This window comes from Schistocerca americana, chromosome 4 (genome assembly GCF_021461395.2).
Source record: "Schistocerca americana isolate TAMUIC-IGC-003095 chromosome 4, iqSchAmer2.1, whole genome shotgun sequence".
Classification (NCBI taxonomy): domain Eukaryota; kingdom Metazoa; phylum Arthropoda; class Insecta; order Orthoptera; family Acrididae; genus Schistocerca; species Schistocerca americana.
In genome coordinates, this window is record NC_060122.1 from 552476242 (window position 1) to 552620420 (window position 144179).

A 144179-nucleotide genomic window follows, 5' to 3' on the forward strand; every position below is an offset into this window, starting at 1 on the left:
GGCAGACCTGGCTTCCGGTATCCGCACAACCAGTAATGACTTGAGGGCGTGGGAGGACGGAAGTGGCAGCTCAGCAAGCGATCCATACCAAACGATGTGTGCAAGAGATCTTTCACAACCGTTGCAATATGGGGTCGAGCGCCATCCCGCAGAAAAGTCGTACTACCCAGCAGGTGTTTATCCGCCAGGCTGGGGATGATGCGGCTCTGTAACACATCGGTGTACCCCGCACCCGTCATGTTGGCGGTTTCAAAAGCAGAATACAGCATATTCGCAAAGGAAAATGTACGATCGCGATTGATGGGGTAAAGTCACACCGAATCGTGACATCCTCGTCATGCAATGTGGCTTCCACGACAATTATAGGATTTTCGGTAGCCCATTTTATATACAATTCTCATGCGGCGTCACAGGTGTGTTGCTGTGCAGTGCCATCTATTGGCCAGTTTTTGTACTCATTTTCTGGCTCAAAGAAGCCCCATCTCGTTTGAGGCACGGGTATAAATTTTTACCTCGCTACCTCCTCATTCTAGCAATTAGTGCAATTTTAAATTGTTGACGAATTTTTGGGTCACCCTGTGTTATGTTTTACACTTCAAGAAATGTACGCTCTTAGAATTTTGAAAGTAGACTACACCGTGACGCACAACGCCTCTCTTTAAAGTGTCTGCTGCTGGAGCCCGCTGAACATGCGACGAACGTCCTGCTCTTCCTTGAATCACTCCATTTCCTCTATCAGTCCTAGTAAAATTCCCACAACCTCAAGTAGCACTAAATCAACAGTCGAACGAGGGTTCTGTAAACTACCTTCTTCGCCGGCGTGCTACACTTCATGAGGACACACCTAATGAATCTCAGTCTGACATCTGCCTAACCTGCGATTCGATCTCTCTAAATCGTTCCGTATGCAATCCTCCCAGATGTTTAGTCGGTGTAGGAGTCTTCTATGCTTATTCGGCAATCGTGTAATCACATAATAACAGGTCTTTAAGCCTGTTTACGCGCAATAAATTACTTGTGTTTACGATGTTTGTCAACTTCCAATCCCTCCCTGCACCAAGCGTCGATCTTCCGCATGTCTTCTTCCTGTGTTTTGCTACAATTTTCTAGCGTTGCGCCGTCTCTACATGCAGCAGCGCCAACCGCACATAGCCCCGAGGGGATTCCGACGTCTTATATTGCTACCAGTAATGGACTATAATGCTCTCATGGGGTGCACCTGAAGTTTTTATACGGCTAAAATGTTCGTAAAGTAATGACGACCTTGCTGTAAGAACGACCTTGCCACTGTTGTAAGAAACGAAAAATGAATGTACTCTATTTAATATGTTGTATGCGTTACTCTCATTAACAAATAAATTATATTTTTGCTGACGGATTTTACTATATCATGGCCATTAAAGGCGATTTTGAAAATCTAAAAAGGAAATCATCACCGCTCGGACGTGTAATGTAGAAAACACGAGCTTTATTGCCAGGCCTGTGATTTGGTCGAGGACTTCTTGAATAATGACTTATCTTGGGTAAGTATCATCCATAAAAAAAAAGTAATACGAGAGATGTTCAGTAAGTGATGGAACACTTTTTTCTGTAAACAGGTTGATTTTGGTCACGATTAAAATACAACATATTATTCGTCACGATTTTGGATACAGAATCCTATGTTTCAATATAATCTCAGTTCAACGCAACAGTCGTGCACCACCTTACTGAGAGGGCCTTTATGCCCGCATGGTACCACTCTACTTGTCGACGCCGCTTCCAACGGCTTGCTGCATCAACAACTTCCCCATCCTCCACATACTGCTTCTCGCAGAGCGCATCCTTCATTGGGCCAAAAAGATGGAAGTCGGAAGGTGCGAGATACGAGCTGAATAGTGGATCCTAGCGGGCACACACGTATTATTACCCCAACTGGTGGAGTGTGTCAGCACTACCAACAGAGACTCCAGTAGTACAGCAGGGTGTTTGATTGTGATCCGTCGATCACCTGGAGTGAGAGTGTCTGCACATCCCAACATTGCAGGAGCCACAGCTGTGTGCGGACGGCCGGCGCGCGGGAGATGACACAAGTTTTTGCGATTTTGTTGCGATGATGACAGATGCCTCGCCCAATGACTCACTGTTGTGACTTGGCAAGACAGCCAAGTCACTATGCGAGGATGCCGAAAGGCACGCGTTTAAGCTCACGCAGGCTGGCGTGAGGTCTGGAACAGTTATAGGAGTTGAGTCTAGTAAAAAAGGAGGTAACTGGTAGAATACTTAACTTTAATCCACAATTGGTGAACATCTCTCTTGACTGTACATGCTTCACAAGATCAATATCAAATGCTATGGCGCCTTGCTAGGTCGTAGCAAATGACTATGGTCTCGGCAAATGAGAGCGTAGTTGTCAGTGTAGCATCGCTAGCAAAGTCGTCTGTACGACGGGGGCGAGTGCTAGGAAGTCTCTCTAGACCTGCCGTGTGGCGGCGCTCGGTCTGCAATCACTGACAGTGGCGACACGCGGGTCCGACGTATACTAACGGACCGCGGCCGATTTAAAGGCTACCACCTAGCAAATGTGGTGTCTGGTGGTGACACCACACTCACCGTGCTTTTGTTCGCCGCCAGGTCTCCGTAGACGTTCTACAAGTCGCTATGGATATCTCAGTGCACTGAATTTCCGCCTAAAGAAATTCAGATACGCTCTCTGCTTGGAATGCACCTCCGTTGCAGACGCCATTTTGAAACTACGTATTACGCCACAACCTATCGAAACTTGATGAAACTATAGGCGCTGAAGCGAGAATATTCCCCAAAGTCCCACAGTATATTTCGCATTGTTTCAACCAAAACTGAACGAGAAAAAAAATATTTTTCGTTGCTTTTTGAACGCCCCTCGTAATTTGTGTTCCTGAAAGTGTTCCTGGTATGGTGGTGATGGTGGTTATTGTTTAACGTCCCGTCGACAACGAGGTCATTAGAGACGGAGCGCAAGCTCGGGTTAGGGAAGGATTGGGAAGGAAATCGGCCGTGCCCTTTCAAAGGAACCATCCCGGCATTTGCCTGAAACGATTTAGGGAAATCACGGAAAACCTAAATCAGGATGGCCGGAGACGGGATTGAACCGTCGTCCTCCCGAATGCGAGTCCAGTGTTCTAACCACTGCGCCACCTCGCTCGGTTCCTGGTATGGTATGAAGAGAGTCTGACCGTAACGTTTGGAGCTTGTAAGAGGGCATGTTACTGAGCGCCAAGATACCACCATCGTCGATTACTTTCGCAGAACAAGATCTTCCCGTAATTTTCGCAACGAAATGTTAGTTCAGTCGTGATATCTTCGCTGTCAAAGTATATAGGACATGCATGTCCGAGGTGCGAAACTTCACAACTTTGGGCAGTGGGTCACAGTACAATAAGGTGCTGCGGACTCCTAGACATTGAAAAACGAATATGTGGCTGGTAGTGACTCGGATGATGTAACATAATGTAAAGCAGTGTGTTCAGTCGCCTGGTTTCTATGTAATCTTCACTATTAAAGGTTATGTTCATTTTCCTAGGGGTTAATCGCGAGTTCTTGATATTGTCTTCTTGAAGTTCACCACCGTTAATGTATCACTACAAACCCAGGGACCCACACCAAAATCTGCGCATCAAATAAAGGTGGTGACAAAAGTCATAGGATAGTGAGATGCACATAGATGACGTACACAACGTACAAAATGGCGGTGCACTGACGTGATTATGGCCGCACGACGGGGATTAACAGACTTATCGGTTGGACCCTAGGCGACGGGAAAACCAAGGCCTCGTCAGGTGAGTCCCGATGTCAATTGGTAAGCGGTGGTGGTAGGATTTGAGCGTAACGCAGACTACAAGAGGCCGTGGACCTAAGCTGTCAACAAGTCACTGTGCAAGCTGGTAATGGCTCCATAATGGTATGGACTGTGTTTACATGGAATGCATTAGGTCCTCTGGTCTAGCTGAATGGACCACTGACAGAAAATGGTTATGTTCGGCTACTTGAAGCACAGTTACAGCCATTCAGGGACTTCATGTTGCCAAACAAGTCAGGAAGTCACTATTGTTTCCGACTGATTTGAAAAACATTCTGGACATTTCGAGAGCATAATTTGGCTGTCCAGATCTCCCGACATGAATCGCATCGTATACTTATGGGACATAATCGACACGTCTGTTCATACACAGAATCCTGCATCAGGTACACTTCCGTAACCTGGACGGCTAAAGAGGCATCATGGCTCAGTATTCCTGCGTGGGACCTCCCACGAATTGTTGAGTTCATGGCACGTGGAGTTGCTGCACTACGCCAGCAAAACGAGGTCCGACATGAGACTGGGAGGTATCCCGTGAGTTTTGTTACTTCAGTGTAAAATGGCTCAAATGGCTCTGAGCACTATGGGACTTAACTACTGAGGTCATCAGTCCCCTAGAACTTAGAACTACTTAAACCTAACTAACCTAAGGACATCACACACATCTATGCCCGAGGCAGGATTCGAACCTGCGACCGTAGCGGTCGCGCGGTTCCAGACTGAAGCGCCTTTAACCGTGTGGCCACACTGGCCGGCTTCAGTGTAAAGCTTTTTCCACTGTCAACCAATGAAGTGATGTATAATACAACGGATTAACATGAATATTAGGTAGAAACATCTCTTGCAATTTCTACACAGATAGCTAATGTGTTATTCAAAACCCTATACAGTAATGAATAGCTCGTATTTCAACACCCGTTCTGTCAATTTTATCAGATGATACTTGTATTCAGCGAGGAGACGTTACTGTAATGTTCGTGGTATTAACATTCCAATATGATACCAAACATGATAGACATCGTACGATAGTACAATAAGTGGAGAATAAAAACAAAGTTGTCCTTTATGTTTCTCGCCGAAAAAGAAATTTATTTGATTAATTTGGTTAGAAGTAAGTAGTTCAACATGTGAAGGTACTTGATCACTTTCTAATTACAAGGAACCGTTAACACGTAACGTGCCAAGACAATATTGTCAACTCGAAAAGAAATAGACCAATGGGGTTAGAAATCAGAAGTTATGATAATCTATCTAAGAATAGAAAAAAATGATAATAAAGCAACAATCCCATTACATTACTTTAGATGATAAAGGTTATACAAAGATAGACGAAAGGAACAAGTGGTTATCAAGGTACTTACACAAACAACAGTAAATTTTGCAGGTGTAAAGGCTTCAAAGCAAAGAAAATTTTAATGGATTGTTGCAGCTGCTAAAGAGAAGGCGCGAGTACTAAGCAGACGATGCCAGGGACAACACTACCTAACTAAACTTAACATTTTTGTAATTGTCTTAAAGATTGTAAAAATATACCACTAAAATCTGGAATGCGAAACAGCTGAAAGCTAAATCGTCATGAAGGAAAAGAGATCAAAAATGTATGTTTTGTTGACACCAAATTTCATTCTATAATTATTTTTCACATCCGGTGAGGGTAGCAATGTAATCAGTGGATCTTCTTATTGATCTCCTTTAATCTTGTATTTTAATTCCAGTACTGAACGTTTTTCTTACTTCGGCCATCGATACTTCGGTGTACACATTGGGCAGTAGGGGGAAAGACTGTGTCCTTACTTTAAGCAATGCTTGATGAAAGCACTTCTGTCTAGATCTACCACCCTTATTGATCCCTCTTAGTTCAGAAGTTAGTAAGGTAAAAATGCCTCTGTTTTTAGTATTGGCTGTAGGATTAACCTTTGTTATATTTGTAGTGCAAAGAATTAGAACATAAAATAGCAAACAGTAAAAAGCCGGTGACTTACACTGCCCTCTACGGGACAGGGTGTTTGTATAAGACGTCACTTGTTATTTTAAAACGTGTTCAACGTGTTCACAAATCTTTTTGTCGCCAGTTTGCTTACGGTATCTGATTGTAATATTGGCTTACGTTGCTTATTTTAAGTTTACAATGTAAAACATAACATATTAGAACGAAAATTAACGTAAAGTAAGAAGACATTTACATCGATATTACACTGTCCTGCACAGTAACGTCTTCATTTACAGGACGTTGCTGGGTACTTAACTGTGCGGCTGGTCCCGGCGGAGGTTCGAGTCCTCCCTCGGGCATGGGTGTGTGTGTTTGTCCTTAGGGTAATTTAGGTTAAGTAGTGTGTTAGCTTAGGGACTGATGACCTTAGCAGTTAAGTCCCATAAGATTTCACACACATCTGAACATTTTTGGTTACTTAACAACGCGCAGCGTATCGATAACTGTCAAAGATGTTACGATATACCGAAAGAGGTCTAGCTGGTTTCTCTGAATAATTGCTTATAAGTTAACTGGCACACAAGAATAGTTGTAAAAGCCTATTTAGCTGTTATGTAACGCTATTCATTACCCAGTCACATGGATAAAAATGAGTAGCATTTTGCAAAAAGATATACGAAAAATAAATGACATGACACTGAAGGTTACCTATCGACATATGTAGCACATATGGGTACAACTTCATTATTAAAAAACTGACACATGCTATACATGTTGGGCAATTAACTGCAAAATTATTAAACAGAGGACTAAATATTTAAATTAATGTAAATCCCTGCAAAAATCGAAATAATTTGTCTGTTTATAATAAATTTGTTTATCCAATAACTGAGAACACATTATTTTGAGCACAAGTCTCGATTTTTTTCCAATAAATTAAGGTGCAAACCCTATGGTGCTGTATGTAGAATTATTTTATTATTTTCAATTGTTTATGAAAATGTTTACTTTCTGTTTAGTTTTGGCCAGGAAGTGACTTGCTACTGGCAATACCTTCAATGTGTTCGCGGTATTTATTTGAAAATTACGGCCCGTTTGTCTATATAGTGCTTCCAACAAGTACCAAAAAAAAAAAAAAAAATGACTCTGAGCACTATGGGACTTAACTTCTGAGGTCATCAGTCCCCTAGAACTTAGAACTACTTAAACCTAACTAACCTAAGGACATCACACACATCCATGCCCGAGGCAGGATTCGAACCTGCGACCGTAACGGTTGCGCTGTTCCGGACTGTAGCGTCTAGAACCGCTCGGCCACTCCGGTCGGCCCCACAGGTATCACCTGAATCTAAAAATCTACTGCCATATATTGTTTTTACTATGTGCTTCAGCCTAATAAGTAAAGTATATTGACGAAAAGGCCCACAGTAAGGTCAGTCGCTAAATAATCTATTTATTTATTTGGTCAGCCTCAGTAGGTCAAGCTTATATACCAGATGGCTATAATTAAACTTTCCCTATTTAACACGTTATAACACGGAAACCAATTACGGTACGAGTACCAAAGTTTGCAGCATTAATGTCCAGAGTATGCGGTGCATGATTTCCATGAGTCGCAGCGATCGTCCATTTCCAACGACGGCCATCATGTGCCGAGATTAGTTAGCATGATTCATAGTCTCATGCACCTGACTTCGTGAAGTTCACGCGCTCCTCCAAAACACATTTGGAAACGGTCGAATTAGCAACCGATCATTTCCAAATGCTTGGCCAGCACGATCACCTGATCTAACTCATTGTGATTTTCGTTTGTGGAGCTACCGGAAGGACAGGGTTTACCAGCGTAACATTCACACATGTGCTTATCAGTAACGCAGCATATCAAGAGTGTTAGCCAGCATACCTACTGACATGCTTCGTTCTGATGTGCAGAATGCAAACCTGATCTTTCAGACTTTGCTGGACACCGATGGGCGCAATATTGAGCTCCTTTTGTAGCAGTAATGATAGCGGTACGTAATAGTAAGATGTATCATAGCAGCACATTAAATGTGTTTTAGTTGAATTGATTCTGCATTATTTCTCTTCCCCATGTCTTCGACAATAATGCTACCAAGTTGGGTCTCTTACAGTAGTTAGTTTCCATGTTATAAATTGTTAAATAGGGAAAGTTTAATTATAACCACCCGGTATTTTTCTTTCTTTTTGCTCTGTTCAACTCTGCTGCTAGCACTTTGTCTACCACTACAATTTTCCCCGTTGCAGAAGACAGTCTGCTCCGCTGTTCTCGCGTTATCTGATCAGCAGCCTCAAGTGTTGACCTCTGGCAGGGATTGTGGCGGCTGGTCGCAGCAGGAGGGGCCTGGCCCACCAATAAAACCGACCGCGCCATAGCGCCGACCGCGCAGGTCCGCGCCACAGCGGCGGACAATGGGAGCTGCCCAGCGGCGCGTGAGCTGTTTGCTGCCTGCCGGTGGCCGCGCTGTCCTCTGCTGTCCTGGGGCCGCTCATTAAATCAGAGCGCCACTTCCTTTGTGGTCGGCCGCCTCTGCACACGAGCCCGCCGCTGCCGAATTGTTAACAAAACTACACACACACACACATACACACACACACATACAAACATGCTGCGTACGAGGACACAACTGGCGTTACATCACATTGTATATTCTTCCTCTAGAAAGTCAAGCGTAAACCATTGTAGGTAATCTATGAGCTTGGTAGTAATACAGTAAGTTTCGAAACTTTTGAAACTGACTACAAATACCAACAAATAAAATAGCTTATGAGAAGGTCGGAGGGAAACTGCAATGGACTACAACCACACTCAATAAAATAAATAACAATTCTGTTAAGCAATGTGTGGTAACAAGAAACATGGGACTGCATTTTGATGACAAAAAACATTTTCACACAAAGTTTGTAATCTATTGCCAGGAAGCTCTCAATCTCATGAAAAAGACTAACTATTGGCCGAAGTAAGTTCCATGTTCCTCTACACAACATCACATTTTCTCAGCAAGTCACACTTTCCCCCACAGAGGGTTACGCTTCAAATGACCTACATGAATCCAGAGTGTAGCTAATCTAATTCAGTGTAATCCAGAAAAACCCAGCCGTACGTGTTTACTGCCGAGATTTACTAATGCAAACTATTCTCCGTGTGCGGAAAATCTTCTCGTAATATTAGGATTATTCCACTTAGACGTAATAATTATAAAGAGGAAGGTGCAACATCGATTACTAAGAGGTGACTGAGAAACCTGACAGAGATAATAAGGGAAAAAGCGAAATACACACTATTTGCAAGTTTGGCAGGAGGCCTGGGACGCTGAAACAGCAAGATGCCTTTTTTACGTTTCTCAATATGAGGCGATGACTTCAAAGAATGTGCACTTCTGGCCATAAAATTGTAACTTCTTGAAGGTGGCGTAATTTAAACGACAAATTGGCACAAGGCATACTACCATCTTGGACATGAAGACGAGTATCTTTTCGGCGTAGATGCACATAGCAGTTTGCAGTAACTTCGTCTGTATTATGTGTAGAATGTAAGATTAGTCAGCTCATTTAGAAATTGCATTTTAATCTTGACTGTCGTGTTGTGCCTCGTGTAAGAAGGAGATACGACTACCAGCACGTGTGAGAACTCTACAAGGGCAGGAGGCTGGCCTGTCCGGTTTCCCGTTTATCTTGCCGCGATATTTCTGTTCGAGTTACTCGGGCTTTACAACTGTCACGCAAATATGGAGCAGATGAGTTCTGATGGGCAGTACCCAACGCCATGCAGGATTCCAGCGGCCACACCCCACTAGGGCCCAACACTTATTCCTCGTATGTACGTGATGGATCGTACACCGACGTCACGTCTCTTGAATCACTGAATGGGCTTGTTTGCATGGATTACTTTGATTGAGCGGATATGGACATATTCTCATGTGCACTGATAACTGACGTAGCAGTACTGGACTAGGAAAGGTAGCTTTTATAACTGCTAATTTAGCTACAATGCAGGAAAAAGTGTCATTTTTAGAAGGAAATGATAGGAAGGAGAAGAAAAAATTGCTAGAAGAATACGTGTATTTTTAAAGGATAAATTAAACTACAGTAAGTGTAGTTTCACTTGCCCTGTTAAAAAAAAATATTTGTATATTTGAAGGCTTATGATGCTAAGGGCGCTAAGTAACAATATCTACTTTCTAGTTTATTCAGAATGAACTTTAGTCAGATAACATGAAAATAAGTATGCAATAACTCCACATTAACACTTGCCCATTGACTTAAGGAAACCAAGTTATATTTTGGCATGATTCAATAATAACGAATAAAATATGACTTTTCTAAACAAATGTGCTCTTGAAAGTCTAAACGGGCTAAGCCCACCAAACAAGTTTCGTCATATTTCTGTCTATAGTAATCATTTTACTGTGCAGTCTTGATGAAATTCTCTGTGAGACAGTTTTCGCCCTTCAGATAATTATTGCAACAGGCTATTGAGTTCTCTTCTCTTCCCTAAATACAATCCTTTTGCGCCAGTAACCTCACTGAATGCGATCGTTCTGAAATCTTCACTTCGCCACCTTTTTTTCAACACTCTTATCCCATCACCTTACTTCCCTAGGTGTCTTCTTTATCTGAATTACCCCAAATGTGGTAAATTATAATCCAAGAGAAACACCTTATATTGACCTTAGTTGTGGTAATGATCATATCGCCTGCTTTTTGAAAGTCCATAAAGTAACTACATTTCATCTGTAATGGTAAAATGTAAACTTTCACGTCCATAATTGTCACAATCAATAAAATTTTCCGGGCTATTATGCCGTGGTCGAAGGGATGTCACGTTAAGATCCGACGTTACGTCCCCATCTAGGGAGGACATTTTCAAGGGGGATCGTAGCTTCGTTGAATGTCCTATTCACACCCTGGCTCGCTACTGACTACAGCAAAATTCCGCTTCCGCGAGCTCCTTCACAGAGGCGTAACGTTACATGTTTTGAATATGCTATCGTAATTGGCCGTTATCGACTGCCGTCGTCCACTGTTACTATCATCCCATGGTGGAAAACTGGTACACATCTTCTTCAGCACCGGAATCCAAATTTCATTCAATTGTATGCCACAATCTCTATGGCATCTCTGTATAGCCTTTCGTGGCATTGTGATTTTTCTTTCATCTGAACAACTTGAAACGGTTGCTTATATCTAAATGTACTATGGTTTTCTTTACATCATCAGGAACAAACTGCTTATTGACCTTTGCTCATACTTTCGTTTAGAGTTACCAGTTTTTCAGTTACTTTTGATTGCTGAATTATTCATGTCGTTCTCGCTGTCATTCTACACCCAACGAATACATGCAAGTTACAGACTACAAAATGGCAGGAACATGTGAAAGTGTATTACCTCTACGTCCAGTATACTCAGCTCGTTACCTGCATTACGCATTAACCCTGTTTAGCAGGAACAAATCATAGGAGTTACTTCTCATGCCATGTACTGGTTTTCGTAGCACCTACATCAGTCATCATTGGAGACAGCCCTTTTATTAAGTAAAAGCCCTGTTCACATAGCTCCTAACGAAGCAGAAAACGCAATTTATTCAAAACTATCACTTAGCCCCTTAAAAATGATAGTCGTTCAGGTGTAGTTTTTTTCACTTGGCTACGTGTGTTACTTTAATATTTTACCTCTTTCTAACACTGGTCCTGTTCAAGACAAGATTATCTTACTTAGTTACCCCTCCTTGGAACACGTCAAAAAAGTTTAAAATATATTGTTCAACTTATATTTATTTCTAGAGCAAATGTTGCCATTTGTCACGTAGTACATTACTTAATTTAACCTATATTGTTTTCGATGGTTTGTAAAACATTATTTCATTCATAATGTGTAAATTATACTACCAAGAACCAAAATATAAATGTCATTATAGAAAAAAGCGAAAGAAAATTAATCACAAATGTCACAACGAAAATCAGTTTCTTTAATGTATACGACTGCATCTTGGGTCACATTGCAGGCTCTGGATCTCCGACTAGATTAGATCATAACGGTATTCTGCTGCAATCGATAGGCGGTCAGAATACGCTATTGACAGAAACGTGAGATCATTCCTTGCGCAGGCGAATGATAACGTAGTAACTACGAAAGAAGACGTGAGTGCTGTTTGGAACCTCGCAGCTGCCAACAGCGTCAGGTGAAAGCCACACGCACTCATTAAACGCAATAGCTTACAATGGCTTCAGTGTTAGCCTTTCTATCGTGGAAGTGGACACGGATCATTTCACTCACATAACCCTGCAACCAAGTTTCTACCAAGCGGTTAGGTGGCCAATGGATCGGAAAGCCTGCCGCTAAAGACCGACTGGCACATACGGGACTCAACAGCGCGTGCGAACACTCAGGGATCGAAAGAGCTTGCGACAATCACAAACACGCAAAAGCTTTCACGATCTGGACCAGCAGACGATGATGCATGTTCTCTAGCACCGTGTGCATTCATATGTAGACATACGGTCCCCATGAATCGCCACTGTTGTCTCGCAGGCAACTGTTTATTTGGAACACAATAATCTTGGGGCACGTATTGAGCAGAGAAGTTTTAGATACGGGCACCTGGCATGTCTCATATTTTCTTTTAGTTATGTAGCGGGAAAAATCATTATTATTTTCTTATCATTCTCCTTCTTTTATTGATCAACGCTGCTGCTGACGACTCTTCGAAATCTGTATTAGCAGAGAAACTACGAGAAAGTAGGCTTACTTCAGGAAATTAGTTTCAGCTTCGTGCACTAGCAGCAATTCTTCGCCATTTACTTCCTGGTAATACATTCTAGGCGTTAATCGGAGGACTGGGAACTCCTCCTGGGGGACATAATTTTTTGCACAGCAACTGAACCACAAAGAAAACTTGTCAATGTTCTCCAATTGCCCGTCCATGGGTATGTATCAACAAAAAATTTTATAAATGATTCAAGTACTTAATTAGCTACACTGCGATGTTCTTTTCATGTAGATTGCTAGTCTGAAAGTCACTGAAAAATACCAAAAATGTTTAAGAAACAACAGATTAGCCGGACGTTGTGACTGAGCGGTTCTAGGCGCTTCAGTCAGGAACCGCACTGTTGCTATGGTCGCAGGTTCGAATCCTGGCTCGGGCATGGATGTGTGTAATGTCCTTAGGTTAGATAGGTTTAAGTAGTTCTAAGTGTGGGGGACTGATCACCTCAGATGTTAAGTCTCATAGTGCTCAGAGCCATTTGAACCATTTGAACAACAGGTTATGCCGCACTTCTTTTTGCGGATGAAGTGAGGTAGATATTCCACATATGTCTCGCAATGGATCATGAGAAGTATTATATAGTGTCACCATGACTCCACCGACAAACTTTTGGAACTCTATTTTGTAGCAAGAACTCCGCAAATAGCTGTACTTTGATCTAATTTTATTAGGGCACTACCGGTTTCGTACCTTGTAACCACATCATCAGTATACAAACATTAAACCATGGTAAACAACATGGCGAAAATTGCAGAAGGCCCAACCTTCTTAGTTAAAAGCATAATGACCGTCTGAGAGATAGTTAATGAATAGAAAGTTGGGAGAGAGGATACGTCTGCCCAACGTCTCGTTCGTTGACTACGAGGGGCGTGGAAAACTCCGAGCAAAGTCCGAAAGATGGCACCACCGGCGCGTGTCGATGTCATGTTTAGTTAGTAGCATCTTTGGTAAGAACGCACACCAAGTTTCAGGCATATTGGTCTATTTCTTTGTGTTTGGCATTTGTTTGAATCAAGGACGTCGAGTGATTGTCAAAAAATGGACGAAAAAGAATTTCATGTGGTGATTAAACATTACTTTATGAAAGGTAAAACGCCTCAGGAAACTAAAATGAAGTTTGATTAAAATTACAGCGACTCTGCACCTTAGATTACTTGAATGCTATACCTGGATGCGATCTGACTTCATACATCATGATGAAATGTTTGGCAGAAGTTAACATTTTTGCTTGTGTGCTCTAGTGAAGGAATAGTGATAAGCTTAACCCGCATTCAAAGGAAGAGGGAGCCGATTTAAATGATTGCAGGAAAATCGTACAGCGGCTGAGGGCCAAGGGGAACGTTTTGTCTGTAAAACCTAGGTGAAAACGTTGCGGACTGCCCAGTTCCTCGGTCTCATTGTGCAGATACGTTGGGTGGCGTCGGTCGGTCGGCGGCCGCGTCCAGGTAGACTGAATAGCGTCGTGGAGTCGCTGCTGCTATGGGCAGAGCATTGATGACTAGCAATAAGCAGGGGATTGGCCCTTGTTAGGTAGGCAGCCATTGAGACGACTGTGTGTTTTCTACGAATTTCTGTGGGATAGGTCAGTGGCGTTCAGACGTCCAAACTCTGCTACAAGTCACATTTGTGAAGGCATGACGCTTTTAGGGAGTTTATGGCCGTTCTTTGGAAAGTTTTAAATGGACGCAACAGGGGAGATAACGATGTTTTTATGGAGGGCTGTGGGTCCACCCAGGTCATGCTTTTAGCAAATACACAACGTAAATACGTGAGATAGAGGCAGGAAAGCTAGTTGGTCAAATGTGAGTATGTAGAGCGACGGTCTCCCAGCTTCGAATGTCCTGCTCCAGCTCGTACTAACGTGTGAGTAGTTTTAAGATGTGCTATGCTACCGAGCTGGCAAGGAAAGCTGAGAGAAAAGAGGACACTCTTGTACTGGCGCTTCGTTAGTAAAGAACTGCAGGTCTTTACCTAAATGGTGAGACTTGTGTCCTTTACTAATGTGCCACTGAGAGCCTGTGCTAGTCACCATCTGAACCACCAGAGGTACTGCTTCTAGCTTCACGCATGCAATGAGTGATGCGTGGGTGTACTTATTGTTTTGAGTTGGCCGTCTAACATATGACATACTCCATCATGCATAGTCGTGGTTCGGAGTGAAATTGTTTTGGCAGACCATCAGATGGGTCCACCTGCAAACTGGAATCCACCAGGGTTTTATAGGCTCATAGGGAAGTACCTGCGATCCGAATTAGCCATACGTAGGACCTCATGCTCGCATTTTTTCAGGTGCGCGCCATTAATAACAGATTGCTGCCGTCCATCACTCCAGTCGCCGAGCGCATCATGGTGTGTTTCCCTGACCTGCTGAAGGGTAAAGTATTCGCTGCTACGGCGTAGGGCTTTAATATATGCTTCTCAGTCCCCTCTTGTTTGGAACCATATTTTTCTTCATGGAATAGTGAGAATAGATGGTTGATAGTAGCATAGTTTTAAGCCACATCACGGATTCACATGTATGAAATCAGGTAAAGCGATTAGTTCTTGATAGTGTCGTGTGATGATCTCCAGCTGATCACTTTCTTCACCATAGACTGCATATTAGTGAAAGCGTTTGTCAAATAAATATGTTTGTGTGACGTTTCTTTAGCCATTTTTTTGTCTTGTGATATTAAGAATGAATAAATCTATTGTTATTTAGACCACTTTGTAATTTTTATTGAAGTCATGATGACAATTGGAAGTTGGAAGCTTGTAGTTTCACACCCAGTGCGAAGAATATTTTGTCTTGATAGCTACGGACGTGAATGAGAAGCTAATGTCGAAAATCTTCAGCGCACGTTCAAGGCCGCCGAATATTTAAGACCATGGATAAGTTTTAAGAGCTCTAATTTGCTTGCTGATGTTTTAAAAATTAAAGAAAATGTTGATCATACTCACTAAATTTCTGTATTTTCTGTTATAGTTGAGAAAATGTTTAGTGGTACAATTTACAGTACCGGTACTACAATTTAGAAGACCTGTGTATGAATTGTACGACTTTGCACCTCCCCAGCTATTGTGCTATATCTTTTAAACTGTAAAAGAATTATTTTCGCATCTTCCGGCACGAGTGTGTCAGAGGAAGGGCTGCATATTATTAGCTCAACTTTTCGATATGTTAAATTTCAGTAAAGTCAGAAAAATTCTGGAAGTGGTACAATTTCGGAGATTTTGCCCTGCATGCGGTCTCAGCTGCTTTGTCAACTACCTTTCCTTCATGCTGTTTTTCTATTGGATCTCTTCAATATACTTCTTTCTTGAAACTGCACCGAACTCGACTTCTTAAGCAATGTTCCCTGATCACTGAAAAACTCGCAACGAGACAGCTATTGTGCAAGTTCTGTTTAATTTTTGTATACATGTTCTGCTTGGACATTAACATGACTTATTATCTAACTTATAGCGGGTGCAGTTGTTATTATCTGTTTTTCCGCCCTTTGTTGCTTATTTCTATACGAAGATTATCCATTGCGGATGAAGCATGGAGGATATAAGGAGCAGACTACCAAAGGCGCAGACTCATTAATAGGTGTCTATTATTACGGAGCCGGCCGGTGTGGCAGTGCGGTTCTAGGCGCTACAGTCTGGAACAGAGTGACCGCTACGGTCGCAGGTTCGAATCCTGCCTCGGGCATGGATGTGTGTGATGTCCTTAGGTTAGTTAGGTTTAATTAGTTATAAGTTCTAGGCGACTGATGACCTCAGAAGTTAAGTCGCATAGTGCTCAGAGCCATTTGAACTTTTATTACGGAACAAGGGCCTCAATGTGAGGAGGAAACTTCTGAGGATGTACGTCTGGAGCAAAGCATTGTACGAAAGTGCTAGGAAAACCGACTGACTGACAAGAAATGAGAAAGCTCTTTGGAGAATCGGCACAGAAAGTAATATCTGGAAAAACTGACAAGAAGAAGATAAAAGGCGATAGGACTTGTTCAAAAAATGGCTCTGAGCACTATGAGACTTAACATCTGAGGTCATCAGTCCCCTAGAACCTGGAACTACCTAAACCTAACTAACCTAAGGACATCACACACATCCATACCCGAGGCAGGATTCGAACCTGCGACCGTAGAGGTCGCGCGGATTCAGACTGTAGCGCCTAGAACCGCTCGGCCACTCCGGCCGGTGATAGGACTTGTGTTAAGACGTCAGAGAGTGATTTTCATATACTAGAAGAAGACTAAAAAGTATAGGGGAGGAGATGGTAATACACACTACAAATAATTGTTGTCGTTCCGTGCTACTCTGAGATGGAAACAATAATAAACTTCCTAAAATTGGAAACCATGGTGACAAAAATCTAATCGGGCAGCTGGGGTCGTTATTTATTGAAATTATTAGGAAGAGTTGTGGAAACTGTGAGAAACCCAGTACGAAAAATTAAGGACGAAAGAAAAATAAATAATTAATACTTTCCGTTACCATAGCTGCAGCAAAAGAAACACAAAGTATCCCATTTACCTATTATTAAATTTTTCAAGATTAGAGAGAGATTACCAGGGCCACGAAATGACATTTAACTGTCACCTATTCACCTATTCTTTGCAAATGCTTCCCTCCTCAGAGAGACAGGAGAAGCTAGGTTGTTTCCTTCCACTTACTTCTACAAATGTCGACACAGATGAAGCCGTGGTTCTCGGCTCCAGATTAGCGCGCCGGCGCCTCGCGCAGCTAAACCCTGCTGTTGATGTCGGCGTTGCCGTGGCGCGTGACGCCCACACAGAGCTGGGGGCCCCTAAAGCGGCTGCCGTACGGCGCGCCCCTGCAGTTAGGCAGCCTCACACGCCGGCTATACGAGCGGCCGGCGCTGATGAAGCCCGCCAGGGGCCGAGAAATTGAGCAACAGAGCGACGCGGCTTCCCAGCGAAGCGGACCACCACACCACCAGCGCCACCTGCTGACCCGAGTGTGAACTTCCGTACGGACTGCGTGGTCCAGATATCCAAACTTTAGTGCACACTTGCAGTTCCAGCCAGAAGTGGACGATTGAGAACTGTTGACAAGAGACAGCACAGGGAAAAAACAATATTTATGTGACTCATGAAAAGGCTGAAGCTGTTGTTGTTATTGTGGCCTCCAATCCCGACAGTGGTTTAAAGCAGTCTCAACGATGACATGTTCTGTCAAAGTCTTTTCATATGGGTGTAACTACTGAACGTACATCCTTTAAGACTTGCCAACTATATTCAAGCCTTGGCTCCCTCTACGATTCTTACTACACATGCATATCTCAGCTACCAAACAGGAAATTCCTTGATGCCTCCGGATGTGTCACATCGAACAGTCTCTTTTTCCACTCAAACTATCACACGAAATTCTTTTATCTCCAATGCTATTCAGTACCTCTTTATTAGTTATACGTGCAGTTGCGCTCTGCCAAATGTACAGTTCGGTAGTTTTCTTACAGTACGTAACTGACGTAGTAAATGGGAGGATTACCGGTAATATTTGTAGCTTTGGTAGGGAAAGAAACATTACTGAATGTGTGAGAAAGAAACTGGCGGCCGACGGCTTCTCTTTGTTTGTTTGTTTTCAATTTTTTTGTTTATTTTTTGCACATAGTTGGAACTGCACGTCATTTGGTGTTGGTCATTTGTGTATTTCATTTACCTACAAACTAAATTTTGTGTTATAAGCTATAAACTTCTGTGCTTTTATGTAACCAAAGCAGTTGCTTTTTGCATCAAAAGTTTACACGCAGAACATAAATGTATATGTAGTTACATTGTTATATAGCATTCATGGGTGTGTTCTTCAGCATCATCAAAGGCAACAGTTTCGTGTTATATTGGTAAGTGTGAAGAACAGAAAGATGTTTTGTCTAAGCTTGACAAAGTATTGCAGCAATGTTTGATATGTCTTCCTGTACAGCTTTTGTTAATATCACCTTTTCTGAGCAATTTTCGTTTTCTACCACTTCTTGTTTTTGCTGCAGCGTCACTGTGTTTCACGGTACAAATCAACAATTTGCGAATAAAACCAGAATTAAGAACTGACAATTTCAAATTTGTTATAAATACCGTTTATTTTTAAATAAGAGGCTGGAGGATAACTATACAGAACAAAAACGTTTCGTAGGTTACGCTACCCTTTATACACTGAAGCACCAAAGAAACTGGTATAGCCATGCGTATTCAAATACAGGAATATGTAAACAGGCACAGTTGTAAGATTGGTTACTGCTGCTTATGAAGATTTAAGTGAGTTTCAACGTGGTGTTATAGTCGGCGCACGATCGATGGGACACAGCATCTCCGAGGTAGCCATGAGGTACGTATTTTCCCGTACGGCCATTTCACGAGCGTACCGTGGATATCAGGAATCCGGTAAAACATCAAATCTCCGGCATCGCTGCAAGAACGGGACCAATTACGACTGAAGAGAATTGTTTAAAGTGACAGAAGCGCAACCCTTTTGCAAAGTGCAGCATATTTCAATGCTGGGCCATCAACAAGTGTCAGCGTGCGAACTATTCAACGAAACATCATCGATATGGGCTTTCGGAGCCGAAGGCCCAGTGTACCCTTGATGACTGCACAACATAAAGCTTACGCCTCGCCTGGGCCCGTCAGTGCTGACATTCGGCTGTTGATGACTGGAAACATGTTGCCTGATCTGGCGAGTCTCGTTTCAAATTGTATCGGGTGGATGGACGTGTACGGTTATGTAGACAACCTCATGAATCCGTGGACCCTGCATGTCCGCAGGGGACTGTTCGAGCAGGTGGACGCCTGTAAAGGTGTGGGTATTGTCCAGTTGGAGTGGTATGTGATCCCTGATACATTTAGATACGACTTTCGCGGATGATACGTACGTAAGCACACCGTCTGATCTCTTGCATCCATTCATGTCCATTGTGCATTCCGACGGACTTGCGCAACTCCAGTAGGACACTGCGACACCGCACATGTCCAGAATTGCTACAGAGGGCTCCAGGAACACTCTTCTGAGCTTAAACGCTTCCGCTGGCCACCAAACTCCCCAGACATGAGCGTTATTGAGCATATATGGAATGCCTTGCAACGTGCTGTTCAGAAGAGATCTCGACCACCTCTTACTCTTACGAATTTATGGACAGTCCTGCAGGATTCATGGTGTCAGTTTTCTCCAGCACTACTTCAGATATTAGTCTAGTCCATGCCATGTCGTTTTGCGTCACTTCTTCGGGCACCCTACACGATATTAGACAGCTGTACAAGTTTCTTTGTCTCTTCAGCGTATATCTTCACTCAGTTTCTAGATGTTTTACCACTTCTGGTTTCTAGGAGAATCTAGTCTACGGTAGCTTTACAACTGTAGTTATACGATCTACCCATCTAGCCATCAACCACCTCGTGTAGTACTGCGGCTCAACACACTTTATCTTCTTCTGTTCGGAACTACTTATCGTTCCATGTTTCAGCCACGTCAACGGCTAGGTCACAGATTAATACGAGGTTCAGAAAAGTGTTCATAACACATAAATTTCTATTCCACGCAAACAAACATCTCTTTTTCAAAAGCACTTTTCTCACTTGCCAGTCTGCATTTTATATCGTCGTTTGTTTGGCAAACCTCAGTTATTTTGGTGGCCAAACATTTAAACTCATCTACTTCTTCTACTGTCTCACTAATCTAATTCCCTTAGCTCCGTCTGATTTAGTTCGAATATAATCTATAATCTTCATTTCGCCTTTGTTGGTAATCATCATAAAGTCTCTCTTCATGTCACTATCATTTCCTTCAGTTAATCATACACATTATTTAGCTTCTCTGAGAATTACAATATTATCAGTAAGCTACAGTATTTTTAGTTTTTCTTAATTGACTGTATTTTCCATTCCCCATATCCCCTTCCTTTCCTCTGCTGCTTCCTTTGGCTACAAAATGGTTCAAAGTTTTATTAGGCGAGTAGAAGATTTTTCCGTCTGACACAGCACTATCATTCATTTCTTTGGCATTTTGGTGTTGATACAGTGGATTATGCTGCGCCTTAACGTAAGTACAGTTGGACTTGATTTGCGAATATTTTTGTTCACATAGTTTATTTTAAGGTAGCCGTATTACGTCGATTTCTTTCAAATAGATGAAGCAGAACACTGTGTTAACCATAAAATCATTCGTTTAGAATGATTTATTACCAACAGAAATTCATCAAAAGTTAGTAACGGTGGTAGAGACTCGTAAATTTACAGTAGTTAAGATAAAGAGTATTCAATTCACATGGAGATTTTTTATGATCGACATGCATGATTCTAAAAGCTGCAACTGGTGCTGAAAAAATCAGGATAGTGCAAAATATGGTACCCAAACGATCTGTGACTAAGACTGAAGGAAGGAAATAATGAGAGAGAGGCATAGAGTCATCACAAGAAATTTGCATAATGATTAGACATAAGACAGTTTTTACAAGATAGGCATCACATTTGTAGAACACTGATCAAAGGCAAATGTGGAACATACTTCTTCGCAGTGTTTCGTTGACTTTGAAAATAATCAAATTTTTAGCACCAAGGAGAAGAGTAACAACCACCACAGAAACTATGAGGTAATGACAGCAGTAGGTAGAAGCCAATGGCCCCACATATTATGAAGCAGGAATCCGCTTCATGAAAATGGATGAATTTGGCAACGGTTTTCTTCCTTTAACCGATAATACACGTAAAGTAAACAAGCCTTCTAAACGAAATTGAAGTAGCTTGAATAGGGAAGAAAAATAAATCACATTCTTTTCTGCTCTGTTGCAAGAATCCAATAGGAAAACGAATGAATCCGTTGTACTGAGTTTTGGAACATCCACCATGCTCACAAGACATGGTACCCACTGACTTGTACCTGACCCAGCACCAGAAGAATATTGTGGCTGGACCCTTATGGTTCCTCAGATTTGCAGGGTCGATGGATGTAAAAATTGGGCATGGGAAATTGACCTAATTCGTAGTTATGTCGAATTTTAGCATTATTTTGTCTAAGAACAAAGTATTTCACACGTACATCTATAATTAAACCGTAGTTGAAAGAAGAATTTATTATATTCTGTCCTTTCAACTTCAACGGCTCGTTATCCCAATCATAATTCACAGAATGTAATAATCGATTATCGGGTTCCGCCAATGAAGATGGCCAAATTCTGGTTTCTGTGCTCATATGCAGTAAAACGAATGTACGATAATTGGTTTTGGTAAAGTAACAAATAACTTGATGTACTACTGGGCCGGTAGTTTATAAACGGTATATGGTTCAAATGGCTCTGAGCACTATGGAATTTAACATCTGAGGTCATCAGTCCCCTAGACTTAGAACTACTTGAACCTAACTAACCTAAGGACATCACACACATCCATGCCCGAGGCAGGATTCGAACTTGCGACAGTAGCAGCAGCGCGGTTCCGGATTGAAGCCCCTAGAACCGCTCGTCCACAGTGGACGGCCTAGTATGTTTAAATTAAAACATTTCATTCCTAGTGGAATCTTAAAACTTGCCACAATTTTCTGAAATGTTTACTGTTTGTCTCCGAAACTGTAATCATTAGTAGTTATGTAAGTGATTTGATGTGGTAATCCGTTTTGACGTCAGCAGCGTTTTAATTGTTACAGCCCTATTTCATGTGCAGAGCTATTTCATATTGACCAAAAATATCAATTTCTCAAAGAATTTACCATATTTCTCTCATTAAAGTGGGGCATTACTTTCCGACTACATGCTTAGTTGTCTGTTCGAAATATTTTTCATGATCATAGTAGAATTTTGCACTTAACTAAAGTAACCGATAGTTAATGGAAATGCCGTGTGGCAAGGGCCTCCCGTCGGGTAGACTGTTCGCCTTTCGAGTTGACGCTACTTCAGTGACTTGCGTGTCGATGGAGATGAAATGATGATGATAAGGATAACACAACACCCAGTCCCTGAGCGGAGAAAATCTCCGACCCAGCTGGGAATCGAACCATGACCGTTAGGTATGAGATTCCTTCGCGGTGACCAATCAGCTATCAGGGGCGCACACCGATGGTTAATGAAACTGCATTACACCTACGAATGACAACTGGCAATATTTACGTGTGTGGAGTTGTGGTATCGGAATAAATCACGTTGTACTCACACTCCTCTGTATTCCTAACGGCATTGCACTTTATTTTGTTCATCCAGCTGTGACAAATGATGGAATCTGTTCCGATCTGCAGTAAATGAAATCTGTTAACTTTCAAAAGTTCAGGTAATACTTCGACGTTTAAATTTAGTGCAAGAGCAGTCTAATTTAACAAAACAAGATTAAAATCCTCTCGAAACACGATGATTTAATTTGAATATTGTAGAGCTTCTCCCCCCCCCCCCTCCCTCCGTGCCTTCCTGTATACCTTCATTCCCCTTATTCTCAAAACATTCCGTCTGGATGCCTCACCATGCTGTCGCGCTATCTCTTCCACTGGTAAAACTTATCCGCAGGATTAACTGAACGCACTTTGAATTATTCATTGAAGTTGTTACGACTACAGATGCGGGCCAACGGCTTTGCCGCAGTGGTAACACAGGTTCCCGTCAGATCACCGAAGTTAAGCACTGTCAAGCTGGGCTAGCACTTGAATGGGTGACCATCCGGTCTGCCGAGCGCTGTTGGCAAGCGGGATGCATTCAGCCCCTGTGAGGCTAATTGAGGAGCTACTTGTTTGAGAAGTAGCGACTCCAGTCTCGTTAACTGACATACGGCCGGGAGAGCAGTGTGCTGACCACATACCCTTCCGTATCCGCATACAGCAATGCCTGTTGGCTGACACGGCGGCCGGTCGGAACCTTGGGGCTTCATGGTCGGTTCGGGCGGAGTTTAGTGCGGTTTAGACTACAGATGCGAGACGAGGAAAAGAGGTTTACATAGTAACTGTTATAATCATTTCGCTGTGTATCCACAATGTATAAGTGCCGCATCCCTCTGACACTTGTGTGTCTACGTATATCTAGGTACCTGACACTGACAATAGCACTCCTTCGTATTCCAAATAAATAAAAGTCAGACGCTACAAAGTACTAAAAAAATCTTTTATTAGTGTGATGGAATTTTATTAATATTTTTGAAAGTATGACACGTTCAATTTCTTCATTTCTCATGAAGCTTTTGAGCATTTCTCAGAAGTTTCCAAAACTCGAGAGGCTTAAAATTTTGTGGCTACTTCCAGAATACCTTAAATAAAAGGTATCACTAAAGGAACAAATTAAAGATTTTAATTCTGGTAAATCTGTAGGCTACAAGTCATAATGTTGATGAAACATTCGTCCGAAAATTCCAAGAATAGAGGAGTTTCGTGGGCCATTGAAGTATCTCATTGAAACCAAATATTTACCGTGTTATGTTAATTGAAATATTGTCCAAACTTAGCATGAGAATGCTTAGTAGCCTAGCGCAGTAGCTATTAACATTGACGGTAGTAAAAAAAATGTCCTGTTAATAACCTGAACAAGTCTGTGTTATAAGTACAAGCCAAGCGAAAGTTTGCGGGTCTGAGGTGGATTTTGTCAGAGCTTCCATACATGTTGTGAGACCATTACTTGAGCTCTGCTGGCTGTTTGAGAAACATGAAACTAAGCTTAATCGAAGTCAGAAACCTGATAGGCATCCTAAGATGCCTTGTCATGATCTTATACGGTTTTCTAACTCTCTGTACCTCTTGGAATTTATACGATCAAAACCTAGTACCGATAAATTTCAGATTTCGGTGCTGAACTACATAAATGTTTGCATCCTTTTATATAGTTGGACGTGATGAGTAAATGGTTGATTTCCCATCAGCAGTATAGCTTTGTGGTGGGACAGCCACGATTAGAGAACATAAATGAGTGAATAGAAGAGTGTGGCGACCATTAAATTAGCACACGAGTGACGAAATAACAGATATCGAAATAAGTGATCAAGGGATAGAAAAGCAACTGAAATCACTCAACAAAGAAATGGCTCTGAGCACTATGGGACTTAACATCTGAGGTCATCAGTCCCCTAGAGCTTAGAACTAGTTAAACCTAACTAACCTAAGGACATCACACACAACCATGCCCGAGGCAGGATTCGAGACTGCGATCGTAGCAGTCGCACGATTCCGAACTGAAGCGCCTAGAACCGCTCGGCCACCGCGGACGGCTCACTCAACAAAGGGATGGCCACTGGACCTCAAGGGATACCAGTTCTTTTCTGCACAATTATGAAAGAGAACTTGCCCGCTTCTAGCATCGATGAACCGAGGGTATTTTCCGGATGAAGTGTTCCTAATGGTTGAAAAGAAGCACCACTCATCCCTGTCTTCAAGAAGGGTCGTCAACAGATGCACAAATCGCTCTGTTGTAAAATTTTGAAACATCTTTTATGCATGGTTTACGACATTTCTGGTGACCGAAAATTTCCTCAGTAAGAACCATCAAGGGTTCCGGAAACAACGATTGTTGGGACCTTGTTTGCTCTGTTTGTCCAAGAGACGCTGGAAGCAGTAGGTATAGATATTCAGGTAAAGACCGTATTCTTTGACTTTCATAAGGCGATCGACAGAGTCCCGCTCGACGGCCCAATGAACCAAATACGAGCGTGCAGAACATCAGACCAAGAGTGTGACTGGATTGAAGAGAGTTCAGAAGACAGAAAATATCACTTCATTCTCAACGGAGTGAAATCTTCAGACGTAAAAGTAGCTTCGAATGCGCCCCAAGGGAGGACTACTGCTTTTGATAGTGTATATAAATGACTTAGTAGATAATGTCGTAAGTTCAGTGAAGCTTTTCGAGGATGATGCTGCCGTATATAGAAAAATTGTGACAGTAGAAAATTGTACCACAACGCAGGAAGACCAGCAGAGGATCGACACAAGCTGTAGGGTGTGACAACTGATCCTTAACATACGTTTATGTAACGTATAGCGGATATATAGGCATAAAGACCCTTTGCTGTATGATTGCAAAACTACAGAACAATTACTGGCAACTGATACTTGTTTAAAATATCTAGGAGTATTCGTACGAAGCAGTATGGAATGGAATGACCACATAAAATTGATCATAAGTAGGACATATGCGAGACTGAGATTGATTGTTAGAATCCACAGTAAACGTAGTCCATCATCAAAGCAATAGTTTACAGAACTCTCGTTCGAACAATCCTTGAGTATTGCTCGTCACTCTGGAATCCGTACCAGATAGGACTAATGGAGGAAACAGAGCAGATCTAAGGCAAAGCAGCGTGTCTCATTACAGGCTCATTCAATAAACACGAACGCTTCACGGATATGCTCAGCCAACTCCAGCGGCATACGCTGCGAGAGAGGTGTTCTGCCTGACTTTGTGGTCTACTGTTAAAGTTCTAGGAGCTTACGTTGCAAGAAGAGCCAGCCAATGTATTGCTTCCTCCTACGTATATTTTTCGAAAAGCCCATGAATCTAAAATTAGAGACATTCGAAACCACACTGAGGTTTACCAGTAATCGTTCTATCTGCGTACCATATGATACTGGAACAGTGAAAGGTGGCTACACTGAGCCACTGCGCCAGAGATTGCGCCAGAGAGTATTATTAAGCCGCCTCCACAGTGCTTGTCGAGAGCTCGTAGTACACAGTGCCTGTTAAGAACTCGTAGCAGTCAGTGCTTGGAGAGAGCTCGTAGTAGTCAGGGCCAACCGATTACGATTAGGCAGTGCTTGCTGAGATGTGATATTGGAGAGTTCTGGTTGAGATATAATGTAAGGATTAGAATGATTTTCATCAATATAAATGAGGTAATTAACTCAGTTTGTTTTTATTTTAGTGTCCTAAATAATGCGTCATTACAGGTTCAGTCACAAAGCATCTGGCGTGTGTTCTTGTATTAGAGTGTAATTCTGCTTTCCTTACGCAATTATCGTATTTGTAATTTTCTTTTATCACGTCAGTATAATTGGTATTTAAAAATTCTTGTCTTGTTGGAGAAGAACCGTGCCAGATGTGCGTTGAGTCATACTTCCACATACAGAACAGTAATACTTGTGCTTTGGTTTAGTAGGTTTTATAGTTGCTGGGGACTTAATTAATTAACTGTGTTTACGAAAAATTTCATTTCTTTCTTTGTTGTTGTTGTTGCAGTCAGATTGCGTAATAATACTAGTCAGGGCCAACCGATTACGAGACACAGCGTAATCGGACATACAGCTACGAAAAACAAAAAATATTTTCAATCTTATTTATTTAAGCCCCCATGCAACAGGGAAAGGAGGAATTGACTTTGGGACACAAAGTCCCCTTCAGCATACTCCGTAAGTTGGTTTTCGGAGTATAGATGCAGACGTAGAAGAGAAAGCTAATGAGCAATACGAGAAATGAGACAGTGCTAAAAGTCTATAATACGAGTACTATGGCTGTAGCTTTACTACTCTATGGATCTGAAGTATGGACTTCAACGACCAAACAGTTTCAGGGAAAATTTTAAGACCCTAGGCATGATGTAAATCAGGAGATCATAAGAAGAACAGTGAAATAAAACAGAAGCTCCATGTTCTAAGAATAACAGAAAAAGACTGCGACGTGTAGATCAAAGTCGAACACCAAGGAAAACTTACTACATGACGGAAAAAGCTTAGTATGAGCATGAAGATGAAGCTACAAGCTTTATCTTGCTTTATTTCTAAACAGGCAACGATGTCTAAACCGAAAATGTATATGATGATGAAGACGACTAAGCGATGAATGTAGAGAAACTGCATGGTTTCTAATAGGGAGCCATGCGAATGTGCAGGTTTACCTTCCGGTCATGTATTTACGTGTTGTTGGCAAGGCTATTTGCTACAGAAACTGTGAGCAATGAAGTCAGAAATCCAGATGAAAAATGTTATCTTTCCTCGTGTTAGTACCGACAACTGAGCGCCAAGTGAAAGCAAAATGGATGCCGAGCTACTATCGATGACAAGCCGCTTTTAATTTACTCGACGACGTAAGCGCCTTACACATCTCCCCAAGCCATCGATAACAGTAAATAAATCACGCACGAAATGTGCACATCAGTTCCCTTTGCTCGCTGGCGACGAGTAGCTGTGCTCCTACGAAATCGATGAGTTCGTTATGCTTCACCCTGTCCCTCAGTTTATTATTCTGGCTCAATTCTTTTTTTATAACATACTCAACTGGAAATTTCGAGAATGAAATAACTGCTAAAAATGAAAAATTGTACTCTGAAGTGGAGTATGGATTACTTAGGAACTCTCTGGCAGAATGAAACACTGTACTGGACACAGGCAGAAATTGAGAACCTTGGGCCGATAGGTGTGACCGAGCGGTTCTAAGCGCTTCAGTCTGGAACCGTGCGACCGCTACGGTCGCAGGTTCGAATCCTGCCTCGGGCATGGATGTGTGTGATGTCCTTAGGTTAGTTAGGTTTAAGCAGTTCTAAGTTCTAGGGGACTGCTGACCTCAGAAGTTAAGTCCCATAGTGCTCAGAGCCATTTGAACCATTTTTGAGAAGTATTACGCAAGCAGGATTCTTACCTCTCCACCACCTTCCAAGCTTCAGTGAAGTTCTTCTCTGCAGGGTGAATGACTAATTCTGAAAATAATCACATAGGATTTGGAGGAGCAGTAACTCAGAGACATGCTTTCTCCTGGGATTCTAAGCCAATTAGTTATACAGGAGATGCTTTGTGAAGTTTGTAGATAAACCTATTTTACACAAATATGAATTTTGTTATCTATAAATGTTTGACTTTCCTTGTAAAATGGGTAAGGTTAAATTTTAATTATTCATTTCTTAGTTGTTGCAAGATATTGTCGCCTCTTGTGAAGACTGATAGGGTCTGAATTTATGTAGCTAACTACTTTTAGACATTTTACGAATACATGACGGTGTTTTCCGAGGAAAAATTATTATTTTTGCATCAAATTTTAATATAATTAAAATTCAGTTTACTAAACACATGTGCTGTTGTTGAAACATAAGTAGAGTTTCGTTTCTTTATGAGACAGTGGTAAAGTTCTAACAGGAACGTTAGAAGACATGCCCATATTAATTATATGCATAAATGGAGTTCTATCTCTAGAAACAAAGGCATGTCAATGCCTTACACCACACAAGCAAGGCCAGTAGACGTTTCTGACACCATACAATAATGTTTAAGACGCCTTACTACTCTTGTTATTTATTAATAGAATTGGGTAGGATTACTGACAATCGCTCTTTCATCGCACATGGCTAGAGGAAATGTTGTTCGATAAATATTGTTGTAATGACGTCATTTCTTAACAAAACATCAACATCCTGCGATTTTTACAGTTAAATGGTAATGTGGACAAATGTAAAGCCGTGACTTAACTTTATGTACTTTGCTACGTTTACCTGTACTGTGTAAAATTCACAAGTGGATTGAGTATTACTCCGCAAATTTGGAATAATAATACCCAAAAATGGAAGTATAATAAGATGCTACAGTTTGTTTACCAGACAATCGGAGAATGATATTTAATACAACGCAAAATTTTCCGTAATAGCTTCCAGGTGCAAAATCTCGGGACGTCCTTCATGCACCTTCCTGTAGTTCCTATTGGAAATAGACAAAATAAAATTCCACTAGCAGTAGGTAGCAGAGAAATGTTTAAGTACTAAACTCCTCTCATCGTACTCTCCTGAATGAAACAAGAAAAAATTGCTCAGTGTATGGAACGGTAAGAGTACTTTTGTCAAGTAGTTTGTAGTGATTTACGAGGTACACCCGTAAATTTGAAAGATCACGGCATTCATTACAGTTCCATTTGACTTGAAGACACCCATATAACGGTTAGTGTTACTTAAATCTCTCCTCTTGGCACACGAATGACGTGGAATTATTAACTTGCGGACATTCAACACTAGCGATGGCGAGCTTCAGGTGTACGGGAACTGAGTGTGGCTCGCGGTGGATGTAATCACTGACGTGGGAAGAGTAACGTTGGAGCCACAAAGGTCGAGGGGAGGGCAGACTGCAGCGAAAGCGCAATCTAGCACTGTTTGTTCCTCAGCTGGGGGAGGAAGACTGTAACAGCGAATCAGAAAACTTTCCAGTTATCCTTGGATTGACTCCCTGGGGATGACATAACTCTCAGTGCACACACCTCGTTTGTACGAGTATATTGGAAAGGGAATAGCGTCGTAATTCACAAGTGAAGAGCAAGCATTCCGTATTTGTCACAGTAAAAATAAATATGAGTCCAATACGGAAACTAATGCCCTCTATTTATTTTCGTGGAATCTAGAACAGTTACGGATAGCACGATGACACAGGTATAAAGAAAAATTTGATACGGATGGTTTCAATTTTCGACATAGTCCCTACCATTTGTTATGCATTTTTGCCAATCATGAACAAGAGCCGACAAGTCACGCTCGTAAGAAAACTCAACCAGTTGAGGTTTGCCACCGCCGCCTTACAGCTTTAAAGACAGCATCTGAGTGTGGAAAGTGTTGGGTACAAAGTACAGCTATTAAATGATCAGAGAGACGCAAATCTGACGGTGTTACATTAGGACAGTACAACAGGTGTGGTAGTACAGTCCAGCTAAATTTGGTTTTGAGTTCAATGGCCGTAAAACAATTTTGAGATCTGGCGCTATAATGTTGCAAGAGGACGTTTGTCTTCTCATTTGACCTCACTCTGAAAATTCCGGTTTTCAGTGTAGACAGATATTACTGGTAGTTGTCTGAATTAACTGCTTCGGACTGTTGTATCAGTAGTATTTTATATATTTATTTTCTGTAGCATATATTTTATTTTCATTTATATTTCAGTTGAATAAGCTGTACAGCAGGTCAGATATTACTCATTTCCACTGGCATCGAAGATAAGTACACAATGTCTCTCTCCAGCAGGACAGGTCATCAGTAATATTATACGCTATAATGAATCGCCTATTGTAGCACACTTAAACAGAAAATACATTAACAGATCGTTTGTATATAATATCTTACAAGTAAGTGACGGGTTTTTTACATTTATCTTATGTATTAAGAATTACTGTTCGTCGTCCAGTGATTACAATACGCAGGCCTTCAGTCACCTATCCAACCAACAATACGTAATAATATATGCAATTACGAGAGAAGTCAATTTACATACTGTTCACCAGAACGTCCAGGCAAGAAAGACTCTTGTCAAAATTTGTGGATTAAACACGCACTGGGAGAAAGTTTCTCACAAGCAATTTAATATCTTCGTGGACAAGAATTATAGTCATTATGACAGAGTTGAAGTAGTCAAACCACAATTATACAGGGTGCCTCAGGGGGAATGGTCAGTATACATAGGAATGACGGGAACGATCATTCGAAGCAAAGAATTCTAGTAAACATGGGCTCTGAAATGCCTACCGTAAGACATATGAGCACTCAATCATCTTAGAGACTGTGAAACAACTCTACTGCAGGCTCTTTGCTTTCGATATTTTGAGGTGTTAGTATGGACCAAAACAAGAAAAAAGTTATATATACTAATATGGTATCTTTTCTTTCGGACATCTCCGAAAGAACAGATACCATCGGTGACCATGCAGCTCGTTAAAATGAAATTACAGTTAAATGAACACCCTTAGCTGCTTACAGGCGTTGACATACGTCAACGGGGACAGATGAAAATGTCTGCCCCGACCGGGACTCGAACCCGAGATCTCCTGCTTGCATGGCAGACTCTCTGTCCATCTATATATATATATATATATATATATATATATATTTTTTTTTTTTTTTTTTTTTTTTTTTGTGCTTGGTCTTTGCGGACGTCACGTAACATCCGTTCAAGTTCTTTGTTGATCCTTTCACTCAGTTTTTTGTTGCAGAGGCCAACCAGCTCTCTGATCGAACACGCTGAAATCCATCTGAGCCACCGAGGACACAGAAGATTGCGCGACTGCAGGGATTTATCTCTGGCACGCCTCCCGCGAAACCCACATTCTCAACGTATTGTCCCGCACTACATTCGTAGTGCCCCCGCCCATTATACTCATTACTCGCGGCGCGTTGCCGATTCCCGTAAGAGTTCGGGCACTGTTTGTGCATTCGCACAGAAGAAGAAGATGGTCAAGTGGCCGGTGAGCCATAACTATATATATATTAATATGGTATCTTTTCTTTCGGACATGTCCGAAAGAACAGATACCATCTGCAAATGATCTCCAAGTGGCCGAACATCCAGAGGACCCAGCCCATTCCATGTAATCACTGCCCACATCTTTAAGAAGCCAACGCCATCTTGCACATTGGCTTGGTGACAATTCGGGTCCTTGGCAGCGAGGGGTCTGTGCAACACTCGAACGCTGTCATCAGCTCTTATCAACCGATATCCGGACTCATCTGATAAGGTCAGGTTTTCCACTCGTCTAGGGTCCATCTGATATGGTCACGAGCCCAGGAGAGGCGCTGCAGTCGGCCGTGGTGGCCGAGTGGTTCTAGGCGCTTCAGTCTGGAACTGCGCGACCGCTACGGTCGCAGGTTCGAGTCCTGCCTCGGGCATGGATGTGTGTGATGTCATTAGGTTAGTTAGGTTTAAGTAGTTCTAAGTTCTAGGGGACTTATGACCTCAGCTGTTATGTCCCATAGTGCTCAGAGCCATTTGAACCATTTTAGAGGCGCTGCAGGGGACGTCTTACTGTTAGCTCCCGTAGACCATTAAGGCTCAATTTCGCCGCACTGTCCTAACGGATACGTTCTTCGTACGTCTCACATTGATGACTGTGATTATTTCACATAGTCTGCATGTCTGTTAGCACTTACAGCTCTACGCAAACGTAGCTGCTATCGGTCATAATTACACTGAAGTCACATTGGTTCATGATAGTCCCTTGTAAATTATGTACATTATCTTAATGGTGTGTAATGGGCACGGGCGGCAATGGAAGCTCTGAAACGTGCTCCCATGCGGGCCAGTGGACTCGTAACAATATTTGTGTTAGGGCGTGCTATTCCTCCACGACCGTGAACAATTGCGGGACAGTCATTGGTGCATGTGCACATGCTGCCATATGTTTCCCCAACTCATCCATCCCCTCGTTCCAAGAACTCCTCCACGTGGGCTGTTGGATGGGGTCGCGCATTGTTATCCATGAAAATGAAGTCAGAGCCGAATGCGCCCATGCACATATGCAACTGCAAAAGGAACACACTGTCACAAAATGGCTCTGAGCACTATGCGACTTAACTTCTGAGGTCATCAGTCGCCTAGAACTCAGAACTAATTAAACCTAACTAACCTAAGGACATCACACACATCCATGCCCGAGGCAGGATTCGAACCTGCGACCGTAGCGGTCGCTCGGCTCCGGACTGTAGCGCCTAGAACCGCACGGCCACTCCGGCCGGCCACACTGTCACATTGACGCTGACTCGTGAGTGTACTGTGTTGGAAGAACTGTAGGTCAGTACACACAAGCATCATTATGCGTCAATATACTTTAACATCTGGACCACGAGAACGATCACGTTGGCCAAAGAACACATATGGCGACAGGTGGTAACTCGTGATAGAGCCGGGAATAATCGTTTTGGTGATTCGTGTTTTATGGAGCGTGGAGGCAGAAGTGTGCGAGTAAACTTGCCATCAAACCTTTCAACACAGTACACAAGTCAACGTTATTGTTGAACTGTCCTCCTACGCAATGAACGTCTTTTCAGGGTGTCATTCCGGCCTGTCTTCAATTTTATGGGTCGCAATGCGCGACCGCATCGAACAGCGCAGGTGGAGGTGCTGCTGGAGTAAAAGGATACGTATTACGCGAGTGGATTGGCCTACCCGTTTCTCCGACCTAATTCCTACGGAAAACGTGGGACATGCCTTGAGGTGAAACATTGCAGCATGCACCGTTCAGCTGTTGTCAATCGTGCTGGTGGAGAACAAAACTCTCAGCCGCAAGAATCCCTTACTAACCTTGTAGCCAGCATGTGAACAAGTTGTAGAGCATGCATTGCCGTCCGAGGTGATCACACATCCTATTAAGGACCGTGTTCCGCCTTCTGTAGCGTCCAAGAAATATTTACAAATCGCGTCACTTCAGCGTCAGTTTCACCGGGCTGTATATTCCTTTCAGTTATTTTCCTTATCATACTGTAGCAATTCTTTCAATGCAGAGTCGAAGTCTAATCGAGCTATGTTACTTCGCAGTAGTACGTCTTGCCAAAGTTGCTTTGATTCTCAGTTTTGGACACCAGCGTATATTTTATACTTTCTGCTGTCTGTCTACTCCTATGAATCATTTCCGCCACACCTCCTTCCAGCGCCAACAAAGTCTGTATACTGTCCCAAAAACTTGCGTTTTCTTATTGTGTGGGTCTTATATAGATTCCTTTCACTAACCACTGTCTACAGTGTTTATTCAATAAATAATTTAGCTGTCCACTTGACTTTTAATATTTTTCGATAGCACCATATTTTAAATAGTTGGAGTTTAGAGGCTCCATCTAATCAGTATGGAGCCTCAGTAATGCTTATAGCTACTCATATTCGTTGTGTTCCACACGACGTAGATATGGGACTGCTCTTAGCCTCTTCCTAATCATTTGTTCATTTGCCATTAATAAACCGCCTGAAAAAATCACATATTTCTGTGATTAACATTACAAGATCACAGGTTAACGTAAGCCCGATATAAGCCATAACAAATGTTACATGCTCCTACATTAATAACCGGTGTAACCGCAAAATGTGGAGTGCAAGCATACAAACGTGAATGCATTCTGTTTTAGGGTGCCGGATGTCAGTTTTTGGGATAGCGTTCCATTCCTTCTGCACTCGGTCGGTCAATATAGGGACGGATAAGGTTGCTTGTGGATGGCGCTGGACTTGTCGTCCACTGTTGTCTCAAATGTGCTCGACGCGGACAGATCTGATGATCGAGCGGGTCAAGGCGAAATTTCGGCACTTAGTAAAGCATGTTGGCAATAACAGTATGTGGGCAAGCGTAATCCTGTTCGAAAACAGTCCCTGGAATGCTGTTCATAACTGGCAGAGCAACAGGTCGTATCACCAGACGGACGTACAAATTTGAGGTCAGGATGCGTGGAATAACCACAAGAGTGCTCCGACTGTCATACGAAATCACACCCCAGGCCATAATTTAGGTGTAGGTCCAGTGTGTCTAGCACGCAGACAGAATTATTGCAGGCTCTCAATTGGCCTCCTACTTACCAACAAATGACAGTCACTATCACCGAGGCAGAACCAGCTTTCTTCAGAAAACACAACAGAGTTCCATCCTCCCTACCCCCCAATGAACTCTTGCTTGACACGACTGAAGTTGCAAATGGAAATGGTTTGTTGTCAGTGGAATGCACGCTACAGGGCGTCTGACTCGGAGATGTCATTGAAGTAACCAATTATTAACAGTTCGCTGTTTCACGGTGGTGCCAACCACTGCTCAGATTACTGCGGCAGATGCAGAACGATTCCTCAGTGCCATACACCGAACATACGGTCCTCCCTCTCGGCAGCGTCACTTGGCGGTCCGGAGCTCGGTCTTCCTGTGATCGCACATCACCGTGACCATCACTGCCATCAGGCAAGTACAGTGGTTACATTCCAGCCATGTCTTTCTGCGTTATCGCAGAAGCTTCTCGTAACCCTATTGCAAGACCTCTTTCAAATTAGTGAGGTGTTGGTAATGGCGTCTTTGTCGTCTTAAAGACATTCTTGAGTATTATCAACTCACCACGTCCAATCTTAAAGGTAATGAACGCTAACGAACATTACAGCATGTATATGAAGCAAATCTGATTTGCATACTAACTGTGGCGTTACTAGCGTTATTCTCATGCGACTAGCGATAAATCTAAGTAGACACCATCTTTCAGATGTAGAAACATGCCTACCAGCATTCGTTTATGTCGTACAACTCGTTCTCGGTGTCGCGATTCTTTTCCGTCGGTGTAGAATAGTCAGGGAATGCAGATGTCCTGTAGTGCAGTAGTATCCGGCACACTGTTCATGTTCTGAACTTGTTGTCCCGGCAAGTGCGGCCATATAGTGCAACAATAGTCAACTTGCCTTGTTCAGGTTACTTTTCATTTAACTGTGTCGTAACATTGTTTCTTTTCCTTAATGTGTTTCGATGAACTCCCTCAGAACACGAATTTTGAGTTTCGTAAGGAGTTTAAACATTTCTTGCCACATTGCGGTACCTAGAGGTGTTGTGATATCTTGTGCATCGGATCATGTGCCCATAGGTTGCTTTGGTGGCCAAACATTTTGTACAGTTTTCGAAGTAAGTTCCATATAAGATTACTTATCGTTATTGTTAAATCAGTGTTGTATTCAGCGCTGCATTTCTTGCATAATTTGAGTTACTTGTATTTCAAAGGGTTTAAGTAACAGAATTTTTGCGCTGACTGCAGTTGGGCAGTATGTGAATCAAAAACCTGTAGAATTATTCAAGAAATTTGTTACTTTTCTGTTTCAAGTTTATTTTTAGATACAAGGTGTAGATCATTTGTTTCTTTTGTGAATGTTGATCTCATTTTCTTTTTAAATTTGTGAAATTACTTTTATAGTTAAGAGTAAACACTGACACATAAATTTACTGAATATCTGTTGTAAAATTAATTTTGATTATTTAGTGAATAAAAATTTTTATGGTAACGGAGCAGTCTCTACTTAACCCAGTCCTATCACTCCCTCTAACGTCACAGCTACAAACGGTAACCATTAATCAGGCCGTTTTAATTTCTTAGGCTTTTTTATGTGTGGGTTCACAGCGAAGAAGTAATTTCGGGATATTAAAATAATTCGAAATGTTCGCCATAGGATGTCAAATTATCTATACAGATGAGCTTGAATGCCTCATGTATTACATCATTGGCTGCTTTTGGCTAAATATTAATGATTAATTACTTACCAGATTAACCACTGAAAATATTTCTACCGCTTATACATATGTCTTGGAGAAACAAGTACATTCACCTAAATGCTTTCACGTAAGCCGGCCGGAGTGGTCGAGCGGTTCTGGGCGCTACAGTTTGGAACCGCGCAGCCGCTACGGTCGCAGGTTCGAATCCTGCCTCGGGCATGGATGTGTGTGATGTCCTTAGGTTAGTTAGGTTTACATAGTTCTAAGTTCTAGGGGACTGATGACCTCAGATGTTAAGTCCCATAGTGCTCAGAGCCATTTGAACCATTTTTTTGCTATCACGTAACAATATTTCCTACACTGAAGAAAGGAATAGGTCAATTTGGAGAAACTAATGGGGAATGAGATTACTGAATATAGTATACAACTTAAATTATATAATCACTACAAGAAACATCATTATAATTACATAATCCATCTTAAAGAAAATTAGTAGGTATGAAGGCGAGGAAGGAGGTGTCTTCAATTCATATGAAAAGTACAGTAAAGACACACATATTATTTTCACTGATTTCATTAATGCTTTTGAATGTATTAAAAACTCTTCGAGACACTGACGACAGGTGTTCCCTTATGCATTTAACGGAAGCCATAAAAAGTATGCATGAAGAGACGTATATGTCTGTTGCAAACAAAAGTAATAAAAATAGGGGGCTTTCATCATTTCATGTTTAAAATAAAGGATCAATTAGTGACCAGGGCTTTCTGATAACTACATTATAAAATGAACTACAGTTTTATTCCTTTTATCCTCAAAATCTGGACTGTACAGTGAGCCCCAGGACGAATAGTCAGTGCCGAGGGATGTGCCAGCAACTATTATTGGAAGCAAAAAAGTACAGTAAACATGGGCTGTATGGTACAGACCTTAAGAGCTACGGGTCACTTGTTCATCTTCGCTACTTGTTCATCTTCGCTACTGTGAAACATATCTCTTCTGCCGAACTAGCGCTCATTGATCTTAAAGTATACAGTTTAGAGCGATGTTTACTGGTCCTTTTTGCTTCAATACCGTGGATGACTTTAGGTTTTCAAAGTCATTGGCTTGAAAGTTTAAAGAAAAAGGAGACTTGGGCTGTCTATAGCTTCTTAGATCATTTTAAACAACTTGCATCGCTAAACTCCCGTTATATTCCAGAATATTAACCACTTCTACTTTGACACCCTGTATAGTGACAATGCTATTTGCAGATCACATGATAACTATTGCCAACAGTAAGGATAATCAAAATGGAGCAGGGTATCAACTGCGAAGGATCTGTGCTCCATATAACTTTCAGATGGCTGATAAAAAAACAAAGTCGATCACAGTGTGAAGAAAAAACTAAATTAGTTTCATAATTTAAGAAATGGGAAAGTATTGAAGTAAGTCACAAACAACACTGAGGGTGCAGTATCACATGAGGACTAAGCAGATTTTAATGATAAGGTAGAAAAATTGAATATAGTAAACAGCACTATTAGGGGAACCTTGAAGGGGTAAGCAGGAAAATGAGTCACTTCTGAAATTTGTTAGACATGTAACAAGATAAGAAAGACAAGGCCGTAAGCGAAATACAGAAATAATAGCAGAATTAGGACAGCTGTCTCTAAATACAAAGGAGTAGAAAAATATTGAATGAAACTGAAAGACAACATCAGTAAAATAGAAGATGACGAGATGTGAATGAGCACCGAAAATACCGTAAACATACAAACCGAGAGAAAGAAGAAATGCCAATTCCTGAAAATGCAGAAGATGCCGGTGATGAACTAGTACGCTTGTATTAATAAATATGAACACCATTCTACTGCCAAACACAACTGTGAGTGTGGTTGTATGCATAAATGCAAAAAAAGTAATACGTAGACTGAACGTTAGATTCAGAAACTTCCTAAGACGTGAAAGAACGAGTGATATTTCTTCTTGCCTGACTACGACGATCAAAAGCCGCGAAGATCCTAAAAATGCCGAATTACGTTAATGACAAACCACAGTACGGTGCGTGATGGGAGGTACCTCGTACCACCACTATTCTTTTTCTCTCCTCTTCCACCCGCAAATAGACTGATGGAAAACCGACTGACTATAAGCCTCCGTATGAGCCCTAATTTCTCGTATCTTATTATCGTAGACCTTACGCGAAATGTACGCAGGCTGCGATGGAAGGGTTCTGTAGTAAACATCAAACGCCGCTTCTCTGAATTTTCTCAAAAACGCTTCGCATTTGAGTTCACGAAGAATCTCCATGATGCTCTCCCTAATTATTGGGCTACTGAAATATTAACAATCCCAGACGTAGTCACTGATATTATCAATCCCACAAAAATAAGAAATTATGTCAGCAAATTCAGTATCATATTTTCGCGGAAGAACTGTGATAAAGTATTGAGTTTTTTGTCAACAGTGTGCGATACACTATTAAATCATTTAGTAAAAAATACAACAACAATGGTCGCTTTTTAATCATACTGTATACATACATACATAAACAGTATGAATCAAAACTTAAGTTGGTTTCGAATAACAGCTTAGAAATCTAGTACTCACAGATCAAAGTTGACAGTATTGTTCTTAAAAAAACTATATTTCATAGACAAAGTAATGGAACAACTGAATTGCTCATTAATAAAAGTGGTCATAAAGTATCTTTTCCCTCTGTGTACACATTACAGGAAAAGCGTTGCTATTGCTAATATGTGCTAAAAGATGTTCTCAGGTCCTGGACTTTGTATAAAATTATATTTTTAAGAAAAGTTAACAACAATTAACGTTTCTTCAATTTTTTTCTGGTGGACATAAAGTCGTTTTCGTCCGTCCGTCCCCCCTTCCTCCCTCCCCCTTTCGAAGCACGTTTTATAGAAAATGTGTTGGTACTGATAAGGGTTAAATATTCCACAGACAATAAGATGAGCACAACAGAGTTCCGAGTTTCAAATCATGATAAGAAACAAAAGAAAGCTTGATTTTTGGTCCCCTAAAAACATAACTCTTATTCAGCGATACACGGAGGGCAAAAATCGTAATCATACGAATATTATCGTTTTATCAGTGGCAGAAACATCCTGGCAGATTGAAACTGTGTGCCGGACCAGGACACAAATCTGGGGCCTTTGCCATTCGCGGACAGATGCTCTACCGAATGATCTATCGAAGTACGGCTAAGGACCGCCTCCCTCTCACTGCTTTACTTGCGCCAGTACCTTATCTCCTACGTTTTAAACAGTTCTCCTGCAGGACTAGCGCACCGCAATATATGAAGGAGAATTTCTGCAGTGTTTGGGAGATAGTGTATGAGATACTGACGGAAATAAAGCTGTGAGGGCGGGTTGTGCACCGTGCTTGGGTAGCTCAGTCGTCAGAGCACTACAGTTCGAGTCATACACGATGGTGGTTCGCCTAGGTTGACACAGTGGCAGGTTTCGCACTGTTGCCAGTTCCAAGCGACATTTGCGGCAGCCGCATACATGTCCTCTGCGCATGAAGAAAGCACGTATCCTGCAAATTACGTCTCTCGCTTGCTTATATAGAATTTGTCTCTTACCATCACCATCAGTGATGACAACTCGCAACAAAGGGATCAAACATTCACTAAATAAATCACTACGACCACATGTATTGCTCGGATTGTTTTGGACATGTACAGCTGAGCGCTCAGTACACTACTGAACGCTCATTGGCTGTCGGAGAATGCGTGATTTAGGTGAGCAGAACAAGCCCAAATTCATCAGCCATCGTTCGTGACTCCAGCTGTTGCCCGCCAAAGACATAGGTCCTAGTTTTCAATCCCGATTCGACGTGCAGTTTTAATCTGCCGGAAAGTTTCAAATCAGCGTATAGATTTGACAAAACCCTCCGCTATTTCTTCATTAGAGAGTGCTTTCGTTCACCATCTGACAACCACATTGGTGCTGTGAAAAGAAAGCACCAAATGTGCAACCAAGTTCTTATTCCAGATGAGTGTATGTAGTTGTGTCGTGGACGAGCGTCTTTCTGGTCGAACGTCAACAAACACTATCCCAGACAACAACGCACCATTACGACGGATGCTTACAGATAATTGGTGACTATCGTTGAGAAGAAGAGCACAAGATTTGAAGATAACTGATACCTTCTCTTAAGCATTTGAAATGAAGAGGTAACCTCTGGAGCTGGCGAAGCTAGATCGCAACGGCTCTGGTGTGGTAAGCGCCTGTGCACAGAAGCTGAACATTTATTGGTTTTCTTAGTTTACACAGGCATAAGAAGGTATACAGAAAATTTATACTTTCTTTTTCTTAAAACGCTAAAGCAATAATCCTTAAAACATTACTATCATGCAATTTTTTAGAACGTAAAATATTTAAAGGTAATTATCCAAAATTACCTTTCCCTTTAACATTAGAACCAATAACATTAAAAAAATTTTAGTGATGCAAGTTGTTTAAAATGATCTAAGAAGCTATAGACAGCCCAAGTCTCCTTTTTCTTTAAACTTTCAAACCAATGACTTTGAAAACCTAAAGTCATCCACGGTATTCTTTCTAAACCAAATAAGCTTAAGTTCCGAAAAACTTTCACGTTAGTGTAGCGTAACTTGGCATACGGATACTGACATGTGAATGATATAATGTCAGTTCAGCCAATCCGGTAGTGAGAAAGCCGAAGTTACGGTTGTTGCAGAAGAACCAATAACAAAATTTAATTACAATTCACTGAAGCATAACAAGTGCTAACGCGGCCGCACACAAATCAATCTTTCATGAGTATCAGGTACATCAGCACATAGCTCACTTTATTACAGTTCAGGGCTAAAGACATGCTCTGTAAACAACAAATTATCGCTATCAGTCTTAACCAATTTTACGTTCATCCTGTCTCTTGAACATGAGGCAATTTGGAACAATACAGTTAAACTTTGACGGGATTGACTCACAACTCTGTGATCACAGAAATTAATTAACTCCCTTACATGCAAATTTCGGCCAGTAGAACCTGAGAACATGTTCCTACAATCACGAAATGCCCGAAACCTGACCACTTCACTAGAATGTTCAAAATGTTTTACACACCACGGAAGATCTACAACAGAAAGGCACCAGATTAGCCACACATACATGGCAATTTGGAAGTTCCAGGGTACAATTTCGTGACACTACAATCAGTGATAAGCCCAACTCGCTCTTGGGCGCAACATCATGATGTGTCTCATAGGGAATAGGAAAAACGCTCCACAGACTTGCTAATTAAAAATAGATCAGTTTACCTAGTGAACCTTCAGGCTACCGGAGTCGATCACAGCCAATCGATTCCAGCCAAGGCTAATCACCCAGTTCAGATTCCAAAATGAATGCCGACGCTCACCAAAATTACTAGACGTACGAGGAACTAGTTCCGATGTGCTGCGCTATCCGCCATCCGCCGACTAAACAGCAACCGCCGGGCCTCTGACCCATCGCTCGGACTCTCCCTTCACGGCTTACTACACCCTCTGTCAAAAATGGTTCAAATGGGTCTGAGCACTATGGGACTTAACATCTGAGGTCATCGGTCCCCTATAACTTAGAACTACATAAATCTAACTAACCCAAGGACATCACACACATCCATGCCCGAGGCAGGATTCGAAGCTGCGACAGTAGCAGTCACGCGGTTCCGGACTGAAGGGCCAAGAACCGCTCGACGACCGCGGCCGGCACTCCACCCACTGTTGCCCAGTCCAACAGTCACCATAGGCTCGCCCGGCGAGCGATAGAAACTTCGGTCCATGCCTGGCATCTCTGACCACAGAACAATTTTTCCTTGCGCGAAGGGGCGCCGCTGATACCATAAATCGATACGGTCGCATGTCGCATCGCAGAAGTACGAACCGAAAATCATACGACGGGATAAATAGTGAAAGACAGTCTACGCATTATTGATCACATGCATTTGAAAGAACAGCAGATTTGTACCTTGTTGTACCGCACACGCTAAATAGACGAACAGAGGCAAACTTTGACGAAAACGTCTGGAGATTTCATCGATATGTCTGACCAGTATTCGCATTTCTGGAAACCAGCATTACAGGCGATGAGACTTGCTGCTACCAATACGATCCGGAGACCAAGCGGCAGCCAGTGGTAAGGTGCTCATCTTCCTCCCCTCCTCCCAAAAAATAGTCGGCTGAGAAAACTGAATATTAAGAAGCTGTTGGTCACCTTTTTTGATAGCAACTGCTTGAACCTTCGTGAAAGTCTACCGGTGGGTCAAACTGTCAACGCCGAAGTTTACGAGGGTGTTAATAAACAACTGCTGCAACACATCCGGCGGGTTCGGGCAGAACTGTGATGGAGAGGACAGTTGAATTTCCTCCACAACGCCCATCCGTACACTCCAGTACGCGTGCTCAACTTGTTCTCCCAGCGCAAGGTGACTATCCTTCAGCACCCTCCTTATGCACCAGGTATGCAGACCTCTCCTGGTTTCCCCGCCTTAAGTGAGGTCTGAAAGACACGTCACAAGTCCTCCTCAGTGGCGAAATGATACTGGTCTTTACCAGGTTTCAGCTACAGTAGTCTGAAGAAGGCCAAATTACTCTAGCTGAAACCTGGGTAACGACCAGTAACATTTCACAACTGAGGCGGATTTGTGACATATTAATTTATCACAGTTACTGACAGGGCTGCAACAGGTTAGAAATTCTTAGAGGTCTCAAAGGCTTACGTTTCGCAGACATTGCGATTGTCCTGTGCTTCTAGCGGTACGACAAGAAGCGGTTGCTGAGTTTCCAGCAATTTTACAACCGATGTCAATTTATTTTGTAGCTAATTGTGAAGGCCAATAAAAATATTTTGTTTGTATCTCTTGTTTATTTTCTGACACCATTCACGTAACTGAGCCGTGGAGCCATATTTTACTTCGCGTGGGTTTTGTCACGAGCCCCAGGCTCGAGTTTGTAATCGATTTACTATCTCCTCACTAATCATCTTTGATTGAAGGCTGCCTAGAAGGAAGTGCTGGTTGTGTGGTGTCTAGCGTTAAGATTTAAATTGCTAACTTCACCTGAACTTTTACGTAGATGGCCCGTTTCCCACTATTATTATTATTAAAAGCATGTTATATTTCTCCAAACTGGGGCCTCAAGATTTAAATTGCAAATTTAACCTAAAGGTTTACATAGCTGTCTCTTTTTTTATTATTATTATTAAAAGCATGTTATATTTCTTTCAAAATGTGGCCTTAAGATTTAAATTGCAGTATTTATTTGTTTCATTTTATGTTAAAATTTAACTTATCAATAAACTGTTACTTGCATAAAATAATAACCAGTTGATTTGTGGGCCCGGTCCTTCCCGTTTTCCTTAACTCCCGATTATGCGATTCCCAATTGGGAGCTACGGAAAACGGGAAGGATCGCGGGCCCACAAATCCGCATAACACGAGGCTTCCATGGCAAACTCCTGCTGCCCTCCAGTTCGCTTACCCTGTCAACTCTCCTCTGGCTAATATGTGGGAAATTAACGACCTACTACCCATTCCTATAATGCCTGAGGTCCTTAGTAAAAATTGGCAACATGAGCGAACTAACATTAACATGGTCCATTGCTGTCAAACGGTATAACCGAAATAGTCGCCCTTCCAGAGGAAGGTGGGTGGTCTGCTCTACGTCAGGGGTCTGGCAGGGCGTACTCCGGGGGTTCCGGGGAAGTTTGTTCCACGTTTCGTAGGACCATGCCTGATTGTGAGGGTTTTGAGGCCGGTCAGCCTGCTGGTCAAACATCCACCTCAGCTAAGTCAAGCCTACCCGCTGCTTCCACCCGCTTGCTACCTCTCTGGTTCTTTTGTGTTTAAGGGCGGGAGTTTGAGCCCTTGGGTCTCTCATGGTACCACCTGCTCGAGTTTGCTCTCGATTTACTATTTGTTCAGTAAGCATCTTCGCTAGAAGTCGGCCTAGGATAAATGCTGCCGTTTGGTGTGTTTCTGGGTGGGAAGACAGTTGATTTGAGACAGCGGGCCTTCTTCGCGAACGCCAGCTAGTGCGAGCCTCCGGCTGTGGAAAGGGGCAACTTCGTGACTGCCCGATCGTTGTTTAGTGACACCGCCATTCATCGGGTTGTATGGACTGGCGCTTCACGTTGCTCGCAGCCTGGTTTGCCAGCTACACCCTGGACCGATCTTCCGGATACGCCATCCGACTGTTTGTTTAAAAATTACCATTTCAATGCACCCCTTGCATCCATGCAGCGCCGACACCTTACGCAAGGTGAGTATTAAGCGTGGCTTCGTTTGACTATAGTAGTCTGAAAAGAGTAACCTTGTAGTCACATTTCTCCAAAGTGTGGCCTTAAGATTTAAATTGCTAATTTCACCTGAAATTTTGCATAACTGGCCCTTTTACTATTATTATTATTAAAAGCATGTTATATTTCCCCATCAGCGGACTTAAGATTTAAATTGCAAATTTCATCTGAAATTTGACATAGGTGGCTCTTTCTTCTTCTTATTATTATTTAAAAAAAGCATGTTGTATGTCCCCAGACTGTGGCTTTAAGATTTAAATTGGAAATTTCTCCTGAAATTTTGCGTAGCTGGCCCTTATACTATTATTATTATCATCGTTATTAAAAACATGTTGTATTTCTTTTAAAATGTGGCCTTAAGATATGGTGATGATGGTGTGCCATAGCCGGCCGGAGTGACCGAGCGGTTCTAGGCGCTACAGTATGGAACCGCGCGACCGCTACGGTCGCAGGTTCGAATCATGCCTCGGGCATGGACGTGTGTGATGTCCTTAGATTAGTTAAGTTTAAGTAGTTCTAAGTTCTAGGGGACTGATGACCTCAGAAGTTAAGTCCCATAGTGCTCAGAGCCATTTGAACCATTTGATGTCCCATACTCCGAGGAGGGTTGGAGACGATGCGGGAGACCCGCACCGCCGTACTAGGCAAGGTCCTAGTGGAGGTCGCTTGCCTTTGCCTTCCTTCGACCTTAATGGGGATGAGTGGTGTGATGAAGATGACACAACAACACTCAATCATCTCGAGGCAGGAAAGATCACTGCCCCCGCCGGGATTCGAACCCAGGCCCCCTCGCCCCGGAAGAAAGAACGCTACCGCTAGACTAAGAGCTGCAGACTGCCTTAAAATTTAAATTACATTATTTATTGCTTTCACTTTAAATTAAATTTTAACTTATCACTAAATTGTTATTTGCATAACATAATGGACAGTTGATTTGGGCTGCACTCGAGTCAAGATTTCAAACTTGTGCAGCCCACAACAGCTGTAATGTTCATCAAAAACGTGTTAACATTAATAATAGTCATTACTTCTCTTTTAATTAATTAGTTAAGGAAGCAAGAATAAGAGTTAACTTTCCGACGACAACGAGATCATTCCTATCGAAGCATATGCTCCACCTGTAGGACGTTGGTGCCGAAAATCGGCCATGGAGTTCTTGGCAGAATAGTTCAGACGTTCATCTTAATTGATTTAGGGAAATGACGTTAAGTCTCACTCTAGGCATCCGGTTGGTTATTTGATCTCCTATCGTCCTGAATAAGATAGCAGAGTTTTGACCACCTCTCTCGGCGTTGCGTACCTTGTGAATAGGAACTGCCTGCGAGTAGTGAACTCTTCTTGGAAGTTGAACATAGTGTAGGATTACTTAAAAGAGGTTAGCTCTATACCTTATTCTTTCGTGATGTTTAGTCAGACTACTCTAAAGACTCTCAGCTCTTGGCGGAAAGGTCAGGTGTCGCATCGCTGTGAAGTACCGCTGAACTGTGAAGCTTTAGATAGTAACTCTATATTTTTATTTATTTTTTACTTCTTGTGCTAGTACAAGAAATTGCAGACACCACCGACCTGAGAAAATACAGTTGGCGTGTTACTGGAGGTAAGCTCTTGTGCTTTCACAGAGCGGTTCCGCTTCTTTCCGCTCTTTCATTTCCTGCTTTTACCGGATAATGGCATCTCCGGCAACTGCCGACAGCGTTCTCATTCTGTTAAAACGGTCGTTACCGAACTACTTCTCTGACGTTCACAGAGGTCTCCAATGAAATCTTATAAATTATATCCTACCAAACGGCATCGTTCATAAAGATATTCCACCCACTAAATGTTTTATAATTTATGCACCAATCTTCTCTATTTCAGTGCCATTTTTTTAGAACTCTGTGTTTTGTGATTCCTTTTATAGGATATCTCATTGTAGCTTGTGACTTAGTTATTAAGGGAAAATTTTTATTCATACGATGATGAAATGCATATTGTTCTGCATATAAATCGTATCAAACACTCAAACTCTCAAAAGTCTGTGCATTTACTTAATTATCCGAAAGTGACATCAGGTATGCGAACATTAAGTAGCCATCTAGTATATTTGTAGTCTCATCACTACTGTTTTTGTGTTAAGTTTTAACAGTGAACAGACAGTTTTAATAAGGTGCAGCTTTTTTGCTGATTACCGTTTATGTAAGATAAACTTACCGAACAAGGTACATACGAGATGTGACAGGTTTAACAACACAGCATATTAATTAATTATGTGACATGAACCATGGCCCATGCCGTTAGTGGGGAGGCTTGCGAGCCTCAGCGATACAAATGGCCGTACCGTAGGTGCAACAACAATGGAGGGGTATCTGTTGAGAGGCCAGACAAACGTGTGGTTCCCGAATAGGGTCAGCAGCCTTTTTAGTAGTTGCAGAGGCAACAGTCTGAATGATTGATTGATCTGGCCTTGTAACGCTAACCAAAACGGCCTTGCTGTGATGGTACTGCGAACGGCTGAAAGCAAGGTGAAACTACGGCCGTAATTTTTCCCGAGGGCATGCAGCTTTATTGTATGGTTAAATGATGATGGCGACCTCTTGGGTAAAATATTCCGGAGGTAAAATAGTCCCCCATTCGGATGTCCGCACGGGGACTACTCAAGAGGACGTCATTATCAGGAAAAAGAAAACTGGCGTTCTACGGATCGGAGCCTGGAATGTCAGATCCCTTAATCGGGCAGGTAGGTAAGAAAATTTAAAAAGAGAAATGGATAGGTTAAAGTTAGATATAGTGGAAATTAGAGAAGTTCGGTGGCAGGAGGAACAAGACTTTTGGTACGGTGAATACAGGGTGATAAATACAAAATCAAATAGGGGTAATGCAAAAGTAGCTTTAATAACGAATAAAAAAATAGGAGTGCGGGTAAGCTACTACAAACAGCATAGTGAACGCATTATTGTGGGCAAGATAGACACGAAGCCCACGCCTACTACAGTAGTACAAGTTTACATGCCAACTAGCTCTGCAGATGATGAAGAAATTGATGAAATGTATGATGAGTAGATAGTGAAGGGAGGCGAAAATTTAATAGTCATGGGTGACTGGAAATCGAGAGTAGGAAAAGGAAGAGAAGGAAACGTAGTAGGTGAATATAGATTGGGGCTAAGAAATGAAAGAGGAAGCCGCCTGGTAGAGTTTTGCACAGAGCATCACTTAATCATAGCTAACACTTGGTTCGCGAATCATGAAAGAAGGTTTTAATGCATGGAAGAATCCTGGAGATACTAGAAGGTATCAGATAAATTATATAATGGTAAGACAGAGATTTAGGAACCAGGTTTTAAATTGTAAGACATTTCCAGGGGCAGATGTGGACTCTGACCACAGTCTATTGGATATGAACTGTAGATTAAAACCCTAAGAAACCGCAAAAAAGGTGGGAATTTAAGGAGATGGGACCTGGATAAACTGAAAGAACCAGCGCATAAGGGAGAGCATAAGGGAACAATTGACAGAAATGGTGGAAAGAAGTACAGTAGAAGAAGAATGGGCAGCTCTGAGAGATGAAGTAGTGAAGGCAGCAGAGGATCAAGTAGGTAAAAAGACGATGGCTAGTAGAAATCCTTGGGTAACATAAGAAATATTGAATTTAATCGATGAAAGGAGAAAATTTAAAAATACAGTAAACGAAGCAGGCAAAAAGGAATACAATCGTCTCAAAAATGAGATCGACAGGAAGTGCAAAATGGCTAAGCAGGGATGGCTAGAGGACAAATGTAAGGATGTAGAGGCCTATCTCACTAGGGGTAAGATAGATACTGCCTACAGGAAAATTAAAGAGACCTTTGGATAAAAGAGAACCTCTTGTATGAGTATCAAGAGCTCAGATGGAAACCCAGTTCTAAGCAAAGAACGGAAAGCAGAAAGGTGGAAGGAGTATACAGACGGTCTATGCCAGGGCGATGTACCTGAGGACAGTATTATGGAAATGGAAGAGGATGTAGATGAAGATGAAATGGGACATAGGATACTGCGTGAAGAGTTTGACAGAGCACTGAAAGACCTGAGTCGAAACAAGGCCTCGGGAGTAGACAACATTCCATTAGAACTACTAACGGCCTTGGGAGAGCCAGTCCTGACAAAACTCTACCATTTGGTGAGCAAGATGTATGAGTCAGGCGAAATACCCTCAGACTTCAAGAAGAATATAATAATTCCAATCCCAAATAAAGCAGGTGTTGACAGATGTGAAAATTACCGAATTATCAGTTTAATGAGTCACAGCTGCAAAATACTAACACGAATTCTTTACAGACAAGTGGAAAAACTGGTAGAAGCCGACCTTGGGGAAGATGAGTTTGGATTCCGTAGAAAAATTGGAACACGTGAGGTAATACTGACCTTGCGACTTATCTTAGAAGAAGAATTAAGGAAAGGCAAACCTACGTTTCTAGCATTTGTAGACTTAGAGTAAGCTTTTGACAATTTTAACTGGAATACTCTCTTTCAAATTCTAAAGGTGGCAGGGGCAAAATACAGGGAGCGAAAGGCTATTTACAATTTGTACAGAAACCAGATGGCAATTATAAAAGTCGAGGGGCACCAAAGGGAAGCAGCGGTTGGGAAGGGACTGAGACAGGGTTGTAGCCTATCCCCGATGTTATTCAATCTGTATATTGAGCAAGCAGTGAAGGAAACAAAAGAAAAATTCGGAGTAGGTATTAAAATCCATGGAGAAGAAATAAAAACTTTTAAGTTCGCCGATGACATTGTAATTCTGTCAGAGACAGCAAAGGACTTGGAAGAGCAGTTGAACGGAACGGACAGTGTCTGGAAAGGAGGATATAAGATGAACATCAACAAAAGCAAAACGAGGATAATGGAATGTAGTCGAATTAAGTCGGGTGATGCTGAGGGAATTAGATTAGGAAATGAGACGCTTAAAGTAGTAAATGAGTTTTGCTATTTGGGGAGCAAAATAACTAATGATGGTCGAAGTAGAGAGGATATAAAATGTAGACTGGCAATGGCAAGGAAAGCCTTTCTGAAGAAGAGGAATTTGTTAACATCGAGTATAGATTTAAGTGTCAGGAAGTCGTTTCTGAAAGTATTTGTATGGAGTGTAGCCATGTATGGAAGTGAAACATGGACAATAAATAGTTTGGACAAGAAGAGAATAGAAGCTTTCGAAATGTGGTGCTACAGAAAAATGCTGATGATTAGATGGGTAGATCACATAACTAATGATGAAGTATTGAATAGAATTGGGGAGAAGAGGAGTTTGTGGTACAACTTGACAAAAAGGAGGGACCGGTTAGTTGGACATGTTCTGAGGCATCAATGGATCACAAATTTAGCATTGGAGGGCAGCGTGGAGGGTAAAATGCATTGAGGGAGACCAAGAGATGAATACACTAAGCAGATTCAGAAGGATGTAGGTTGCAGTAAGTACTGGGAGATGAAGCAGCTTGCACAGGATAGGGTAGCATGGAGAGCTACATCGAACCAGTCTCAGGACTGAAGACCACAACAACAACAACAACATTTCACTAGACATCTCCTTTACTCCAAACAACTTGAACACGACAAGAAATACACCGGCGTGACAAAACTCATGGGATGTCTGCTAATATCGCGTCGGATCTCTTTTTTCCCGGCGTAGTTCATCAGCCTGAGGCTGCAGCTCTCCTCCCTCGGCTTGCTAGTCATTCTGTTCCCTCAGATAATTTTCGTGTCGCTGTCTGTCGGCATGTAGTATCACTTTGCCGCTCACCACGGTTTTCTCTCTATGGGAAAAAACTCCAGGACATTAAACCTCTCCCAATTACATGGTCGACTTCTTCTCGGTCCTCACGTCGTGAGGTCACTCTAGCCCTGCTGCATATAGGACACTGTCATTTTAGTCACCGCCATTTATGAAATAGCGACCCTCCCTCACTGGGTGCCTGCTGCTCTCAGCCATTGGCGGTGCTCCACTTTCTGATCTTTGCTCACTTTCTGATCTGTTGCCCATTTTTCAACTGTTTACGTTTATGTCTATGTTTGCTGACTACTTCGTTAGATGCCTGAGCGGATGAGAAGCATTATGTCGATAGCGTCTTGCATTTAATTCTCCGCAAGGGTATGGCGAAGCAGATTTGATCTCCTCCGCGGGGACCACCGCCATCTCAACGATGTTTTGAGAAATTTTCCCGAGGGAAGTCCTTGTCCTTAGCTGCTTCTCTTTTAAAGTTGGGTGATTAGATTTTTGCCATTTTCGACTATGGCTTTTATTTAGGAATTGTTTTTTCTTACGTTATGTCATAGGCGTTTATGACCTTACTAGTTTTGCCCCCAAAGCACGAACAAAAAAAATCCATTTTATAAACAATTAGGGAATCCAGTATTCCGTGAGCCACGGCGTCAATCGTGTGCCGGAAACACCAAATTTCAAGCATTACCTCATACCATGTACCACGCAGAGGCTGACGGGCTTCGCATACCGACCAAGAAAATTTGGAAATTTGTGATAAGGTCTTAAGGAACTAAACTGCTGGACTGACATCCAGTGTGGATCCCAAAGGCACTGCTCTGTTGGATCATCTCGTCACCTTGAAAACTACACACTACTTAATCTAACTTAACTTGCGACTAGCAGATTACTGCCACGGTTGTGAAATCGCTCAGCTCCAAGGTCACACTCTTATCTTCACCTGCTACAGTTGCACACCATTCCAACAAATCTTCACCTGCGCCAACGAAATCGCATGCCTCGCAGACAGAAGCATGGAAATCTAAAAAGGAGTGCTCCCACGATGACTTTCTGCCTTCATCTAACCAGCCTGGCTATCTTCAGATTCAATAGGGTTGAATTACAGATCCTCTTGCAATTATACCGCCTAGCTAACTTCGGCCTCCAGGAAAGAAAATTACGCCCTCATCATCACTTTCACCTTCCATACTTCAGTCCGTTTTGACCTTCCTCCTGAGGCGGAAATTCCAGCTTATGTTACTCATTCGAGACGACGTCTATAGTTACACAATTCCCTGCACATCCAGTTTCAAGCTGTTGCCTCCCTGGTTTCACTTTCTCTCTTTGTAACGTCTACCCACCCTAGTCTTCGTTGCTCAGCTTCCTCCTCTCTCTCTCTCTGCAGCTCAGGGACTTCAATACCCACCATCCACCTTGGGGCTCTCCACACCCGTGTCCGAGAGGCTCTCTCTCAGTAAATATCTTCAGCCAGCTTATTCTAATGTTTGAACATAGGTACACCCAAACTTCTTTCAGGTTCCACGCACTCATTTTCCCACTTGGACCTTTCGATCTGTATTGCTCAGTTTGCTCGTCATATCGAGTGGTCCGTTCTCTCCAACACACACTCTAGTGACCATATGCCCTGCGTCATTTGGTTGCTAACGCCTATCCTATCTCTACGTCCAACCAACTGCCATCTTTCCAAAGCTGTCTGCCGGCTCTACTCCTCTCTGGCCACTTCCAATGAACGCCATTTCCCCTGCAGTCATCACCAGGTAGAACACTTTACGAATGCTATCCTTACTGCAGTGGAACGTTGCATACCTCATACCTCTTCCTCGCTGTGAAGTGCCTCCGACCCCTGGTGGACTGAGGCATGCCGTGACGCGGAGACGAACTGTATCCGTTATAAACAGCTGTGTGCGGGGTGTTACCGCATTTACAGGAATGGCAGAAAAGCTAGTTGGCTTTGTTTTCAAAGTTATTCTAACAATTTTACTCTCTCTTCTGTCGTTTGGGATAATCTCCGTCAGATTCAGGAACCGCGGTTCCTGGTCTGACCATAGCAAACAATGTCATTGTAGACCCTCTTGACGTCTCCGACTCCTTGGGCAAATATTTAGCAGTCATTTCGAGTTCTACCCACTACCCTGCCTTTCTCTCTCTGAAAGGGGCGGTGGAGGCAAAGGCGATATCTTGAATTCTGCAATACTGTTTTTACTATGAGGGAGCTTAAACATGCACTCTCTTCGTCCCAGTCATCCGCTCCAGAACCTGCCTCCTGAAGGCGTAGCTTTCTCCTCCACACCTATAACCGCATCTGTACAGATGGCACATTTCCCAGTCGCTGGTCTGAGGCCATTGTCATTAGCATAACTAAGCTTGTTAAGGAGAAACACCTACGTTCCAGCTAACGCCCAATTTCCCTCACCAGTAGCGTCTGCGAGGTGATAGCACATATGATTAATGGTCGGCTGGTGTGGTGGCTCGAGTCTCAGAATCTCCTCACTGACGTCCAGTGTGGATTCCAAAGGCACCGCTTTGCTGTGGATCATCTCGTCACCTTTTCAGTTCATATTATGAACATTTTTTTGCGGAAGTGGCAAATTGTGGCCTTCTCTTTTGATTTGGTGAATGTGTGTGACACATGCTGGAGGACGGGTATTCTCACTATGATGCACGAGTGGGGCTTCCTGACCTTCTTTTCTAGGAATTTTTATATGGCCATATTTTTGAGGTACGTGTGGGCTCGGATTTGATGCACACTTTTATTGAAGAGAACGGGGTGCCTCAGGGTTCTGTGCTCAGTGTCGTCTTATTTACCGAAGCCGTTAACTCTATTGTAGATTTTCTCATGCCAGGTATCTCAGGCTCTCTTTTCATTGAAGACTTTGCGACCTATTGCAACTCTGAATAAACCTCTCTACTTGAGAGGATTCCGCTGACAAGACTGTCTGTATGGACTTCTGGTGGCGCGGACAGTTCCTTCCCCTGTCCGTACGTCTCTCCCCATTCCCTCTTCCGTTCGTTGAACGCAACGAAATTCTCGGTACCCACGTTCGATAGGAAACTCTACTGCTCTTCTCACATCTATTAACTGGCAGCTCGTTGTACTTGCTCACTCAATGTTCTACGTATTTTATGCAGTAAATCGTGAAGCGGGTCGGGCCATCCTCCTCCGTTTGGACCGGCCCGCTGTCCGTTCGAAAATGGATTACGGATGTTTCGTAAGTTCATCCGCACGTCCGTCTACCTTAAGTCTTCTTAACACCATCCACCATTGCGGAATACTTTCAGCCTCAGGTGCTTTCTATACTAGTCCCACTGAAAATCTTTGTTGAGGTTGCTGACTTACCATTGTCCTACCAGCAGGATTTTTATTTATTTATTTATTGCCAAATTATAGACTGTTACCTGATGTTTAAAACAGGTCGTATATCTTACAATTTTCGTTTTTCATCTTTTTACAGTTTTCTTTCCTTCTGTTTTATCTACAACATTTATAAAGAATGATACTTTTCAAAATAACAATAATTTAAGGTTGAAATATAAATAAAATTTTGTTGTTCTTTAAGAAGAATCTAAAAAGAAGATAGGATAGATGAGAGATTTGTTAGTACCATCACCGAATGTGACTGACTGTGAATACCTCGGAATGGTTTCTTCGAGCCGTTAACCGCCAGTCACACACACACACACACAAATGGTTATTAGTAGAGAAATAATGTTGCTTATCCTATTTGTTACTAATCCTATGTATTAACTACTTTAGGTGCGCATCCATGTACAGCATTTGGTGTTTTCTTGGCTAGATTGCCAGCAATTTGCTTATTTACTGTCACATCTCAGCTTCCTCCTCCTGTTTCTCCTCATTGTCACTATTTTCGTTGTCACTGTGGGTATCGCTGTCCATCCTCTGGAGATTTCTGTTACGCTGCACATAGGCATGTCTGTGATGTTGTGTCCGCATATACCCTTCATGTGTTGTTTTTGTAATACTGTTTGTCAGTGCGTTTAATTGTGCCCATTGTTCTTCGTCTCTTATTGCTGTATATATATCTATGTCTATATCTGTGTAATCTAAGTGTAGTGTATGTCTATTGTTCGCGTATTGCCCGCAGAAAAAGACAATGTGTTCTGGGGAACCTTCTTCCCCGCATGTGCATGTAGGTGTCTGCCTCAGACTCACGCGGTTTAAGTGCGTGGGATAAGGTCCGTGCCCGGTTAAGAAATGTACCATACCGCGGCTGGGATCGATATGTCTCATTCTCAACCGCTCCCTTATGTCAGCGAGGAAGTCGTGCAGTCTACGTCCCTTATCACTTACATCCCACTCGCCTTGCCATGTATCCAAACGCCAACTTTTAAGGTGACGTGTCGTCTCTATGGGCACACCGGTTATTGTGTGTACCTTATCTAGTCTCCCAACCTTTAACCAGTACCTTGCAGCTCTGTGTTTGATCGTGATATCTATGGGGCATATTCCGAGCACCAGCAGGACGTTCTTTTCAGTCGCTAAGCGAGCCGTCTGTTTTCTGTGCCTGGTCACCCATCCTGTGGTCCCTTTTTTTGACGATTCCCTCGACCGCCAGTACGGGCTGCGCCCTCTTCTCTGTTGTCTCCCGGAGTTCTCTTTCGTTGGTGCTTCGACAGTTTTTCTTTACGCTCCCTGCCACGTTCCGCATGGGTACGTGCTCTTCAGCGAGCGCTGTGGCTTCGGGTCGAATAATGTGTTTATTTCGGACTCCAGTTGCTTCTTAAGGACATTACTTCTGACCTGATGAATCGCAGCGAGTTTCTCCTACTTCGCACGCAGTTTGTTGACACTGTCTTCATCTACATTGACGGTTTCAATAACGACCATGGTGTCGGTTGTGCCTTTGTACTTGGCGATGATGCTTTCCAGTATTGGCTTTTGACCAGTACTGTATTTTTAGCGCGGAGCTCTACGCCCTTTATCAGGCCACCCATTAGATCCGGCGACACGGGCTTCCCAATTGCGTCATTAGCTCAGATTCTCTCACTGCTCTTCAGAGCGCTCATGTGCTGTAGTCAGTCCACCCTTTAGTACAAAGGATACTAGAATGCCTCCACTCGCTTACTGTGGGGCAGCCAACGTATTGTTCCTGGGGATTCCTGGTCATGTCGGCGTGCCAGGGAACGAGGCTGCTGATGCTACTGCAATGGCTGCAGCTCTCCTCCCTGCATAGCCATGCCTTTGGTAGATCAGGGTATAGTGAGAACTGTACTATAACTGCCAGAGAGTAGCGGTATTAGCCGAGCGGGCTCGGGCGTTGCACTCATGGACTGTGCGGCTGGTTCCGGCGGAGGTTCGAGTCCTCCCTCGGGCATGGGAGTGTGTGTGTTTGTCCTTAGGATAATTTAGGTTAAGTAGTGTGTAAGTTTAGGGACTGATGACCTTAGCAGTTAAGTCCCATTAGAATTTTTTTAAAAAAAATGAGTAGTGTACAATGTTTGCAGCTAGCCAAAATTTTCCAAGCAATGTGAGAAGGTACATTTCCCTTCACCCAGATATCCTGAATGCCTCTCTCAGTGAGGTAGATTAGACAGTCACTGAAGGAAGCAGCATCTTCAACCTTGCAATTGATACGGTAAGCTGACGGAGTGTTCCTGCCGCAGGTTACGCATTTGATAGCATTTTCACAAAAGTTAAGAGTGTGGTTGTAGCGTTGACATTCACAGTAACGCGTGGGTTTCGGGGTATATGGTCTGATAGTAACAGCTTCGTAGCCAGCCTTAATTTTTGATCGAAGTGCCACATGTTCAAATCTGAGGAATAGATTGCGGATTGGCATTAATTCTTTATCAACCCTTTCCATGATGCAGTGAACTGCAGTTACTCCCTGGTCAGTGAGACAGGCTGTTATTTCAGTTCAAAAATGGTTCAAATGGCTCTGAGCACTATGGGACTCAACTGTTGTGGTCATCAGTTCCCTAGAACTTAGAACTACTTAAACCTAACTAACCTAAGGACATCACACACATCCATGCCCGAGGCAGGATTCGAACCTGCGACCGTAGCAACAGCGCGGCTCCGGACTGGAGCGCCTAGAACCGCACGGCCACCGCGGCCGGCTGTTATTTCAGTCTCTGAACGCTCATCAAGAAGCTGATATTACACTTCGGAAGGAATTCAGAGTGCGGTGGGCCTCTACTTTAACAGGATAGCTGTTGTATTAAGCAGCTTCTGTGCTTGAAGAGCACTATCCGTCTCCAAAAGCAAGGTCCCATTACGCATCCGAGAGCAGCACTTCACAGGACTGCCAGTGGCATCTACACGCTTCCGAATGACAAATGGATTATCCGTCGTGAAATACTGATCATTTTCAGTGTGTGACCCCACGAGGTATCAGGGTGCAGCTGAGAGACGCGTCGATTCTTTCATCTCAACCCTCTTAGATTTTTGAGAAGAGAAACTCGTCACAGAGAAATCCCTTATGGTTGCCAGCGTCTCCGATGGCGCGCTCCTTCCTGCTGCCCCTCCCCCCCCCCCCCCCCCCCCTCATGGGAGGCTCATTCGCCTCAAGTGATTGTCCGGGACTCCAGACAGAGGGACCAGTCGGCATAGAAGAAGATACCAGTTAAGGCAGTCACTCCTCCCTGTGTCTGTCCTTTACTATTTGTCAACCGGCGGCTGAGAATGAGGAGTTACCCAGTCGCCTTACACGGGTCAAACGCGCGGACCGGCCTTCAGGAACGCACATGCAGGAAGAAGAAGAAAAGTAAAACACCAAACTGGACGATAGGTAAGATAAAGAAGGGCAGATATGGGAAGATTAGTGGACAGGACGAATCCATAAACATTTTTAACAAGAACTAAGCGTTCCCGAAGAAGGCATACGACTCAGTCCCTGAGGGAAGGGAAAAGAATAGAAGGAGGTCAGACATGCAGCACGGAAAGAGAAGTAGCGCTGCTAAGTCTGTGGTCCCGTCGTAGCCAAGCACGTACTCACCAAAGAGTAGTGGGCTCCCTGGGGGAGGGGGGGGGGGGGGAGAGGGAAGGCTGGAATGGAATGCTACACGTGTCTAGCTCCAACTACCACTCTTTGCTCATAGTTGGGGTTAGTTTCCGTCGTGCGGGCATCACGCCATAAACCCTTTCACATGAATCACCTAAGTACAAATATCAGTTCCACCAATGCACTACCCTTTTATACCTTGTGGACGCTGTACTACCGCCATCTGTATACGTGCATATCACTATTCCATGACTTTTGTCACCTCAGTGTACTTCCGCTTTGTGTGAAACACACTAAATGCTCCATTTATACATATGGTGCATCGGATGTATTGCCTTTGTGTCATTTGTAATGATTCAACCTCATACACAACATGAGTTTTTTAAAATTCCAAAGGAAGCTTACAATTCATATCTAGGTCTCTGTTATCAATTTCCTAACTTAGGTTTCTTCACTAATTCATTTCCTCGCTTAGTGATCTCGAACATACACCACCTGCACCGAAGTTTTCTTCGTGTTCGATATCCTCTTTTGGTCTGACCTAAGTGTTGCAAGAATGTTCAGAAAAGTCCAAGGAACCACTCTGAAACTTGAAATACTCTGTCCAAGAATAAAAGTACGGTAGCTGCCTAGCTGGGTGGCCATTTCTCTTTGCTCTTTATCAGAATCTGGAAGGACTGGTTTTAGAAACTCTTTGCAAACAGATTAATTGTACAAATTAATTACGTCACAAATGAATATTACCAAAAAAAAAAAAAATGGTTCAAATGGCTCTGAGCACTATGCGACTTAACTTCTGAGGTCATCAGTCGCCTAGAACTTAGAACTAATTAAACCTAACTAACCTAAGGATATCACACACATCCATGCCCGAGGCAGGATTCGAACCTGCGACCGTAGCAGTCGCTCGGTTCCAGACTGTAGCGCCTAGAACCGCACGGCCACTCCGGCCGGCGAATATTACCTCTTATAGCACAGAACGCAGGTGCAGTTCATACCGTTACACATTCTGTAAGCAGTTGTTTCATGAGTTGAAGGGAAGTGTCATCAGATGTGATACGTGGTACTTACTCGAATTAAGGAAAACGTGGGAAGGAGGACCCACTAATATAACTTTATTTTCACACAACCTTTTTTTTGACAATATAAACTGTGTTTTACAGATAATAGAACCATTTAACCATAAAATTTTCTTTAACAAATGAACAAATTCACAAAATTCTTTTGACCTTAAACCTTACGTTGATTAAGCTTTTAATCTTCGCAAAAGGAATCTGAAGTACTGTATTGCAAACAGCAAACACTATGACAATGATTAAAAGACGGCCGGACCTACACCCCGCCCGCTAAAGGGTGAAACAGCCGTGTTTGCTACCGCGCTGGACACAGTCTGTCTTACTGAATGCCCTTCTGCAACACATGAAAACTATATAAGCGCCATTGATGACAAGAGTGATTCAGTTACTGAAAACAGATGACTTAATTTCTATTTTGAACGCTGTGTGTCGAAAGGTTCGGGGTTAAGATACGCAGCTGTGCTTAAAGGTTAAACACATTGGCGAAGAATATGACAGTAACAAGGCTTACTTCAAAGCAACCAACCTCTTAATTTCAATCGGCAACCAAGGTCCGACTGGATCACAATCCGTCTCTTCAGACAACTTTATTTTGGCTAAAGCCCTGGTGACAGTTGGCTGTCAATAATTTCACAGTTAAACTGATTGCCATTTATTAAGACCGCTCTGAAGGAACGTCTTTAAAGATTACTTGTGAACAATTATTACAAGAGAACTCACTCCGCGGAACCACAAGCTCCAACTAAAATACACTAATGATGATTCGGTATTTCAAACACACAAACGAACAGCTTAGTACAACAGGTTGTTCAGATTATAACTAATGACTGAGAAATGCAATTACAATCAAAGAACTGAACGGGTTAACTGCTAAATATAACCACAAGGTCCCTCTTTTGTTTAACGGCAAGCTGTGCGTTATTACAATTGTTCCTGCTGATTAATTAAAACATTAATGATCTGGTAAAAACCAGAGAGGAAAGGCAATATAATAGCGGGACAACTTTTCAAACGGCAACTAGTGTCTTAGTACAATACTACTGCCTATATTTACGACAAAGAGCCGACTGAGTAAAACTCTGAGGGTCGGGTACAAACAAGAAAATAATGAGGGCAGCTAGGCAACGAAACAAATCATTACGAGGGTTATAGAATGTTGCTCCCCTTTATCAGCAAGCAGTTCCATAGATCTACGGTGCGTCGCAGCGGTTACTGACAAGGGAACCTCCCCATCGCACCCCCCTCAGATTTAGTTATAAGTTGGCACAGTGGATAGGCCTTGAAAAACTGAACACAGATCAATCGAGAAAACAGGAAGAAGTTGTGTGTAACTATGAAAAAAATTAGTAAAATATACAAACTGAGTAGTCCATGCGAAGATACAACATCAAGGACAATGGGAGTCAAGGAGTGCTGTGGTCCCGTGGTTAGCGAGAGCAGCTACGGAACGGGAGGTCCTAGGTTCAAGTCTTCCTTCTAGTGAAAAGTTTAATTTTTTATTTTCAGTTTATGTGACAAACTCTTATGTTTTCGTCACTTTTTTGGGAGTGATTATCACATCCACAAGAAAACCTAAATCGGGCAAGGTAGAAGAATCTTTTTACCCATTCGCTAAGTGTACAAGTTAGATGGGTCGACAACATATTCCTGTCATGTGCCGCACATGCCGTCACCAGTGTCGTATAGAATATATCAGACGTGCTTTCCTGTGGAGTAATCGGTTGACCTATGACCTTGCGATCAAATGTTTTCGGTTCCCATTGGAGAAGCACGTCCTTTCGTCTACTAATCGCACGGTTTTGCGGTGCAGTCGCAAAACACAGGCACTAAACTTATTACAGTGAACAGAGATGTCAATGAACGAACGGACGGATCATAACTTTGCGAAAATAAAGAAAGTAAAATTTTCAGTGGAGGCAGGACTTGAACCTCGCTCTCGCTCCGCAGCTACCCACGGGACCACGACGCACCTGAGCTCATTTACTCCTTGATGTTGCATATGTTGCACATGGACTACTCAGTTTGTATATTTTACTAATATTTTTCATAGTTCCACACAACTTCTTCCTGTTTTCTCGATTGATCTGTGTTCAGTTTTTCAAGGCCTATCCACTTTGCCAACTTATAACTAAATCTGAGGGGGGTGCGATGGGGAGGTTCCCTTGTGAGTGGTGCCGATGAAAGCAAGGTCGAAGAGGGCATCCAGGCCACGAGCTGTCGTCCGACACGAATGTTGCCAACCAACCGACGGGATGTCAGCCTTCTACTTGTAGTCAACACTGACTCCTAATAAGTATTCCGGTATCCTCGCTCTGCACAGGTGCTCCTTGCTCAGCTCGTGGCTTTGGCCACTCGGACCTTGTGACCACCCCTTGTCGCGACGCTACCGCCAATCCGCAAACTTGGTGCCTCCTTCCCTGGCCCGCGAAGCACGTATATATATCGGCAAGCAAAGAACTTCTAAGGACACAACCCAGAGATACCAACTATTCCTCATAGATATTGACTGTGGGGCCACAAGAGGGATAATCGATACTCACCTTAGCCAGTGGCGCCAGACATAAGAATCCACTAACTCTATGGCACCGCGGCTCAAGTTGTGCGTAGAGTTTTCGTGTATTCCCTCTCGATTATGAAGAGGATTAAAACATACCAAATGGAGCTACTGCGTTAATTCTCATAATGATTTAATTCACTCGGCAGGACCGTATAAATGAGAGACTAATTGACTATTCGTTGTCATGGGGAAAAATTCACTTGTCATTAGATTTACAGACCGAATGAATGTGGAAAATATAGGACTGTCAGTCTTGAGATGTTTAGATTGTAATTACTGACTACACCAGCAGAAGAAAAATTTATCGTGCTATTGGTCGAACATGAGTAAATTTTAGAGATGGGAAATGTCCCACAGAAGACAATATTAGAGACAAGAAGAATGCCATAGAGGCTATTATGACTGTAAGGAAGAACAAGAAATCTACATAAATTATTCGGCAATACAGGGTGGTCCATAGATCGTGACCGGGACAAATATCTCACGAAATAAGCATCAAACGAAAAAACTACAAAGAACGAAACTTGTCTAGCTTGAAGGGGGTCAAACGGATATCAACTTCGTTTTTTCTAAATACGGAACCCCATTTTTTTTTTACATATATTTACATATGTTCGTGTAGTACGTAAAGAAATATGAATGTTTTAGTTGGACCACTTTTTTCGCTTTGTGATAGATGGCGCTGTAATAGTCACAAACATATGGCTCACAATTTTAGACGAACAGTTGGTAACAGGTAGGTTTTTTTAAATTAAAATACAGAACGTAGGTAAGTTTGAACATTTTATTTCGGTTGTTCCAATGTGATACATGTACCTTTGTGAACCTATCATTTCTAAGAACGCATGCTGCTACAGCGTGATTACCTGCAAATACCACAACAATGCAATAAGTGCTCAAAATGATGTCCGTCAACTTCAATGCATTTGGCAATACGTGTAACGACACTCCTCTCAACAGCGAGTAGTTCGCCTTCCGTAATGTTCGCACTTGCATTGACAATGCGCTGACGCATGTTGTCAGGCGTAGTCGATGGATCACGATAGCAAATATCCTTCAACTTTCCCCACATAAAGAAATCCGTCAAATCCGCTGAACTTGTGGGCCATGGTATGGTGCTTCGACGACCAATCCACTTGTCATGAAATAAGCTATTCAGTACCGCCTCAACCGCACGAGAGCTATGTGCCGGACATCCATCATGTTGGAAGTACATCGCCATTCTGTCATGCAGTGAAACGTCTTGTAGTAACATCGGTAGAACATTACGTAGGAAATCAGCATACATTTCCCCATTTAGATAGCCATCGGTAGAATGGGGGCCAATTATACTTCCTCCCATATTGCCGCAAGATACATTAACCCGCCAAGATCTCTGATGGTCTACTTGTCGCAGCCATCGTGGATTTTCCGTTGCGCAATAGTGCATATTATGCCGGTTTACGTTACTGCTGTTGGTGAATGACGCTTCGTCGCTAAATAGAACGCGTGCAAAAAATCTGTCATCGTCCCGTAATTTCTCCTGTGCCCAGTGGCAGAACTGTACACGACGTTCAAAGCTGCCGCCATGCAATTCCAGGTGTATAGAAATCTGGTACGGATGCAATCGATGTTGACGGAGCATTCTCAACACCGACGTTTTTGAGATTCCCGTTTCTCGTCTAAAATTATGAGCCATATGTTTGTGACTATTACAGCGCCATCTGTCACAAAGCGAAAAAAGTAGTCCAACTAAAACATCCATATTTCTTTACGTACTAGACGAATATGTGATAAAAAACGGGGGTTCCTATTTAAAAAAACGCAGTTGATATCCGTTTGACCTATGGCAGCGCCATCTAGCGGGCCAACCATAGCGCCATCTGGTTTCCGCCTTCAACCTATACAAGTTTCGTTCTTTGTAGTTTTTTCGTTTGATGCTTGTTTCGTGAGATATTTGGCCCGGTCACTATCAATGTACCACGCTGTGTAAGCTGAAGTAAGATGTTTACTATCATGACACGAATAAGGCTACGTAGAGTGGCAGACCAATGGTCTAAACCACAGATAAAAAGTGGATGTGGTAAAACTGGAAATTGAAGAAAGATGTGCACGTGTTAACAATCGTGTAAGGCATGGTTGCGGTGTATACCCATGGTTTGCAAAGTGAAAGTAAATTTCGGAGAAAAGAATAACGATGCAGGAGAAACAGAATAAAATGCAGAACCTTTGTGACACTGTCTTTCTAGCCAAAACGAAGGAAAATCTGGAAGATTTTTTAAATTGGAACAGAAAGAAAAAGGTGTCCATGAGAGGAATTTACGATAGACGAAGCTAATGGAGACAGTGTGTAGTGGAAGGGAATTCTCAACCTGCTTAACACTGAATTTGGGAATGACACAGTCATTGTAGATATACAGTGAGGTGACAGACGCAATTAGATAGCGATATGCACATAAACATATGGCGGTAGTATCGCGTGCACAGGGGATAAAAAGGCAGTACTTGGGAGGAGCTGTCATTTTTACTCAAGTGATCCATGTGAAACGGTTTCCAACGCGACCATTGCCGCACGATGGGAATTAGCAGAACGCGAAGGTGCTAGTAGGAGCTACATGCATGGAACGCTCTATTTCCGAAAGAGTTACATAATTTACACAGTATCAAGAATCTGGCACCGAGCGAGGTGGCGCAGTGGTTAGCACACTGGATTCGCATCCGGGAGGACGACGGTTCAATCCCGCGCCCGGCCATCCTCATTTAGGTTTTCTGTGATTTCCCTAAATCGCTCCAGGCAAATGCCGGGATGGTTCCACTGAAAGAGCACGGCTGACTTCCTTCCCCGTCCTTCCGTACTCCGATGAGACCGATGACCTCGCTTTTTGGTCTCTTCCCCCACAAAACCCAACCCAACCCCGACTAATCTGCCGAGAATATCACATTTAAAGCATTATCTCTCACCATGGACGCCGTAGGGCTCACGGCATTCACTTAACGAACTAGATCAGCAGCATTTGAATAGAGTCGTCAGTACTAACAGACAAGCAACTCTGCGTGAAATAACCACTGAAATCAAGGTTGGATGTATGAAGAACGTATCCGTTAGGACATTGCTGGGAAAGCTGGCGTTAATGGGCTATGGCAATAGACGACCGACGCAAGTGCCTTTGCTAACAGCATGACATATCCTACAACGCCTCTCCTGGGATCGTGATCATACCAGTCGGATCCGAGACGACTGTAAAAACATCTGTAAGCGTATTTTCCTATCTCTGGCGTGGTTGCGGAGTATCTTTGCGAGCGGCTGCATTGCAGAGTCGAGCATGGGACACAGAGCTGCTATGTGGTGTTATAGGTAGCTCTGCATGGGAAAAGCATTATTATGGATGTCCAAGCGTGGCTGCAAGTGGTATTATTGCGAAGTAATGAGATATGGAAGTGGATTCAGTGAAAAGTGCGTAAAGAAGCACTGTCGCCGATAACGTATTTGAGTATCCGACCGTTTTTGTGTCGTACCGTACAACATCCATCATCCTCGTCGTGTTTGGCCTCCCAGAATGAAACTAATTTGAATCAGTAAAATAGTTTACCTCAAAGGAGAGCAATCAAGCGCCTGTATCCTGAAGTGAGCGTGAGAACATGCGTTCGGTCATTGCGTTTCCGCATCATCAACAAGCAGCAACGTCGCAACGGTTACGCTCACGCTCGTACAAGTGATAATTGTGGACAGATAATCATCATTGCCTGTGTATCTATCACCGAAGGTTCGGCCAGCGTAAGATTGTGAAATATGTGTGACGCGGTGAAGTACAATAGTGACAGGCATTAACATCTTCAGGAATACCGTACAATAATAAGGGAATGATAAGTATGACCTCTCATCAAATTAGCAAGAATGTTGATTGGCATAAACACTTACGACTTAGTGTGTAAACAGTGCAACCTGCGATTTTCTTATCGTCTCAGAATATAAGTGTTCATACCAGACGTAGGACAGTGTTGTATTTCGGTGTTGAGTGGCTCGCTTAACCCGCTTGCACATTTATACACTTAATTCCAGGCAAGCCAGCAGCAGTGTGGAGCAGAAATAATACGACCGCCGCAGGAGTACTAGGTACGTGGCGTGGACAGGGCGCACGGTCAAAGCCAGAACAGTTTCAGGGTGCTACACTGGTTGTACGCCAAGGCGTGTTACATGTCGTCTGATTGTTGAGTCCCGTTTTCAGTTCATAAGAGTGCATGGGGGCTTAATTATTATTAAAATGCAAATACTTTTTAGTAGCTGTATGTCCGATTACGCTGGTCTCGTAAACGGTTGGCCCTGACTAGTATTATTACGCAATCTGACTGTATAGAACAACAACAAAGAATGAAATGAACATTTTCGTTAACACAATTAATTAATTAAGTCCCCAGCAACTATAAAACCTACGAACCCAAAGCACAAGTGTAATTGTTCTGTGTGTGGGAGTGTGACTCAACGTACACATCTGGCACGGTTCTTCTTCAACAAGACAAGAAATTTTAAATATCATTTATACTGAAGTAATTAAAAAATAGAAATACTATAATTGCGTAAGAAAACCAGAATTACACCCTAATACAAGAACACAAGCCAGATGCTTTGTTGACTGAACCTGTAATGACGCATTATTCAGGACATTGAAATAATGAGAAAAAAAAGAAACGGAGTTTGTTACCTCATTTATATTGATGAAAATCACTCTAATCCTTACAATATATCTCCACGCCGACTCGCTACTACCACATCTCAACAAGACTCTTCAGTATCACATCTCAGCAAGCACTGCCTACTAGCACATCTCAACAAACACTCTCTGCTACGAGTTCTTAACAAGCACTGACTACCACGAGACCTCGACAGGCACTGACTACTACGAGCTCTCCCCAAGCACTCCGTGGAGGCGGCTAAATAATACTCTTTGGCGCAATCTCTGGCGCAGTGGCTCAGTGTAGCCACCTTTCATATGCCCCTCCTCCACAGGCCAGAATTTGATGGTATTTTTGCCAGCATTCGTGGTGAAAATACCACCAAATTCGTCCACAAAAATACAGACAAAAATAAAAGATAATATTAATACCTAAACATCACATAATTAGTTAAAATTTTGGCTTTGCACTGACCTTTCAATAACCTAATATATAAAATACAGTAGGCAATACAAATTCTGTCATACATGTGGCTTTACATAATAGTTTACACAATACACAAAAAATCAGTTTATACAAATGTTCACATAAAATACTTTTAATTATTCAAAAAAAAACAAATAGTTGATAATTCCAGCCCAGCAATGGTCAACAGGTGCAAACACCAACAAGTGGCATCATTTTAGTAAAAGCAGTTCCATCTGTGGCACCCAGCAATGTTGAAGAGGTACACACAGCAACAAGTGACATTATTTCAGTAGAAGCAGTTCATCAGTGGCACCCAGTAAAGTTGAGCAGGTACACACAGCAACAAGTGACATTATTTCAGTAGAAGCAGTTCATCAGTGGCACCCAGTAATGTTGAGTAGGTGCAGAGAGCAGTCCATAATATTCACTATCACTGATCACACAGTTCATCAGCAGAAATTAATCATTCCTAAGTGGCACCCATTACGTTGAAAAGTGCAGGTAACAGTTCATAATATTCACCATCACTAATCAGACAGTTCAAGCATGAACAATAGTTTGAATACACATACACATGCTTTTACAATGCTCTTACACTAAACATACAAATTCTAATAAACACACAAATGATATCAGATAATTGTCATATTAGCTATTACAAATACTCAAATATCAGTAAACCTATAATATTTATGGGTGTCAGTGCAAGCCACTACAAACAAATAAAATAATATTTAGGAGATAGGTGGGTAGGATTAGGAAAGGAAAACACACAAAACACACTCACTCATCTTTCATCCACATTAAGTACTACTGTGTAATTGAATAGTGTTAACTGTGTAAATGCAATTCTGTCAAAATTTGATGTTCATCTTGTGTATCAAGTAGTAGTGGCAGCAATGTATAACAGTCAATAATAGTTAAGTCAACGTCAAAGTCATCATGTCAAGACCAATGTTTGCCAAGCCAGATCAAATGTACTGTTGTTGAACAACTGTCAGTGAGCCAAGATATGCAAATACTTCCTCTCTTCAAAAAAAAGTATATACTGCTTAGTGATTTAACAAAGTGTGTGTATAGACTATCTTCCTTCTACTTTAGTGTTCTCGTCTGCTATCTTCATCCTCCTTGTTCCATATAGACCAAAAAAAAAAAAAAAAAAAAAATATGCACCTCACTTACTTTACCTCTTATACACCAAAACTCCAATAATCATCAGCATCACATAATCTCAATACTTCAATAATACCTCTTACGTCGATACATATAAACCTTATCATCAATATTATTTACCTTACCTCTTGTCCACAAAAACTCCAATAATCATCAACTTCACATAATCTCAATAATACCTCTTCAATACATCGATACATTTAAACCTTATTACCAACATCATTTCACTTCCATAACAACTCTTTCCTCTAGTCAGTCTCCTCGAACAAGTACAGATAAAATCCTAATACAAACCTCATCATCCCATATAATCCGAAGACACACTGTCAACACACAACCTCTGTGTAATCCATCTGACCCAAATCTTCTACTCATTATGAATTATAAACAAAGAAATGCATACATGACCTCTAACAGACTTAGTTCGAATAACTCTCAGTAATTAAGTACGATTACGGAGTGTAAATGATCATAATATTTCACAGTGTGTACACCACTTCAAGAATTATGGCAAACAGAAGCAAACATGTGGAGTATTTCTTGTGTCAAGTGTCACTTCCTATTTCAATTGGTCACGAAGAATGCAGTGTAATAATTGTTAATGGTCTAAACCTAGTAATGGTATGTCATGTCGTTAGCTTCCTTCCTATTAGCATAAATTTATACCGCTTCCATAAAACCTTAGCTCATGTGACTTCTATGAAGTTTCTTGTACTAATGTCGTTCGTCGAATTATAGCAGTTCATTTTCTTATCCTAAAAATATAAGGCACTGAGCGTAAGCAAAATAAGCAATAGCGAGTAAATATACCAGTAGAGAACAGAATGTCAACAAGTGGATGCAGCACAATTCTTACAACGAGGCTCTGCCAAGCGAACAATCTATAATTAATACCATAGTGTGACCTAAACTCTATGTTTGTACACAGTATATCAGCATTTCTATATACCAAATTAAAGAGTAGTTATGACAACAAACAGAAATGTATAAATATGCAATCCATACACATAGCAGCAAACAGGTCATTAGCATCATATCAGCATAAGCAAATAAATGTTCATATGTAATCTTAATAAGTAAACATGAAGGCGTAAGCAGATAAATCACAAAGTATAACTTACATACATAATCACAGTCAGCACAATTAATCAGGTGACAATTATAATTTAAATAAATAAGCACAGCAGGCACATAATAAAAAAATATGACATCAGTGAAAAACCAGTGCAGCCAAGCGATGCATAATATGCACAAGTTACAACCCAGTTCATTAATAATAAATGTCAAAATCAATTAACGTACGCAAGCACGACGCTTCACAAATAATTTCATAGAACATGAAATTAGCGCAAAGTATGAATCACGTAATCGCGAGCAGCAAATTACGTCTAAAGTACGTACATAAGTGGAAATATGTTACCTGAAAAATGAACTCAATTAATAGTTACCTTTTTTAGTTTATTAGTTTCTTCTTGGAAATTACATTCTTCCTGAAAATTTCTCGATAGCAAGTCGTCTTAACGTCGGACACGCACAGAATTTACCTGAAGTTCTTAAATATTTTATACAACCGTATCCTGAAAAATACTGAATCTTAATAACAGAATTCATCAAGTCACTATAGCTTTATACTGAATTTAAACGGAGAGATTAGACTGTGTATTTGTTTACGGCTGTCAGTGCATTCGCACTGAGCGCTCGATCAGCTGTAGGCGCGTGACGTAGGAAGTAATTGTTTGCGGTCAACGACTGCCTTGTGCGGCGCGCAGACTTGACTGTTGCTTTGAGTATATGCCGCCGCCAAAACACAGCGCGGTATCCTTGTATTCTCTGCATGTTTACATGTAGCTGTTAGTTTCTCTAAAGTATGTCATTCCACAAAAAATTTTCAAAAGTATATCATTCCACAAAAATTTTGGAAACAACGAACCTCTCGTTTTGTGGTAGGAACAGCATAATTACGAATAGCGTCAAATTTTTTTTTTTTTTTTTTTTTTTGATCAGGAAGGATACCTTCTGTACAAATAATGTGACCGAGAAATTTCACCTGAGAACGACCAAATTCAGATTTTTCTAAGTTCACTGTAATGCCAACTTTTGCAAAAATACGTAATGATGAATCCAAAATTTTGTTATGCTCAACTCCAAGAACGTTTAGCAATAAGAAAGTCGTCAACATACGAAGTAATATTGTCACGAAGATAAACAGGTAACATTTCGTTTAAACTACGAATGAATGCTGCAGAAAATATAGTAAGTCCAAACGGTAATTTCCGAAGTCACTTTTGGGTAAATAGTAATATCCGGTTTTTGTTTATCTACTCTCTAGATAGATTGATAGTAGAAGAGTTGTTTTGACAGATGCAAAGAATAGTAAAAGAGTAGGCAGCGGTGCAGAAAACTAAAAGGGAAATAGCACCACTACAGCTCGGGGCCCTATGCTCGCTACGGCACATATTCACTTAGAGTAGTGAATCCCCTGAGGACATTAATAGCTGCACATAATTTCCAGTTTGTGACTTAGTGGCAAATTTGGCGGAAGTGCGTACGTAAATTGATCTAACCATGCACATGGATGTATGTCGTTCTTAGAATTGCGAAAGATCTTAAATTTCCGAACAGTTAAGAAGTGTTTATAGTCAAAGTCTTCGCCTCGTGGCGACAAAGACCTACCGCGTCTGTCCCAGTCCCAATGACGATTATTGTCAAGTTCTCGCGCCTGGCGCTCGCTTGTTGCATCCCGTAAATGAAACAAATTATTTTCTTCAAACCCCTCTGCTATGCGTGATTCTAAATTTCTTCTGCTGTCTTTTCCTACGATTTCGCCTTCAATTTGTTTGACTTGCTTTCGTAATGCCTCAACTTCCCTTTTAACGCGTTCATTAAATTCTCCCTGATTTTCAACATGTTTATTTATGTTCTGGTATTCTTCGGTTTCTGCAAATGGCAATCGTGCTGTATCATCTGAATCTCTGTCCCCATTTAAACTAAGATTTGTCAATTTGTCTGAAATCTCCTCAACTCTTTCCGATAAATCACCTATTTGTTCTTTCTGTTTATTTACGTCTTCCGCAAGTGTCGCGACTCGGGTTTCAGTATTGACACATTTGGTAGTTAACTGTTCATATTGTTGTGTTAGATTATTTATTCTGTCATTTGGTACGGATTCCTCGATTCTCTCAAATATTTCTTCCTTATCTTTTGCACGTTGTAAATTTAACTCTGAAAATTTCTGTACTATCACGCGATCTCTTTCTTCCTGTTCTCTATCCTGTTCCCTTTGTCTAATCTCTAGTGCAACTAATCTATTATTGTGAGCATTCAAAATCGGTTGTACTTCTTCTCTGATTTCTTTCTTTAACTCATCTTTCATATTTTTGAAACATGTCCATATTCGTGAGTCTAACCGTGTTTCCAGTGATCCCATATGAGTATTTAATTCAGATCCCAAAGTTCCCATCTCGGTTTTAATTGTTCCTATCTCTGTTTTAATTGTTCCTATTTGTGATCCCAATGAGTCTAACCGTGTTTCCATTGTTCCCATCTGTGTTTTTAATTCAGATCTAAACTGTGTTTCCATTGTTCTATCTGTTTGTAATTCAGATCGTAAATTTTCAACTGCTCCGTACTAACTTGTTCGAAATTCTTTTCGCCCCTAACATTTCCCATAAAACCAACTTCCTTTGTCATAGCTGTAAGGCTATCTGTGTTCGATACTATTTCAGAATCTTCTGTCGTTAACCTCGTATTCTGTGAATTTTCTGATTGAGAAAAATTTTGAAATGGTTCCGGACTGTCTTCCCGACTTATTAAATTGTTTTCAACTCCATTATTCATCATACTGTTGTCCTGTGTTGGCGAGTTCGCCATGTCAACAATTTCGTCATTCTCACTATTCATCATTTTAGCCTTTTTCATTGATCGCGTAATCATTTACAAAACATAAAAAATTCGTCACTGTACGAAAATTATACACAATGACTCTTTATCTCCAACAATACCATTTACATGAAATGTTTCCCTCAAACACGATTAACGAACAATTGAAATAATTGCACTAAATTGTCAAACGCGTATACAAGACAACGAAATTAAATTCTGAAAAAAATACCATTAGAAGAATGACAATTACCAAATCTACACATGCAAAATAGACTACAATTACTAAACTACAAATTACTACAACAATACTACTGTCTACTATTTTTACAATCAGAAGAATTCCAAGGGACGATCCGAAGTAGCGGTCGCCACGTGCATGGGGGCTTAATTATTATTAAAATGCAAATACTTTTTAGTAGCTGTATGTCCGATTACGCTGGTCTCGTAAACGGTTGACCCTGACTAGTATTATTACGCAATCTGACTGTATAGAACAACAACAAAGAATGAAATGAACATTTTCGTTAACACAATTAATTAATTAAGTCCCCAGCAACTATAAAACCTACGAACCCAAAGCACAAGTGTAATTGTTCTGTGTGTGGGAGTGTGACTCAACGTACACATCTGGCACGGTTCTTCTTCAACAAGACAAGAAATTTTAAATATCATTTATACTGAAGTAATTAAAAAATAGAAATACTATAATTGCGTAAGAAAACCAGAATTACACTCTAATACAAGAACACAAGCCAGATGCTTTGTTGACTGAACCTGTAATGACGCATTATTCAGGACATTGAAATAATGAGAAAAAAAGAAACGGAGTTTGTTACCTCATTTATATTGATGAAAATCACTCTAATCCTTACAATATATCTCCACACCGGCTCTCTACTACCACATCTCAACAAGACTCTTCCGTATCACATCTCAGCAAGCACTGCCTACTAGCACATCTCAACAAACACTCTCTGCTACGAGCACTGACTACCACGAGACCTCGACAGGCACTGACTACTACGAGCTCTCCCCAAGCACTCCGTGGAGGCGGCTAAATAATACTCTTTGGCGCAATCTCTGGCGCAGTGGCTCAGTGTAGCCACCTTTCAAGAGTTGATGTGATGGTTCGAGTGCGACGCAGATCTCACGAATCCATAGACCCAAGGTGTCAACAAGGCACTCTACGAGCTGGTGTTGGCTCCATAAAGGTGTGTGCAGTGTTTGTATGGAATGGTGCGCTAAATAGGCCAAGAAGTACTCAACAACTTGTGAGCAGCCACGAGCATCATGGCAGTGTTATCCGGAGGCTACCTGGAGTCCTCAAGCTATTGGCCTCGTTTGCATTGATATGAAGTTACCTATGAAGTCTGTTTAGTAAGTACTGTACTCGATGAGTGTTAATTCTGCCCGGTGTGAGCTGACCAGTAATCTAGTGTCTTATGCCTTTCAGTGACCCCTTTGGGGCTGTGCGCCCAATCTGGAGGTTTCTGTATGCGGCAAGCTTATATTTTGCAATGTTAATGTTGTATTTGAATTCTTGGTTGCTCTTATTGAGTTTTTTGATACTAATGATTGTAATTTCTGTTTGTTGTAAACCTCACGGACCTTCCTGGAGTGAGTTATTGGATGTGACCTGTAACTAAAGCTGTGTGCACTCAGCCTATAGATATGCACGTGTGGGTCACTTGTGGGTGTGCGCGTGCTTGTGTTTTTACACACTCTTACTCCGTGTTGAGGAGCCTGCTTTTTATGGGCGTACACATTAACAGGCCATCTGCCATTTGGAGCTTGTCCGAATTCTAGTGTTTATCTACCCTAAAAGGCTTAGTAAGGTATGTCCTCAGTTTTTAAATCTTGCTTGAATTGCTATGTAATTATTAGTTCAAAAGACGTTTAACATTGCTTGTTGTTATTGCTGGCAAGGTTAACTTCGAGTGTTATGAGCAGGTCGCTCCCATACTGAACTGTTAATAGCTGAATTTTCAACTGCCCGTTCATGTATTACTGTGTGTGTTAATTTTTTTATTAAACTTGTTTTGCAGTTTGCTGTTTGGGATATCCTGACAGCCTTGTATCGACAGCAGTTGACGCGATGCCATTCTGCTGGCCCGGGGCAAGGACATGTTTTACTTCTGCTTCGGCGGCTTTCCCGTCATCGCACGGGGACGAAGCGTTGGCAGGTCACAGGCGATTCTGCGGATCTCCCGTTCCAATCTCAAGTTCAGAAGTTTGTTGTTACTGTTTGGCATCGAGCCACGGCGGTGGTGTCGCAGCACAAGGAATTAACTGACTTAGTAATTTTCGTTATGTAAGGCCCTTGTGGGCGCGTGATGAAAGTCTTAGGGCAAACTAAGCACTGAGTCTCTTGATTTCTTTAAAAAATTAAGTGTTACATTGTCGTCATCATTTTAATTGTGTTTTAGGGTCCTGGTAGTTTATTTAAGTATTTAATGTGATTTATGTGGAACAGACGTGTGGCCAATAAGTGAAGTACTACTGTTGATTCGGTTTTACGTGTGGGAAGCAATGCGCAGCTTGGTCATATCTTGTCTGTATCAGAGCAGAATAACCAGCGGAGATGAATTCATTTCAATGTTTTTGATTTAATGTTCGTTGAACTTACATATTCAAGTCCCTTTGTGGGGTTAGCCCACAACTGCTATCCACTTGTTAATTATGTATGACGAAGATGATAGACTAAAATTTACTGTGCACGAGCTGAGCTTCCTGTGCCTTGAATACTATTCTAAAACTCTTTTGAACAGACAAAAGTGACTGCGTTAATAGCAGTCGAACACGGAAGATCAAAAACTGCCATTCACGACAACATAATAGGACAACTAAAAAGGTTTAATTATCTCAGAAATCAAATAAGTTGTATAGAACTTCATTATGTAACTAACAAAACTTCTGAAATTGCAATATATAAGTGTCGCTGTAAATAGAACTTTTTAAAAAAAGGAAAAAGAAGTAATTAAAATTAAAGTACACGTAAACCACAACAGTCCCTAAAATTCTCTACTACAGTGAGAGTCTGACGCGAATCAAGCGATAGAGAAATAAGATCCATGCATCTGAAATTAGACTCCTAAGAGCTGTGAATGTACAAAGTTCAGTAAATGAAATGAATATTGATATTATAAAAAAGTTAAACGTTTGACCAAAAAATTGATCAAATAAATATATGAATATCGAGCTAAATAGAAATACTATGTGGAAGAATGTCAGAGTGGGGATCATTAGCATGAGCCATGAAACATCTATGACATAGAAATATGAGGCTTGAAATACCAAATAAGATATGGTAAGATTTAGGGTGACACACGAAAATTAAATAGATGTTGCGCTTTATCCCTCAGATGACTGAAGGGAAAGCAAAAGGCAAAATATGTTTTGGAAGACTGTGCAAAAGTGAAATATCTAACACCTAAATACGGATGTACGCATTTATAACTTTTGCCTTCATATGCTATAAACATTGCATTTCGATTTTCTTGTAAACATTAAAAGGTTTTTGTGTGTGTAAATAATGCTTATTGATATTCATAAATAATAAGGCAAATATCATTAATCTATACTGTGTCAATGCTAGTTAGGGAAGTAGTAGGGAAATGTTAGAGGTCTGTATCAAAGAGTAAAAACACACTGTGTAGCGGTGGTCCTGGGCGCGAGTGATGTGACGTGAGTGGCGCGGGGGGAGGGGGGGCAATGAGATATACGGGCCCTGCAACGAAGTAGCGGCGTCACTCTCGCCGCCTTGTCCGCCACACTTCGCGAACTCTCGTCTTGGTGCAGCGCCCACGGGAAACCAACATTTAATTCAAAAAGTACGCAAAAAAAACAGTATTCCATTTGAGTCCACAGACGTACCACGGCACTGCACTGAACAGATATTTGAATTTTGTGCAGGGGCAGTTGAATTTAGTGAAACTAAACTTCTAATTGTTGTTGTTTATAGGTCCCCTAACTCTTACTTCAGAGCAAAAAAATGGTTCAAATGGCTCTGAGCACTATGGGACTTAACATCTGTGGTCATCAGTCCCCTAGAACTTAGAACTACTTAAACCTAACTAACCTAAGGACATCACACACATCCATGCCCGAGGCAGGATTCGAACCTGCGACCGTAGTAGTCGCGACTTCAGAGCATTTCTGCTCAAGCTAGAGAGGGCTCTTGATTCACTTTATAGGAAGTAGCAGGAATTAGTTATATGTGGTGCCTTCAACATTGATTTTATATATGATGAAGCAAGAAAAAGGATGTTAGTAGATTTCCTAAATTCATGTGATGTGATACACACTGGTTTTTTCCAACTAGGGTGCAGGAGAACAGTAGCACAGCCATAGACAATATTTTCATTCATTCTTCATTACTAGATGGGCATTCCGTTAGTAAAAGGGCGAATGGCCTTTCAGACTATGATGCACGAATTTTAACACTAAAAGGCTTTTGTACTCAAACAAATATCACATGTAATTATAAACCTTGTAGGAAAGTTAATCCAACAGCAATAGCGAGTTTCTTAAACCTCGTTAGGAGCAAGAGTGGCAGGATGTTTACAGTTCCAATAACATAGGTGATAAACAGAATGCTTCCCTTAACACACTTCTCATGCTCTTTGAGAGTTGCTTTCCATTACAACGTTCTAAACGGTGTACTAGCAGTAATAAGCAGCCCGGGTGGCTGCCTAGTGGGATAAAGATATCATGTAGAACAAAGAGGGTACTATATCAAAATGTTAGAAATAGTCACAATTAGGCTGCAGTAGCCCATTAGAAACAGTATTGTAAGGTGCTTAAAAATGTTATTAGGAAGGCAAAGAGTATGTGGTATGCAAACAGAGTAGCTAATTCACAGGATAAAATCAAAACCATATGGTCAGTTCTGAAGGAAGTGTCTGATCAGCAGGTCAAGGTTGACGATATAAAGTCAGTTCGCATTAAGAATATTTCTGTTACTGATAAATCAGAATATGTAAAGTATTTAACAACCATTTTCTGAGAATTTCTGGTGAATTAAATAAGAATTTAGTTTCTACAGGGAATCATATAACTTTCTTAACAAAAGGCCTTTCCGTGACTTATGTCTGAAATACTCCTCTGGGATACAGACAAGGGGCAGATTGAGTCAATAATTAAATCACTAAAGACTAAGGACGCTGATCGATATGATGGAGTGCCTAGCACAATATTAAAGGACTCTGCAGCACATTTTTCCTGTGGGAATGGTCAGTTTCCTGAACTATTAAAGTACTCAGTAGTGAAGTCGTTTTATAAAAATGGAGAAAAAGATAATGTAGACAATTTTAGACCTGTTTCTATGCCATCAGTGTTAGCTAAAGTTATTGAAAAGGCTGTGTATATAAGGTTAATTGATCATTTTATATCACACGATTTGCTATCAAATGTACAGTTCGGCTTTAGAAGTCATTTAACAACTGAAAATGCTATATTTTCTTTCCTCTGTGAGGTCCTGGATGCGTTAAACAAAAGGTTTCGAACGCTAGGCATACTTCTTGATTTAACTAAGGCGTTTGATTGCGTTGATTACAAAATATTGTTCCAGAAGCTGGACCATTGCGGAATATGGGGAGTGGCTCACAACTGGTTGACTATTCACAATGTTGAGAATGGCTGTGATGTGGGGTCCAAGTGGGGTACAGTCAAATGGGAGGTGCCCAGGGATCAATGTTAGGACCACTCCTGCTCCTTACTTATATAAATGATATTACCCTCTAGTATTACAGGTAAGTCTAAAATATTTAATATTTCTGTTTGCTCACGCACTAGCTTGGTATTAAAGGATGTTGTGTGCAACATTTGCCAGGTTTCAAATAGTGCAATTCATGACATAAGTTCATGGTTTGTAGAAAATTAACTAACGTTAAATCACAGCAAGACTCAGTTTTTACAGTTTCTAAAACACAGTTCAACAAAACCTGATTTTTTAATTTGACAGAATGGGCGCATGATTAGTGAAAGTGAACAGTTCAAATTTCTAGGTGTTCAGTTGGATAGCGAACTGTCGTGGGAAGCCCACGTTTAAGATCTTGTTCAATGACTTAATCTGTCATTTTTACTATTCGAACGGTATCTGAAGTGAGTGATCGTTCGACACGAAAATTAGTCTACTTTGCTTATTTTCATTCGCTTATGTCGTATGGTATTATATTTTTTGCTCTGAAACGGGCGGTTCGGGCAACAAGTGGTTTAAGTTCACGAACCTCTTGTCGACCCCTGTTCACGAATCTGGGTATTTTGACATTTGGCCTCTCAATATATATATATTCCTTACTGTCATTTCTTGTTAACAATATTAGCTTCTCCCCAATAATAAGCAGCTTTCACTCAGTTAATATCCGGCAGAAATCAAACCCGCATTTGGATCGGACTCCCGTAACTCTTGTGCAGAAAGATGTGCAGTATACTGTTGCATCCATTTTCAATAAGCTACCGCTCCAATTCAAAAATCTCAGCTGTAATCCACGCGCTTTCAAATCAAAACTGAAGAGTTTCCTCGTGGGTCAGCCCTTCTATTCTGTCGGGGAGTTCCTTGAAAAATTAAGCTGATTCTTCTTGTATTGTTGATTGCGTTTATTTATGGACTGACTTTTTTCGGGTTCATAAGCACTTTAATCTTATCTGTTATTACTGTTATGTTGTAATTTCATGTACTGACACGTTCCATTAACTTGGAGAGTTTACTTCTCAATTTGGACCTACGGAGCTTGACGTCTAAATAAAATCAATAAATAGGCTTCATCTCCTCAACAACGAACGACTGTAAGTTCATTCCACTTACTTCAAGATTTTTACAGCTGTGATGATATTAGCCAGTGATACTAACGAAATTTTAGTTTTAATAATAATTACTGTCAAAACCTAGAAACTTTAACCTAACTATTATCCCAAGCCATTATTACCAAGTATGAATCCGTTTCTGTTATAGAAACAAGCCGGCTGTCGAAACTTCTTGTCAGATTAAAACTGTGTGCCGGACCGAGACTCGAACTCGGGACCTTTGTCTTTCGTGGGCAAGTGCTCTACCAACTGAGCTACCCAAGCGCGACTCACGCCCCGTCTTCACAGCTTTACTTCTGCCAGTACTTCGTCTCCTACCTTCCAAACTTTACAGAAGCTCTCCTGCGAATCCTGCAGAACTAGCACTCCTGAAAGAAGCGCACACTCCGCTGCAGAGTGAAAATCTCATTCTGGAAGCCGACTGTCGTTTATTTGAAAAGAAAGAAATATATCAAAATTAATTTCAGTGCCTGTTCGCTTCTTAACAATTTTAAAATAGAATTAAAAGCATTTTAGTGCACCTCAGTAACTTCAGTGCTGAGATAAATATTTTTTACAGGCGAAGTCATTCTTGAAGATCAAAAGTAAAATCAAGTACCTGAAAGTAAATTAATTCCTGGCACATATTATTTAAAATAAAATAACATGTGATGTTGTTTTGTATGTTGGCCTGGTTTGTATTTCGGCGTAGCAATTGGTTGATATTCGGCGCTAGTTCTTTTGTTTAAAAAATTCTAAAGATAACTGAAGTTTTCTTTCTTGTTTCATTACCAGTTCGCAAGTCAACAAAAGTGAGTAAACGCTATTTTGAGGTTACGAACCTATTCAGCGTAACAGCAGGCACTCTCCAGTTAGTCAGTGTGAAATTTATTTATTCAAAATTCATTTCATCGTGTTTAACAACGAGTGTAGTAATAACTGAAATTCTTTTTCATTATTATTTCGTGACCTGCTTAGTTACTGGCAACGTGTGTATAGTCTTCTGTTGCCCCACGTATTCGAATTATTCCTTACTCATTACTGTTCGCAAATTTAGTTATTTATTGAACAGACAGTGCCCAATTTGGTTGGCGGCGGTCTTTTCATTTATTCCAAAAGTATTGCTAAAGTTTATTGTTTTGCATCCCTAATCCAGTGCCACCCCTTTTCTTTGGATCAGTATATGAATAATGGCACAATTTTTGATAATTGAACTAAATTTAACTGAAAGCAGAGTGGGTGTAATAAGCTGTCCACAGAAATAACTTGTTATAAACCGCTCCCTCACTAATCGGCCTACATTGTCCTTCGGAAACGATACCATTGCCAAATTTTGCTTTCTGTTAGTCCCACGCCAAAACGATCAAACATATTTTCTCAAAATCCAGTTGTGTGAAGGAGGACTTACAAGTAGTTTTGCATCATGATGTATTTTTAAATTATTTTGCGGTATCTCTGTACTGCAACAGCCTGCCTTCACGGTAGAATGAAGCATCCGTTACTATCAGTCTCGGCAGACATTCCGACCTCTGAATGGTTCGTGACTGTCCTCTAGCTGCGCAGGAGGGACAAAGCCTTGGCTACATCTGTGAACGACGTCCACCTCCGCAGAGCGGGACCAGGACCGACTGCCGGCGCTAGCTGTGCAGGAATTCCAATCACATTCCCCACTGGCCGCTCGACGGGCGCGATTCCTCTCCTGGACACGTCCTCTGCTGCACGCAAGCTAGGCGGTGCCGTTAGCGGTGGTCCCGTGTTGCTGCCGTTAGACGTTGTGAAACTTTTCAAGCAGGAACCCATTTTGTTCGCATGGCGTTAGCTAGTGTCATGCATGCTGTGTTCGAGTAGAGCTACAGGTTATTTTTTGATATTCTCCTTGAAACTTACAATGTATGAAAACAACGATATCGCGTGAACTTTTTTTGTACCATCTCTTTTAGATCACTTTCAGGTGCTAGAATAATACATTGGTGAATTAAGCCCGCTTCATATGCCTTAACGCGTAGTTACGTGAGGATCATCTCAAAGACCAAAACTTGTTTCAGAGTAAGAACAGTTCATCTAGAAGTTAAGTGACGTATTAAAGTACCTATGGTTGTGTATAGAAATTGGTTTGCTTTTTAATTTAGTTTCCTAATATTTTGCCATCACACTTTTTCTCTCCTTTGAGAGATCATCTGATAATATCCTGGTAGTAAGTCGAAACCTATAATGATGCCTTCAGAGTGATCTTTGACTGAAATACGTAATGAAAAGAAGTCGGAACACAGGCACTGTTTTTACCTGTGGCAGAATGCCTAGTCTGTGTTGTTCCGGCGTAACATCAACCGTCGGCACGTCGGCCTGGAACGATACAGCAGAGATGTCTGCGAGACGACGTCAGCTAATAGTACGCCGACTAGGACGACACCTAGACAGGAGCAGCATCTAAACGAAGAGAATATAAGCGCCGCGCCGCCTGGCCACGACGGGAGTGGAAGACCGGCCGTCATACAAACGCTACAGCTGTGACTTACGAACTTTTCTTTTGCTTGCACTGCAGTTGTAGGGGAAGGCGGGGCAAGACGGGGAGGTGGGGTAATACGTGGAAGGGCTATAAGCTACAGTTAGAGTGATGCCGTCTGTGGATAGCTACGTCAACATCATCAATACACAGGTCCCAGTGTGTTGACATTTCGCGGCGGTTTCTGTGAGCTTTTCAAGGTACGCACAATTGTTTTGCAATATTTTACACATTTCGAGGTCCTAAAACATGTGTTTCGTGAACATTTGTCCAGACTGTATATATAGCACTGAATAGTACGTCTTATTAAGTGTCAGTAGTCAGTGTTCACTAAATAGTGTTCATGTAGGCGTAACATAACCTGACAGCATGATAGGGGGAAGACGGGGTGGGGCAAGATAGGCAGCTTCCCCTACTATTTGTTAAAATAGTTCTTATCGTCTCATGTGTTTACCTCTGTGAGGGTTTTTAATACGTACATTATACGTTGAATACAATTGTAAATAGAATGGTACTCGCTATTCCAAAGTTTCCTAATTAATTACAAAGTTTGCCTTAGGCTATATTGTGAATACACAAAACGTGCAAAGTCAGTATTCTTGCTATGTTTTAACGACTGACTATTGGAAATATGGTATTTACTATATAATATAGATTACCAGGAAGGATCTGACTTATTTCAGATGGTTTGCAAGTATCGGCGACAAACGTCTAGGCAAGATTGGTCATTGGAGTCAATGGAAGGCGCTTCTGTGGTTTGCTCGCAGGAACCAACTTGAGGAAAGATGACTCTGATGTGGAAAAGTGTCACGCGGCGACACTTACATTGCGACGTGCGTGACATTAGCCTAAGTAGGTCACTGTTTCAAACCACGCAGCGTTTGGTAACCAGGATCGAAGCTGAATTGGTAGCCAAACACGCATCAGAGAACAAACTTTACGACCACAAATGCCGTGAATCTGTATAAGTAAGACGAACGGAAGGCAGAATCGTCTTACTGGTACACAACAACACATATTCCAATGGAGTTCTGAAATCAAATTCCACATCCAGAAAGCAAGGTAATAGCTGCCGAAGTTGAAACTGCTAGTGGCATACACAATAGTGCCAATGTTTTCTCAGTCCATTTCTTCATACACTGAAGAGCCAAAGAAACTGAAAGACCTGCATAATATCGTGTAGGGCCCCCGCGAGCACGCAGACGTGCCGCAACACGATGTGGCATGGACTCGACTGATGTCTGAAGTAGTGCTGGAGGGAACTAACACCATGAATCCTGAAGGACTATCCATTAATCCGTAAGAGTACGAGGAGGTGGAGATCTCTTTGGAACAGCACGTTACAAGACATCCGAGATATACTCAATAACGTTCATGTCTTGGAAATTTGGTGACCAGAGGAGGCGTTTAAACTCAGAAGAGTGTTCCTGGAGCCACTCTGTAGCACTTCTGGACGTGTGTGGTGTCGCATTGACCTGCTGGAGTTGTCCAAGTACGTCGGCATGCACGAGGGACGTGAATGGATGCAGGCAATCAGACGGGATGCTTACGTACGTGTCACTTGTTAGAGTCACTCCAACTGCACATACACAACACCATTATAGGGCCTCCACCAGCTTTAACAGGCCCCTGTTGACATGCAGGGCCCATGGATTCATGAGGTTGTCTCTATAACCGTACACGTCCATCCGCTCTATACAATTTGAAGCGAGCGTCGTCCGACCAGGCAACATGTTTCCATTCATCAACAGTCCATCGTCGTTGCTGACGGGCCCACGCGAGGCGTAATGCTTTATGCCGTGCAGCAATTTGCAGAAGGGTTGCACTTCTGACCCGTTAAACAATACTCTCCAGTCTCGTTGATCCCGTTCTTGCAGGATGTTTTTCAGGCCGCAACGATATCGGAGATCTAATGCTTTACCGGATTCCTGATATTCAGGGTACATTCGTGAAATGGTCGTAGGGGAAAATCCCCACTTCATCGCTACCTCCGAGGTGCTGTGTCCCATCGCCGACTATAACTCCAAGTTCAAACTCAACTAAATCTTGATAACCTACCATTGTAGCAGCAGATACTGATCTAACTGCGCCAGACACTTGTTGTCTCTGATAGGTGTTGCCGACCGCACCTCCGTATTCTGCCTGTTCACATATTTCTGTATTTGAATACGCATGCCTATAATAGTTTCTTTGGCGCTTCATTTTATGTCGAATGGAGGGGTATTAGAACTACAAAGTATTAAACTACAACAGGAAGTTTCAAAGCCTGTCTAGAACGTTAAGTCCGCAGCTCGTGGTCGTGCGGTAGCGTTCTCGCTTCCCGCGCCCGGGTTCCCGGGTTCGATTCCCGGCGGGATCAGGGATTTTCTCTGCCTCGTGATGACTGGGTGTTGTGTGATGTCCTTAAGTTAGTTAGGTTTAAGTAGTTCTAAGTTCTAGGGGACTGATGGCCATAGATGTTAAGTCCCATAGTGCTCAGACCCAATTGAACCATTTTTTCAAAACGTTAAATGTGTTATAAAATCCCGATATTGTCATACAAGACAATATGCAAATGTGCTTTTCCAATGAGAAAACTGAGAGACTAGCATGAAGTATGATGCCCATGACATTCAACAGATTTGACTACATCTAACGTCTACTTATTCCAGAATTAAAGACAACTGTGATTGGAATATCTTTAGAATCCATGGAAATGGCAGATCTTGAGGTTTGCATAACTGCAGCGTGGAGATGCAATCTATTCTATTGTGATACCGCAGCTCAAGCCAGTCACACCACGTGCCGAAACGCATAGCTGAGCGGTCGTGCGAGATCAAATAACAAAGGAAGAGGCCCATATTAATTAAAATATTATTTATATTCCTATGCAATATTGACGCCACCGCTACAACCAACACTGCAATCTCCTCAAAATGGCCACAATCGCTGCAATCCACTGAAAATTTGACGGCTCCTTCTGTCTCAATGAGGCGCCTTGATGTAGAAAACATCCCCCATTTTCTCGGTAGACGTTGAGGCAGGATTGGAAGCTTCTGATGATGGCATTATCTGCTTCCTGTGTCCCAGATGATAAAATTTGGCGACAGCCTTTCTCAGCAGCTGGCAGGAGACCTATTTTTTGATGTGAGAAGATTGCTTAGAAGGGGGCCTTCCAAAGTCATAAAACTCGGAAACGCGGCCGTGTGAACCTATTTATTCTTCTTTGAGCCGCTCGGGGTAGCCGCGTGGTCTTGAGCGCCTTGCCGCGGTTCGCGTGGCTGCCCCCGTCCGAGGTTCGAGTCCTCCCTCAGTCATGGGTGTATGTGTTGTCCTTAGCGTAAGTTAGTTTAAGTTAGATTAAGTAGTGTGTAAGCCTAGGAACCGGTGACCTCAGCAGTTTGGTCCCATAGGCACTTAGCACAAATTTCCCAATTCTTCTTGTTTGGACATCAACGATCGCAATTAGACAGCACGAACAGAAGACACCAAGGATTATCACATTCCCAGACACCTGCAGCGGCCGGCCGGTGTGGCCGTGCGGTTCTAGGCACTTCAGTCTGGATCCGCGTGACCGCTACGGTCGCAGGTTCGAATCCTGCCTCGGGTATGGATGTGTGTGATGTCATTAGGTTGGTTAGGTTTAAGTAGTACAACGTTCTAGGGGACTGATGACCACAGATGTTAAGTCCCATAGTGCTCAAAGCCATTTTTGAACACTTGCAGTATGGGGCAGACGCGCATGTTACCTGCGATGAAGAGCCGTAGTTTTCTTGCAAAGCGAGCAGCTGTTTTGGAGAAGTCTGCATTTAGCAGCCTCTGGGTCTTGTAAGCCACCATTTCGTCATGATGCGGTAAGAAAGCATCGCTATCTTTCTCCACCTCACCCCCTTCCTCCGCCATGAACGTTTTATCAATTCTACGAAACACTCTTGTTTGTGATGGTCTCCTTGATCTCTCTATCTCGACAGCTTTTTCATGCATATTTCCAGTTTTGAGGCTAAATACAGGTTTGCACTCGACAACTACCACTCATTAAGCAGTTTATTAACAATACCGGCTTCCCATTAAGTGACAGTTCTCTGATTAAGGGATACCTGCAACCAATTCTTGCATGTCACCGTGATTTTGTGAATTCTGCTCTTGACAATGTGAAAGATATAGGTTGCTATATACAGACATATTAATGACAATCTTTTCGTTTGTGTGTTGTAGTCTCTGTCCACTTCACTTCTCCAGTCTTCTAATTGGTGACTCCAGAAGGCCTGTAAACAAAGAGGGATTTCATTGCAGGATTCATGGTATAGAGGTAGCATCTTTGACTGATAGTGGAAAAGTCATGAGTTCCTGGTTTCAAGCTCACCACTTATTACATTTTAAATGATGACTAACTGAAAACTTCAGCTGCCGACAGTTGTTGTTGATATATATATCAACAACACCTGTCGGCGGCTGAGATTTTCAGTTAGTCATCATTTATTCCAGGGAAAAGCTGCACGGTCATCAACAGAACAAGTTACTGTCTTCGTATATATTAGATTTTAAATGATAATCATCAGCAATGGTGGCAAAAGGCTTCCGGCATAAGAAATCACCGTCACTCTGCCAACGGCCTTGTCAAAGAGGACGGAAAAGCGGACATGTTAATGGCTCACTGTTGCCCTACGGGTGGGAAACTATCCCTAGCAGACAGAAAAATCAGTAACGACGGACTGCATGACGATGCAAAGAAAACCACTGAACACAGGACATATAATGTGAATAGACGAGACATTTGGGCTCCAGTTGGAAAAGTGTTAGGATGATCTCCCTATTGCCAAAACACTACGGATTGGCACCCTTTCGGATCTCCGGGGTGAGACTGCCAAGGAAGAAGCGAAAATTGGAAAAAGACGAGAGGTTATTATTGTACGAGACGGGAAATGGAATGTAAGAATGGAGATGGTAGGGAAGGTAAGAAGGGAAATTCAAAGGCAGTCTAGATACGGAGAGGGTCATTGTCGTGAGATTGAAAGGAGGTAAGAATTTCTGGTCAGACTAATATGGGCTAAGGTCGACAACAGCAGAAAATGGTAAAGTGGTAGTAGTATTCGTTATGAATAGTAATGTAGGGCAGAGAGTGAACAATTCAGTAATAAGGCTTTTCTCATCAGATTCCGAAACAAATCAACACCGACAACGATAGTACTGGTGTATATGCCAAAGTCACTAGCAGAAGATGAAGAGACAGAAAAGTTCTTGATGGTAGTGGAAGGATAGCTCAGTGCGTAAAGGGAGATGAAAGTCCAATACTGAGGGGGGGGGGGGCGGTAGGAATGTGGTTGTGGGGGAAGCAGTGGAGGAAAGTGTTATGGGATATCACGGGGTTGGCAGTAGGAATGAGAGAGGAAGACTAATTGAGTTTTGCAATAAATTTCAGTTAGTAATATCAAATACACTTTTTAAAATCCAAAAGGGAGGGGGATATACTTTGAAAAGGCAACATACCTAAAAAGAGTAATAACAGATGTTGCGAAGACAAACACAGATGTAAGAAAGATGTGCGAGTAAACCTTTTGTAACAAATGAAATACTTCTACCGATCGACAAATAAAGGAAGTACAAAAATGTTAAAGGAAAGACAGAAATACAGCAACAGTTACCCTTTACTAATGAAACAAATAGGAAGTGCAAGGCACCAAAAGCTTCAGGAAATATGTGATGAAATCGAAAAGAATATGAAAGTCGTAAGGAATAACTCACCATACAGAAAAGTAAAAGCAACCTTCGTGAACTTAAAAGCAAAGATGTTCGAAATTCTGAGAAACGTAAGAGTAAGCTAAAGTCCAGTAATGTACAATACATACAAGAACCAAGAGGGAAGAGTAAGATCGGAAGACCAAGAACGAAGTGCTAGGATTAAAAAATGGGCAAAACAAGGATGCCGTCTTTCACCCGTACTGGTCTATCTATACATCGAAGAAAGAATAATAAATATAAAATAAAGGTTCGTGAGTAGGGTGAAAATTCAGCGTGAAGGAATATCAGTGACAGCATTCGCTGATGGCATTGGTAGCCTCACTGAAGGTGGAGAAGATCTACAGGAATTGTTCATTGGAATGAGCTGTCTAAAGAGTAAACCGAAGAAACGTGAAAGTAATGAGAAGCAGCAGAAACGACAATAAGGAGAAATTTAACGACAAAATTAATGACCATAAAGTGAACGAAGTTAAGGAATTCTACTACCTTGGAGGCAAAATTACCCTTTCTCCTCAGAATCGGCTAAATCGTCTAAGAAGGTAACGTGTGGAAAACACTGACAAGAAGAACGGGAGGATGACAGGACGTGTGTTAATACATCAGAGAAAGACTTCTGTGGTACTAGAGGACGACACCAAATAATAATTTATGACGCAGGATGCAAGTGCTACTTTGAGATGAAGGTTATGGCACAAGAGAGGATTTTATGGCGTGGTGCATGAAATCAGTTACAAATAAATTAGTAAATAAAGTAATAAAAAGCGGTCATTAAAGAGACGGGAAGTTATACTTGATTTTCCTATGCTCTCCGCTGAGTTAAATGGCGTGACGGTCTGCCGTGCATAAAGCTATAAAACAGTTTTCACATTGTCCAAAGTGCGTTATCAGAAATGAGGATTTGGAACAGGAGTCCCTGCAATATTGACCTAGAAGAAACAGCCTTTCGAAAATGGTTAAGAGCTTTTCCCTTGCCATCATATTACCTCGAAAACTCTTCTGAAGGCAACAGAAGAAGAGGCTAGGAATTAACGTCATCCCTCGTAGAAACGTGTAGAATTTGTCAACATCCCGATGATTTTCTCCGGATACCTGGTAAACAACACAGCCGTCGCTTTCAAACGCCTGTAATTACGAGTACGTTCGCCGCTTTAGTGCAGACGAGATGGAGTGTTGCATGAACTGCGTAGCTTGGTTAAAGCCAAGAGCCACATGTCACCCCTGGGAGGCACAGCAAAAGCCGAATACCGGGAAATTCTGCAAACAGCCAGCTAGCGGCGCGCCAGGTTGAATAAATACTGCAAAATTGCAGATGTAAGCAGTATTTCGTTCAGTTCGTGCTCTCTGCTTCCATTTACGCCAAACACGCGCCCCGACCAGTGTTACGGCCGGCAGATTGCTCGCCGAGGAATGCAATTGCGAGTAGGACTGCTACTGGACTGTTGTTTATTAACCGAACGAACAGTATACATGGCCGATCGAGCTGCAGCTGGGAATCCGGCTTTTACGTGCTCCCCGACAAATGCGACGATATCCTTGATACCCAATACCTAACGTTCAATACTTTATCGTATGTACAGTTTGGAAATGAATATATATGAAAAAAAAACACCTTCGGAACAATGATCAGATTACTAAGACATAACAAATATATCTTCTGCACTAATAAGGCCACGGCAAGGATGGGAAAGCGCAATACTGATTTCATTCTCTTAATGATTTACGGTTAAAACTACCACTTGCCTGCTGTCCACTTTGTCTATTGTAACTGCCTCGTGCAGTGACAAATGTGTGTGTGTGTAGTGTACGACGACAAGTTTTTCATCTGTTGCTTCATCCGCTTATACTATTTTTTCTACTTCTACCGTCACCGAATAGGCTCAATCCTCTTCCATCTTAAGTCCATCTTTTCTGCCTTCTCCTTCTTCACTTCAACGACTTGACCACACACGTATTCCTATCTCTGTCAAGATATTACTTCAGTGTCTTCCGAGATATCGTATCCCTTGTGATTTGCAGTTCACTATTCGTTTTGTTAGTCTTCCTTACAATTTCCTACGTTCAAGCCATTTTACTCTGCTGTGTTTTATTAATTCATCATTTGAATGAATTCCCAACTCAACTCTTGAGTCTTTATACCTTATCTGCTCCCTCAGATTACAACCTTTGTCCTGTCTCACATACTTCATTTCGGTGGCCTTTGTACCCTTTCGCCTTGCTTTCGAAATGTTCGCGGCTCTGAGCTGTATACAAAAACAGTTTTAGCCAGTACTTTATAGTTTTTTTTTTCTTTCGGCACTTCCTTTCCTTGTGTTTTCTTTACTGTACCAGTCATCATTTGATGTTTATTTCATTTATTCTGCATGTCATTTTTCAGCTAGTAGCTTACAATGCTATATAAGAAGTTGAAATGCAAAACATTGCAATTTAGCACCACTTTTTAACGTAGAGCGTTTTAGCCTTGAAACCCATAATTATTGTCTTCCTAAGAGAAACGAGGTAGCAGTCGTTCCTAATATGGGCTAGAGAATATAATGACCTCTTCAGATCGACCTCGCTCTCTTGTGAAATTGTATGGTCGTCAGCAGACATCGTAGTTTTTGTATAATTATCTGGTACTGTTTTAATACCCCGGTTGACCATGGTTTCCATTGTCTAGTAACGTCGATATAGTTGTTAAAAATGTTAGCGATAAGCTACACCCTTGTCACACAACTCTATGAACTGTTACATTCTTCTCTCTTCCTGTGCTTGCTATGCTTTCTGTTTCTTAATATAGGCTCTTAACTACTTAAATTCCTGGCATATTATAAAAGTGGATGTGTGTATGTGGATGTGAACGTTCCACATCTTGTCTTAAACCACTGGAACTATTTCAACCAAACTTTTTACACTTATACTATAACGTCAGGCAAGAACAGCTGTGGCGTAAGAATCACCTACCTATTTCATCTTAAACAATGACACGGGTGAAAGCTGACGCATTATACATGACGTTTAAATGTCTTTTATCTGTCCTAATAACTCTCTTCGTACTAAAATTCGCGAACAATATCAACATATGCCTCTCAATGCACCTACAAAAGTATAGAATCGTACCACACACAATTCAGGACATATGACGTCATAAACAATGAGACGCGTGAAAAAATGTCGCATCACGCATGAAGTTTTAATACATGTATTCTTCACTATTGTCACACTCCTACAGTCGAATCAACTTAAGAAAATTCTTGATACATCATAATCCTTTCGACAGATTTCAACTGCCAAGAGCGCAGACGGTGGTAGGTGGAAACAATAGCTGTCTCTAGAGCCATGAAGCGGCGTCGCCATAGGGTCGTTTACAAAATCGCATTGTACATTACGCATATTTGTTTGTACGACAGTTTCATAATATCAAAGGTATTTTCACGACTGCATGAAAGTGAAATCTTTTTTGATATTACACTACAGAAACGGTTTATTTTCTGCTTTCGTTTCTAATAGAAGATTCGCAAAATGCTAGGTTTGTCAGCTAGTAGTCAATAAAATATGTGTTGGCCCGGTCGAAAGGCGGTAGTAATCTAACCCCAACATGCTTTTACATATCACATTACGTCCTATTACACTTATACAAACATAAAATACACTCCTGGAAATTGAAATAAGAACACCGTGAATTCATTGTCCCAGGAAGGGGAAACTTTATTGACACATTCCTGGGGTCAGATACATCACATGATCACACTGACAGAACCACAGGCACATAGACACAGGCAACAGAGCATGCACAATGTCGGCACTAGTACAGTGTATATCCACCTTTCGCAGCAATGCAGGCTGCTATTCTCCCATGGAGACGATCGTAGAGATGCTGGATGTAGTCCTGTGGAACGGCTTGCCATGCCATTTCCACCTGGCGCCTCAGTTGGACCAGCGTTCGTGCTGGACGTGCAGACCGCGTGAGACGACGCTTCATCCAGTCCCAAACATGCTCAATGGGGGACAGATCCGGAGATCTTGCTGACCAGGGTAGTTGACTTACACCTTCTAGAGCACGTTGGGTGGCACGGGATACATGCGGACGTGCATTGTCCTGTTGGAACAGCAAGTTCCCTTGCCGGTCTAGGAATGGTAGAACGATGGGTTCGATGACGGTTTGGATGTACCGTGCACTATTCAGTGTCCCCTCGACGATCACCAGTGGTGTACGGCCAGTGTAGGAGATCGCTCCCCACACCATGATGCCGGGTGTTGGCCCTGTGTGCCTCGGTCGTATGCAGTCCTGATTGTGGCGCTCACCTGCACGGCGCCAAACACGCATACGACCATCATTGGCACCAAGGCAGAAGCGACTCTCATCGCTGAAGACGACACGTCTCCATTCGTCCCTCCATTCACGCCTGTCGCGACACCACTGGAGGCGGGCTGCACGATGTTGGCGCGTGAGCGGAAGACGGCCTAACGGTGTGCGGGACCGTAGCCCAGCTTCATAGAGACGGTTGCGAATGGTCCTCGCCGATACCCCAGGAGCAACAGTGTCCCTAATTTGCTGGGAAGTGGCGGTGCGGTCCCCTACGGCACTGCGTAGGATCCTACGGTCTTGGCGTGCATCCGTGCGTCGCTGCGGTCCGGTCCCAGGTCGACGGGCACGTGCACCTTCCGCCGACCACTGGCGACAACATCGATGTACTGTGGAGACCTCACGCCCCACGTGTTGAGCAATTCGGCGGTACGTCCACCCGGCCTCCCGCATGCCCACTATACGCCCTTGCTCAAAGTCCGTCAACTGCACATACGGTTCACGTCCACGCTGTCGCAGCATGCTACCAGTGTTAAAGACTGCGATGGAGCTCCGTATGCCACGGCAAACTGGCTGACACTGACGGCGGCGGTGCACAAATGCTGCGCAGCTAGCGCCATTCGACGGCCAACACCGCGGTTCCTGGTGTGTCCGCTGTGCCGTGCGTGTGATCATTGCTTGTACAGCCCTCTCGCAGTGTCCGGAGCAAGTATGGTGGGTCTGACACACCGGTGTCAATGTGTTCTTTTTTCCATTTCCAGGAGTGTATCTGCAGAAACACCAGAGAAAATGTGCCTGTCGACTCGCACGAGAAAAAGCCTACATATATATGTCTACCTTGCGAGTCGTCAGGCGCACTTCCTGTGTTCTTTCGGCAAATATTAGCAATTTTGTTTATTTATTGTGTAGTTTGAGTCGGCCCAAACCAATACTGCACCATCAGCTGTTCCATGCCCGCCCAATATCGACGGAACGCTTCGGTTTGTTTCCCGTTACAAACAGAATGATTTTTAAAGAGGAATTTTACGTATCCATTCGATAGAGCATTCTCAAATTAGCCTGGTGCGATTTTGGTTTTATCAATATGTATTGTTTGCGTATTGACAGGGATAGTAAAACAGGAAGAATAAGTAGAACTTCAGTAGTGACAGCAGCGCCATATTCCGTGCTGACTGCAACCAACATGCAGCAGCAGTGATAAAGCGCTGCTGGAGAACTTGTTAGCCGCGCGGGGTAGCCGAGCGGTCAAAGGCGCCCTGTCACGGTTCGCGCGGCTGCTCCCGTTGGAGGTTCGAGTCCTCCCTCGGGCATGGGTGTGTGTGTTGTCTTTAGCGTAAGTTAGTTTAAGTTAGATTAAGCAGCGTGTAAGCTTAGGGACCGATGACCTCAGCAGTTTGGTCCCATAGGACTTACCACAAAGTTGCATTTCCAGTACTGATTATCCTTCGTGTTTTACTGTTAATACAGGTCCAGAAGACTAATGTCCCACTAGATGAGTTCGCTCAATCGGAACGACACGTCAAGGGAGAACCAATAGAGACACTCAAGGTAGCCTCCGCCACACACCGTCAGGTGGCTTCCGGAGTATGGATGTAGATGGAGATGTATAAAACCGCATTAAAAATCATTTTGTTTGCAAAAGGAAACAAACCGAAATATTCCATCGTTATTGGGTGTAGCATGAAAAACATGATCAATATTTGTGTATATTGACTCCAGCTACACACTGCCAAAACGAAACTGCAAAATTTCTGTCGAAACATCAGAGAAAATGCGCATGACATCTCTTAGGAGAGTTGCCTTCCACAACATTCTCAACTGGGACTTGTTTTTCTCGCCAGCCAGCTAGTCTGGTATTTGACTGTAAAGTCCCCGTCTCTCCAGTGGGTCAATACTCGAATAGCGCGATCTATCTTTAGTCATAGAGTTTGAAAACCAAGAAAATACAGCATTTGTCTTTTCCGTGGTACAATTACTTTCTTTATATCAGCCCGATTGTGTAGTACTATCTGTGGTCGACTTCGGTGTGCCAGCCTTTGTGTGTATTACGTCCAGCTTTCTCGACATTAATTTATTTTGTAATTCACTGTTTCTGAGCCGGCCGCTGTGGCCGAGCTGTTCTAGGCGCTCCAGTTCGAAACCGCGCTGCTACTACGGTCGTAGGTTCGAATCCTGCCTCGGGCATGGATGTCTGTGATGGTCTTAGGTAAGTTAGGTTTAAATAGTTCAGAGTATAGGGGACTGATGATCTCAGAGGCTAAGTTCCATAGTGCTTAGAGGCATTTGAAAAATTTCAACTGTTTCCGATATATTATTTGCATTCAGTGTCACTCCGTATGCCATATTTTCACCAAGTACTGCGCGCATGATGTCACTAGAGCACATTACTTCTTACTGCCGAGCATGAAGATAAGAAAAGCCAGACAAACAATGAGGAGAAGTTATTCGAAATGGAAAAGAAAATAAACCAAAACTGTGGAAGCTTACTGAGGTGATGTCTAGGATTCGCAACGAAATGTTATAGTACCTACGCTGATCTTGAACTCTGTAAATGATGTAGGAGGCAATTTGAGCAGCCTTCTATTAAAATCATCAGAAGATAAAAACGACTTGCAGAATGTTTTATACCGAAATTTACATCATACGAACAGTGGTAATTGTCACTAAACAGTAAAAAGTGTGGTTACTAGCACAGTATCGTCAAATTTCAGTGACTCCATAATTCACACAACTTTCAAAGTTGCCGATTCAGCGAAGTATCTAAGAATACAGTTACGAGCAACGTGAATTGGAAACATCACATACAAAATGTTGCGAGGATGGCAAACCAAAGACTGCGTTTTTTTCTGGTAGAACAGTTAGAATACGCAACAAAAGTATCTAGAAGACACTATGCTTGTCTGTCCTCTACTCAAGTATCGCTTCACGTCATGCAATCCTTATCAGAGAGGACTGAGGGGGACATCGATAAAGTTCAAAGATTCGCAGCTCATTTTCTGTTGTCACGAAACAGAGGACAGAGTCGCGGTCATGATATATAAGTTGGAGTGGGACTCTTTAAAATAGAGGTATTATTCGTTGCAGCAAGAGCTTTTCACGAAATTTTAATCACTACCTTTTTCCTCTAAATGTGAGAATATTTTGTTGATTTCCACCTATATAGGAAGAAAAGACCATCATAACAAAATAAGAGAAATCACTTCTCCCTCGGGTATACTTACGTGTACATTTTTCCCACGTGCTTTTCGAAACTGGAAGGTGTACTATGAACCCACTGCCAAACGCTTAAGTGTGAATTGCAGATTAATCATGTAGATGTTTAACACTGGCAGAAAATGTCCTTAGAACCGTTTTTGTTTTGTTGATTATGAGGATGGTGAAATGGAGGTGCAGGTAAGTGGCCAACACTTTTGGAATAGCAGAAAAGGGGCTACGGGAATTAGCTCATCCAGCCGACGGAGAAATTATTGGGATATCATATGTTCTCCCTGTGGGAGACATTGCAATGTGGGTCAGTATTTAACGCAGGGCATTGGCACTCAGTCCGGTGATCAGTAATTTTATATTTCCACTTTTCATCAGACAACTAGCCTGGTAAGTAACGCTTGTAAACTGCTGACCCCTATAAAGTGTACTGCGGTGGAACTCAGTACTGAAGTCATACTGGAAGAATATCGGTATGATTTCAGGAAGGCGAATAGTGCCAGAAAATATGTTGTGACACTGTGCTCGTTAGCGGAGGTCAGACTGAAGGTAGCTGAGAACATCTTCTTAAGTTTGTGCACCTCGAGAAAACCTCTGACAACCTATAGAAGGAGGGAGGGAAGGAAGCAAGAAAGGAAGAAAAGGTGGAAGGGTTTAACGTTCCGTCGACAAAAGCGTCGTTAGAGACGGAGCAGAGGCTCTGTTTATTTTTAAGGGTGGCGAAAGTAATCGACAGTCTCCAAAGGAACCATCCCGGCATTTTGCTGGAACGATTTAGGGAAACCACTGAAAAGCTAAATGTGCACGGTTGGACGTGGACTTGAACCGTCGTTCTCCCGAATGCGAGTGCAGTGAGCCAGTGGGCCATCTCACTCGGTCACAGTGCACTCAAAACTGGGGCTGAGATGAATAATCGGTATCTACAAAACTCAGATGGCAGTAATAAACATGGAACATGAAGAACAACGGTTCTGCGTTAGGAAAGTTACAAGGCAGGACTGCTGGATACCATCACTCTACATCTACATCTGTACTTCGAAAACCACCGTGCAGCGGAACGCTGTAATTGTCTTTGAAGTTCCTAACGGAGCGAACCGTGATGGACTGCAGTCTATTCCTAGGTTCTTCACTTAATAATAACGTGTCTTGAAGCTTTGGAAGCAGGCTTTGGTGGAACATTTGGTGTATATTTTCAACCGTCAGCCAGTTCAATTTTGGTAGCCTCTCCTGAGTCAGAAAGTCCTGTAACCAATCCTTTTCCCTTATTTGTGTACGTCAGATACCCCCTATTAGTGCTATTTGAGCAACACTCTCGGTTGAATCGTACGAGAGTTTTCGTAAGGTGTCTTGTTCGTGGTCTTATTGCAGTTTCCCAGTATCCTATTAGTTAAGTGTCTAACACTACTTTTACCTGTGACTGACGCTGTGTAATCATTGTATTTTACATTTCTACAAAACGTTACACTTAGGCATTTTATCAATTGACTGATTCCAGTTGTGATTCACTGAGACTACATAGGATACTACATTATTTTGTTTTGTAAAACACGCTATTTTACATTTAGCTATTGTAAGTCGAATAAGTAACCACGATACTGAAAGGGGTATACAACTGTTGTGACTTGGCAAGACAGCCAAGCCACTATGAGATAGCCGAAAGACACGCGTTTAAGCTCACGCAGGCTGGCGTGAGGTCTGGAACAGTTAAAGGAGTTGAGTCTAGTAAAAAAAGTACGTAGCTTCTGGAATACTTAACTTTAATCCATAATTGGTGAACATCGGTCTGACGGTACATGCATCACAAGATTAATAGCCAATGATAATGGCGCCTTGCAAGGTCGTAGCAAATGACGTAGCTGAAGGCTATGCTAACTATCGTCTCGGCAAATGAGAGCGTAATTTGTCAGTGAACCATCGCTAGCAAAGTCGGCTGTACAACTGGGGCGAGTTCTAGGAAGTCTCTCTAGACCTGCCGTGTGGCGGCGCTCGGTCTGCAATCACTGATAGTGGCGACAAGCGGGTCCGACATATACTAACGGACCGCGGCCGATTTAAAGGCTACCACCTAGCAAGTGTGGTGTCTGGCGGTGACACCACAACAACTAATAGGGGAACTGACACCAACGCTTATTTTTCCAGACGACACAGCCCTTCTGGAAGATACAACGAAACTGAAGGGCATGGAAAGCATACTTAGCACAAAATGTAGGTAGAGGGTAAATGTGGTAAAGATGAAGATGATGAAAATTAGTAGAGAAAGATAACAACGACTTAACTGATGTTAAACCATGGTGGAGGAAGTGAAATAAATCTCATATCTAGGAATTAAGTTTACAAAGGATGGCTGATGCAAAGAAGGTATCAGAGGTAATTGGCACAGGTGAAGGAAACATTCCTCAACAAAGTGTCAGACAAAGAAAGTAAATCAGGGAAATGTTCCTGAAACTGGGATTACAGTGGAACGTGAGCCATCAGAAGTCTGGAAGGAGAGACTGGAAGCTTTATAAATGTGGCGCTCTCTAAGGATGTTCAATATTAGGTACACAGATGGTATACGCAATGAAAAAACCCTGAAAAGTCACCGACAGAGATGGTGCAGTGGTTAGCACACTGGACTCGTATTCGGAAGGATGACGTTTCAAATACCAATCTGGCCATCCAGATTTAGGTTTTCCTTGACTTCTCTAATTGGCTCTAGGCAACTGCGGTTGTTGTCGCTTCTGTGATACGAGATTGTGCTCCATCTCTATTGAGTGCGCTGTAGAAAATCTCTGTTTTAATCTTCGTTTTGCTCCTTGAAAAGAGTAGGTGTGGTAAGAGGTCCATGCAAAACTCTTAGCAGAAAAAGGGATTGATTAACGGGACATCCACTGCGGCATCCTAGAATAGTTAAATTGCCACTGGAAGGGGAAAAGTACGATGGTCACCCGGAAAACAAAGCACTGCATTTTTTTCTTCAACAATTCTTTATTGAACGTAATGAGAATCACACACATGAAAGAATGATGTTTTATCTACACCCCTATTTTTCCAGGTAATCTCCATCCCGTTCTACAACCTTCCTCCAGCGCGACACAAGGGCGTGTATGCACTGTCGATACCAACCCTTGTCCTGGTGACGGAGCCAGTGCTTCACTGTGTGAATCACCTCCTCATCGTCCTCAAAATGTTTTCCGCAAGTGCCATCCTTTGATGGCCAAAATAAGTGGAACTCCGGGGGGTCTAGGCCAGGCGCATCAGGTGTGACAGCCGATGATGGTCTCCCCGACTAGTGCAAATCGTGGAGCTCCGCGAAACTGCCTTCTGATGACCTCACCTTTAGTGCCTAGCGACTAACTGTACTTCTGCCGACAGCAGATGCTCCATAGACTTTGCATCAAAGTTTGTGAATACTCCCTACATTTTCTTTCTCTGCACTGAGAAATTCAATTAGGACATGTTGCTTGTAACGTACATCACCTACACACGCCATTTTGAAACTGTCCTGCGATATTTGTCGGAAGTGACGGAAAATTGACGCACTCATTTAGATGACTTCAAATAATACGTAGGTAACATTCCGCATTCGTAGTATTGTTTTTGACTGAGAAAAAAAATGCGGTGCATTACTTTCTGCGCAACCCTTATAGTACAAACAGCCCAAATTCAACGTGTGCAAAGTGTCTGTAGAGGATGGGTGTCATAGTTACATTAATATGAAAAGATAAGCACAAAATGGAGGGCAATGCCTTACCAGGATTTGAAGTGGCAACCTATGATTCGGATCTAATAAAACATCACCTTCTGAGGCGGCTAGGCGTTTACTGATCACGGAACGTTATAAAAATAATGGAAATAAATGCAGTTATGATGTCATCATAAAAATAACACTTAGGCAGAGTAGTAATTTTGAAAAAATGTTCAAATATGTGTGAATTCCTAAGAGACCAAACTGCTGAGGTCATCGGTCCCTAGACTTACACACTACTTCAATTAACTTATGCTAAGAACAACACACACACCCATGTCTTAGGGAGGAGTCGAACCTCCGGCGGGAGGGGCCGCGCAATCCGTGACGTGGCGCCCTAATCCGCGCGGCCACTCCGAACGGCTAATTTTGAACAAGTTACAACAACAAAGATAATTAAAAAATAAGAAAAATTCCCAATATCCATGAAACTAAAATAAAATGAACCTTAATTACACGCAGCGAAAGTAAAATTTTCTGAAGAAAGGCTTGAGTGGATTTTTGCATTATTATGCCAGTTTATTCAGTAAACCAGGCAATGTATTAACTTCATATCGTTGAACTTCTGGGTGACGTTAGCTTACCGTTAAAACAACGTCGTAAAACTTATTATCAACAACATACAGCCCCCTCTACAGAAGCAATTATTCTTAATTGTTATTTTAACCATGTTAGAGCTTGTGAACTCCGTGACCATAGTAAATGAACAACGCCACCGACTGCAAATGCTTTTAAAATGCCTTTATTTTAGAACCGTAAACAGTTCTCAGGCGTTCATGCCCATCTCACCCGTTAAAGTTTCCAGTAACATAAATGTCTTTAACACCAGCATGTCGTCAGCTCCAGCACTACACAACGATATTTGAATATTTAGCGCCAAATTTATGTTGTTTCAATGGTAAAAGCATGCTAATATGACTGCTTGAAATTAGATACACACTGAGGTGACAAAGGTCATGGGATAGCGATATGCACATATGCAACGCGTACACAGGGTACAAAGGGCCAGTGGATTGGCGGGGCTGTCATTTGTACTCAGGTGATTCATGCGAAAGGGTTTCCGACGTGATTATGGCCGCAAGGCTGGAATGAACTGACCTTGACCACGTATTGATAGTTGGAGCTAGACGCATCGGTCATTCCATTTCGGAAATAGAGATTTCCATATTCCTAGATTCACAATGTCAAGAGTGTATCGAGAATATCAACTTTGAGGCAGTACCTCTTATCACGGAAGACGCAATGGCCTACTTGACGAGCAAGAGCAGCGACGTTTGCATAGAATTTTCGGTACTAACAGATAAGCAGCACTGAGTGAAATAAAGCAAAAAATCAATCTGGCACGTACGACTAACGTACGCGTCAGAACAGTACGGCAAAATTTGGTGTTAATGGGTTATGGCAGCAGACGACCGATGCGAATGCCTTTGCTAACAGGACGACATCGCTTGCAGAGGTTGAACCCTAGACAATATGAAAACCGAGGCCTGGTCAGGTGGTCCCGACTTCATTTGATAGGGGTGATGGTAAGTTTCGAGTGTGGCTCTGGTCCCACGAAGTCATGTACCGATTTGTTAACAACGCATTGTGCAAGCTGGTAGTGGCTCCGTACTGCTGTGCGCTGTGTTTACATGGAATAGACTGTATCCACTGGTCAATTGAACCGATAATTTACTGGAAATTGTTGTGAACGGTTACTTGGAGATTATTTGCAGCCATTGTATGGATGACAAAGTGCCGTATCACTGGGGCACAATTTTTCGAGATTGGTTTGAATTACATTCTGGACAATACCAGCGGACGGCTTGGCCACCCAAATCATCCGACGTAAATCCTATCTAACATTTACATGACACGATCGAGAGGTCAGTTCATGTACAAAATTGTGCACCGGCACACTTTCGCAATTATGGCTACGGAGGCACCAGAACTCAATATTTCTGCAGAGGTCTTCCAAGAACTTGTTGAGTCCATGCCACGTAGAGTTTCTGCACTACATCGCACAAGAAAAACGGTGGTTAAATGGTTAGACACGATATTAAGAGGTATCTCATGACTCAGTCTAACAAACAGAAGTTGCATACACCTACATAATTACGTTACAGTCGACGGCGCTTTGTCTTACCATGGTTCTTATACCCTTCCAGGACGATGTAAAAGCTGTTACATTGTAAACAGCACACGTAATTTAAACAGACCGGCGCGGCATCATTTATTATGCAGCTCCAGTTGCACATTCAGAATATATGTATGTTTGTAATATTTATAATGTAGGTATGAATGTTATGTTACCCCAACATATTGTGAATGAGCAAGTGGAGCCATAAATGATTGCTACATAATTTTCTTGAGCTGTTCATGCAAATTAAACATGACATAGATATGCAAGAGTTAGAAATCCAAACAACAATATTCTCACTGTCCGCATTAACACCAACACCTCATATACTAATTATGACTACTATAAAAAAGAGAGATTTAAATCAATACACTAAATAGACATCCAGAGTGTACAAATAACAAATATTTTTAATTTTTAACATCTCATAAGTCTTTCTATAAGTAAAACTTCCAGATATTTACATCTAAAACAAGTTGTTTATGGTGTCAGTATGAAATCAGTCCTTTCGTGATCGATGGGACCCTGTGTCCAACTAAATTAATACGCACTTTTTTAGTTTTGGGACGTCTGTATATCATAGTTTTCTATTGTTACGATGTAGACAGATGCTTTCGGAACTTAGAGAAAAATGCTACGGACCACGGGACAGATATACAGGAGGCTGTGAGTGGTCAAATGAGGAGCCGGGTGTTTATAAGTGGCACAGTGCGCCTGTTTCACGAAAATCAAATAAAATGATCTTCTCCCCCATATTCCATAACGTCTGAAATAATTAATTGTGTTTTCTCATAATCGCAGTCATTGTTTTAAGACATTACTACAGAGCGCAGTAAGTCAGCTGGTTTGTACATAATTTTTGTATAGTCGGACGTGTATGCCCCAGAAAACCTTAAAAACTGTGATGAGCGCTGGTGTGTGGTATGTGAAAGCTATCTTCATTCGTTACGTTGTAAACTTGTCTCTGATATTTCATATATTTCATTGTCAGGAGAGTAAGTGTGGTTTGGCAGTAATTTGCTCTATTTTTCCAGTTATTGCCATCCTTATAAAACCACTTTAAATACAAAAATTTCACTCTGAAAACCCTAAATTCACATGAAAATATGGACTAGCTAGGTTCGTGGAACATTTCACCAATTTTAAAAATCAGTCAGCTCAAAAATTTTTCGGTGGTGAAACTGTATTGTTTATGACAAAGGAACACAGTTTTTAACCGTTTATTACTCAAATATACGCAAAATAAATCTGAGCGTTGAAAGCATTAATGAAATCCTAACTCTAATATTTAACAGCTGTGTAGATCTCTCCCCACAGCCCAACTCTTTAATTTTTTGTATTGCCCTGAGCTAACTTACACACTCTCACTATCGTCGAAAGTTGTACACATAATATAGATATGTCTGCTGACATATATATATATATATATATATATATATATATATATATATATATATATATATATATATACAGGGCTATTACAAATGATTGAAGCGATTTCATAAATTCACTGTAGCTCCATTCATTGACATATGGTCACGACACACTACAGGTACGTAGAAAAACTCATAAAGTTTTGTTCGGCTGAAGCCGCACTTCAGATTTCTGCCGCCAGAGCGCTCGAGAGCGCAGTGAGACAAAATGGCGACAGGAGCCGAGAAAGCGTATGTCGTGCTTGAAATGCACTCACATCAGTCAGTCATAACAGTGCAACGACACTTCAGGACGAAGTTCAACAAAGATCCACCAACTGCTAACTCCATTCGGCGATGGTATGCGCAGTTTAAAGCTTTTGGATGCCTCTGTAAGGGGAAATCAACGGGTCGGCCTGCAGTGAGCGAAGAAACGGTTGAAAGCGTGCGGGCAAGTTTCACGCGTAGCCCGCGGAAGTTGACGAATAAAGCAAGCAGGGAGCTAAACGTACCACAGCCGACAGTTTGGAAAATCTTACGGAAAAGGCTAAAGCAGAAGTCTTACCGTTTACAATTGCTACAAGCCCTGACACCCGATGACAAAGTCAAACGCTTTGAATTTTCGGCGCGGTTGCAACAGCTCATGGAAGAGGATGCGTTCAGTGCGAAACTTGTTTTCAGTGATGAAGCAACGTTTTTTCTTAATGGTGAAGTGAACAGACACAATGTGCGAATCTGGGCGGTAGAGAATCCTCACGCATTCGTGCAGCAAATTCGCAATTCACCAAATGTTAACATGTTTTGTGCAATCTCACGCTTTAAAGTTCTTCTGCGAAAAAAATGTTACAGGACACGTGTATCTGGACATGCTGGAAAATAGGCTCATGCCACAACTGGAGACCGACAGCGCCGACTTCATCTTTCAACAGGATGGTGCTCCACCGCACTTCCATAATGATGTTCGGCATTTCTTAAACAGGAGATTGGAAAACCGATGGATCGGTCGTGGTGGAGATCATGATCAGCAATTCACGTCATGGCCTCCACGCTCTCCCGACTTAACCCAATGCGATTTCTTTCTGTGGGGTTATGTGAAAGATTCAGTGTTTAAACCTCCTCTACCAAGAAACGTGCCAGAACTGCGAGCTCGCATCAACGATGCTTTCGAACTCATTGATGGGGACATGCTGCGCCGAGTGTGGGAGGATCTTGATTATCGGCTTGATGTCTGCCGAATCACTAAAGGGGCACATAGCAAACATTTGTGAATGCCTAAAAAAACTTTTTGAGTTTTTGTATGTGTGTGCAAAGCATTGTGAAAACATCTCAAATAATAAAGTTATTGTAGAGCTGTGAAATCGCTTCAATCATTTGTAATAACCCTGTATATATATATATATATATATATATATATATATATATATATATATATATGAAACCTAACCTGATGGTTTCATTAAGCTCGTGAAAATTCCGCTGCCAGTTTTGAAATAAAAGGAATATTTCAATAATCCTGTAAACTATTCATCCTAGAGTCCTTAACCAATAAGTTCATTCTGAGAGTAAAAGCTTTTTCCATTTTTAACATGTTGCAACTCCCACATATTATTTTGCCTGGTTTAAATCGTTGCTCAATGAGAAGTCAGTGGTACCTTTGCTTAGTGGGAGCTCTGTACATTGTAAATAAAAGCAACGAGTGAAAAACACATGCATAATTCCCAGACTGACATGACAAATATTATGAAATATATTTTATATTCCACGGCACTTCATTAAGATACGTGTTTACAATGCAACAGCTTGTAGATTGTTCTGGAAGGGACCATATAAAGACGAAGTGCCTTTCTGTGGAACATTGTATACAACTGTTTAAACTTAATAAATGCAGGCGTATCAGCATGTTTTTACCAATGAAGCAACAGGAAAGTGTAAATAAATATTCAAACATTCTTCGGCACTGCTGAGCAGACGACGTGCTGCTGTTAAAAACAGTTATCTAACTGTAATCATTAGCCATCTAAAGATGGGCACGAATGCGCGAAACCGATTATGGATCTAAAATAAAAGCACTTGTGGCTGATAGCATTATTCACCAGCGTTAGTCTACTATTTCTCGCTGTTACTAAATCTCAGTGTTGGAACCTGTTTTCACGTACATAGCTACAGTTTTACGTATTGATCCACTTTTCCACATCTAGGCACATAAGACATACTGAAACCAATATATCAAGATGCTGATACCGCCCTTATGCTGAAATACGTCCAAGTAACTACTGAAAAATTAATCTGGTGCAAGAGGCGTTCTTCTGATTAGTAAGGATGCACTCGGCTCTCCAAACTAGGTCTACCGGCTTAGTATGTCTGGTGAGGGATTCAGGACTCCATTGTGGGTGGCTATAAGGCTGTAACAAGACGGTCGGCGTGCATGAAAAATCTTTATTCCAGTCGCTTGAACGGCTACAGCTGCGCGCCCTCGACTTGGATCCATTCCATGTTGATCTAGCGTCAATACAGGAGGAGCGGCGGAAGCCCAGGGAGTTTACGCATGCTGCTGGAAGCAGCGTAATTACTGGGTGAGGCTGACACGCCAGCTGCTGAGACAGCGGTGGCAGTCACGGCCGTGTGTCTCGGCTAACGTCATTAGTGGCGTGCGGACCTGGTGCTCCAGTCACGTGACAGACGGCGGTGTTACCAAGAGTGCCGAACGCTGGACCGACGGCTGCACCGCTGAGTTGTACCCCACGGGCACGGAGCTTGGAAGGCCTCAATTCGTAACTCGAGCGGGAGGTGGCGGTACAATACGTGGCTCATGAAGACTGCGGCAGAGTGAAAGCGATCTGATGTCCGCCAGGCAGGGATCGTTTGTTTGCTACTTGGCTCCGGAGAATATATCTGCAGCACAAGAGTGGTGGTGGCTTCACGGAAGAGACCAAGACATTGTGGAAGTTGATTTATAGCCCTGCCATGTGGATGTCCTGTCTATACGGTCAATGGGCTTTTGTGAATGTAGAAGACGACTACTGTCGCATCCTTCAGTTCCCTCCAAACTTCCTGAATGAGTGTCATTCCCCGGTGAAGTGGGTCACTATTGACGACGTTACCAGTGTGGCGAAATGCTGCACCGGCTAGCTACGACTCACTTCCTGGATATGGCACTCATCTCTTGTCTTGCCCGGTGTCGTTAACCATTAGCACGTTTTATCAGTGATATATTTTGGAACAGCAACATGCTCTTGGTCAATATTTCCTTTATTAGGTTTCTCAGTGCTACTTTCCTTCAGCTATATGTATTACAAATTTGTTACATTACTATAGTAATTATTTTTATCACTACAACAAACCACCCGTTGCACTACTTAGAAATACACAGCGTGTGGATGCAGTCGTGCTATGCTACGTTAATGCTAAGTATCCAGCTTTTCTAATATGAGAGCCCATAGGTGTCACACACACGACACGTAAGCAATTAACAAAATAGGGAAAACACTGATGACACATTTTCAAATAAATCCAAAAAATTGTCTCATGCATAAGCATAACAGTTTTTAAAAGTGCCATTGCCAAATTCATACACCCAGTGAATCATTAAGGATGCATCTGACAACCAAAGCGTTCATAAGAAGCAGAAACAAATGCAGCGCAAGACTGTATATATATATATATATATATATATATATATATATATATATATATATTCTTATTTAATGAATATATTTATTTACGTAATTTCACTAATCTTCTAGGCGCTTCAGTCTGGAGCCGGGTGACCGCTACGGTCGCAGGTTCGAATCCTGCCTCGGGCATGGATGTGTGTGATGTCCTTAGGTTGGTTAGGTTTAAATAGTTCTAAGTTCTAGAGGACTGATGACCATAGATGTTAAGTCCCATAGTGCTCAGAGCCATTTGAACCATTTTGAACCACTAATCTTCGGCTGGTTAGATACGACCTTGCTTCGTATCTTGTGCTGGCATTTCAGGTAAACCCGTAAATACTCAACATCCTTCATAATATGGTACATGTATTCTCTATCGCTTCCTCAGGACGAGTTGACTATTCTTGCAAGCAGTATCATATGTCCCTTCTTCTTCTGAAGATTACTTTTCTTCCTAAGTGCAAAATGGCTAAGCAGGGATGGCTAGAGGACAAATGTAAGGATGTAGAGGCTTATCTCACTAGGGGTAAGATAGGTACTGCCTACAGGAAAATTAAAGAGACTTTTGGAGAAAAGAGAACCACTTGCATGATTATCAAGAGCTCAGATGGAAACCCAGTTCTGAGCAAAGAAGGGAAAGCAGAAAGGTGGAAGGAGTATATAGAGGGTCTATACAAGGGCAATGTTCTTGAGGACAATATTGTAGAAATGGCAGAGAATGTAGATGAAGATGAAATACGAGATATGATACTGCGTGAAGAGTTTGACAGAGCACTGAAAGACCTAAGTCAAAACAAGGCTCCGGGGGTAGACAACATTCCACTAGAACTACTGACAGCCTTGGGAGAGCCAGGCCTAACAAAATTTTACAATCTGGTGAGGAAGATGTATGAGACAGGCGAAATACCCTCAGACTTCAAGAAGAATATTATAATTCCAATCCCAAAGAAAGCAGGTGTTGACAGATGTGATAATTACCGAACTATCAGTTTAATAAGCCACTGCTGCCAAATACTAACACGAATTCTTTACAGTCGAATGGAAAAACTGGTCGAAGCCGACCTCCGGGAAGATCAGTTTGGATTTCGCAGAAATGTTGGAACACGCGAGGCAATACTGACTCTACGACTTATCTCAGAAAATAGATTAAGGAAAGGCAAACCTACGTTTGTAGCATTCGAAGACTTAGAGAAAGATTTTGACAATGTTGACTGGATTACTGTCTTTCATATTCTGAAGGTGGCAGGGGTAAAATACAGGGAGCGAAAGGCTATTTACAATTTGTACAGAAACCAGATGGCAGTTACGAGAGTAGAGGGACATGAAAGGGAAGCAGTGGTTGGGAAGGGTATGAGACAGGGTTGTAGCCTCTCCCCGAAGTTATTCAATCTGTATATTGAGCAAGCAGTAAAGGAAACAAAAGAAAAATTTGGAGTAGGAATTAAAATCCATGGAGAAGAACTAAAAACTTTGAGGTTCGCCGATGACATAGTATTTCTGTCAGAGACAGCAAAGGACTTGGAAGAGCAGCTGAACGGAATGGACAGGGTCTTGAAAGGTGGATATAATATGAACATCAACAAAAGCAAAACGAGAATAATGGAATGTAGTTGAATTAAAACGGGCGATGCTGCAGGAATTAGATTAGGAAATAAGGCGCTTAAAGTAGTAAATGAGTTTTGCTATTTGAGCAGCAAAATAACTGATGATGGTCGAAGTAGAGAGGATATAAAATGTAGACTGGCAAAGGCAAGGAAAGCATTTCTGAAGAAGAGAAATTTGTTAACATCGAGTATAGATTTAAGTGTCAGGAAGTCGTTTCTGAAAGTATTTGTATGGAGTGTAGCCATGTACGGAAATGAAACGTGGACGATAAATAGTTTACACAAGAAGAGAATAGACGCTTCCGAAATGTGGTGCTACAGAAGAAAGCTGAAGATTAGATGGGTAGATCACAAAACTAATGAGGAGGTATTGAATAGATTTGGAGAGAAGAGAAATTTGTGGCACAACTTGACTAGAAGAAGGGATCGGTTGGTAGGGCATATTCTGAGGCATCAAGGGATCACCAATTTGGTGTTGGAGGGCAGCATGGAGGGTAAAAATCGTAGAGGGAGACCAAGAGATGAATACACTAAACAGATTCAGGAGGATGTAGGTTGCAGTAGGTACTGGGAGATGAAGAACCTTGCACAGGATAGATTAGCATGGAGAGCTGCATCAAACCAGTCTCTGGACTGAAGACCACAGCAACAGATTCCTTCCTCACTTTGTTTCACCGTTTCATTTCATACTTAAATTAAATTTTTCGTTCTAGGCTCTTCTTTTCTTAACGAATGGTAGCAAACTGAGCAGAAACACATTTGTATTTCGTGATTTCTTTATTGTCACAACCAGTTTCGCTGCAGTAAAACAGCATCCTCAGGAAGAAACAGCGTCACATTGGCGCACCAAGACTCCCTCAATGTCCGTAGTCAAAGCTGAAACCCCTGAAGAGGGTAGGTCACGAAAATAAATAAAACAGGACATCGGGGTGGTTGCAAGAGTATAATACTGAAAGGCAAAGGTATGATACGGAAGGCAAACAACTGTGTACTGAGAAGTAAGTTGGGAGCACCTTTTTACGCGGTAACGTGACACTGTTTCCTCCTGAGGATGCTGTTCTAATGCAGTGAAACCGGTTGTGACAATAAAGAATTCACCCTTACAGCCGTCTTGCGGTTCATTTTATCTCCATTTATTACGAATTTAACGGCTCTTGCTGACGGCGTTACAACGTTCTACGTTATCTTCTTTTCTTATTTTAGCTCGGTCACTGTTTCACTGCCGTACATTTCCATCCACTAGACATACGAGCGTCTGAAGTCCTCCCTCAGTTGCAGGTCATTGTTCATAAAATTTTAGCTTTTTGACGAAGGAGGATTTCTTTGCCTGCACAAAACAGTCTGCGATGTCCTCATTCCTTCTGCTGATTGTGTAATCGTATCTACTACTGAGGACACTTCTTTCACTGCCTACCCATGGTATCATCCTCAATTATTAACAAAACTAACGCTGATCACGATTACCAAACTTATCCCGGCCGCGGTGTCAGAGTGGTTCTAGGCCCTCCAATCCGAAATCGCGCGCCTGCTACGGTCGCAGGTTCGAATCGTGCCTCGGGAATGGATGTGTGTGGTGTCCTTAGGATAGTTAGGTTTAAGAAGTTCTAAGTTCTAGGGGACTGATGACCTCAGATGTTAATTCCCATAGTGCTCAGAGCCATTTGAACAAAACTTATACTTGGAGCTTCCAAACCGACACTCGATATTTCGCATGCTGTCCACTCAGTTGAACGCATTTTCTTCATATCTTCGACCAGGAAGTGTATGATCAATTAAACCGTGGAGTAGGTATCATTTGACCTTGCACCTATTTTCACCTCATAAAATGTCCCGGCAATTCCTTCACTTTTACGTCGACATGCAATTTCAAGGACGCTGTAGGCTGCTACTCAGATAGCGACAATTACTCATTACCACAATCGGTGGCGCCACATACGCTCAAACAAGTCGAGCACACCGCAGCGGTTGGAAGCACTCACTCCCCTGCCGTGTAATGCCACGTGAGGAGGGCGATAAGGCTGGCTACACAGCGACAACAAGATAGCGTCATATTCAGTCTACATGCCTACAACATACGCAACAGTGAGTCTTGACGGCTCTTACCGATATTGTGCGCTCTTACCGACATTGCACCTGTTTATGCTCTTTGGTTGTTACCCAGCAACAGCTTTATTCGTGCAACCCGAGAAGGCGTGCGCCGCGACTTTCGAGCTTTTACAGGCGTACCGGGATCATGGAGAGGAGTGTTGGTCTGGCGGTCAAGATAGAAGGCTTCCTCTGGCAAGAGGAGCGCGGAGTCCATTGCGATTGGACAAATGCGTGATCACCCCCCTGAGCAGGATGTGGCCTAGTGCAGTGTGTAGACATTAGGCGAACTGGACTGATGTATGACAGGCGAATCGTCGGGTAGCAGGGCGCGACCAACGGAAAACTGGTGTACCAGTTACCTCTTGGGACAGCCCCTGCAAGCCAAAAAGAAATGAATTTGGTGAGCACATTTCACAACATTTCCTGCTGCTGTACGCATGCGCCACGGATCAGACTTGAACGTACTGTAATACCCAAAAGTAACCGCACTGCGTTTCGCGTTTCGCCTGATCTGCATGCAGCCCACACAACGTACTGCAAGTCTTTGCAGTACAGTCGTTTGGCTATACAAAACGGATACCCACGAGAGACCAATAGAGAACACTGTTCTTTAAGGTAATCGGCACAGATGTCAATCAACACCAAGACGTCGTAAATACTAGGAATTGCATCATTAGAGATGAGACAGTCCTTCAAGTGACTTTTCAAAATCACATGACATTTCAAAACCAACGTTCGTCATTGGTGACTCGGCATAAAGAATCTGAGTTAAATAGCCCCGTCACATAAGTAATTCTAGCAAGTCTTAGACAAAATTAAATATTTTTATGAATAAGAGATTTTGAGAAAATATCTGGACTTCTGAAGTTCTATGACAATTCGATGTATTTTTAATCTTCAAAAGATTTTCCGACACCTGTGAAATTTCGTTCCTGATATGAATGGTTTGTCATTAACGGGATGTAGAACTATCCAGTTGAAAGCTTTGCTATTAACGGCGGCAAGCGCTCTATGCAAACTTTTAAAATTAACGTTGCATCACCAGTAATTTCTCTATACTCATAATTGAGCAATTATTTGTGCTCATGTTTCAAAACTAAAGGATATGACGAATCTTTTTGTTCTGGATCTGTAAAGAAACCAAACAGCTATAGGCAATGTAACTAAGCAAAGCTTTCGGATGTGAACGAGACTCGAATACAGCAACGTTCAGCATTAAGAGTCGAGAAATATCGAAGTTTTCACCAGTATCAGCAAATATGAACATGAAAATTTTTGTGCTCTGCCAGGAATCCTCCCAAGATTCTTTTCCCGCAGTTAACTAACCACGAGAAACGTTCAATATAATTTCATGTGACAATGTTCCTACGTGTTTGAAATATAACGCCAAGATATGAAGTTTTGTGACAGGGTCCTGAACCCAGCACGTAATCAGGTTGCAAGTAAAATCAGATGTTGGATATCGAATACTTTCACCAGCAGCAAGATGTTTGAATTTTAAATGAGGGAACAATTTCTTTTCCTGACCAACAGTCGAACTCCGCTCCTATCGCCGTTGTTTTCAGTAACGAGTGGTTTGTTCACCAGAAGTTAGATGTGTGCACCATTGACAAGAAATAACGACACCTATCGTTACTGTTCACAAAACGTTCACGTGATATTAAAAATGAAAATTGTTTATCAATTTTAGTTCGGTTTGCAAATGGTAGGACTTGAAATGAAACCATGGCTATTTTTGTGCTGGATCAGGATTCGAACCCACTTACGTTCCTTTCATGCCATCTTGGGTAAAACAACGAAATGATCGAACTATAAAGTTGCGTGTGGATCAGAAACCACGATAGAAGAGATCCGGATTCGAATCCCAGTCCAGCAACAAATTTTTCCGCGTCTCAAATTCAAATAAAATAAGAGTATTTTAACCTTGATGACCAATAGCTCATTAAATAAAATAAAGTGTCTAGTGTAAGGAAGCTCACTGCCGACAGAATTTCTGTTTACCGCGACTTCCGCCTGTGCTACGTCCCACCCTAAACAGGCTCTACCTCTTTTGGTAGCGAAAGGATACGATGTTTATAATGCGGATGCTGACCTAAAGTGCAACCCGACGTCCCTCATTTCGCGTTAATAGAGGTGACACAGATCTGTTCGTATGGTTTTGAAATACGTGCCGCAAGTGGGTTGTGGCTCTGGGCACTATGGGTCTTAACTTCTGAGGCCATCAGTCTCCTAGAACTTAGAACTACTTAAACCTAACTAACCTAAGGACATCACACACATCCATGCCCGAGGCAGGATTCGAACCTGCGACCGTAGCCGTCGCGCTGTTCCAGACTGTAGCGCTTAGAACCGCTCGGCCACTCCGGCCGGCCACAAGGGGGAATCGAACCCATACGTCACTACTAAGAAACTAGGATCATCCTCGAAACTACTGAAGCCCACCTTTTCACAGTCGTGATTCTATGTTAACGTAAGATGCGCTTAGCCTACAAATTGCACACGAAAGAAATTCAGTTGTCTATTAACTGGTTAATTATCAGCAGGCTTCTGACACAGAAAATGTAGTAGTCTCTTGTCAACAGGATGTGGACATGCCTTTAGCCATCACAGCCCCCACTGTAAGCTATTTTGAAATACAAAATACTTCTATTGTTAATGCCATTATCGCTATTATCTTCTTCATACTCTTGCAGCTGTGAGTGTGCTTGAAGGAAACATTATGGTTCAAATGGCTTTGAGCACTATGGGACTTAACATCTATGGTCATCAGTCCCCTAGAACTTAGAACTAAGGACATCACACAACACCCAGTCATCACGAGGAAACATTATGTGCGTCTAGGCAAATTTTAGAAGGAGTGGCCCAAAACAAGGAAATATCTAGTTTGCAGAAAATGGTTGAAGCGTTCTAGTCATTACTACTGAGAAATACTGGAGAACGTAATGCTTCCTTATGTTCGTCAGGTATTATACGGAGGCAGAATAATCTTCCAACAAGAGCGTTTTCCCGTCCATACAGCGATATGTGTAAAACACTGATTTCAAACGAATAGAGACGTTGAGATGTTGGACTGTCCTCCAAAAGGTGCTGACCTCAGTCCCATAGAGCACGTATGGGCAGAGATGGAGAAAATTATTAGGGGTAGGCATCCTTCATCGACAACCTAGACAGCGCTGACAGTGACAATTCATGACGCAAGAGAAGAGTTGTGGAATAAGAAAGAAATTCGGAAACTTAGTGCCTCTATTCCCCGACGGATAGATAAATGCAGTTGTAGTTGTAGAGGAAGTCTGAAACTAGACACGGCAGTCAATTATTGTGTTGTTAGCGAAACTTGATTAGGACGAACGTATTGTTCTCCCACGATGAGGAGGAATATTCGTTCGTCTTGAAAAAAAAAGCAGATTATACATAAAAATGTATGCTCCCTATTTCAGTCTTTTCAGTCGTTCAATAGACACTTCATTTTGAATTATATTACGACATTATATCAAAAAGACTGAGACAAATAAGAAACTAATTTCTTTTTGTCAAATCGCGTATGTCGTCAGCGATGATAAAGGCATTAAAGAGAAAGTATTTAGTGATTTTACGTCGAGAATAAGCATACGCGCGATAGAACAAAAGAGATATCTTCGTCAAATAGAAATCACAGTACAAAATGAAAACGAGTTGTTCACCACCGGCGGTGTGGATGTAAATCTTTCAAATTATGCATAATAATTATTCTTGTTGTCTTCCTCAAGTAACAACTCTTACAAAATGATAAAGTTTTGGAAGTGACATGATTCAAATCCTCTACGCGCAGAACATAAAGTGACCACTTTAACCCCCACATCATTATGCCAATCTCGTACGGTGTCGTTACGAAACGGTATAGCGTGGTCTGTTATGTCATACCTTTTCCATGAAAAAGAAATGATATACTGATTGAATGCGGTCTTCGAGTGAAATGCAGACAGCCCATCTGACTTTAAATTCCATAAACAGAGTTATGACGACGCTAACTGAATGTGATACAGTAAGTATTCTGCTAGGTGTAATCAGATATTCTTGTTTTGAAGATGCCCTGTGTGGGAGAGTGCCAGAACTCAATAGCTACTAACGGCACTGACATAAAATTTCGATACAGTCATGGCAAATTTACTCATGTTTCATGCGAACAAAGACTTCAGAATCTTTGAAACTTATAGAGTATCACCATCATTGAAATTTATCAGAAAATACAGTTGAATTATACATTTATCGTATGAATCTTACGAACGAAGTTTGATGAAATGAAAAAAACAAAAACTGATCGTTTCAGTATGATTCAAGTATGTCACAGTAATCGAAATGAATATAAATAATACTTATCTCTTCTGATGCATGTTCAAATACAAAGGAATGGACAAACGAGCAGTTCTTCTATACATCACGTTTCTCACCTCCAGATTTACCTCAGTATGATCATTGCTTCCGTAACGATTGTGTTGGGTGATGATTCCCTAAAGACAAACAACACGCAAATTTCTGTTATTGATGGACCCTCGGAGGTTTATTTGGCCTTTATTGCGAAATGGCTCAGTATCTTCAAAACAGGCACTTCTGCTCAACCCTACAATATATTGAACAGAGTCAGTGAGATGGCTTATGATGCAGGGCGCGTCAAACGACTTAGTCACTGAACTTTGTTCTGGTTGTCTGCAGATCGAATAAAGAAAACGAGAAAAAGAATCAAAAGAGTCACTAACTGCAGTATTGTTGCAGGGAGATTTGAATTGACTTGTATATCAATCAGCACAGTGAAAATCGAGAAAGTTACCAATAAGCCAAATGACACTGCTGCAGTGTACCTTCTTTCATTACGTCCACATTTCCTGAAGATGATTACTCGGAATATTACATTACAGAGCAATCTTTGTTTAGGTGCCAAACGTCAAATGTGGGTTCAAACAATAAATTTTACTTACTCACTGCCACGTCTTAAATGGAAGCCTTTTAGAATGTTTCACCAAGATGACAAGAAGTACAGTATTAGACACAAAAGCTGGCCAACGGCCGGCCCACTCAAGACGAAGTCTGAGTCGTTCACTTTAGACTGCCAGTACACCCGGCCGCCCTTCAGAATTCCAAGTCCGGCCACATCCACGATCTGGCAACTTTTCTAGCAGCGCGTAAGTGTGTGGATGAAGCTCTGTCAGCCTTCTCGAGGTGTTACGGTAAGCTTCGTGTTCTGGAAACGTAAAGCACGTTCGAGTCATCTCCATTCATTACTTTCTTTAAATCGCATATCAGGCATCTGCTAAAGTTATTAATCTGATGGAACCTCAGAAAGAATTCGTTTCTTGTTCTAATCCACCTACAGTAGCAAAAAGTTCCAGAAACATTTCCTAAAAACAGCTCATGGCTGCGTCGGTATCACAACAGTTTGTCCTCGTAGCTACCAGCTACGTGCCATACGTCTCCCGCTGATACTATCAGTCGCCTCCCACTAGTTGAACGTAGCGTGGAGCTGTGAGTGCATTTATCAACTGATATCTGAAGTTCTCTTATGTATCTCCCGCTTACGATTTTAATTTTTCGTACCTCAAACTTCTGAACGTTGTTCAAATGTGATAAAATTTAGTCTCGAGTGAAAAAAGGTCTAACATCTTCCACATATATTTTTGCGACATATTATTCGCCTTGGGTTTAGTAGAGGAGTGGAAGCAACAGAGGCAACTCTGAACTTTGTATTGTGTGTGGCGCGAGTGAGTTTGGACAAAACACGTCAGACAAACACTTTTTTGCTTCAAGAAACATCGTTCTGGCGCGAATGATTTTCGTATTGAGGGAGTCTCAGTAACAGACATATTTGATGGGGTGAGACCATTTAAGCCTCGTTTGTCATTTACATTCTATAAGTAACGTTCAGAAGACGGGAGCAGTAATACTGCATGCTCTACTTTAAAGCAACAGAAGTCAGAGGTGGACTGTTCACAATACATGTTTGCTTGATCGTCATCAGTTAGCTCATTGAAACTTCCAATGAAATATTTCCAATGGTGACTAGTAATGACGTCTGTGTATTAAATTCCTACAAATAATTAGTGTCTCCTCCCTAAAAAAGGCATATATTTGTGGAAAGGGCAATGTGAATATGTTTTGCCTGCAGCGGCTAAGAACAAGTATTTTGTATTACGAAAAACTCCCAATGTGGAGTATATCACAACTCTTTTTTTGGCAGCAAATCAGTCAGTCGGTCGCAGTGCAAGAAAGACGTTCTACAAAACTTCATCACTTGTTGATACTAGAAGATAACGCACACTGCCGATTTCACTAACAAAAACATCCAGGAGTTTCAAAAGTCATCCATCATGCCCTTATTCCACTGATCTTATGCCCTCAAAAGTTTACCTTTCAGGCTCCCTGTCAAAAAATCAAGAAAGTTCGTCTCTGGACGGAAATTGACTTCAAACCTGGTTCGACGAGTTAGGCCTGGAATCAGTAAACTACTGGTGTGTTGTGAGATTGTTTTAGAAAATGTGAATGACTATCCTGTTGCCGATTAATTTCCCTCTGTCGTTTACTGTTGTGTTAAACAATATAACTGACAACGCTGTTAATATATGTACTGTTTCAAACGAAACGCAGACTATCCCCTTGACGGACGTCTATATTAATGAAACATGAAGTATGTGTAACAGGAGTGTGCGTATGTCAGCGTGAATTATAAGATATTATTCTTTCTGGACTTCGAAACCGTCTGAGTTTACTTGCTGTCCTGTGTCGCAATGAAGTAGTGTAGAACTATTACATTTCACAAATAAAACAAAAAACTACTAATTGGTTTTCGATCTGACTCTTTGTAGCTGTTTCACGAAATGGCTAATAATGTATCCTATGGTGAGATTGGAGCCAGCATAGAAAGCAGCCCACTGGGCGAAGACCTTGCCTCACATTTAGCGAAATACTACAGCCGTGTGCAACCCCGGATTATTCTGGTTCTGCCTATGGCGAATAAGCTCACAAGGTAAAGGACGAAATTAATTGTAATTCCATGTCAAATGAATTTGCTGGGCTCAAAACATAAACTGATAACTTTATATAACAGCGCATGCGAAACTCGCTCATATGGAAATTGCACAAATATATCAGGTGAATTTTCTACGCTAATTCTTTCTCCTTCAGTCAGTAGCTCGTTGGTCACAGTGTTTCCAAACATATCCTGCCTTGTTACCTAGATTCAGTTATATTTGTATCAGAAAATACCAGCCTTGAGCAGTCCATAAAGTCTCAATGATCTGGCAGCTGAGCGCTGGAATACCCATAGTGTATGTCAATGAGTGTTATTTCAGTTTCTGTAACTGTGTTTCAGTTTCCGTAGCTGTGTTGAGCATCCTCACTAATAATATGTTAGATGACCCACAAATTGTCACCCCTGGAGAGTGAAATGACACATCAGGGTTACAGCAGATTTGTTTAACTTCATTATTCCAGCTGTCGACTATAGTGCATCAGGAACAACTTCGTGGAGACATCCAGTTCCCTCTAAGATAAATCAATAGACGTCCAGTATTGCTGACAGCACAAAGATCGGGTCAGAGGGTGGCATCACTCGAATGCTTCTGTCAGTGACGCCTCTGGCTACAACCGTGATTACAGTGTGAGAGCACGGCTGACAACGGCGTGGGGGCGACTGTGACCTCCATGCAGCTAGCGTGAGGCCCTCTGCTCTGGCAGAGCTCAGGGAAGGCTGCCCTGTCTCATGATCGAACAGCAGACCCCGTTCAGCTTTTCGCGATGTCGCTACAGGTGTCACAGGCTCGTCGTGTAGGGCCTGATACTGTGACGAGAATATTTTAGTACATGAACGGCTGAGTACTTATACACTACAGACTACACTCCTGGAAATTGAAATAAGAACACCGTGAATTCATTGTCCCAGGAAGGGGAAACTTTATTGACACATTCCTGGGGTCAGATACTTCACATGATCACACTGACAGAACCACAGGCACATAGACACAGGCAACAGAGCATGCACAATGTCGGCACTAGTACAGTGTATATCCACCTTTCGCAGCAATGCAGGCTGCTATTCTCCCATGGAGACGATCGTAGAGATGCTGGATGTAGTCCTGTGGAACGGCTTGCCATGCCATTTCCACCTGGCGCCTCAGTTGGACCAGCGTTCGTGCTGGACGTGCAGACCGCGTGAGACGACGCTTCATCCAGTCCCAAACATGCTCAATGGGGGACAGATCCAGAGATCTTGCTGGCCAGGGTAGTTGACTTACACCTTCTAGAGCACGTTGGGTGGCACGGGATACATGCGGACGTGCATTGTCCTGTTGGAACAGCAAGTTCCCTTGCCGGTCTAGGAATGGTAGAACGATGGGTTCGATGACGGTTTGGATGTACCGTGCACTATTCAGTGTCCCCTCGACGATCACCAGTGGTGTATGGCCAGTGTAGGAGATCGCTCCCCACACCATGATGCCGGGTGTTGGCCCTGTGTGCCTCGGTCGTATGCAGTCCTGATTGTGGCGCTCACCTGCACGGCGCCAAACACGCATACGACCATCATTGGCACCAAGGCAGAAGCGACTCTCATCGCTGAAGACGACACGTCTCCATTCGTCCCTCCATTCACACCTGTCGCGACACCACTGGAGGCGGGCTGCACGATGTTGGGGCGTGAGCGGAAGACGGCCTAACGGTGTACGGGACCGTAGCCCAGCTTCATGGAGACGGTTGCGAATGGTCCTCGCCGATACCCCAGGAGCAACAGTGTCCCTAATTTGCTGGGAAGTGGCGATGCGGTCCCCTACGGCACTGCGTAGGATCCTACGGTCTTGGCGTGCATCCGTGCGTCGCTGCGGTCCGGTCCCAGGTCGACGGGCACGTGCACCTTCCGCCGACCACTGGCGACAACATCGATGTACTGTGGAGACCTCACGCCCCACGTGTTGAGCAATTCGGCGGTACGTCCACCCGGCCTCCCGCATGCCCACTATACGCCCTTGCTCAAAGTCCGTCAACTGCACATACGGTTCACGTCCACGCTGTCGCAGCATGCTACCAGTGTTAAAGACTGCGATGGAGCTCCGTATGCCACGGCAAACTGGCTGACACTGACGGCGGCGGTGCACAAATGCTGCGCAGCTAGCGCCATTCGACGGCCAACACCGCGGTTCCTGGTGTGTCCGCTGTGCCGTGCGTGTGATCATTGCTTGTACAGCCCTCTCGCAGTGTCCGGAGCAAGTATGGTGGGTCTGACACACCGGTGTCAATGTGTTCTTTTTTCCATTTCCAGGAGTGTATGTTCGTTTGGGGCATAAGGCACGTACTCTAAATACTTCCATGATGGCTAGTCAGGAAAGGATTTCGTCCTTCCAACAGTATATTGCAGCATCAGCTGACACTGCTTCGTAATGCCTGTAGGCCATGTTTCGCTTCGCAGTGCAACTTGCTCGGTTGCAACTCGTTTCTGCTGTAACTTTTTCACTGAATGCGGTAGATACGCAATATTCAAACTAAACAATACAAATCATTAACTGTCACAACTATGTGCATTTTAATGCCTTAAGCTTCCCGGAATTACAAAGCTCATTGCCAGACACGTTACACACTTTTAGAACATTTCCGGTAATTATATAATGTCATGAGTAGGCTACACATCTTTTTCATAAGAAAAGACTTGGAAAATATTTTTCCTGGCAGCGATGTCAACGGCAACAGCCATGAAAGACAGCCACACAAATGAAGAGATAACAACACAGCATCGATTGCAAATCGTAAGATCGACGGGGGGACTTAGTAAGCTATGAGCAACATGAAGTTCCAAATCGAGAAAGGATGCTGTACAGGAAACCATAAACAATTACAGAAAATGCATGCTCAAAATTCCGTTGAAAATTGGACTAGCAAATGTAAGGAGCGCAACTTTCAGCTTCTGCAAATGCGAAAGAAGTAGCAATTGTTATGAAAGTGGGAAAGGGTAAACAAAACACTAACAGTAACATATAGAATAAGTCATCCTGTAGTAGACTGTTATTCACTTCATAAACATTAAAAAAATGGTATTTATCATCTATTTGCCATGATTAAAATGTATCGGCTGCTGGTGCTTTGTCCAAAAAAGCGAAAAGCACTAAAGTCGAAGATCTTTTGAAGGTTCAGCGTGCTTAAGACACAGAGAACCAGAAATAACATCAGGTTCACCAAGCTGAGCATGGTGCTAAAATTCTAAGCATCGCTCGCGCAGAGTGTTAGTAATTTAGCTTTTAACGTTTTAATATTAGCGACGCCTCTTAGTGTCCACAGTAGGCATATGAAAATTATCGAGTTCTATTGCGACGGTACAGATGGACAGACGGTTCTAGAATTTACAGAGACTATCCATGTGCAGCTAAAGCTAACGCCAAAGTACCCCTATATCAGAGTATAGGTCAAAATTTCTACCTGTGAAAGAATTGCTCAACAGCACGTGAATATGATCAACACCTCTAACCCTCACCTTCCACACAACACAGTCTCAGTATATACCAATTAGTCGCTGCAAAATTCTCTGTGCGACAATCCTTCTGCCAACGACTTAATTTCTGTCGCAGGGCTGTCACCGCGTTACTGAGGCGACAAACAAGTGTTATGGTCTACCACATCATGGTTCAAGTCCACACTGACCCCCAACCGCCACACTCACTGTAGATGTATGACACCAAACGCCGATTTAGACCTATATTAACGAGCTTCTTAGCAAATTTTCTGACTGGATATTCTGCCGTTGCTCTCAAGAAAAATTCTTAAAATAAACACGAATATTCTGTAAGGCGATCATCCAATATTTCCGTGCCTCCAAGTGAATTATTCGAAAACTTGTTAAAATAAGCGTCAGAGAAATACTTATGTCTTAACAATCAGTGAAATGTGGCATACCCCATCAGTCACCCAACTGAAAAACTGCTTTTTGACCTACAAGGCACTGCAGTACAAACAGAAAGGCTTTGTAGGAATCATTTACTCAAATTCGTTGGGCTTTATCAGTTAAGGTAGAGGAGGACAATAAGGTCTGACTTTAAATATAATGTTCCAGAGGGAATTGAGCCTATACCCACAACTGTAGCGGCTCTTATTAGTGTAGTACAGACTAAGGCAGAGAGGATTAGTTTTATTTCTTTAGTGTATGTTTAATTTAACATATTGCAACGCATTTCAACCATATTTCACTCATCAGACGCTTATACACACAGAAAACTGTTACATAATGTTATATTATTTTATCCTAACGTAGCATAGAACTTTTCTGTCCACTGTTAGCTGCTCGAGCGGCTACTGCAGTATTTGAGTGTGGGAGTATCCGTGAATGGCTAAAAATCGTCGTCCAGTGGTGCCTTCTGCTGGCGTGGAGCTATATCTCGTTCTGACTCACACCTTAGCCTATTTGGAAAGCAGATAGTTTTGCAGCAGCTATTGAGGTGTGGTATCGTGTGATACACTTTCTTATGTCAGGCGTCCAAACTTCATTTGCTCTTTTGGTACTCAAGACGAGCTGTGTCGTAAATTATACTGTTGCACTGTTTAATCTGATACTCATTTGGACGTAATTATTCCACAGTATCCTGGTTCTTAAACTTAGAAAGCGTGGCAACAATTAATGAAGAAAGAATTCGGCTTCCCACAGTGTAACCGACGAGGGATATCGTAGTTTTGCCGTTAAATAACTTTCTTGCAGTCCAAAATTTAAAGTTCACAACCTGTGTTACGTATTATGCGCGAATCGTTCAGAAATTTCATCGAAATTACAAATAAATGTCTAGTGAATCGTGCTGGATAATTTAGTTCCATTCCCGAATTTCCGTTGTCTGTCACTGAGTGGACAAATATATTTCGGATGGCATTTTATATGTAACCGTTTTCTGAGAAAACGCAATCGACTTGCGAAAATTTCTTTTACCATCTCCGTAATGGGGCTTTCCTTAGTTATTGTTTTGTGATGGTGCCAAAACATGTCAATTACATGTTACCCACGATGTAGCGTCTATGTATTCAAGTAACTAATGGTCAGTATATTTCAGAACAGTGGAAGCAATACTACAACAAGCTGATTCCTAGACTAACTGTAACATGTAGAACTCGTGTAGCAGGTGTCATTTCAATTGCATAGCAGACGGTTATTTGTTAAGGAAATATCTGCAGAATTCATGTGTTTATTACAAGAATGAACTCTTGTGTCTGCTTGGTGCTGATGTGATAGCTGTTACATATGTTACATTGAGCCGATTGGCTTGTGTTACTCTTCTAATGTTAGGAGCTTTGGTTTGAATAATTGCTTTTTCTGGAGGGTGACATGAGTCAGCAAATCAGGGCACATGTTCATAGTCTCACATCAGTGCATAGTGTATGCTAACCTGTGGACGAGGAAGGTATAGGTAGTGCTTAACCAGGACGAGTGGTCATAAGGAGCGACAACGCCAACACGCCGTCTTTACTTAGGTAGGCAGCGTTAGATTAAACGCACAAACACTATTGTCATTTACAACAGATGGACCGTCTACCACTTCCACATTCTCTAAGAGCCCATACCACTCTGATCATACAGCTGTAAATAACATCTACTACTGATTATTTCAATATAACTGCTGCGGATGCTTTGCTAAGAAGAGCGAAACACGCCTTTTGAATGAGAGTTTCCTCTCCCAGTACGCCTCGAGTTGTTGCGTGATAGTTTCACATACTAACTGGTACTTTCGGTCATCGGAATACTCGTATGGGAATTATCACAGTGTAATTGCTGTAACATGCGACTACCCGAAGTAATACTCAATTATGGATGGAATATGAACAGGAAAGCGGCGTTAGTTGGACTTCAGTCCATTCCTGACGACCTAAAGAAAGATGACTGGAATGTTTTGATAATGGTGTTCCATACCGCAGCAGTTCTGTGAAGGGTTCTGACAGCTATCAGTCAGTTTTGAAAGCAAACATACAAAACGACTACTCTCCTTTCTTACATATTCCCTATACCGTAATTAGCAACATAACACATGGCTGATTCTACTGCAAAACTTCGTGCCCGAAAGTCCTTCCGTAAGAATTGCGAGCAGTAGTAATGCAGGAAAGGAAAAGACAGTTGTTTTTTGTGACACCTCGATTGGGTCTATAATAAGGATCTGGTGTCACGTTAAGCTTCAGAATCCTAAAAGGACTATTTTCTCGCATCATATTAAACGAGTGCAATGATATCAGAGGAAGAAATGAATTATATGCTTCTCAGAAAAAGCATTTCGGATAAAGCATTTCCTTGCATACTGCTATCAAATGCAGGAATGTTCCTATTTGTGTGTGTGTGTGTGTGTGTGTGTGTGTGTGTGTGTGAGTGAGTGTATTGCGTAAATTTTGATGTCACCTTATGTTACTTTGTGAGAAGGTTATTTTTTTTCCCTGGGCCAAAAGAGAGTGGGTACTACCATTGGTTAGTTTTCTGATGTTTGATGACATGATAATCGTTCCACTTGGTCCGTCAGATATGCGAATAGAGTTTGGATACTCGAAGAACGTGCAGAATTCTGTGAGAAACATACTTCTTTCTTCAGTAATTGCCGTCACGTTTGCTAAGTTTAGTAACCAAGAATCTGTGGAATAATTACATCCAAATCAGTGTCAGGTCGAGCAGTGCAATAGTGTAATGTTACGACACAGCTCTTCCAGAGTACCAAAAACGTAAATGAAGTTTGGATAGCCTAAATCGTAAGTGAACAAGTGGCTTATGTAAAGTGCATCACAACAATTGTTGCAAAATTATGTGTTTCCCAAGTAGGCTATGGTCTCAATCACAACGAGATAAGGCTCCATGCCAGAAGACGGTACAAATGGACCTTGATTTATGGCCCCTCACTGACATGCCCACACCAGATACTCCAATAGCCGCTCCAGCATCCAACAGCGAACAGAACAGTTCTACGCAAAGTTAGATTAAGATAATTATTTTCGTGTAACAGTTTCCTGTAGGGAGATACGCCAAATGGTTAGCAAAACAATGTCAAGATGTGCTGCACTTTTTAGCTAAATCATACAATAAGTAATTAAAATGCTTCTCACTGCCTTAGTATCTACTACACTAATGAGAGAATGAACTTATTCTTGCTTCCGCAGTAGCTCAGTGACACTAACGCTGTACATGTAGGCTCAAATACCTCTGGAATAGCAGACTTAAAAAATCAGACGTTTTCCTCCTCCACTATCTTAACTGATAAAGACCGCGAAGAATTTAAGTAAGAGATTCCTGCGAAACCCTTAATTATTTACTGCATTGCCATGTAGGTGAAAACGCAGTTTTCCATAATCGCCAGTTGACTGATGGAGTATGCAACATTTCAAACAAACGCATCAACAGGCTTTGAAGGCCCAGCCTTACCGATCGGCCACCGCGTCATTCTCAGTCCTTAGGCGTCAGCACTGGATACAGAGGGGCACGCGGTCAGCACACCGATTTCCGGCAGTTATAAGTTTTCATGGCCGGTGCCGCTACTTCTCAGCAACTAGCTCCTTAATTGGCCTCACAAGGGCCGAGTGCAACCAGCTTGCCACGGCTGTCGGTAGAAGCGGACGGTGACCCATCGAACTGGTAGCCAAGCTACGATGATCTGACCGAAACTGGTGTTTCCACTGCGGAACGACCTTTTATGCCACATTTCACTCATTATTAATACGTACGTTCTTCTCTTTCACTTATTTTAACAAAATTTCCGAATAATGGACCTGGAACAATGGAAACATTCGATGATCGCCATGCAGAATATTCGTGATTACCATAAGTATTTCTCTTCAGAGCAACGGCAGAGTATCCAGTCAGAAAATAGCACAAGAAACTGGTTCACTTAGGTATACACTGGCGTTTGCTGCATAATTTACGAGACACTTACAGTGGGTGTCGCGTGTGGGGGAGAGGGAATGGGTGCGAACGATGCTGTGGTAGACCATAAAATTGATTTATCGCCCCGGTAACGGAGTCATAATTAATTCATTGGCAGAAAGATGTGATCATAGAGCATTTTGCAGCAATTAACTGCCATATACAGGGATCGTGTTGAGAGTAAGGTGAGAGTTAGTGTTGTTGACACTATTCACTTGCTCTTGAGCAAGGGGATCTGAAATTTAAAAACCTCTCTCACACCGGCCTGATTTAGCTTCACTGATCAGGATGGTAAAAAACATGCTTATATTAAAAGAATGTTCATTCACAAAGCAGGCTTATCACATTCACACAGTTCAATACTGTTCTATCCTGATTAAATTGAGCTTAACATAAATTCCATAAGGCAGTGAAGCAATTTCGAAGTGTCGGTGCGACGAAAATTGTCAGTCGATCTCCTGAAAATATTTGTAATAATTATTAACTTTCGGTGATCACATGGGAAAGACCGGAGATCTGCTGGTAAGACCGTGTTAGCCCATTTATTGAAAGTAATAAACTGGATATCTTGAGCGTGCAAAACGGCAGGTTCGTCCAGTGTACATCAGACGTTTCTCGCTGACCCCGTGCAACACAGCGTAGTAAGCAGACACTGTCAATAATAATCAGTTAAATAATACGCGAACACGCTTACTTTAGTTTAGTTCATGTATTAAATTCCTTCTCATACAGAATCTTATCAAGATGGCGACTAGCTCAACAATACATACATATACATCTTCGTTCTTTCACGGCTAATCGGCAAGATCTCCATCATTCTTTTTTATAAGAGAAAAACATAGATAGCAGAGAAGCTATTCCATGGAGTAAATGCACGCTCCAAGGAATAATAGGGCTTGAAACTACTTTGCATTGATAATCATCGTATATTAAAGTTTAGGAATCGGTAAGATAAGAAGAGATATTTCGAGATATGTGCTGAGTTATATAATTTATAAAATTTCTGAAAAGAGACCGCTGCAAGAGACATTACACTTTCACAAGTAGAAGTTAAGTATGACCTATAACCTGATGTAATGGTCGTTTGACGTTATGATTCGGCCACATATGGATAGTCTCCGCAAAATCTAGAACTCGATAATTCTCATATGACTATTGTTGTCACCAAAAGGTGTCGTTAACATTAAAACGTTAACGGCTAAATCAATAACGGTCTTCGCAAGCGGTGCATAGAATCTCAGCGTCACACTCAGCTTGGTGAACCTGATGCTATTTCGAGCTCTCTCTGTCTTACGCACACTACACATTGAAAAGCTCATCAACTTAGGCGTTTTTCGCTTTTATTGACATAGCATCAATGGCCAACACATTTTAATCATAACGAATAGATGATACGCGTTTTTCTTTTAATATTTATGGACTGAATGACAGTTCTACTAGAGGATGACTTACTCTACACATTACTGTCAGCGTTTTATGTTCCTTGTTCTACTTTCGTAAGAACTGCTAGATCTTTCGGGTAAGCGGAAGATAGAACCGAAGTTACGCTCCATTCATTTGTAGTTTAATTTTCAACAGAATTTTGAACCTGCAATTTCTGTCATTTTCCTGCATGTCTTGATTTGGAACTTCATGTTATTCGTAGCTTCGAAGTCTCTCTGAGGATGTTACGTTTTGCAACCAGAGCTGTGTTGTCTTCTCTTCCTTTGTATGTCTATCTTTCATGAATAGTGCTGTTGATGTCGATCACAAAAATAATACACTCCTGGAAATGGAAAAAAGAACACATTAACACCGGTGTGTCAGACCCACTATACTTGCTCCGGACACTGGGAGAGGGCTGTACAAGCAATGATCACACGCACAGCACAGCGGACACACCAGGAACCGCGGTGTTGGCCGTCGAATGGCGCTAGCTGCGCAGCATTTGTGCACCGCCGCCGTCAGTGTCAGCCAGTTTGCCGTGGCATACGGAGCTCCATCGCAGTCTTTAACACTGGTAGCATGCCGCGACAGCGTGGACGTGAACCGTATGTGCAGTTGACGGACTTTGAGCGAGGGCGTATAGAGGGCATGCGGGAGGCCGGGTGGACGTACCGTCGAATTGCTCAACACGTGGGGCGTGAGGTCTCCACAGTACATCGATGTTGTCGCCAGTGGTCGGCGGAAGGTGCACGTGCCCGTCGACCCGGGACCGGACCGCAGCGACGCACGGATGCACGCCAAGACCGTAGGATCCTACGCAGTGCCGTAGGGGACCACACCGCCACTTCCCAGCAAATTAGGGACACTGTTGCTCCTGGGGTATCGGCGAGGACCATTCGCAACCGTCTCCATGAAGCTGGGCTAGGTCCCGCACACCGTTAGGCCGTCTTCCGCTCACGCCCCAACATCGTGCAGCCCGCCTCCAGTGGTGTCGCGACAGGCGTGATTGGAGGGACGAATGGAGACGTGTCGTCTTCAGCGAAGAGAGTCGCTTCTGCCTTGGTGCCAACGATGGTCGTATGCGTGTTTGGCGCCGTGCAGGTGAGCGCCACAATCAGGACTGCATACGACCGAGGCACACAGGGCCAACACCCGGCATCATGGTGTGGGGAGCGATCTCCTACACTGGCCGTACACCACTGGTGATCGTCGAGGGGACACTGAATAGTGCACGGTACATCCAAACCGTCATCGAACCCATCGTTCTACCATTCCTAGACCGGCAAGGGAACTTGCTGTTCCAACAGGACAATGCACGTCCGCATGTATCCCGTGCCACCCAACGTGCTCTAGAAGGTGTAAGTCAACTACCCTGGCCAGCAAGATCTCCGGATCTGTCCCCCATGGACCATGTTTGGGACTGGATGAAGCGTCGTCTCACGCGGTCTGCACGTCCAGCACGAACGCTGGTCCAACTGAGGCGCCAGGTGGAAATGGCATGGCAAGCCGTTCCACAGGACTACATCCAGCATCTCTACGATCGTCTCCATGGGAGAACAGCAGCCTGCATTGCTGCGAAAGGTGGATATACACTGTACTAGTGCCGACATTGTGCATGCTCTGTAGCCTGTGTCTATGTGCCTGTGGTTCTGTCAGTGTGATCATGTGATGTATCTGACCCCAGGAATGTGTCAATAAAGTTTCCCCTTCCTGGGACAATGAATTCACGGTGTTCTTATTTCAATTTCCAGGAGTGTATTTTCCGAGTCTATTATTATAAAAAAGATGTGTCGCCTACTCATGTCATTTACAGTATAACTACTGGAGATGTTCTAAAATTGTGAAATACGTCTGAGGACGGGCTTTTTAGTTTCAGTACACTTAATACAGAAAAACACAAATAATTGTGACAGTTAATAGTTTGTGTTGTTTAGTTTGCACTCGGCTAATCTGAATATTACTAGTGAGGACGGTGCAGTACCCAAAACCAGTTAAAGAAACGCAAATATCACTCATTAACACACACTTTGTGTATTTCAGAGCTCGCCTGCCTAGCCTTTGAGATACGCGCTGCTGCCGCTTCCGAAACCGCTCAACGCTATTGTTCTTCTTTCTGCAAGTATAACTGAAAATTTGGCAACAGTGTTGGAGATGTTTTGCAACTCTGTGAGCGATGAGCTACTTCCTGGATGACACAGAATTAGCCTATAAAATTCATTTGATAAATTCATATTATTCCCATTAAGTAATCTGAGTGATTCCACATAAGGTGTCAAACGAAGTTATCACTTTATGGTTTTAAGTCCAGGAAAGTCATTCGACGTGGAAACTGCAGCTAATCTCGTTTTTTACGTTGTTTGTCTGTCCTAGCTAGAACAGGAGCAATAAGAGGAAGCACAAAGCTGCAGCAATTCGCTAGCTGTGAGGTAACGTCCTCGCCTGTAAAGTCGGGGCTGCTTTAGTTCCTGGTTCCAGTTTCACTGGAGAATACGTTTCGATACATAGCTACAAGCAGCCAGATCGAAAACCAGTAGGGAATTTTATTTGTTTTGTTTATGAAATGTCATGTTTCGAAGCTCCTTCATTGTGACACAGGACAGCAAATAAAAGGAGACCGTTTCAAAATCCGGAATGAAAAATATCTTACTAATTCATGCCGACATACGCACATTCCTGTTACGCACACTTCGTGTTTCATTAAGACAGTCTTTCGCCGTAACGATGTGGTGATAACCTACATTTTATTCGAATTAGTGCAGTGCATATTATAATGGCATTGTCCATTATTTTATTGAATACAAGAGTAAACGTCAGAGATAAATTAATCGTTAACGAGATATTCTCTCACATTTTCTAAAACAATTTCACAGCATACAAATAGCTTATCAGTTCCATGCCTAGCTACTGGATCTGAGTTAAACACGTCGTCGAACCAGGTTTGAAGTGCATTTCCGTCCATTGAGGAATTTTCTTGACTATTTTTGGACAACGAGCTTTTAAGGTAAACATTTGAGGGCAGAAGATCAGAAGAAAAAGTGCGTGATGGGTGACTTTTGAAACTCCTGCATCATTTTGTAAGTGTAATCTGCAGCGTGCTTTTTCTTGTAGAATGAACAATTGATGAAGTTTTGTAGAACGTTTTTCTTGCATTGCAACCGATTGTCTTATTTGTTGCCAAAAATACCAGCTGTGATATACCCCACAGTCCCGGGTATGTTTTCATAATCCACAACACATTTTTTTCAGTCACTATATACAAAATATTATGTTCACATTGCCCTTTGCTCAAGTTTAAGTCTTTTGTTAGGGCTCAGACATTAATTCTTCCTAAGGAGTTAATAAAATTCAAATGGCTCTGAGCACTATGGGACTCAACATCTGTGGTCATCAGTCCCCTAGAACTACTTAAACATAACTAACCTAAGGACATCACACACATCCATGCCCGAGGCAGGATTCGAACCTGCGACCGTAGCAGTCGCGCGGTTCCGGAGCGCCTAGAACCGCTAGACCACCGCGGCCGGCAAGGAGTTAATACAAAGACATCATAACTAGTCACCAGTAGGAATACCGCATTGGAATTTTTAATGAGATAACTGATGACGATCAAGCAAACATGCATTAATAGTCCATCTTTGCTTTCTGTTGTTTTAAACTGGAGCATTCAGTATTACTGCTCCCACCTTCTGAACGTTTCCTGTTCAATGTAAATATCAAACGACGCTGAAATGGCCTCACGCCATCAAATATATCTGTTATTGAGGCTTCCTCAATGTGCAACATCATTCACGCCAGAACGATGTTTCTTCAAGCAAAAAAGTCTTTTTCTGGCGTGTTTTGCACAAAATCACTTGTTTAACATACAATAGAAGGGTTCAGAGTTGCCTCTGTTGCTTTCACGCCTCTGCTAGATCCAAACACTCTAACAACGCTCATAAGTTTGAGGCATGCAATATTCAAATCGTACCTGTGAGATAAATACGAGAACTGCACGTTCAGCTATTCGGATGCGTCTGATGGTGACAGCGGGTGACGTATGGTCCGTAGCCGGTAGCTCAGCGGGGCGAGAAAAGTCTCGAGTGTAAACTGTTTTCATACTGACACAGCCCCAAGCTGTTTGCCAGAAATGTTTCTGTAACTTTTGGCTATTGTAGGTGGATTAGAACAAGAAGCGATTGTATTTGAGGTTCCATTCGACTGATAACTTTAGCAGATATCCGATATGCGATTTAAAGATACTTCCCATGCCCGAGGGAGGAATCGAATCTCCGACGGGGAGAGCCGCAAGGACCGTGACAAGGCGTCTGAGACCGCGCAGCTATGCCGCGCGGCTGCCTTAAGTGAACGACTCCGACTTCGTCTTGAGGGGGCAGACAGTGCCACATTTTACACATTTTGTGTCTAATACTGTATTTCTTGTCATCTTGATGAAATATTCTAAACGGTTTCCATTTAAGACGTGACCCGCCAGTAAGTAAAACCCATTAGAAGGAAAATCAGCATTGTGCGTATTTTGTTGTTTTATTTTCAGCAAAATCGATTTTCGGGCACTTAGTGACCATCCTCAGTGCTGTAATGTACAATTAAAATTGATAGGCACTGGTATCAAACTATAACCACAAGCTTAGAGCGATCACAGTGTATGTGATCGCTCTAAGCTTGTGGTTATAGCTTGATTTTGCTGAAAGTAAAACAACAAAATACGGCCAATGCCGATTTTCCTTCCAATTCTATCCACTCATACAATGTAAGCTTTCACTGCCGGTATTGTCTTCACTTAAAACTTCCGGGCTGATAGGCCGTGGTCGAAGTATAAAACTCTCTCCTGACGTTTCGTCTCCGACTGCGGGAGACATCCTCGGAGGTAAAGCGGCGAACTGCGAAGAGAACTCGACGAAACGCTGATTATATAGGCAGTACAGAGGGCGCCACAGTCACTCACGTGGCGTCGGATATGAGATTGTCTCTGGTAATGCCAACATTCTCGATTGAAAGTAATCGTTCGTCACGCTTGCGGTGCAACGCTGACATCCAAATTTTACCCAGTTTAACACCTTCGTCTTTCCTGTTAAAATTATTACGATGTTTATCAATCTCGATAGCCTCTCTATACAAGCGTGCATAATAATGCGAGGTTTTTGATATGACGCTCATCTCGCTGAATTTTATTTCATGATCACCTTCCTGGTAAACATGTTCCGCTACGGCCGATTTATCCGTGTGACCCAGGCGGCAATTCCTCTTATGTTCAACAAGACGGGTGTTCACACTTCTCCTTGTGGCACCGATGTAAACCTGTCCACAACTACAAGGAATTTTATATACCCCCGGTGTAGCCAAAGGGTCTCGTGCATCTTTTGCCGACCTTAAAAATTCTTTTATTTTTCTGGTGGGTCTGAAAATAGTTTCCACCCATACTTGCCTAAAACTTTCCCAATGCGGTCTATGACCTTACTAATGAACGGAAGAAAAACTTTGCCATTGGACGACTGTTGTTCGTCGTTACTCCTGATTCTCTGCCTAGAGCGAAGTGCTCGATCTATATCCTTGCTAGAATAGCAAGAATTCTATCCACTATTTGGTCGTGGTGCACACAACACGCCATGGAGTCGCCAATCAATAAAACCCGTTGGTTGAACCCAGATTTGACGTTTGGCATCGAATCTAAGATTGCTCTCTAACGTCACATTCTGAGTAACCTACGTTAAGAAATGTGGACGTAATGAAAAGAGGAATACTGCAGCAGTTCTTTTGCTTTATTGGTAACTCTGTCGATTTTCAATGTCCTGGTTGATATACAAGTCAATTCAGATTCTCCTGGAACAACACTACTGTTTGTGACTCTTTTACTCGTTTTCTTTATTCAATCTACAGACGGTCAGAACAAAACTCAGTGACTAAATCATCAGACAAACAGTACATCATAAACCAGCTCATTATCTCTAAACAATACACTGTAGGATTGACCCGAAGTGTCTGTTTTGGAAATACTGAGTTATTTCACAAGAAAGGACAAAAGAGGCTCCGAGGGGCCATTAATGACAGTAATTTGTATGTTTTTTGTCATTTAGGGAATCATCGCCGAAGACAAACGTTACGGAAGCAATGACCAAACTGAGGGAAATCTGGAAGTGAGAAACGTGTTGAAGAGCAGAACTACCCGCCTTCCCATGTCTTTCTATTTGTAGCGGTATCAGAAGAGATACATTTTCCTTGTAAATATACATTTCGGTTACTGTGTGATGTACTTGAATCAGTTCTCAACTGTCACAGAAACAAACAGTTTCCTTTCATTACATCAAACTTTCTTCGTAAGACAGATGCGATAAGTGTGTAATTCAACTGCTTTTTCTGATACATTTCAACCATGGTGATATAATACATGCTTCAAAGGTCTCAAGCCATTGTCTCACGTTTTCTCCGAAAAAAAAGTAGTTTGATAAAACCTTGAAGAATATTTATTGTGTATTATTCAATTATCTTATGTTCTTCATGAGTCCGTTAATGGGTTTCAATGTCAGACGGACTGTCTGTATTTCCGTCGAAGACGCAGTACGCCACTTTCAGTCGGTATTCCAGGCCTTTTTAGTGGAAAAGTTGTGAAATTACACACCATATCATACCACTTCGTAAGAGTGGCGTACACGATTAGAAGAATGTCGTGGTGGTTAAGGCGGTCAGGTTCTAATAAGCCGGTAGGGGTTTCGAATCCTGTCACTTTCGTGAGTTTTAATTGGTGCTAAGGCTGTCAGTTTAGGAGAACGACGAACGTCATTAAGTGTGCATAATTTTAAAGATTTGAATCCACACCGCCGGACTTGTACCACTTTTTCACTTTATTTACTGTGAATTCTGGTTGGCAATAAACGAAAATTATACCTCTCTTGTGCTTTCGTCAGTATTGGCGTCCTGCCTCCAACTAAATACAGAGAACCCAAATTACTGTGATACTTTTTCTCGATGTGAAGTAACAAAATACTTTCTCTTTGATGCCTTCGTTGGCACTGACTTCAAGTGCTATCTGACAACAAAAAATTAGTTCCATTTCTATCTCAGTCTTTCCTATCAAATGTCGTCAAATAAATGAAAATCAACAGTCTATTGAATGACTGAAAAGGGTGGTGTAAACAGCCCAGTTTTTATATAATATAAACTCTGCTCGTCTTTTTTTCCAAAGAAAAAGAGAGAATGCGTCCGAATGCAGCTCTTCTTCAATGGAGCACTAAGCATTCAATCGTCATGAACAATGACTCCTCAAGAACTCAATAATTCCGTTCCGTGTCCAGTTTCTGTCCTCCTCCACCACTGCATTTCTCGCCACCGGGGAATAGACGTGCCAAGTTTCTGATGAATCTGCTACGGTGTGACAACTCTTCCCATGCGTCATGAATTGCTACGGTCAGCGCTTTCTTGGTTGTTGGTTATGGTTTTCTACCCCAAATAATTTTCTCCCTCTCTGAACATAAGTTCTCTATGGGAATGAGGTCAGAACCTTTCGGAGGACAGTCCTACAGCTCAGCGTCTCCGTTCATTTGAAACCAGTGTTTTACACAACTTGCCGTACGGAATGGTTAACAGTCATGTTTGAAGACTTTTTTTCCTCCCGAAAATGTCTGACGAACAGAAGGAAGCACTACGTCTCCAGTATTTCGTAGTTGTGGAACCCCGCAACTTTTTGCTGCAAACTAAGGATTGACTTGCATTGGGCCATTACTTCTAAAAGTTAAGAGTTACATGATTCCTTCAAGCACGCATGTAGCAGCAGCAGACTGAAGAAGTTAATAGTGATAATGACAGTAACAATAAGCTAAACGCATCGAACGTTATGACACAATCATGAGTGTAGAAAATGTGGACTACAGTTGTTTGGTGGATTGATCCTAGTTTCTTAGTTGTTGTGCCGTCTTTTAAACCGTGTTGTGAATGCGTAAATTTAGCAGCGTCCAACGTAAATATTTAAATATGTCTACATATCTAAATTCTCATTCAATTACTCCAGTACCCGGCTAAAATATGGCATGAGCATGAATCTGAACAAAATTGAAACACACAAACGGTTTCATATGTTGTCTGTAAAGAAGTGTATCTGATTAAAATTATTCATTTAGGTTCGTTGAATACTTTCATACAAACTTAGTTTACTCTTGAACACCACTTCACTTTTATAACACGGATACACACAACACTGGAATTGGCCAATTTTACTGAAAAGATTTCTGAGTATTTGTTGAGAAAGTTTTATGCTCCGACACCAGCAAACAATGGTAGAAGTTAAAAAAGTTTCTCAGAGATATATTTTGATATACAATCAAGTTACCTTTACTTGGATTCTTTTTACAATGGCAAATATATATGTCTGAATTATTCAGCAGTTTAAACTCGCCGCGTAAAGCTTTCATGAAATGGCGGCAGATAAATGAACATCGGTTATCACAGAATTGATCTGTTCCGATTATATGAAAATAACTGACTGAATTCGATTTGAAAATACATTAATCAGCATTAAATAAATGTTCTTAGCATTTTCACTGAAATAAAACTATATCTCTTCCAAAATAAATCATATAAATATATTACCGGTACCGGTAATGGCGGAGTTGCAGATCGTCCGCAGCGAAGCAAAGGTGGAATGCAAAGGACCAAGATTAGTAATATTCTTACAGAAAATATGAGATACACTTGAATAACGTTATTCTCTAGTTTTCTCCAGTAATTTACAATAGGTAGTTTTCATAATAACAATAATACCAGACCTTATCATAGGCGTAGATTAAAGTGCGTGTTGCTAGCATCATGGCTACTCGAGCAAGAAGAAAGAATGCAACAAAAATCAGTGATAATAATAATTGTTCTTATAATTAAAAGATATAATTGTTTTCAGTCTATTTTCTGTGGCTTGTGAAGATACTGTTACACTGTCTCTTCACTAGCAAAACCAAACTGTTTCTCTAACAACACACTTGTCTCTCACGATATCACATATTAAAAAAAATAATAATAAATGTTTTTATCAACTACAAAATAGGGGAGTGGATGCTATATTGTGAGGGATGGGTTCTATTCCGATATCCGGCATGCATTTCAAACAATCACGAACAGGTCCCCTTCACCTCTGGTAATTCGAAGTGAAGAACGTCAGTTTGCACAGTAGTACGGTATTTGCCTTGTAAACATATCTTTTCGTTACCATATGAGAAGAGGAGGTTCAGGTTTGGCCATAGCAGAGGTGGAAGTCGCGACAAACAGAAACTCTTGGCAGTGAGCTTCCTTGCTCTAGAAACTTTTATTTTATATAATGAGCCCGTGTTGATTTAAGGTCACAGGGCTCTTATTTTATTTGAACTTGAAACGGTGAAAAATTTGTTGCTGGACCGGGACTCGAATTCGGAATTCGTTTTCCATGGTATCTGACCTACATGCAAAGATATAGTCCCATCATTTTGTTGTTTTCCCCAAGATGGCAAGCTCCTCTAGGTCTCCACGAAAGGCACATACATGGCTTCGAATCCTCATCCAGCAAAAAAATATCCATGATTTCATTTCAAGCCCTACCATCTGCACACCGAACTACTAGTGATAAATAATTTTAATTTTTAATGTATCTTCATTTTTTGTCAATAATAAAGAGAGAAGCCATTATTTCTAATCAAACACGCACACATCTCACTACTGGTGAACAAACAGTTTCTAGATTGAAAACAGCGGCAGTAGGAGCCGGGTTCGATTCCCAATGAGGCAAAGAAATTGTTCCGACAATTTAAATTCAGACCTCCCGCTGCTGGTGAAAAAATTCCTATTTTAATTTGTTAACAATTTGATTACGTGTTGGGTTCGAGTCCCCGCCACTAAGCTTTACATCTTTTCACTTCGTTTTAAATACATGCTAATTTTGTCACTTGAATTATATTAAACGTTTATCGTGGTTAGGTAACTGGGAGATAAGAGTCTTGACAGGATTCCAAGCAGAGCAGAAAAATTTTCAAGTTAAAATTTGCTAACTGATATTTTTCAATTCTTTATGCGTAGTCACCAATGACGAAAGTTGCTATGATCGAGTCTCGGTCAGGCACGGAAGATTTGCTTAGTTACAATGGTTATAGTTGTTTGGTTTCAGTGCAGATCCAGAACAAAGAAATTCGTCACGTCGTTTAAAGCTCAGACATGTGCACAAATAATTACTCACTCATCAGCACAGAGAAATTACTGGTGATGCGACGTTAATTTTGAGGTTTCCATAGATCTCTTGCCGCTGTTAATCGGACTGTTTTTAACTGGTTAGTTGAACATCTAGTTTATGACAAACCTTTCGTATCAGGAACGACGTTTCACATGTGCGGCAAAGCCTTTTATAGATCAATAACACATCGAGTTCCCGTACAACTTCAAGAGTCCAGATATTGTCTCAGAATCTCTTATTCATAAAAATATTTTTAATTTCTCTTAAAGATTTCTGAAATCACTTATGTGACGAAGTTAACCAACTCAAATTCTAATAAATGGCAGTGATTTTGAAAAGACACTTTCTGTAATAAAATTGGGTTTACAAGCGTTAAGGACCATCTGATCTCCATTGATGTATTTCCTAGTATTTACCATATTGTGGCGTTGATTTAAATACGGACTGATTACCTTAAGCCAGCCGCGGTGGCCGTGCGGTTCTAGGCGCTGCAGTCCGGAACCGCGGGACTGCTACGCTCGCAGGTTCGAATCCTGCCTCGGGCATGGATGTGTGTGATGTCCTTAGGTTGGTTAGGTTTAAGTGGTTCTAAGTTCTAGGGAACTGATGACCTCAGCAGTTAAGTCCCATAGTGCTCAGAGCCATTTGAACCTTTTTTTTTTTTTTTTTTTTTTGATTGCGAAAATACTAGAGGAGTTGCAAGATAGCTGCGTTATGTGGGCTGCATGCGGATCTGGTGAAACAAAATTCAGGTCGTTCCGAGCACAGTCTTCTTTGTTTAGTGCTGTTTGCCGAAATTGGACTCCCTGTAGGTCTTAGTCGGTTTCTTGCTTGGTGTTTGTCATTGGTCCCAACAGAGCGAAAAAGAATTGATTATGTATTGTTTGGTGTTAAACTGCTTCCGCCCATTAATTTGTTCCTGTTACCACTCGTCAGAGTTTAATGTTCCCTGTGTTTAAACTGTCCATTTACTGGTATGAATATCGTGGTATACGGGGAGAATAGATTTGCGTGTACAGTATTGTAACTTGGCTTAGTCGGTGCTCTACTTTTTGCTTAGGTGTGTTTAATTAGGCTTCCGTCATCAGTACTGTTTCTCTCATGTTGCTGGATTGTGCTTGTACCAGTTTTTCCAGTATCTGTTCTTGTTGGTTTATTATTCTACAGTTAATACCAAAGGACGTTAGATATAAGCACTGCTGTATTAACTTAATCTTATTTGTGGGGTTTAAATTATTTATTAGTGTTGTGAAAGGTTACTGTAAGTAAATTTCTGAGTGAGGGGAATGCAGTGTGTAATCCTGCGAAACTCTGAAGAGCTGCCCGCTTTTGTGAACTGATTATTGTGTGTTTCTTAAATATACCTCATTAATATGTTTTAGAAGTACCAGGGACTGCGCTGTTAGACCAGCGTCCTGTTTAACAGTGCGTCCACGGTTTGTAACTGGTGCTGTGTTTGAGTGCTGCCCACAAGCTAACTGGACGCCTACTGCCTTTTAGCATTTCATTGTAATCTTTCGGGGAACTATTTGTAATTTGTTACTTAATGAACGCAGTGCCTGCTTATTTTAATAAAATTATTATTGGGCGAATGACGTTTATTCGAAGGCCTTGCCCTACCACTCCCCTAAGCACCTAGCTCACTGGCCATTACGGCCATCCTGATTTAGGTTTTCCGCGATTTCCCTAAATCGCTCCAGGTAAATGCCGGGATGGTTCCTTTGAAAGGGCACGGCCGACTTCCTTCCCCATCCTTCCCTAATCCGATGAGAATGATGACCTCGCTGTCTGGCCTCCTTCCCCAAACAACCAACCAACCAACCAACTGGCCATTAGAGTTACTCAATATTGACGAGCTGTGCTGCAAGCTTCGTCTATATTTGGTGTAATAGACTGGCTGGATTTGTCATACCAGTTTGTTGAACGTGGGCTTTATGCGCGGAATTGCCGAATTTCACGGTGTTCACCCTTTGTGTAGCCACAGTGCAGAGAGGTTTTTTTTTTCTCTGCTCACCTCTCAACCTTTACTGAGCTTGGTACTAGGAGTATAGGAAAAGTAAACTAGACCCAGCTCTAATGTTTCGATTTCATTTATTGTGTTTAAATTCTTTGTGGATGTTTTCGACTTCCGATCTACCTATTTACTTCTAATAATTTCCGGGTATGCAGCCGGATCCTGTCAACATTCTGGCAGAATGTCGACGGGATCCGGCTGCATACCCGGAAATTATTAGAAGAAGAAATACGCCGGGAAAATTTCAGAAGTCATACCTATTTACTATACAACATTTTTCTCAAGAGCTTTCATAATCTCGAAAACTTCTTCGAGATCCCTTATTTTCTTTGTTGTGGTCCTTATCGCATGCAAAAGCAATGAACATGTCAACATTTCTTAGCTGTTCCGCGCACTAAGAGCTAATTTCTCTAGTTTCAAGATTAAACGCGACGCTGGTAGAAACTATCTCGAGAGGACGGCCCGGAGTGCGAACTTGGCAGCAACTCTGCCATAATTGCGGTAAGGAGAGGTCGACAAAACCGCAGCGTCCAATCCCAGAAGAGAAATGCGGCGAAGGAACTTCACAGTGGCTGTAGCAGTAATTGCGGGAGAAAGCAAGCGCTCGGCAAAATCCCGGCCGTGTCCCGTGACTGAGGAGTTGCTGGAGCCGGCGGAAACTGGGAGGCGGCTGACAGCTGTAGCAAGTCTGCGCGCGCGGCGATAAATCCAGGCGCGAAGTGCGGCCGCCACTAGTTCGGATGCGCGGCTCGTGCGCGCCACATTTCACTCCCCGATGCAGCAACACAGGCAGCGGGGCTTTGATTCACTGTGCGGGCATGACCTATCCCCGCGGGCGGCCGCATCGTTCAGACGTCGCCAATTGCGACGCTTCTGTCCTCTGCGTGCAACAAGCCGCGGACCCATTTCGCATTCCTGTCCACGGATCCATCTACAGGATTAGTTCGCGGTGGGGACGCTGTGACAGTACCATTTGATACAAGTGAGACCTTCCTAGTTGATGTCGTGCGGAACCGTTGTTGGAAACGTTGAAGGATTAAATTGCTCTTTCTCACCCATCCCCATCACATCTAGACAATTCTCAGCAACTTTTTACTGCGTTTGATAAAACCGATTTCGAACTTTGCATTGTTTATTACGGCTAATTCCAAACCTTTCACGCTGTTAGAGGTACCAGAACGTGGGATTCTTGATCGTTCGTATGGAAGTCCGTTTCTTGGTTCCGTACCTCAATCGGTAAAAACATAATCCTTTTAGGATCACTTTGTCGTCTCTCTGCCTGTTATCCAACTATTGCAATCCCTTCATCTCAGGAAAGGGTTAACACACTGAGTTACCATTTATGTCAGATACTAGGGTCTACGAGACCTTAGTGGTTAAAAAGAAAATAAAAAGAAAATTTTAAGCTTCTAAGTCAACGTAGTCAAAAGACAGGGTCACTTGCGACAGTTGCTCAGAAAGTAATGTACCACATTTTCTTTTTCTTCAACAATTCGTTATCGAACACAAGGAGAATTACAGACATGAAAGAATGGTGTTTTATCTACACACCCTATTTTTCCACGTAATCTCCATCCCGTTCTATGCCCTTCCTCCAGCGCGAATCAAGAGCGTGCCCTGTCGGTGGCAGTCCTTGTCCTGGTGGTGGAGACAATCTTTCATTGTGTTAATCACCTCCTCATCGTCCTCAAAATCTCTTCCACGAATGGCATCCTTTCATCTGTTCTCGTGAATGACAACATCAGCTCTCTGCAACATGTCAGATGTGAAAGCCGTGGATGGTCTCCGCCGAACCGCCTTCGCATGACCTCACCCTCCGTGCCCAGCGACTAACTGCACTTCTGTCGACAGCAGATCCTCCATAGACTTTACACAAGCCTTTGTGAATATTCCGGACGGTTTCTTTCTCTACAGTGAGAAATGCAATGACTGCGCATTCCTTGTGAGGTACCTAGCACCTACAGAAACGGAAACTTGGCGCGCTCACTCAGAAGATTTCAAATGATACATACGTAACGTTTCGCTTTCGTAGCATTGTTTTCGGCTGAGAAAAAACTGCGGTGCATTATTTTCTGGGCAACCCTCGTACGTCACATACTTTGATATTCGCATACTCACTCTTCAAAACCTACTTTTAGTTTCGACGGGAATTAGTCCAAGCACTAAATTTCGAAATTCCCTGTAGAAGTGTCAGACGTCAGTATCTACCAGACAACCTGTATCCTAATATTGTCGAGATTCTCGATACCGTGGGTGAATGAACTGTTTATATACATAATTAAGTTTGGCCGGAAGCCTCAGAGTGGAAGTCTTACTCGCTCCTGCCAGGTTTTTGGCGTTAAAGACATAATATCAGTTCAGAGTTTATAGGCTGGTAACACTATCAACACACCCGTCGGCTCAGCCAATAGTAAAGGAGAGAGAAGGATAATAAACAAGGTATCAGACAAAGGCCTCCTTTATCACTCGTACTATTTAATGTACACATAAATTACATTATCAATAAATGGCAAAAGGAAGCGGAAAATTCCTACCAACCGAGATGTAAAGTTCTTATCTGTCTCCATCTTGTAGATGAACGTGTTACTCTCGTGTATACAGAAGACAATCGTCAACGAGATGTATGGTCCTTACATATAAAAGAAAACAACATGGCTTAACCACATCCACAAAGAAAACAAAGTTACGGCGTTTTGTGAAACATAACATCTTAAAGCTAAAATCATAATGTTGTTGTTGTTGTGGTCTTCAGTCCTGAGACTGGTTTGATGCAGCTCTCCATGTTCCCCTATCCTGTGCAAGCTTTTTCATCTCCCAGTACTTACTACAACCCACATCCTTCTGAATCTGCTTAGTGTATTCATCTCTTGCTCTCCCTCTACGATTTTTACCCTCCACGCTGCCCTCCAATGCTAAATTTGTGATCCCTTGATGCCTCAGAACATGTCCTACTAACCGGTCCCTTCTTTTTGTCAAGTTTTGCCACACACACCTCTTCTCCCCAATTCTATTCAATACTTCCTCATTAGTTATGTGATCTACCCATCTAATCTTCAGCATTCTTCTGTAGCACCACATTTCGAAAGCTTCTATTCTCTTCTTGTCCAAACTATTTATCGTCTACGTTTCACTTCCATACATGGCTACACTCCATACAAATACTTTCAGAAACGACTACCTGACACTTCATTCTATACTCGATGTTAACAAACTTCTCTTCTTCAGAAACACTTTCCCTGCCATTGCCAGTCTACATTTTATATCCTCTCTACTTCGACCATCATCAGTTATCTTGCTCCCCAAGTAGCAAAACTCCTTTACTACTTTAAGTGTCTCATTTCCTAATCTAATTCCCTCAGCATCACCCGACTTAATTCGACTTCATTCCATTATCCTCGTTTTGCTTTTGTTGATGTTCATCTTATATCATCCTTTCAAGACACTGTCCAATCCGTTCAAATGCCCTTCCCAGTCCTTTGCTGTCTCTGATCGAATTACAATGTCATCGGCGAACCTCAAAGTTTCTATTTCTTCTCCATGGATTTTAATACCTACTCCGAATTTTTCTTTTGTTTCCTTTACTGCTTACTCAATATACAGATTGAATAACATCGGGGAGAAGCTACAACCCTGTCTCACTCCCTTCCCAACCACTGCTTCCCTTCCACGCCCCTCGACTCTTATAACTGCCATCTGGTTTCTGTACAAATTGTAAATAGCCCTTCGCTCCCTGTATTTTACCCCTGCCACCTTTAGAATTTGAAAGAGAGTATTCCAGTCAACATTGTCAAAGGCTTTCTCTAAGTCTACAAATGCTAGAAACGTAGGTTTGCCTTTCCTTAATCTTTCTTCTAAGATAAGTCGTAAGGTCAGTATTGCCTCACGTGTTCCAATATTTCCCCGAGGTCGGCTTCTACCAGTTTTTCTATTCGTCTGTAAAGAATTCGCGTTAGTATTTCGCAGCTGTGACTTATTAAACAGATAGTTCGGTAATTTTCACATCTGTCAACACCTGCTTTCTTTGGGATTGGAATTATTATATTCTTCTTGAAGTCTGAGGGTATTTCGCCTGACTCATACATCTTGCTCACCAGATGGTAGAGTTTTGTCAGGACTGGCTCTCCCAAGGCCAGCAGTAGTTCTAATGGAATGTTGTCTACTCCCGGTGCCTTTTTTCGACTCAGGTCTTTCAGTGCTCTGTCAAACTCTTCACGCAGTATCGTATCTCCCATTTCATCTTCATCTACAACCTCTTCCACTTCCATAATATTGTCCTCAAGTACATCGCCCTTGTATAGACCCTCTATATACTCCTTCCACCATTCTGCTTTCCCTTCTTTGCTTAGAACTGGGTTTCCATGTGAGCTCTTGATATTCATACAAGTGGTTCTCTTTTCTCCAAAGGTATCTTTAATTTTCGTTTAGGCAATATCTATCTTACTCCTAGTGAGATAAGCCTCTACATCCTTACATTTGTCCTCCAGCCATCCCAGCTTAGTCATTTTGCACTTCCTGTCGATCTCATTTTTGAGACGTCTGTATTCCTTTTTGCCTGCTTGATTTACTGCATTTTTATATTTTCTCCTTTCATCAATTAAGTTCAATATTTCTTCTGTTACCCAAGGATTTCTACTAGCCCTCGTCGTTTTCCTACTTGATCCTTTGCTTCCTTCACTACTTCATCCCTCAGAGCTACTCATTCTTCTTCTAGTGTACTTCTTTCCACCGTTCCTGTCAATTGTTCCCTTATGCTCTCCCTGAAACTCTGTATAATCTTTGGTTCTTTCAGTTTATCCAGGTCCCATCTCCTTAAATTGCCACCTTTTTGCAGTTTCTTCAGTTTTAATCTGCAGTTCATAGCCAATAGATTGTGGTCAGAGTCCCCATCTGCCCCTGTAAATGTCTTCCAATTTAAAACCTGGTTCCTAAATCATAATAGAGGGTAAAATATTGACACTATATTCAGCTTCCTGCCCTGTAGTATTTCCTATGCTTACGATAATGATCCTGGAAAGGAACCACGAAAAAGTCAATTCTTATATTTTATGAACTTATCTTAATGCTCAATGGGTCGGAAATATGGGCTTCAACGAAGTAACAATTGCAGAGAATTGAAGAGGCTCTTCTAAGACTTTAGGCTGGATATAAATTAAAAGATCATAAGTGAAACAGTGAGCAATCTATGTTATAGGAACAGTAGAACGCATCCCAAGTATAGGAAGGAATGGCATGAACGTCCACGATGTATAGATCAAAGCCGGATACAAAGGAAAGTTACGGCTATAAATCCATCCTCTATTATCGCCTGTCGACATCACACAGGGGGCAATCGTTCCGGGTACTGAGAGAGGCGGAAATTATAGATTCTACTGTTTTCCGCTACAGCTCAACCGCCGATCGCGCGAGTGCCGCGCCTCCTGGGGAGCGCCACGGGTCATTTGTTTAAGAGTATGCCCAACCACAGCCCTCCCCATTCGTGAGGCTACAGTCTAGCGGCAGTCGAGAATCGTCGTAGATGAAGTCGGAGCTCTCCCTGGGAGGATAGTGCGGCAGAACAGGCGTCTAAAACTGGCTTACAGTTTTAATTCTGCAGATTGCAAGCCAGGCGTAAATTGTCAATTGATCGGGTGCTTGTCTTCTCCCGGCGTCGCCCAAGGACTTGTACAAGGATTTCGATGAACATTCATTGCACTAAGTAAATTACAATATTTCTCACAGACATTGTGTTTCCCTATTCTTTTGATCTCTGCCTCAGAGATCCAAGCACCATCTCGACGGGACACGCCATAATTTTGTCAACGAGACTTTACATGGTCACTTCAGGCCATGTGTAAAAGAAGGGTAGGAAGACCACGGAGAAGATGGTGCGACCAGCTTTAAATTACCTGTCGTTGGAACAAGCAAAGACGTCCAACGCGAAAATGTACATGATGATGAAGAGAGAGGTTGGATGCAACCGAAGTGGTTGACAGAAAGAATACGATCGTAATTTCGTGATCATGCTATCAATGAATTCAAGTATGGCACGGAAAGAGATGACGAGATTGCTAAGATGTTATTTTTCGAAAGAAGTCGAGTTCGAAGATGTGTCCAGTCGTACTGGTTTAGGTTTCTTGTGCTTTAGATACCTTTCACATCTACGAGCGTGCTCTATAAGGCACCTTACCCTGTTGTGAGTCGATACTTCCCGTATCACTCCCTTCCTGCTTCCCGTGTTCTTTGTCAATAGTGCTTGCAAAGAACGACTTTTTCTATGAAATCCAATTTCCTTCATTCTTGTCTCATGATGACTTTGCGAAATGTATGTGAGACGCCTCTTCTTGCAACGTATGCTTTCGGAATTTCCATAATAAACCTTCTACTGTTACACAATGTGTCTCTTATTAAGTTCGTCGCTGTAGCATAAGGAATATCTAGGCAACGGTCTCATGCTTACTAAACCTTTACCTAACGTGTCACTCTTTTATGGAACTTCTCTCTCTTACAGTGGCTTACAAAATAATGAATCACCCAGAAGATATGGTCATTTGCAAATTTGTACACGAACGAGTAGATACGATCGTTGGACATGAAAATTGAAACGCTTTCGCCTAGATGCGGACTTAACGAAAACGTGAACCCGAAAGCGTTTCTCGCAAATGTCGAAAGTACATCTTCACGTTAGGTTAATTAGTGAGGGTTATGATAAATTCGTAATCTACCAGGTGTTAGGCTACAAGGCAGGTGAGAGGTTCGCTGGCCCTGTACGGAGCAGACGAAATACCAAGAATTTAGAGAGTAGTTCCTGGCAACCCTGACGACATATTGCAACACATCTGCGCAGACAGCCCTAAAGCTCAAAGTTTCATGCCTGCAGTACGATTAATATTCAAGGCAGAGTACAATCTCTAATTTAGCAGTTCTCGTAGGTCATTTACACATTTACAGGTCTGACCGAGGATGGTGTGACGCCATTAAATCACATTTCCCGGCACACATACAATGTATGCTTGTCGAGGTAAAAGCAAAAATGGATGACGTGGAACAAACGAAATCCGAAATCACATAGCCTGACGACGATGTAATAAACCGCGAAGATTCATCTACAACGACAACAGTAGTCACTCCAACACCTCGAAGGTGAAAAAAACAGGGATCGAATGGAGACGCCCAGCGAGGTATCTGTGGAGGTTACAGATATCAAAATGCGCCATGTAGAAATAGTCAATCGATAAATTCTGTGCAAAGACACGAAGTAGATGTCCGTGACAATATACCGACAGTGCAGCCAACGAGGATCTCTCCTCAACTGAGAACTTTTACATCCTTGTCAGCTGGTCCCTGACAGAAAGATTGAAGTGGGACACACTTGCAGATAGACGACGCGCTAAACGGAAGGGGCTGCGCACTAAATTCCGAAATCCGAACTTCACCGAGGATATAGAGCATATACACTCCTGGAAATGGAAAAAAGAA